Source organism: Micrasema longulum, unplaced genomic scaffold (genome assembly GCF_059751315.1).
Source record: "Micrasema longulum isolate JH-2025_06_02 unplaced genomic scaffold, ASM5975131v1 h1tg000097l, whole genome shotgun sequence".
Classification (NCBI taxonomy): Eukaryota; Metazoa; Arthropoda; class Insecta; order Trichoptera; family Brachycentridae; genus Micrasema; species Micrasema longulum.
In genome coordinates this window covers 475305-619483 of record NW_028277303.1, presented here as the reverse complement: position 1 = coordinate 619483, position 144179 = coordinate 475305, and the positions used below count along the sequence as shown (strand labels likewise).

Sequence of the window (144179 nt, the reverse complement as noted above, 5' to 3'; positions counted from 1 at the left end):
ACTACGGTAGGCTACGCATGTACAGAGCTTATCTCTCTGTGGGTTAAATTCATAAACTTAGATTTTAACATACCCAAAACGAAAAAACGCTAACTTTTTTTAAATCGAAATAAATTCACTCACTTTCCATATGTAAATATTACTTATGCAGATCAATTTGACTATTATTACGCCTTTTTTTAAATATGCTAAAATAATTCAGCCTTTTAGCTATGCAGGAAGAAATAGGAGGGACAGATGAATGCAATTTACATCACAAAAGCGAAACCACTAGAATCTAAATAATAAATGAGAATACATAATAATTTATTCAGTTAACCTGACCCAGTATTCGAACTCTTTACTACCATACGGAGACTTTACTGACAAAATGCATTAAGTCATTTAAACAAGTTCCTAGATAATCGCATCTAAAGCTTTTTTATTCTTTCAACGCATTATTTCTCCCACACTTTTTTTTAAGCTTTAAAAGATTAAGTGGCTACTTAAACCAATCAATGACGGGTTATAATCCCCTTAAATGCTTCATTCGATCATTCTCACTTTTACTTATGACGTGGTTGGTTTAAGAGGCAACTTTCCACACCGCAACATTTACAATTCTGCTGATTTATTTCTTATTCTATTTTAATATAAAGAGATTTGAAAACAATATAAAAATATTAGAGTACTATATTATTGACTTACGTATCGAATCTATACAGACTGAATCCATTAAGTCAACAGTCTTTATGTAGTTAAAATATTTTTAAATATTGGTGAAGGATATTGATTTCAAATTGTATGGTATCCTAGAATAAAGATTACACATTTTCATAATAATGTATGGACAGAATGGTTTAAGAAATACAGTGTGTAAATGCGCCACTTAAACCAGCCAATGAGAAGTCATAAGCTCTGTAAATGCCTAGATTTTCATATTCCTGTCTCAAAAATATTTTCTTTCTCTGTTTTAATGAATGTATCTTTTATTCACATCACAATTGTTTTTTGTAATTGTATATGTCTCATATATTGGAAGTACTCTAACCTCCATATCTTTCAAAACAATTGGACAGAATTGTCCAAAAACCCTTGCTTAATAGAAACTTTGGAATCTCTGAAGATACATCATCATCCGAAAGAAATTGAAGATGACTTGTCACAAAAAAGCCTGGGTTACGTGTTCCAGAATTCAAAGCACGAGGGGCGAGAATGGCACAGAACGTTAATTGTACAATTGACCATGTTCATATAAAAGAGTAGTGAAGAATAGACGGTTATATTTAAAAATTATTGGAAATATTAGGAAATGATAGAAAAAAGAAAGAAAGGCTAAGGATGGGTGGATTTTCATCGCACTGACGTCCATCCACCCTCAAACCAATCACCTAATTTCTCTATCAACCCCTCGCGCAATCATATTGCTTTTTCAAATAGATTTCAATTTAGTTGTTAAACACAAGAAATAGAATTAACTGAACACGATAAGTCCACGAGTATATCTTTCTCCATAAGGACTTGAGCTTTACATTACAATCATATCAACAGGTGACATTTGAAACGGTAAGGCTTCGAATGATTGAAATTTTATCACACAATTTTCACAAATTTAAGGGGTAGGGAAATTTAAGCGTAGTGAATATTACTCATTGATGACCCTTAATATTTTGAGAGGGGTTGTGGCGGACTGTGGATTGTTAAAAAATCTGAATAAGGAATTTAGACGTCTCTTTTTAAATCTATGTTTAAATACAGTTACTAAAATGCATATTATTTTTTATTTTTGATATTATTACATATTTTTACATCGTCGGACTTATTACCAAATGATAACTTTTTCTAGCCAACCAATATAAATAATATAATAAACGCGAGAAAAAAATACCAAAAAAATACAAATGATACAAAAATTGAACTGGCAATATGAGTTTATAAATCAATTAATATTGATACTAGTCTTAAATGGGAAAACAGAAAAAAGAAAGAGGTAAAGAGAACAGATCAAGAGAGAAAGAAGTTGATCAGGCCTATTTCAAAAAGAGAGATGTAGAAACGTATTTTATAGTGATCGAAGATTATTCCTCAGTCTAGACGCACATAATATATAGAAATACTGCAGCAAAATATATACATCCTTAATTAAGTTTTTCAGTCACGAAAACAAGAAGTCTGATTGGCCGTCGGTTTTCCAATAACCCGGTATTATAAATAATAAACGCTCCAGAAATTTACTAATATGGTATGTTTTGATAAAAATTAAATAATTTAAAACGTCTTAGGTTCTGATTAACAGCTGTTTAGAGTAGCCAATCAATTATTGGTTGTGATAGATTTCCGGTTTCCGAAAGGCAATATTTACCTTGTTTTTATACGTACGAGGTTCTCTTTTTAAATATCATCACATCTCACTGACGGCAACTTGTGACTATTTCAAAATCAGGAAAAAAATTCGCAGCGATAATAATACGATACAAAACGTTTTTTTATTATTTTTTTATTAGTTGTGTTTGATAGTCTATTAACAAATAAATCAAAATACCACTGAACTTCCCCATTCTGCCTCACACACGTAGAATTCTGGATTCGATTCCCGGTTGAGATTTTAAAAATCAAATGTGATTCTCAAGACTGGGTGTTCTGTGCTGTAATTCTCCACGATAATTGAGTCTGTTGACTTGTTTTGGTGACATATGTTTTTTTTAATACAATAAGCTTTCCATCCACTTTAGATACCTTAGGAATTAGGAGTTCTTTGTAAGTTTTTGCAAGGAAATTTCATTGAACATTACACACTTATGCTATTTTAATAAGTAGACATAGGGCAAATCGGGTTGTGGTCCCGTGGCTAGTGTCCCTGACTCACGGCTCAACGGTCCGTGGTTCAAATCCCACTCTACCCCAACTTGATTCCCAATTTCAAATAGTGAATTATTTACAACGCGTTAAAAATGGCCCTTAAAATTAAATATTTGGGTCAATCATTAGACGCAAATACTTATTTTTCCTTTTTTTAAATAAAAATTGAATAAAGATTTATAAGTACTAATAAAGAAAACTTATACAACCTCCCTTTCCTCGTCGTCGGGGCTTTTTTTTGTCATTGAATGCTATTGTATCCAAGTTCGTCTTGACCCGGACTCTCTTGTACCTACCGGTCAATGGTTCATCAACTCTGTCGATTTGGTTATCAGTTTTATGAAATCAGAAATTAAATCCGGAATTCTATTTTTTTATGCTGCTCTTTTCTCTGGGTAACATTTTGAATGATCTTTTTTCCCCTTTATTGAGTCTTTTACAAGACATGATATTATCAGCTGAAAACAAGTTTGAAATTTACAAACTATGATGTGATAGCACAGAAACAACGAAACCAGAAAAGACAAGGGATAACAATGTGTAGACAAACATAACAATAATCTTAGAGTAATATATTACTCTTAAAAAATAATGCAGAAATGTAAACAAGAATAACATAAATGTTAGTTGGAATAACATACACATAACAAAACTAGTAAATTTTTTACATTAAAAATGAGCCGAAAACGTGAAACTACGCGTAAATAGAAAACGGATAGACGTATCGTCGCCGTTCTGGGAAAAGTCGCGAACCCTAAAAAATATCGTTTTTAATTAAATATGCCATTCAAATCGTAATATTATGCTATTTAAGAATCAAAAGTCACCAGGGTTACTCTTTTTTTTCTTTTTTTATTTGAAATTTATTTATTAACCCTTATTAATTATTACATTCATTTTACAAAAATAATATATCATTTTTTATACATACTCTATTGTTGATAATTATAGTTTGTTTGAGTCTTTTGTTTAGTTTCAGTCCCTGTTTTATTAGTCTCGATTGTCTTTGTCTTGTTTTGGAATGTTGTATGTGGTATTGTTCTAATATTCTCTTATAATGTCAATGTTTGTTACATTTTTTTTCCAGTTTTAGTTCTTTGTCTACAATAATATCATCGGCTAACTAATGAATAAATTTTAAGATTCTAATTGAAAAAGTTCACTTAGATTTAATTGTTCAGTTTTTAAAAAAAGTTCTTTAGTTGGTGTTAGATGGGAGGTCATATACTAGCTTCAATATTTTAGTTAGAAAAAAAATGCGTAATTTGAAATTATTTGTTGATAGTGAAAAACTGTGGTGTGACTTTCAAACAAATCTCAACAAGCACTAAAGGTGGATATAATTTATTTATTTATTATATATAGGTATACGGCCTAAGCCACTTACAATATTTTATTTAAGAAACTGAATAAAAAAAACATAAAACCATGTAGCAAGAACAAACAGAGTAATATTATTATGGTCTACAATAAATTCATAAACACAATCAACATATAAGACTTCGATCTAAACCATGCAAATCCATCTTTGTCCTACGCTGTTTTAGTGGCGAAGAGATCTACAAAATGACGCTTTTTGGCAATCTAGGCAGATTTATTTATTTACAATATTTTTGTTCAAATTTGTTGCATTATTATTCTTATAATTTCTTAAATATGACAGTTTTCTTCCTAAAAACAACATTTTGTTTTGTGTTAAGGTATTTGTACAATAAAACATTAAAAAATTAACATATTTAAAACGTTAAATTACTTATCGTTTTTTTGTTCAACTTGGAAGAAATGTTTTGCTTTACAAGAGCATTCTCATCCTAAAAAAATCTTTTTTTTTTTGGGTATTTAATTCAAACCTTTAACACCGTCCAAAATTTACGTTTTCCACTTGATCTTTTGTATCATTTATAAAAATGTTCCTGAATATATTTTCCATCCGCACAATTAACGGTTTAATTATTGAAAATATAAATATATGGCATTAAAAGCGAAAAATTCAATTAAATGCTATAACGTCTTTTTCAAATTTAAGAAAAAATAGAGGCACAATGATCATTATGCCATTCTTATTTCTGAAAAAAATTCAAACAAAAAAAACGTAAAAATATTTCTTTAAATAAAACATATTTTTAACCGGAAAATTTTATAATTATTTGTAATGTTTCCTTCCTTTCCCCTTAGTTTTTTGGCTTGCATAGTCCAGATTATAAACAAAAAAGTCGCTTAACCAAATTTTAGTCACCTTGTTTCATTAAAAACATTCCAAATTTATTCAAATGTACGAGTATCTGAAAGAAAAAAAATACTGTTTTTTTTTCTTCCAAATTGCGTTTTTTCAAAATATTTTTGGGTTAGGTAATTTTCCTGAACGATGACGCTACACTCATTTTATACATTTTGCTAAAAAGAACTATCGGCCTCGTGGTGTAGTGGTCAAGACGTTTGCCAACCATGCAAGAGGTTTCGAGTTGGATTTCCGGCATGGTTGACATGAAACATTTATTTCAAAAAGGGGTTTTTACACAAAAATATTTCATAGTTCCTGGACTGGCACCTGAATCGTAAGACTGATCATCTTATCTAAAAAGAACAAAAATGATCGAGATACGCTGCGATTGGTGTACCAATGCAGTGCCGTATATACCGTTAGGTGCGGATAGAGAATGATGATTAAAAAAAACTCGTCTAGAAAATCACAACAAAGTATAATATTAATTTAATCTTAAGATAATAATAAATTTTGACAATTTTATGGAATAAAGGAACAATAACCAAGTTACATTATACAAAAAAAAAAGAAATCTAAGAAAATTTATTAAATAAGAAACAGAAAATAGTTTAATTATATTTTTTTAATGAAACAAATATAACAAACCATAACAAATAAGTGTTTGGATACAAAAAAATTATAAACAGATCATATTACATTGTTTATAATTCATTTAAGAACCTCTAAATCAAATGCCAGCTCATACAGATAGATTTTCTTTAATCAATGATGCTTAATTGCTTTTTTACATACTTGACAATGGATTTTATTCAATGACGTCTGCATAATTAAATGGACTACCATCGACTTCACGTTTAAATTAATAAAAAACCGTTTGATAAAAATGACGTCAGTACTTTTCTGATATCAGCCAATGGCAGAGTGTTGTGATACATTTTCGGTTACCTGAAAGGACCCACCAATCAAGGCAACTTATCCTACAGAACTTGCTTTTGTTTCCGTACTTTTGCTTTATTATGTATTTCTTTTTGTTAACATGTTGTAGCTTTATATTTTATTAAATAATAAATAAAAAAAAGGTAATTTAATCCAGCCAAAGACAGGTCGCAAGCCCTGTAATTGCCTAAACTTACACATTCTCTTTTCTAAAATGATCTCCAGCACTGTTTTTATATGTTGAATAATTAGTTTTTTAGAAATTCGTTACGGTTTTTAAGTAAACCGATAATAACACTGATAGCTGTCGGAGCTATGATAGCGAGTTACACAGTAATATGAACTAATGAAATATCAACACCAAAAATAATCTCGTGCAAAATTCCTTCAAAATAGTTTTACCTGATATTGGAGAGCATAAAATAATAATTGGTGTTGTAAACAATGTTAATAGTCCTCAAATTATACGAAGTACACTTTTAATTGAGTCCAATTAATTAAATGTTCACTTTGCATGCATCAAAATGCGCTTTAACCGCGGCAATCAAATAAATGCATGACAATGAATGCAGAATGTGGTATGATTTATAATTGCCCGTAAATGCTGAAAATGACATTTGGGAAATCGTCCCATGTCACCGCTTTTCAGAGAGTGGATAATTGATATATTACCGTTTATTTATTCCTGAAAACTCATTCAAAATTTCAATGCTGGTATCTTTTAAATAAAACAAAACGATATTTTTGCTATCAAATTTTTACTCAATAATATTAAACTTTAAGCATTTTGTCAGTGGAAAATTGGACAAAAAATGTTTTCTTATGCGCGAAAAAAAAAAGGAGCATTTAATTGTACAGCGAAGCTCTAATACGAATGAAAAATGAATCTAAAATGATTTTGATATAAATGAACTACTTTGAACGACGTCACTAGTCTTTCGGAATCAACCAATAACAGAGTGTTGTGACAAATTTCCGGTTACCTGAATGCCGACCCACCAATCAGGACAACTCACCGTAGAGAACTTGTGACGTCACAGGTGGAGTAATTTCAAAATCACAAACCTTAAATAAATCACAACACAATAAATAGAGATATTTTTTTGGGCTTAGTTTGGTAGCCTATTAACAAATAAAAAAATTTAAAAAATACTTCCTTAATGAACTACCTCATTATGTGAGCACGGGATTTTTATCATAATAATATGTGGTTCTTCGAAACATTAATTAGTCTATTTCGTAATGTACTGATATAATTATTTACGTTAAATCTCAAAATTTTTATTTGGCGTAATATATGTTTTTTTTACTAGAGTACTCGATACATGAAAAAAAGTGTGAAACATTGATTTAAGATTCCTTTCCACTACGATAACCTGTTCTCACAAGGTTTTTCAGGTGCCAATTCAAGAACTTTAAAGTATAGCTATAGGAATTAGATTGCTGAGGGTTGAAGCACCTACCCCAGTTAGGGATTGACAGAAGACACGAGTTGTTGTTTAATGCGTATTTATTACAAGGTGAATAAATAATAAATTGAACTATGTAGAGTGAGTGTTACAGCGATGAGATGTTAAACTGGCTGCAATGAGAAACTTCAGCCCTACGGGAAATTAGATACAAAAAATGTTTTCTTACGCGGGGTAAAAATTATAGCATTAAATTGTACGGCAAAGTTTCTTGAAAATGTACAGAAAAAATAATAAAAAATATTTTGATAAAAACGCACTACCATAAATGACGTCACTGGTTCATGTGAATCAACCTATGATCTGAGAGCTATGGAAGATTTCCGGTCGGCTTGTCGCTTCTGGACCAATGGGAAGAACTGAATGAGAATAAGCGGAAATGAACCTCTGACGTCACACGCGGAGTTATTTCAGAAATACAAAACTTTAAAAAATCGTAGCGCCGATAATACGATATGTAAAAATTAAAAAAAAAAAATTTTGACTTAGTTTAACAGTCTATTAACAAATAAAAAATTTGAAAAAAACCACTGAACTTCCTCATTGAACTACATGCTGGAACTGAGTGACTGCGTTTAGCTGACATGATGGACTGACTGTTTGGGCTGACTGGGTGTAACCACGCCCTGTAGTATCTTTATAGGCCACGTTCCTTTGTTTTTCATGTCTCCCTGGTAGGAACGATGTCAATCTACTGCAGGGCGTTGCTCTTGTGTCTTACATAATATAATGTATTGTATATATAACAAAAGTATAACAATAAACCTCCCCTGTTCGAGCCATTTATATGCCGATGAAAGTTGTATATTCATTATGAACTGATGACATTGTTGAAACACGTCAAGTAATGTCACATACACTCGAGAATAGATATTTTCATGGAGAAAAAAAATAGACTTCTTATTAATCCAACAAAAATCCAATTCGTACATGTTAATAGTAAAAAAATGCATTTAAAAGTAAAGATTCCCACACTGCCTTTTTTGAAAATAGATGGCTTTAGAAACAAACAAAACAAAATATAAACTCAAAAGCAGTTTGTACCCCCTTAAAAGATTGCAGAATTTCTTGCCAATTAATGTAAAGCAAACATTAGTCCAGAGCTTACTTCTTCCACTTCTTGATTATGCAGATGTATGTTATCCAGATGCTAACTTTGAATTACTTGATAAGTTGGAACGATTGCAGAACGTTTGTATACGTTATATCTTTAATCTTCGCAAATTTGACCACATAACCGAATATCGCACGCAACTACACTGGCTCAGTATCAGGCATAGAAGAAACATTGACATTATATCATTTCTTCACAATATTTTAAATAATCCCACTTTGCCTGTTTATCTATCAGAGCTTTTCCAACCTATATCACAACATGGTCCATCTCTTCGTTCTAGTAACGAGCGAACCCTTTTAATACCCTTTCACCACTCTAATTTTCTTTCCCCCTCTTTCACAGTTGTAGCTGCTCGATTGTGGAATAATCTACCCACCAATGTTAGAAACGCCCCTTCTTTATTTACATTTAAATCGAGGTTGAAATGTTACTATCTAAATATTTTAGTTATTCCTTCCTTTTTTTTCTTCTCATCTCCTCTCATCTCTTCATAGTATAGCGTTTATTATTTTTAAGTTAATTTTTGTTTTTCATTTCTTATAAAATTATAATATTTAGTATAATTCCTTAGAATATGTCGATGTACTGAACATGTATACGATGAATTTTTTCAAACTGAACGGTTTGGGTAGGTATGCCCGCCCTTATATATGTATGTATATACAGGGGCAGGCGCTCGAAGTGTTACTAACTTCACGCTGCTGTAGCAACCAAACGGTTATTGACATTACGCTCATGTTTTGACATGTGTCAGTCTTTTATATTGACAATAATTCTATTGAAGCACATCGTTTTACGTTGCAGTTAAAAAAAGTTATCGAAATGGAATTCAAACTTAACAGTGTTATTGCTCTTTATTTGGCTGGAATATCGCAACCAGCCATCATTAATGAGCTCTGACATTTGCATCTGATCAAAATATCTATGTACCGGACCATTTCACGTTACAATGATACTGGCAGCATAAAAAACGCTAAGGGGGTTGCCATCCAAACACAGCAACATCAACAGAAATGGTTCAAAGGTGAAGGCCAGAATTCAACGTAATCCATGAAAAAGCGCAGTTCAATTGGCAAAAAATTTCAATGTGTCTGCTTGTAGCATATTTAAAAATGCAATACAAAATACAAAAAAATGCTAGATTTAACGCCAGCACAAAAGGCAGTTCGCCTAGCAAGAGCAAAGGTGTGAAAACACTTGCACGTTGGTGGCGAGCTGGAAAATTTGGGTTTTTAATGAAAATTCTTTTACGGCTCAGCAATATGTAAATAAACAAAACGATCGTGTATGGTTACAGTGCACATTAAAAGACAATTTAAATCAGCGAATTACTCTGCGAAAGCAAGCGCCTGCATCAGTGATGGTTTGGGCCGCGGTAACTGCCACAGGACGCTCACCACTCGTTTTCATTGAACAGGGCGTAAAGGTAAATCAACAAATCTACCGTGAAAAGATTTTAAATGATGCGTTGTTACCTTGGGCACGTAAAAAAAATAGTAGAAACCATTGGACGTTTCAACAACACTCGGCACCATCTCATTAAGCCCGCGAAACCCAACGTTTTTTACAAGAAAAAGTTCCCAGCTTAATTTCATCACAACAGTGGCCTCCATATTCCCCGGACTTAAACCTTATAGCCTTTTCTATGTGGTCCATTCTAGAGGCCAAAGTATCAGCTAAAAAATATGACTCGATCGACGCCTTAAAGATTACTCTTAGCCGGGAATGGGATAAAATACCATCAGCCCACATTCGTGCAGCCTGTGAAGCCTTCTTGGACAGACTCGATGCTTTTATCAGGGCTAAAGGTGGCTACGTTGAACAAAAACATATTTTTTTAAAAGAATGTTTTTACGACAAACTTAAGTTTTTAAATAAAAAAATCAAAAACAAAATTGCAGAATGTTTAATTAGTAACACTTTGAGTGCCGACCCCTGTATATTTTATATGTATATAAAGTGTTGAATAAATATATTTTTTTTTTTTTTGATTTGTTGATTCATCGGTCGTCAATCTGTATTTCAAGTAAAATCATTGCATGTGTGTGTGCATTGATTAGTTGACTATGAACCCCACATGCGAAATATGACTTTTTAAATATTTTTTATCGATAAGCAAACGCGCCATCCACTGGACCACGCGGCGGACATTATTTATCACTGCTTTTTTGTTTTAAAAAAGTTTTTTTTCTTCTATGTATTTTCCCATATTAACATCATCCATGTTCTCCACACTCCATCAACAATTACTCGCTCATGAAATCATACAAGAGAGATTTCAATCAGCAGAAAAATGTGTATCCTGCACTTCAGGGGGGTGATAAAACCACAAACAGGGTGACGTTCAGAGGTTATACGACATTATTATTTAATACATTATACACTTTTTACCTATTCAAACAACACTCAAGTTTTTCTTAATATATTTTAAAAGCCACCTTATTTGCACTTCTACTCATCATCATTCCATATTAGCTCCCTAGTTTGAGCATTGGTTGCCAGCTCCTGAGCATAATTCGTGTTCGCGTCCAGTAGTTCTGATATAAAATGCTAACAAAAATTCAGCATTAAACGCCCATAGGATTGTTACAATACAAATTTGCTTATATAATACATAATAAAGTTTATACATAAAAATAGATAGCAGTTATACGAGTACAAAAGTTAAAAATTAAGTTGACAAAAACATGTTTAAGAAGTTATAATAGAAGTAATTCAAAAGTTCGTAAGTTGTTTCAAAGTGTAATTTAATATATCTGAACAAATAAAAATTTTTAAAAATACCAAAAGCACATACACATACACAAATATAGCAAAGTTATTTCATCACCATAATAATTTAGTAGCAAGGGGGTGACTAATTTAAACATTGATTTGACTGGTAACTTGTTATATTGTTCTTCACAAAATTTTTGATTTAATTAAAGGAGGCGAAGTATTAAATACATCAAAAAGATGGTTAAATTGATTGGCATTTAGGTGAAATCGAAAAATATAGGACACTAAACATTCAATCGCACTGTAATATTGTAGCTTTATTTGCTGCGCAATTTTGTGTTTCAAGATTATTTTTAGGGAATGCGCAATAAGCAAGAAATGTGCGTTGTGCGCAAAATACTAGATGCACACGCGCAGGTTCTCATTTATCAAAAATATAATGGGATTTTATAAGAATATACAAAACGATGTTTTCTAGATTATTATTCCGTTTGAGCTACTTTATGACGTTACGGACCGCATTACAGCGTCATAATCGATGTTATTTTTAGTTGAGTATTTATGTAACCTTATGCACCTAGGATTTGTACCGTGTCGCAGACGTCCATATGGCTATATTTATTTATTTATTTTATTAGGTTAACAAACAGTATGTACACAAATATTGCCAATTTCTTTGTATATTAGTGTAAGACACTCATGCACACACCAAAAAAATTGTTTACACTTAGAATAATTTTAATTATCTTCAATATAAAAAATGTAAAAGAAACGAAACGAAAAAATATGCAAATAATAATAAAGTTAAATATCTGCTTCTTATAAATTTCAATAATTTTGAACCTAAATTTACATATATTGTCACAAAAAATATCAGCCTCGGTAAATATATTGTTATATTGGTCGCATATTCTAGGTATTGTAGATTGTTTAAAATAGTTTGTTGACGCGTTTTCAGTGTAAAACAGAAGATTTTATATGCGGCTCATTAATCTAACATTTGTGTCGTTTTAAATTATAAAGTGTGTATACCATAGTATATAATTACATTTTTAATCCCTAGTACATAACAAAATCAACATTGTATTGACTATGTCCAAACCTTTATAGACAAATACAGAATCTTACCCTTAGGGAGTCACGGGTGAAAGAATTGAGGCAACATGGATGCTCAAACATAAGTAGCAAGGTGAACGATAATCAGTTTGTAAAATAGCCAGTAAAATTTTTATTTTGTATCAATTAAGCATATATTATCTATTTAAAAAATATATTATTTTGTTATGTAAACGGCATTATGTTTTTTTTTTTAGAATGATTTTTGTATTTGTATTATATTTGCAAACGATTTTAGTATAATGGACCTGTGTCCACACAATTTAAATAAACTATTTATTTTAAAATAATGACAAGTCATAAGTTCCGTAAATACTTGTATATTTATTTCTCAAAAACGTTCTCCATCTCCGTTGTAAATATTTATATTGCTAGCTATCTCAAAACAGGATATGATACAAAACAGTTAGGAGACAAACTATAGATATGATGTACTTGCTTAATATAATTCACAATAATGTTGATTCAGTGTTTTGTGTTGAGAATGTGTCATAGTACGTTCCCCGTAGGCGTCTGAGATCACCTGATACATTTTACCTTCCAATTTTTACAAACAATATGGCACATTTTTACCCTCTTGCAAGAATGTTAAGACTCTATAACAAAATAGAAAAATATATAAATTTAAAGAATGCTACCAATGCTTACTTAAAAATTGTATGAATTTTATGTATCCTTGTTGAACTTCCAAATAAATAAAAAATAAAATAAAATTATTTGAACTGGGTTGTGGTCCCGTGGCTGGTGTCGCTGACTCACGAATCAAAGATCCGAGGTTCGAACTGCACTCTACCACAACTTGAGTTATTTACAACTCGTTAAAAACGGCCTCCAAATTGAAACTTTTTGGGTTAAACCTAAGAACGGAAATATTTATTTAAAAAGAAAAAATCTCAGCAACCGTACCTACTTACAAATTATAATATGTGTATTTTCAGCCATATTACTTTTTTATTACAATAATAAAGCTGTACGAAATAATTAGAATAAACGCCAATTTTTTCGGGGCTGAATTTCCAATTCTAAATAAGAAAAGTTGTTAAATTTTTACTGGTGATGGACTTTTGACGTTCCCTTAAAGCGGGCGTGAATGGGGTGTGTGATTATATTCCACCGTGGAAAGGGGGCTTGTGTGTCAGTGGTGGTAGAAACCGGGTAACGGTTTGTGACGATCCTCGACTCATCATTGATGTCGGTCCCATTAGCGCGGGAAAAATGTGCTTGATCACGTAAATCCTGAAGTGGCTACTGACATTAGCCAGGAGATTCAACATTATATTCGCGATACACCCGCCACACCGCCACCGCGCCGAACTAACCAAATCAGATAAAGGTGTTATAAATTACAAGATTCTGTAATATTTTATCTTATAATGAGGAATTTCTGTGGTTTATCAAACTAAGACGAAAAAAATTGTTTTCATTTTTATGTATCATATTATCATCTCTATGATTTTTTTAAGTTTAGTAGTTTTGAAATTACTCCGCCCGTGACGTCACTAGTTGTCTTCGGTAAGTTGTGACTGGTGAATTCGCTTCCCGGAAACCGGAAATTTATCCAGCGCTTTAGATGATTGGTTTATTTGCAAGAACTTGACGAGTTCAAAGTTGTTCATTTTTCTAAAAACGACTTTTATTTATATTTTAGAGAAACTTCGCCGTACAATTTAATGCTCTAATTTTTTACAGCGTGTAAGAAATTTTTTATATCCAATTTCCTGTAGCACTGAACTTCCTCGTTGAACATTTTGTATTTTAATCAGTAAGTTTATTCAAGTATTTTTTTACTCATGGGCTCATACGGTACATTAAATTACAATAAATATTTATATATTACATAGATTCATTCATTTCCCCCTATCCACACCCAGTTGTATTTTTTTATATTTTTTTATTTAACTTTTGTACATAATTTTAACTGTGCATTGGCAGGCTTATTGCCAAATCGCAATTTCTTTTAACCAGCCAATAAAATAATATTTTTATAATTTAAGTTAAAACATATTTAATAGAAAATATTTTTTTTTAAATGCTAAAGATATATTAAAATAGAAATGAATGTGTTTGTATATAAACTACCTTAAATAAATACTGTTCCTCAATGGGAACAAGGAAAAAAGAGGAAAGAAGAAACGAAGAAGAAGAGACGTGATTTAAACAAATATACTATAGTAAAATCTTTAATGGTGGATGGGAGATGATTCCACAGTCGAGCGGCATGGACACTTATAAGTTAGAGGAGAAAGATTAATTGTGGATGGGTATTAGGAGTGTGCCTTGAGAATTAGAACGAAAAAGTAAACCATGAACTGATAAGCGTTAAAAAATTTCACGCAGGTATATAGGAGCGTTAGGACTATGAAGTACATTGAACAGAAGTGAGAGGGAGTGATTTTCTCTTTGCTGTCTAATTTTGAGCAATTTCAGTTGCCTACGATAATCGGAAATTTGGTCATATTTTCTAACACTATTTTGAAGTCGTTCAAGTTTATCGAGTTGCTTACAGCTTAAATCAGTCATGGAAACATAAGCGTAATCTAGAATGGGTAGTAGTAATGCTTGTACCAGAGTGCATTTAGTATTAATGGGTAAGAATTTTTGCAACCTACTAAGTGAGTGTAGACTGAAAAATATTTTGTACATAGGGCACTGCATAAGTACCTACTCCAATCGCAGCGTATCCGGATCACTTTTATAACGTGGAAGATAAGGTGACAAGTTTTATGTTTCAGGTGCCTGCTTAAGAATAAAAAAATATATTAGTATAGAACCATCTTTAAAATGAATATTTTAAGTCCACCCTGCCAGGAGTCGAACCAAACGCCTCAAGCATGGTAGGCAAACTCTCCAACCACTACACTAAAAAATCCTGGAATAGGAAATCGAGTGGAGAAAAACCCGAAGTTCGATTCCTGGAAGAGGCGATATGAAATATTTGTTTATAAAGTGGTTTTACACAGCAATATTTTATTGTACCTGGACCAGTACCTAAGGTGTGAGTGTAACCTTACTTTCTTGTAACAGACGATCGAGATACGTCGCATTTACTTTACAAATGCAATACCTTATCAGGTGTGGATAAGGGTTTGATTATAAAAATGATACATTTTTGTCGTCCTCGTGGTCAAATAGTCAACGCGTTTGCCTACCACGGTTTTGGGTTTGATTCACGACACGGTTGACATTTTTTTTTTTTTTTTTATGTGTTTTTTTAAACAATAATTTGAGGTAAATTAAAATAATTTCACCTTCGTAATAATTAATTTCAATGTTCATAATTTAATGGAAAACAGCGCTAGGTAAGTAAAGTTTTATAATTTATATTTGACTTTTTCTTCACGTGTTGTGTCGGGTCTTTCCGACATTGACGACCACTTGGGAGAAAACTTCCCTATCCTAAGCAGTGCGAACCAGCTCCTTCACAACTCTAATCCTGGTCCATGCTCGGATATTTCGAAGCCAGGAAAGCTGTTCTCTTCCGCCCAGTCTACATCCATTGATCTTCTACTTCATGACTAGCTGAAGCATGGCATATTTATCACCTCTCAACACATGGCCAAAATATAAAATCTTACGGAGTTTAGTGGTGGTGAATAGTTCTCCATTAGTATTAGCTCTACGTTATACGTATTAATATATCGGTCCAAGATATTCTTAACATTCTACGGTGGATCCACATTTCAAATACTTCAAAGCGGTTTATAATATTAGCTTCAAGAGTCTACGCCCCTAAACCGTACAGTAAGACAGACCATATAATTATAACATTTGACCATTCGTTGTCTCAGCTTAAGGTTTATACTATCGTCACAAATAAGATTTTTCATTTTGTTAAATCCTGTTCGGGCTGCTTCTATTCTGCATTTTATCTCAATGTCGTGGTCCAGATTTTCAGTGCTGATACGGCCTAAGTACCTGAACTGTTTCTCCCTCTCAATATTGACACCGTTAAGTTGGAGATTTTAATTTGGATGACTCTCTCTGCTAAAAACCGTAAATAAGTTTTGTTCCCAATAATATTTAAACTAAAACGTTCACCGATGGATTCAATCTTATCAAACAGTTCTTGATGGTCTTGTATTTTGTCTTCAACTAGAACGGTGTCATCTGCATATCAAATACTATTGATGGCTACACCGTTTACCTTCACACCGAGATTTGTATCAGTCAGCTCTTTTTTGAAGATCAAGTCAGAGTACAGGTTGAACAAAGTAGGTGAGAGAACACAACCCTGTCGGACCCCTCGCTAAATGGGAATCCCTTGTGAAGTATTTCCATTTAACAGTTTAATAATAGCGCTTTGGTCCCAATACGGGCTTTTTATTACTTTCACATACTTTTCGTCTATACCACTGCTGGGTAGCATTTTAATCAAATCTGAGTGTTTTACTCTGTCAACTGCTTTTTCGTAATCAATAAAATAAGCACAGTTGTCTTTTCTTAGGTCAAAACAGTTTTGCAGCAATATATTTATTATTGCCAGCGCTTTCCGGGTACCAAAGCCATTTCTGAACCCAATCCGAGTGTCATTTAAATCTTGCTCGCGCCTTAGTCTTATTCTGAGATGTATTATTTTATATTTGACATGAGAGCGCAAATTTTTTGCCCTTTCATAATCGATACAGTTAACAGCAACATTACTTTTCAATCTATGAATTAATTATAAACGAGAAATTCATGTAAATCATCCGCATCGTTATTAATTTTTCGATTTCTAAACTTTTTTGAGAAGCAAACCAATACATGCAAGATGCGTACTTCTTTTTTAAATATGCAATTATCTACTCTAATAACAATAAGTCATTTACTTTGCTATCAAAGCAATGACTTATATCCGATCAAAGGTTCATTTAATCGATTATATCTTACAGGATGCGTATTAGGGGTCTCACCTTCCAGTCTCATCTTGGTATTGTACGGAATAGCGTAATCCATGAGGTGAAACACATATTTTAAATTCTGTAATGTCCTGCCGGTAAAAAAAAAATTTCGACTACCAATTGATTTTAGATCACTTTTTGAATCCGGGACATATAATAAACAACATTCTCACACTCACAACACTAGATTAAAAACAAAGGGTCGTTCCCCGAATTACAAATTACTTCAGAGAACGAACATTAAATTGCGCTATTCCAGGGTTGTTCAATGATCTCCGGCAAACTATCATCAACATAGAAGGGCTTCAATTATAAAATACAATACTGAAAAAATACCTGCTTATTACATTATAGTGACTGTCAAAATGTAATAAATACATGTTTATTATATGTAAGTGTGTAAAATAAACATGTCCCAAAAAGTTGTATCCTACTGAAAAGACTTTTAGGGGGTAATTAATTATAATATGTTACTAAAAATACCAAATAAACGCTCTTCTGCAGCACTGAATTACTACTGAAATAGACACTGAAAACTGTAAAAACTAGGTCGATTTTTTTAACATATCATGATTTTAATATATAGACTTTAATAAAACAAAAATATATATAAATTCGACACACGTTGTTCATGGTTAGGTGAATTTAAAACAAAACGTTCAAATTTGTTAATACACGAGAGGAAGCATATTATGGTGATTTATGCCTTAGAATTTGCATAATTATATACAGCTAAATGCATAATCATATTCTGGACTTACCCTTGAGCGATGGTTCCAAGTCAAGTACTAACCCGACTTATGCAAGAAGAAATTTTTCTACAAATCCATTTCTAGAAAGTGCACGTATTTTTTTAAAACTCTCTCTTCAATCCGTACTCCACGTCTGAGGATGGTGATCACGCCTGACTCCAGGTATGGCTCGTCTGTGGACAGTCTCCCTCCATCTGGAACGGTCTTGTGCTCTTCTGTAAGCATTCGTTAGTGATAATTCTGATAATTCAGTTGGCTTAGCCGCTCCATCTTGTCGGTTGCGTCCACGCAATTCTGTCCCGTTGACACTTCCTAGGAAGACAGTTTTCTCCAAACTACGAGAGTTCCCCTAGGAAATATGTCCAAAAAACTCCAGGATTATTTTCTCTTGCAGGAAGTCTTTTTAAACTTTATACAGTTTTTTCAAATCATAAATAATCTTCGTTACAGAAATTTTCCAAATAAAATATTCTAATTTTCTTACTCACACAAACGAAGTTTGTAGGTTCTTGATTCTCTGATAGGCACTATAACATTATAAATTAATATATAGGTATATTTGTTCTTGTTTATTTAGTTTTTAAATTCACAAATTTAATTACTAGTATTTTTTATATATTCAATACTTCACAAGAATACATTATATTATTACACTAACGATGTATTTCTCAATGGGGAAACCCGTGCGGAGGAGGACATTTTACAATTTTAGTTTATTTTTACACTATGAATACTTTAAAATAGATTTTTTAATTAGATATTCAATAAATAGTTGATTTTAAATTTAAATTGTTTCAATTATCAACTAAGTCTAGGTAGCTTGAATCATAGTTTTTTTTAAAGTAAAATAGAAATACTTCTTATTTATTTTACTCAAATATTTTAATTTTCGGACTTTTTTCTTAAAAGTCGAAAATAACTTGTGTAGGAAAAATCAAAATCGAGTTGTGGTAGAGAAGGATTTAAACCTCGGACCTTCGGTCTATGAGTCCATAATACTACCACAACCAGTGTATGTCTCTATAAAATAAATTCCCAACTTAAATGTATCTATAAATCTATATAATATTCATATTACGTATCTCTTATGGACACAAAGCATTATGATCAAAATTGGAGACGCTTTCAGTTTCCTTCAGAATTTTTGGCAACCAATTAAACATTTTTAAACCTTTGTAGTAAAGGTTGTTTTGAGAGTCACTCTTTGTAGTCGACACGGTATCACCTTAGGAAGTCTGAAATCACCTCCAACTCTCGTTTCATACCATCGAAAATCCTTAGATATTGTATTATTAACATAGGCATAAACATAACCATGATATGTAGTGCGTAAGAGGTTATTCGGTGCAAAGAAAGGAATGATGATTTGATGATGAGATGATGATGGTGAGGTAAGATATTTATTTCCTTTTTTGAACAAACGTTTTACTTCTGCAACAAAGAGAGTTGAAATTATAAAATAGAAGAGTTATTTTATTCGTTTTTTTATTTTTTTATTTTGTTTATATTTATTTATTCATTCAAAATTACAAAATTAAATATTTATGAACTTATTAAGGCGTTTTAGGCTATGCTCGTGTCAAGCCACAATAAATAACAATAAAAATACATAGTAAAATTAATTAGATCAAATTATAATGACATAGAATCACAATCTAGAAAAAAAGGTAAATGTAATAAATAATCAAATTCCAAAGAATACAATGCAAAAAAGATATTCAGAAATAATTTTAAAAATATAAATTATACAAATTAAGAATCACACACAATCAAATATACAAAATAGTGGTATCATTAAAATCAACAAAATAATAGTAAAATATAGTAGTATTAAAAAAAAAAAAACACATAATAAGAGCATGATTTAAATCAACAGAAAAAGAATATATATATATAAAAGCATAATTGAAATGATAATTGAGTTATGTTTTCTAGAAATTCACTCAATTATAGTAAGAAATATAAGGAATAGGAGCAATAAATCATATGCCAAATTACAGTACGTACTAAATTAAATTATACAAAAATACATAAAAAGAAAAACATAAAAATTATCAATTTATATAAAAAGCAAATAAAAGTAAAAGAGTATGGAAAGAAAGCAGATTTGTAAATTTTTGCTAATTTCGTACTTTAAAAAAATTGACAACCTCGTCCTTAATTATAATGTAAGAGAATACGAATTTATATTTTTAGAATTGAATTTAACCGGGCCAAAAGAGGGTAACAATTTTATCCATTCGAGTGAAATAAAAAGCCCTCGCCGTTTAAATATTGAGTACCCCGCTATTAGTCGATTCATGTCGAGGAATTGAACATTGTGATTCTCAACTTTTGCATACATGAAATATAAAAACATATTTCAAAGTTTTGTCTTACCTTCTGAATATACTTGTATATTATTCTGAGAATATGAACGACGAAGTTCGCTTCCAAATTTTATTTTCAATTTGAGTGCTGCAAAACAGTGTTCATTTTATTATATTTTAATTTACATGTTAAATTTTATATTCAAACGTCAAACTAATGAAAACTTGAACACTTGAATATGCTGGATTAGAATCAACGATATTGTCACACAGTGGTTTGGAGTCACCACCGGAGTTCGACAAGGCTACTCCTTGCACCATTCCAAATTATAATTCTCATGGATTTCATATTAAGAAAGTAAATACTTCCAGGCCGAGGAATATCCATCTCCTCCTACTAAAAACTCTTTTAACTAGAGTATACTGATGATACGGTAATTTTTTACTACTCAGTCAGGGGCCTTGAAGCCTGGCCTAAGAAATTGATGATAGGATAAATAGGTACTCCACAAACAGTGCCCATTTTTCAGTTTGCAACGCCATAATCTTGAAGCAGAATGCAGAAGAGATGGAATATCCTGAACAGATATCCACACTGTAGTTAAAAGTAGTTATCACGCGCCATTCTTCTTGAACTTTGCAACAATGGTGATTGGACTCATAAAGGTAATAAACCAAAATCAGTGATCGAACATCTCATTTCCAAGACAAACAAAAACTTTTTTTTTCCGAGTACCTTAGCCTTGTACATGACACGTAAGGCTACTAAATACAGGGGTTTAAATATATTTTTTTTTTTAAATAAAAAAAACTCCACAAACAATGGTTTGAAAACAAATGTTAGAAAAACCAATAATATGTTTAACATTTTGTGCCTAGATGCCAAACATCCCTTGACTTTCAAGCTAAGTCATCGAAATGGTCGAGAGTTTAAAAGAGTAAAAAATATATAAATTCTTTTCCTTTTAAAATGTTATCTGCACACATTGTTTAATTGTTTTTTTATATCTAAATATGTTCTTTATACAATACTGCTGTGTTATATATATTATTTATGTAACATAATACTTTTCAATTTAATTTTGAAGTTTTTTTTGAAGTGGACATGACTCGACAGAGAGGTCTGGAGAAATTTCATGGACACCATATGCTCCACCTAGGAACCGGATATTGAGCTAAATGAGTTACGAATCATTATGGATACCCATTAAAGTCTTCGGTGTTACACGAGTATTGAAGAATGTATTTTATACATATATACGTATAATACATTAAATAAAACATTTTTACAATAAAATAACAACTATTCCATTTTGTATACTGTTGATATTTTTTAAGTTTGTATTTTTCATTTTAGTGTCCTTCATGTAACAAATAGTCTAACGAGAAATTATTTAGTAACCTTAGAATAAAGAAATAAAAAAAATAATCTGGAGTACCACCAGAACTCTAAAGTTTTAATTATTGATAAATATTTTTAATTTATTTTTAATAAACGCATTCTTCAAAAAGGGGAATATGAATGTTGTATTAACATAGCTTACCTTTCGTTAGATAGTTCAAGCGCTCTCTATACATACTGTGTAACAGATATTCTGCCCATGTTAGAACATCGATATTTCTTTAATTACACCTATCGACTATGGTTTTGTTACTAGAACTTTTGTCACTGATTCTTATGTAATTTTACCTGCTAAATCCGAATATACCATCAGAATTCTATCACCTCAAACAATTTTTTTGGAATTTAATTGTTTTTTATCCATTTTTAAAAATACTGATATAACAATGCATTTTATTTGCCCAATATCGTATTAGCATATAAATCTCAAGAGGATGAAATGAGAGGATGAAAGGCGAGTTTTTGGCGCCTCAAAACCAAAACCAACCAGCTAAAGGAAGGTAACCCTGACAGAAAATCCACCAGAGAAGGAATCGGGAAACCACTCTGGTCATCTTTTCCCAGGAATCACTACGGCGAGTACATCAATAAGCAAACGTTCTGGCTGCGAAAGGTAAAATTAGCGCAGGACAGATACATATGCTTTCGCTGTAGTGATCGCTAACGTCGGGAGGACCCGGCAAGACACCAGAAGAAGAATATAAATCTCAAATTACTACCCTTTTAGGGGAAAAAAATATTTGATTTACTGGCTCCACGATTAGTATTTTGTAAACATGAAAAAAATTTATATGGGAAAGAATTCATAAGTTACGTGAACTTTGACGAAGAAGCTTGTTTGCTTTGAAACCGGTCGGAGGGAAAAAATAGTTGTTAAAAACAAAGTTGTTTTATTTATTTTATTATAATGAATATTTATTTTTTATTTTATTTAAATCTTAAAGTAGGGCACACATATCATACATATTGTTATGTGTGTTCTAATAATAACATTGCAAATATATTTAATTTATAAATTGTTTATCACATATGTCTTGACCATTATTTTAAACTTTGATATGTTTTTTTCTTCATAAATATTTTTTTTCATTTCGTAATACTTTTTAATTGCTTTAAATAAAATTGAATTTTGTGACTTTGCCTTTTTCCTAAATGGAAGTCTAATTTTGTTCTTTTCTCTAGTATTGTGATCGTGTTCATGCTGGTTCCGATCAATTTTTTTCCAAAATTCTGTTTTTTTATTAGAGTTTATAATTTTATGAACAAATATCATTGTATTGTAAAATATTCTTTATTATATGTTAATAATTTCATTTCATTTACCATCGACTTTACCCTCGTATATCTATTTTTTTTCAAAATTATTCTAAAGGCTTTATTTTGTAATACAGTTAGTTAATATCCACAAAGTTAGTGCATCAAATATTAGGAAAAAAAATACAAACAATTATTTTCCGTTAGAAGTTAAATATAACTGGAACCTATGCATAATCGCGTATTTGGACGATTCGCCCCTGCTATATACAAATATTTGGAACAATATTTGAACACAAAGTTCAATCTCCACTATCATATTCTAGAAAATATTCTTAGAGAAATCTTTTTTTTTCACCAAGACCAAACATGATACTCAGTTTGATTTTTTTAAATTTTTAAAACGTTTTTAAATACACTTCAACAATAACCGTCCGACATTTCTGTGATCCTGGGAGTCAAAGCCTCTTTGATGTCAGAACTTCTGACGCAAAAAAAATGTTTCCTTCGTTTGTTTTGGCAACTGAATAATATATTTGTTTAAAATAAAGACCTTTGTAAAAAGACGTATTGTGTGCCCTAGCTTAAATATATGAAATAATTTAAAATATTACTTTTTGAACTTTGTAGTAAGCGGCAATATAAGGGAAATTTTTATATAAAAGAAAATATTTAAATAAAAAATATTTTTTTGAGTTCATTCACGTAAATATTTTAATTTATATCTAATTTAATGTGATTTTAAAGTGTTAGAAATATTTATGCTATTCATAAATGAATGTATTACAACAGAGATGAACATTTTAGAGAAGGGAATATAGAAGTCTTGGGCTTATGACCTGTTATTGGCTGAATTGAGTGGCCACTTTGAAGACTTTGTTCATCAATTAATATACTTTGGCACACAAGCTGGCAAACGACAAAGATGCCTGGAGGATCTTTGTGGACACCATCTGCTCCAACTAGAAAGCGGACACGGAATGATGATGATAATTAAAAGCAATTACAATATCTTGTAGAACAGAAAATTTTCTTTCGAATGACGTATAACTTTTACCATCTTGTTTTACTTTTGGCGGTCAGTTTTATTTTTTTTAAATACATACACATCTTATATTGACATCTAATACATAATCAACGAATTATTACTTAAATAATCAAATGTTATTCGCGTTCGAATTTGTGCAAAAAAATGTTCTACAACATTTTGAATTTGTCACATTTGATCGAAATTCAGCAATTTTCAATGACGAAACGTTCTCGCCATTTTCGGTAGCTCATTTGTTTTAGAAAAAATAATAAACGTTCCCGCGCAAATCCGCGATTACTCATATCAGTGCATTTGGGTGTAAACTTATGCAGCTTTTCAGCGTTTCTCTATGAGCTGTGAACTTCCATCCCAGTAGAGTTTCCCGCCATAATCGCACGCCGGTTTACAAATACTTGTTCGTCCGAATTTCCTCTGCTCATTCGCCAGAAATACGGACGCCATTGGCCGATGCTTGTTTTCGAGATATAATGGCGGGAATCGGTAGCTGCCTGAACGGAAAAAGACCCGAATAACCGTAATGAAGACATCAGTAGTGAATTTTATCGTTCTTTTATTAAATATCTTATCTTAACCTTTATATATATAATTCCTCTGTACATATGATGTCACTGAACTCCTTCTAAACGGCTAAACCGATTTACGTGTATCTATCTACAGATTTACGTGTATTATCTTATCTTTACCTTTATATATATAATTCCTCTGTACATATGATGTCACTGAACTCCTTCTAAACGGCTAAACCGATTTACGTGCGGTTTTCAGAGAAATGTAGATCTTTGCACTGTGCGTGTTCTTGGATATTAAAATCTTCAATCTAATGTGTAAAAAAGAAGTAAAGATAATAAATGTTTTATTCATCGGTCTACCAGGGTTGCATTCGAGGAGAATGCATTGACAAAAAAATGGAAAGATTTTGTTTTTTGATGTATTAAAAAAAGTTTATTTATTATTTATTTATTTATTAATAAAACATATAAGACATGAATATCATGATATTATATTCCCAGGAGTTGTACGAGAAAACTCATTTGGGACGGTACATAAAAAAAAATAGTACATTTCTTGTAACAATACATAGTATACATTTAAACAATAAAAATTTTAACAAATTTGAACAATCTATGAACTTAATATTAAAAAAGGAAAGAAAACATTTAAACAATCTGTGAACTTAATATTAAAGAAGAAAATAAAAACATTCAAACAATCTGTGAACTTAATATTAAAAAAGAAAAGAAAAACATTTAAACATTTTGTGAAATTAATATTAAAAAAGAAAATAAAAACATTTAAACATTCTGTGAACTTAATATTAAAAAAAGAAAAGAAAAACATTTAAACCTAAAACACAATATATAGACTATTCACAGAAACTGAGCTAAAAACTATCACTTTCAAAAAGATTCAAAAAATAGGTCTTCATTTCTGGTCTTTGAGATTTACCACTCGACATTTCATTTTTAAGGTCATCAGGCAGTTTATTAAATTGTATACGACCAATGTATTCCAGAGACCTTTTGCCGAACTTCGTGGAACTTCGTTTGTTTTTGAATGTTTACAAACAGCGTTTGTTTTTTGTGGATCTCAATCAGATTCTTTCCTTAAATACCTTATAATTTCTATCCATTTATTTCTTTTTACTGGATTTTTGGTAATACTAAAATAATATTAAATTCAATACTTTTTTAAAAATCGTATTCCAACATAAGTACACCCCCCTGTTGGTGAGAAGACCGGAGTTTGACGTTTGCAAAAAGAATGCCATATTTGAAAAAATATATATTTTATGTTTTGGATTTCAACCATAAACAAGTACCTACTTAAATTTAATATTTGAATATTAACATTTTTTTGTTTTGGTATTTAATCACAAACAAGTACCTAGGTACCTACTTATCAATGAAAAGTCTTTTTCTAAGGCAAGCCCACGTTCGGGCAGGACAACGTCTATTTATATATAATTTTTTTTAACTCAATCGGAATCACGTTGGGGTAAAGTGGGATTTGAAACTCGGAACTCTGACCCGTGAGTACGCGACACTAGCCACAGGACCACAAAGCAATTAAAACCGAACCGGATTGTAGTCCCGTGGTAGTATTATGAACTCACTGGCCAAAGGTCCGAGGTTCAAATCCCACTCTACCATTTGATTTCCAGTTTTCCAGCACAAGTTATTTACGACTTTTGGGAAATGTCCTGAAAATTTAAATATTTGAGTTAATAATAAGATGATTTAGTATTACAAATAGTATAATGAAAATTAAAATTAAAATTAAAAATAACTATTAAAATTAGCATCTTAAATATGTAAATAAAATAAGAAAGAAAATGTTAAAAAGAAAATATTAAAAAATGTGTTTAATGAGAGATAAAAAATACTAAGTTTATTAAATGAATGTTTTACGTAAATAATAAATCAGTAAAGAAACGTTCTGTCTACTAACCACTTTCGTAATAAAAACATAATTTTATTTGTATTTTGACATGTTTTCAAATCAAGTGGCAACATATAAAATATTTTTGGAAAAATGTAATCCAACGTATGCTGTCCATATTTGTTTTAAAATTTTTGTACATTTAGACCATCAACAGATGTGAATCTTGTTAGATAATTGAATTTCTTTTTATTTTTAAATATTGAGCTGAACATCTGTTGGTACACACATGGAACACATGTATTCTGCAATAATAATGTAATGAGAAAACGCATCCTTAATGTAATTATTTTGCTCTGAGAATATTTATTGTACATTCTTTGCATATTAAATTCATAACAAGCCTATGGAAGAATAATGAAATTCGCCTCAGCCGTTCTTTTATACTTGACGAGATTTTTACATTAGCTTTAAAGTCTCCTCTCATAAAGGTTTGAATTTTTTTCTAATAATACACGCCCCGGTCCTCTTTAACCTACAAGTGGTCTTCATAGTATCTCTTTGTGCGATTTTATAACACGGGTGTTTGTACCACACTTTAATATTTTTACCTTTTTTACTTTGCTTTCAGCGCATCGCGTATACTCGTGTAAGGGATAAAACAGGCTGATCCTGGCTACCTTATACATACAATAAAAAGAACATGCATGTAAAAGATAAAAGCAAATGGGTGACTTGTAAATTTTAGCATAAAAAATTCTGACAACGTAAGTTTTTTACGTCGATAAAATACTAACCGGACAGTCGATAAATTAAACAAGTACTGACAGGGAATGTAATATTATAACTACTGAATTCTCTGTGGAATGCCAATTATTATCTATCACTCTAACCTACAAATAGACAACTTTTTGCAATTTTTATTTTTGTCAGTATATTAGTTGATAGAATACGAGTATTATGTAAGTTGAAATGACAATATTTCTGGTTGGCTGAATGATATCGCTCGTAGCGATAAGTCCACCAAAGTATTTATTTTTGTGGAAGATGATTTAAATAAATATTTTAAATTATGAAGAAAATACTTTTAAATTATTTATGCACATTTTTTGTCGGCCATTTTTTTAAAAGGCGTATCTCGTTTTTTGTCGGAATAAAATTTAAAATATTTTAATAAAAAATAATTTATACTCCTGGAATAAATGGGCATCATACTGTCTTAAAATAATAATTAAAAACCAGCAAAATACAGTAAGATAATTGTTTTAAAGGCAAAATTTTTCCAATCAAATGATTAATAAGTCGAGAGACGCCTTGTTGAAAGATAGATGACTATATGTGTATTTATAGATTAACATATTTTGTAATCGCTTAGTTAATCTAAGAGAAACCAAAATCATTGCAATATTATGCATTAAAAAAAGTATTATGATTTTTCATCCCAGTAAACTTAAGATGTAATATAATCATATTACGATGAATTTTGAGGAAAAAAAATACGCACGAATTAACAAAAATTAAAATATTAACCATATATGTAATTATAAAAGCTGACAAAATTTATATTAATAAAACAGTGCAAAACAAGTTTTGAATAATTTGAAAAATAAATACACAAACAGGTTAAAAAACTCTAATTCAATTGGTTTATCAATATTAAACGCTTTATGTTTTGAGAAATAAAAAACACAAATACTGTTCCTTTTTTTTGAGAAATTCGAGAACCCTGATGAAAATAAAAACGTGTCCAGTATTAAAGGGTTCGTGCATTGATAGTTAATCAACTACGTTCACAAAAAAATATTGATTATGAAACAAATATGTATTGGGTTACGTTCGCTCAAATAAAATAAGCGTCATTTTGTTAAGTAACCAATGTATTTATTAAACTGGTTTTTAATTTACATTTTTTAAAAACCCCATAAATTATATCTTACCTGTTTCTTGTTATAAATATTTATAAGTTTCACAAATTTTTCTGTAAAATAATCCAATTTTTCCTCGTTTTTAAGAACTTAATTCAGTTATGAATATTCTGAGGTAAATTTGAAATACTTAATCTTTGCAATAATCCATTTATATTTTCATAATTTAATGGAAGAATAACGCGATGTAGGTAAAGTGATATTTGCGATATTTGACGTGATAGCGTAAAAGCTTTTAGTCTTTTTTATTGTCAATGCAGTTAACATTACTTTTAAATCTATAACTTAATTGTTAACGAGAAACTCACATTAAATATCTAAAGCGATATTGATTTTCTGACTGTCAAACTTTTTTAACTAGAAAACATTATTTTTTTTTTAATAAAATATTTGCGTTCTTATAATTTACGCAAATATTTAATTTTGAGCGCCATTTTCAACGAGTTGTAAATAACTCACTATTAGAAAATGGAAATCAAGTTGGGGTAGAGTGGGGATTCGAACCACGGACCTTTGATCCGTGAGTCCGAGACACTAGCCACAGGACTACAACCCGATTCATAATTTAATACTAACAGTAAATAGCAAAATGCATACTTCTTTTATCAAAATATAAATATTAACATTTATTGTAATGAGCACATCATTTTAATTTATTTTATAAGAAATAAATGGAGCCACCAAAAAATATCATATGATGTTGTACTTTTGACCGGTCCAAGATACACATTATTTGAAAGGACCAAGGAACACTCCCACTACATGTAAAAAAAACAAAATGTCAAATTTGAGGTAAAGTTAAAAAAAAAAACACTCGATGGTAGGCTATTCAATAATCTTAAAATATCAATTTTGCAATAGTCTAATACAGGAAAACATTATATATTTCTAGTCAAAAAACTTTTTTTTTTTCAGTTCATATAAATGTTTATCTGATAGTAACAACTGACAAAGGACGTTTGTAGGGCCATCTCCTTTAGTGAATTGTCTACAAACTACTATCAACACATATTTATATGGTACAAATGGGCCCTCCCCACTACATATATACAAAATAATCAGTTAAAAGTTATGTGATTTATAAAAATATAATTGAAACTGTACCGAAAAAATGTCTTGGTTCTTTGTCGTTTAGGTGTAACATGGGCAGAATACTTCAATGTTATGAAGAGCGCTTGGAGTATTTTAAAATTGAAAAGTTAGAAACTAGGAGACAAATTATAGATATGATGTTCTTGTTTAATATAATTTACAATAATGTTGATTTAGTGTTTTGTGTTGAAAATGTGTCATTGTACGTTTCCCGTAGGCATCTGAGATAACCTAATACATTTTACCTTCCAATTTTTACAAACAATATGGCACATTTTAACCCTCTTGCAAGTATGTTAAGACTCTCTAACAAAATGGAAAAAAAGTTAACATTGACATTTGTCATGATAGAGCAAAAGATTATAAAAAAAATATTACTATGTATCTTAAATCAAATGCCTAATCCTTATTTTCGTGTATGTGAATTAATTTTAGTCTATTTTGTTTTATCTTGTGTCTTATGTGTTTAATTTCTCTTTTCTTTTCTTAAAAAAAAAATGCAGTTTTTTATGTTTAACTCAATTTTATTTCATTAACTAAATCTTTATTTTTATCTTTCACTAAACTCATCTTTATTATTATTTAAATTGATTTTACACACTTATTTTATATAATTTATGAAAGATTGTGGAGTTCTATAATTGAGAATATATACCTAAATATTAGTTTTCAATAATAATACATATATATATATATATTTTTAATGTTATTCAAAATTACTTCTTAGTTATTTTTTTAACTGGTTCAAAGTATTTCTAATACCAAATTATCTTTTTTTATCCATAATTCTACAACTGGTAATATTTTATTCTTTTATATAGTTTATATTTCTTAGACTTTCTAAATTAATAATATTGTTTTAAATGCTCTGTATTACTTATAATTATGCTTACATGTATGTATATTTAATTGTATTTGTAACTAATATGTAAAAGGCACTAAGTGCCGTTTATTTCAATAAAATAAAATAAAAATATATAGAACGTTAGTAATGCTTACTTAAAAAATGTATGTATTTTTGTATTCTTGTTGAACTTCCGAATTAATATTTGTATTATAAACAGCTTTTAAATTAAAAGACGTTTAAACTTATTATTTAGCATAAATCGGCATACAAATAAACCATGTTGAAATCACTTGCGAAGATATAAGCTCCGCGGCTGAAAAGCTCCCTAAACAAGCAGCTCTGGATTCAGGATGAGCTTTTTGAACCGGAACAATTTACTTCAGCTTTCCATAGTGAATATGAGTTAAAACAATAACAACGTTTATACTACAACTATGCAATTTGGGATAGATACGGATTAATTATACCTTTTGTACTAAACTGAAATATAACCCGCAGAAAAAAGTCACTTATCTTATAAATTCGGAAGGGTTTTTTTTTAAACATTTAAACGTTGTTATAAAAATCCTTGGTCAGAAGTTCATTATATTTTTTTACAGAAACTAAATTTAATTTACTTTGTAAAATTAATGTTTTTTTGAGAAAAACTAAATATAAAAACATTGCCAGTAAATTTTACACAACTAATTATTTTCTTGAATTTTGATTGAAATCCTCTTTTCATTGCCCTTTCTCAAAACATTTGGAATTAAAAAAAATATAGATATTTGTCAATATATATTTTCAATAATATTTTTTTATGTCCCGACTTGTTAGCAAATTCCGTGTTAAGTTGGGATTTTTCTATATATAAATCAAAAACATTTATAAACATGTAAAACAATGTACAAAATAATCAAAACAATATATAAAATTATAAAAAAATGTATAAATAATAAAAATTTATACATGTCAAGAAATGGAATGCAGAAAAGTTATTTAATAATACATGGCAATATGTGATTTATAATTTATAGTTATTTTCTAATTCAATTCGGTAATTAATTGATAGTAAAACTAAATAAGTAAATAAATACGAAATACTGTTATGTAAAAAATACTTTACAATTTATAATTATAAGATCCTGCGAAAACGGTTCATTGGCATTGCCCACGTCCATAATACGTCACTAATTGGTTAAATTTTGAACTTTGTTTGTGACCGTTTAAATTTGAATTGAATCTTGACGTCACAATGAGGAAGTTCAGTAGATTTTTTTTAATTTGATAATATACTATGAGCGCTATGATTTTTAAAGTTTTGTATTTCTGAAATAACTCCGCGTGTGATGACAAAGGTTCTCTTCCGCATACTCTCTGTCAGTTGTGGCGATTAGTCCGTTCAAGGTAAGAAAACCGGATATCTTTTACAGCTCTCTTATCATTGGTTATTCGTATTTGTAGCATGTGATATTCTTCTCTATTATAAAGACATGTATTTTTTTATTATAATTACACAGAATAGGTAGAATTAATAAATGAGTGTTTTTAAAATAAGTTATCCACGCGTACCTATAGAAATAATGTAAACTAAAAGTCATTCACAAGAGATTATTCTCAAAAGTTAATAAAGGATCATGAAATATATCTTAATTGCATATTTAATGCCAAATATTTATGGCTAGTTGTAATAAGTTAAATTAAAATATATTATGTAAAAAAATAATTAATTTTACACCGTATTATTTTAAGTGTCTTCTTATACTTTTGTGTGTAAAATACACCTTACATAATTTGCTTAATAATTCCTTTTCGTTTTGTTTCATCCAAGCATCCTAGCGGGCTCGGAAATTCACTTAGAGATGTGCAGAAAAGTTGTCCTGCATCGAGTGCCGTCTTCAAGCTGATTATCTGGATCCGAAGGTTGAACGCTCTCCCACTAAGACTTGTATATTTTACCCTTCCGATTCAAACTTGATCGAATTATATTACGTCCTGAGAAGTGGGTACCTACTTATGCCCGTATTACACGGATCAGAAAACTAAACAAAAAATCGTCAAAATGTGTCGCTTGTAATCCTGTACATATTCACAATTCTCTGTTTTGAAATCATTTTGTGGACATGCACAATAAGCGAAACGTAACAAATACGCGTTGTGATTAAAAAAATAATTAATTATCCAACAACAAATTGGATGGAATAAACCTTATGAGAATATGTTGACATTTCTACAAAAATGTGTTTTTTAGCCTACGTTTAGACTATTTCCTGTATTTTTATAAGAAGAATATGAGACTATAGTGTAAAATATCAAACAGTTAAAATCCCAAATTATCCTAAATCTTTAAAAGTTGGTACGATTGATTCTTTTTATGGGTTTCTCACCCTTATATAGTGTTTGTATGCGCGTGCAGAATATAAATAGGAGCAAAAAAATCTAAATTTATTAATTTGGCTATTCATAATTTTATAAATAATAATTTACAAGAAACATATATGAGTTTGTCTCTTTTTTAAATGATTATGTGTACGAGTATACAAAAATCAGAGCGTTATGCTCTGGCAAAAAATACCCGGTCAGCACCATGCGAAGGGACTGATAAAAGGGTACTCGCAAAGGTTTACCTTCGACCTAATAAAGCTCAGCCGAAATCAAGTGAGTGTGAGGGTATCACTAGAGCTCGCCCAGGGCACTGCAAATTAAACAAACACCTTGCTAGAATGAACCTTTCCGAAATTTCTAGATGTTGGTTCTGCAGTGCAGATGAGGAAACACCTATACACATTATATGTGAATGTGAATGTGATGCTTTACATATTAAAGAAGCCTCATCTTCGGGGGACCACTGTTTAAACCTAAGGATATTAAAGAGCTCGCCTCTTACCTAATAGCCCGATACTTTACGGATCTGGGCTTGAAGGAGGGGGGGGGGGGGAGATTTAGCAAAATGTAAACTCTCGCCTTTAAAACAGTAGCCAGGCTCTTTATAGACCTGGGATTGAAGGGCGAGAACTATTTACGGGGACCCGTCACAAAAGATCTTCACAGATTGCAGTGACGTCAGAAGCTGAAATAAAACTAACCCCTCACCTCTAAGAATAAAAATAATAATAAGTATACAAAAATCTATATAGCTATAGTTGTACCTAATAAATATAAAGAATACAAAAGTAAAAAAAAATGAAAAAGAAATAATCACAAATAAATATTAGCTAATTTTTATCCAAAATGACAAATGTAAACCTAACTGTGATAAATTTGCAGAAAATTTCAAATAAGTTCCTTTTCGAATTACATTAATGTCAAGTTCAATTAAACTATGTTTATGGTATTTTTTCGTTCCTTAAAATTTGGAGTCTTAAGAACAAAGAATTAATATCTGTTTTCTTCTGAGACTGCCAGTATATGGAATATGATGTCTCATTGTTTTTAAGCTAGTAGGTACATTGAAATAAATACATTTTAATAAAGCAGAAACATAAAAAGAAATGAATTTATTCTCTACAAAACCACCGAATATGAAATTTTTATTCTGTTATTCATTTTAATTTTTTTATGTTTTCATTACAAAACTAAGGTTAACAAATTCAGGACGCCTTTTAAAATTTAACATACAAGTTTACAACCAATTTGTGTATTACATGGCAAAATATTTTCAGCATATTTAGTTAGTCAACAAAATTTGATCACTTTTCTGATCCGTATAATACAGCTCATGTAGTTCTCTTGACTTGGAAGAATTAGCGCGGCGAGGCTCACAGGAGGCGCGCTAGACAGTCGTATAAGACAAACATATACAGCAAATCGAACATCCGAGTGTACGAGTATGAAGAACGCTTATAATAATCGTTAAAATTCTACGGACAGCGGATTTTGAATAGCGTTTTCAGGTATTCCTAGTGGGTGAAAAAATCGCTAGTCTCCTCCACATCAAAACGATTATTTTACAAAAATCAACAAGTGAAACTATACCAAAAATGTGGATGCTCAGGATGTTACGTAAAGTGATCCATTAAACTAGTCAATGACAGCTATAAGCCCTAGAATATCACGACTTACGACTTGCATATTATATTTTTTATTTCTCCATCTCTGTTGAAATATATGTCAGTCCTAGTCAAATTAAATTATAGATTTTTGGCATTAATTGAACTTCTTTACATCAAATATTGAAGCCGGCAGAAATTTGGATGGGTAAATATGTAAACGAGATAATGAAGAATGTTGCAAATCATTCATGTTTCTTATTTTTGCTTGTATAATAATAAATCTTTTGAAACTAAAATATGTAATTATTATTTATGTATTGACGAAAACAAATACGTCCATTCTTCATTTTCTTTTCCATCTCTTTTACAATTTATACATTGTATCATACAGTATTTCAAATTGTAAGGGCGTCGACGTTCTGCATAAAAACATCTTTTCAAAGACAGTAACTTACCAAATTAATATTGATTGAATTATTATGTACAAGAAAATATATTTTAAGCATGAGAAAAATAAGTGTAAAATATTGTTTTTTATATATTGTTAAAATATTTACTAGAGGAATATAATTTTTTGGGTCCCCTGCAAATATTGAGTAATTTAAAAATAAATTTCAAACTTGCATACATGACAGAGCGCAGTTCTATGAAAGCTTTTAAAGTTTCAACGTTTTATTGTTTTTCGGGCTTTGATTGTACCTTGAGAAATATAACGTTTATGCTAAATTAATATTTTTTTAATGAGATTGTATAAAACTTAACTAGACTTTACAAACAGTTTCGAGAAAGGGCGGGCGCTTGCATTGAATGTATAATGAAGGGTGTTTTTAAGCGTGACAAGTATTTATTGAAATGAGTTTATTTTTATAATCTTCGAAATAATGAAAATACACATTTATGTTTTGAAAATATTATCTGTCAAATAAATTAATATCCTCCGTGACTAGCTATTACGTTACACATTCTGTCCCGATTTTTAGTATTTTTTTCCAACAAATACTTTTTTTTTAAGGGGAGTGTTATATTGGCTTCCAATAATTTAAAATTGTTGGGTTGTTTTCATAGACCATAGACTTACCGTAGCCTCATAGGAAATAATCCAATGGTGTCAAATCACAGGATCGTAGAGGCCATTTAAGAGTACCATTTTATGCCGTCGTCAAACTTGTCACGCTGTGAATTGATGGTTTTTAAAGAAAATTTCCGCAGTTTGCCAGCAATGTTTGAGTGCAAGGTGTTCCATTATTCATTTAAGCATCGTTACAGAACACGTTGTAAATGTTAAAAAAAATTGTCACCATTTGATAAAAGACAGTATTACCAATTGCAAGCCACGCTAAGAAAAACACCCGTTAGTATGAACGTACATTCCCATTTACGTGAGATGTAGATTTCTCTTAATGCAGCTAACACTGAGATACTACGAACGACAGTCAACAATGGAGGGATTTAACTTCATTTGAATCATCTCCCACAAACAGTTTCCGTTGACATTGTTTGATTTCATGAATGCAAATAAACGTATTACCTACTGTGTGTTACTTCCTCCCTTTCTTAGGAGCACTCGGGAAACACGTGCTTATGGGTGACATTTTGCATACTAAATAAATAGTAGTAATAGTAAAAAAATATTATTATATTTTGTTAAAAAATTTTTGGCGTTGCGGGCCTTTAAAGCGTTTACTTATTTATTTTTTAGTTTATACATACATTTTTACAAAAATGGCACAAAAAACACTCAAATTCTTCTGGTACTAGGAGTAGGCTCAGTATATGTAGGATCGGCAAGCCAGAAATATTAGTATGCCTATTGTTGCAATCGGTTCCTATATGGGCAAATGCCTGTTCTAAGAAACCGATTTGGTGTTCGAATATGTTTCCTATAAATAAAAATAACATAGAAGAAATAAAAAAACAGTTATAGCCCAAAAGAGAAGAAAAAAAAGTACAGTTTACGTTAAACGTAAATATAAAATTAAATACATAATTATATATAAAAATACACACATACATTCTACATACATACATACATAAACAAATACATAAATATAAGCACACATATATTATTCATATATATATATATACAATATACACACATACATACACAATGTATGGAAGCGAAGCATGGAGTTGGAAAAAAAGGGACGAAAGTAGACTGAATGCTGTTGAAATGCGATCCCTCAGGCGAATGTGCGGAAAAACAATGTATGATAGGTGCCCTAATGTCGAAATTAGAGCAGAATGCAAGGCTGAGTTAAGCATTATCGACAAAATTAAGAAAGGTCTTTTGCGATGGTTCGGTCATGTGGAGCGAATGAATGATGAAAGAACGGCTAAAAAGATTTATGATGCGAATGTGTTTGGTTGTAGAAGTCGAGGAAGGCCAAGAAAGACATGGCATGATCAAGTACAACAAATTCTTGAAAGTGGTCATGTGAAAAGTCGGAATAATCGACGTGCGTGCATGAGAAGATGTATGAATGTGAAGGAAGCAAAGGAAGTGTGCCAGGACAGAGTGGTGTGGCGTTCTATCCTCTCTGCCTACCCCTCTGGGGAAATGGCGTGATGGTTAGTTAGTTAGTTAGTTACATACACAATATATATGCACATATAAAATACAATAAATTTATAAATGATTCAATGGGATAGCATAATAATTAGATTACTATCCTCAATAAATTCTCAGATTCCTTACTTCAAATGTCTGTCAACCAAATAGTTATTCTTTTTTTTTAATACTGATGATTTATCAGATTTCCAAACACACGGTATCATGTTGTATAGTTAAGGTCTGTTATATATAAATGATTTTTGAAATACCGCTGTACGTGCTATTGGAATCACCAAATCGTTTCTTGCTGTACTCCTGGTTGAGTGCGCATGACTCACAATTACCTGAGTGCTCCTATTTTTGTGAATGTCGAGTATTACTTTCCTTATGTAGATTTGCCTTAAGCCAAGGACGTCTAAGGATTTAAAAAGGCCTTCACTCGCATGATTGTTCGGTTTTCGGAATATTATCTTTAATGTTGATTTATGTACCTTAACCAAGGGATCAAGAATAGTCTTGGCAGCTCCTCCCCAACAAATACAAACGTAGGCCAAAACAGTGTTACACAAACCATAGTATATACTTTTAGTATCTACAATGAACAATATGTTACGCAGTGTTATTAAGATATAGATTAGTTTCCTAACTCTACCTACTAAATAGTTAATATGTTTTCTCCAGTTAAGGTGTGCGTCAATAAAAATTCCCAAATATTTTATGTCTTGTACACATTCCAGATGGTAGCAATTACAGCTGGTGAGCGTGTTACAATTTGTATCATGAATTTTTATACTTAATTCTATTCTTGGTAGGCCTTTTATATTAGGACTGAACTTTATGTATTTGGTTTTCTTTGAATTTAGCGTCAGCAAATTATCTATTAGCCAGTTTTTAAGAATATTCATTCCTATTTCGGCTTTAACACGTGTTTTTCCCCAATCACCTTCAAATACAAGAACTGTATCGTATCACCTTCAAATACAAGAACTGTATCGTCTGCAAAGGTGATTATATGAGCGTTAATATTTAAATTACACAATTCGTTTATATATAATAAACAGCAGAGTTTATATAATACGACTATAATAAACAAGTTAACATTATATGGAGAATGCCCTTTCCTTAAAGCAATAATGATAACATGGATTTCCAATTTTTTTATACATTTACATTTTTTAACGAATCCGTTAAGTAAAAAAAATAACATGAACAAAAATGGGAAGTTACGTCTTGCAATAACTTTTGAAGTACAAATGAACTAAGTAAAATATACTTTTTTAGAGTAAAAATAATTATGAGTACGCAAAACCTTTTGTTAAAATATTTTTTAATTATGACTGTATTTTTTGATGCACAGAATTACACTTAAATTGGAAAAATTCAATCAATGTTTTTGGGTTTTAATTTCAGAATTATAATTAATAACAATTCTTATTACTTTTCTAGATCTTATACGCAACTTATATTTTATGAAGAAGAAACATTATTTAATATGTGAGCAAGATCAATTTTAAACGAAAATTTCGTTGGATATTTATTTTACTAGTGTACATGGCACAAATGCCTTTTATAAACATAAACTCAAATTGAATTAATTTTCATTAACAATGTTCCATTCAAAACTATTAAATAATACAAAAACAAAATAGTTATACATATTAGTAGTGTTTGCTGATTCATCTCCAAGTGTTGCACTACGGGCAACGTCTTTAGGCGGCTAAGGAATCAGCAACGCCGAGTATAGAGCAGCGGGAAAAAACTTGACACTAGGGAGAGTCAACGGCTTTAGGCGATGAACCCCTCTGGGAAGCCAAGAAAAGCCTTGAGGAATAAAAAACACCTTTCAACAGAGCAGAGGCTGATGCAAATGATGCTGACAAGGTTTTGGATTGGACAGCTAAAGGCGGTGTGGTAACCACCTCAGCCGGATTTAGTACTGCGATGTAAAAGGCTACGATAAACCACTACATTAATCCCTCTCAAGAAACGCATGGTAGTACAACAAAGAGGAACAGGTATGTCATGCGATCCGATTGACGATCGGTGCCGTGTCGTGTTCGGGACGCGTGGTGTGAAATTGGTTACCGACAACGGGTATGTGAGCAGCCAGGCTTCCCATGAAAACTGTACGACCGGAAGCAAAATAAAATTAAAGAAAAAAATGCGCATTGGAACCTGGAATGTTCGAGAACTTCTGCTAACTGGAAAACTTAGAATTATTTTAAATAAGATGTTAAGGAATAAACTAACTATAGCTGGATTGAGCAAAACACCACTTATAGGACAGTGGTCATTTTGACATTGAAAACAATACCACATAGAATTAAGAATAGTTCAGAAGGAGCGTGGAATCATATTTGAATACATTGGACTGTGTCCAATAATTCCCCCACTATGCCCTACTTTCGCCACGCGCATTCGTGACGTCGCCGCGTAATGTTGCGCGAGGGGAAAAAAATAATCATAACACAAATGTAAGGTAAAAAAAATCAATCTGTTAATTTCTGTAAAATTTTATAGTGCACGCGGAAATATTGATTGACACAAGAGAGTAGATAAGTAAAGGGTCATTTAATAAGAGTCATTGAATTAATGAACTTTAAATATAAAACAAATTTTATTTTACATAAAACGGATATTTTTATATCATGTTAAATAATATTTGATGTTTTGAAAATAATTTCTGTCAAATTTCCACCACAGAGGTTTAATCCGAGGTCAAATTTTCACTAGTTCTCTCATAAGATGTGCAAAGTAGGGTAAAAAAATTTACTACCCTAGAAAAATTTACGAAATTTCCATTTTGTTTCTTCGACAATTTGACAGATGGAAAAATAATTACGCGCGAGTAGAAACTAAATAAATAAATATATTGAGTTTTTCTACTGACATTTCTTGGGGGAACTGCATTTTAATTATAATAATAAAAATACGTATTTAGTTTTATTCCACTTTAAAATATAAAAGTGGAATAAAACTACGTATTTTTATTATTATAATTGAAATAAATAAAACCAAAAAAGAAAAGAATAAATAAGCATCCACCCACCCTTATTTTACGACTAGATTGGCGCGATACGTGTGAAACAGGCCCGTACATGACAGACTCAATCAATCGTTTTAAGACTATTTATGTTATAGATATAAAATGAAAATAGTATTGGAGAACTGGGACAAGGGCATCTCTATTAATGGAAAACGAATGTCGAATTTAAGATACGCCGATGACACTACTCTCCTTACCAATAATTAAGATGACATAAGCGAACTTTTCTGTTTACTAGAAAATACTAGCAATAATTTTGACCTAGAAATCAACAGAGAAAATACCAAAATGATGATAATTGACCGGATAAATGAGAATTGGCCAGAAATAACTCAAATTGGAATTTCCGAGGTCGTTAATGAGTATATTTATCTATGCTCAATGATAGTAAACAGAGGAGTGTGCGTTGCTGAAATCGAGAGACGAAATACCATTGCTCGCTCCGCGATGAAGAAATTGAAAAAAAAATGGCAACAACGCAATATCACCAAGCCTACCAAAATAAAAATGGTAAAAATCCTTATTGTTCCTATATTCTTGTATGCTGCAGAAACGTGGACCCTTACTGAAATAGAACGAAGAAAGATATACGCTTTAATGTGGTGCTGGCAAAATGCTGCGGATACCATGGACAGCCCATATGACTATGTCTCTATAATCCGAGAATTCAGTTTTGTACAGCGTCTTTCTTGCACTGTTCAAATCCGTGTTCTCAGGTACTTCAGCCACGTTACGAGATGAACTCGATCTCGCAGAAGAACTCCTACTAGATGGACAGACTTGGTAACGGAAGTGACTGGCGTCCCTCTTTAGGAGGCCTCCAGAAGCGCTGAAGATAGAAGCGGATGGGGGCTGATCGAAACGACGTGCTTCCCTCCTGCCAATGTGACTACGACTGCTCTGCCAAGAGCAAACGACTAAGAAGAATACATATTACACAGTTTTTAAAATTATCTTCACATATTTTTTTTAATTTGTTTAATTTTTCAATACGCCCAAGGGGCATTTACAAAAAATATACAGGTTAATACAAACACAGTAAGTAATTATTTTAAAAATAAACAACGCCTTTTTGAATACATGTAGAAACAATTTAATTTAATTTAAACAAGAGGCCTTTATCCAGCAGTGGAGAGAATAAGGCTGCAGAAGAAGAAGTAGAAACAATAAAATTCAAACTACTATGCAAAATAAATAGTGAAACTTTACATAGTAAAAAAAAAAAAAATACGGATATAAGAATAGTGATTGAATTAAAAAGCAAATTGTAAATAACTTGTACAGAATTTAAAGAAAAAAATATATATACATACATATAGTATACGTATAAAAAAATAGTATTAACAAATCCATGTTAAAAACAAATAATAAAAATTAGTTGACAGTAAGTATATATAAGATAATAATATAATATATGGTACATAAAAATATTTGATTCATTAATTTCAAAAAGAGAAAGGATAATAATAATACACATCAAAAAGAGAGGAAAAATTGTAGGAAAAATAATGTTTTTTTTATTTTTTTTATTGTGGATAACTTATATAGCGCCATTTTCGTAATAAAATACCTCAAGGGCGCTTTACATGGTGATTCTATTGTTAAGTCATTTAATTGAAGCTTTTAAATTTGTAATTTAATTAAAATAATTTATTTTGTTGTCACGTGCTACGGATTTATTCAAATGATTTAGAGAACAAGTGGGTTTTAAGTGTTTTCCGAAACATCACTTCACTTTCACAGCCTCGCACCTCTGCTGGGAGAGCATTCCATGCCATAGGGCCTGCGACCGCAAATGCGCGCTCACCAATTTTTTTGCGCGCTCACCAAGTTTGCGTGTTTTATTACGACATTAATAATTCCTTTTAAACAGTGTACTAAAATATAAAACTATATTTGATACATTATGCTTAACATGCTTAGATAAATAAAAATAAATATATAAAAAAAATTAAATGATAAATGTCACAAATTCTTAATTTTTTGTATTATTGCAGTGTCTTAATATTGAACGCCCTATATAATATTGAGGTAATGTCTTCAACTTTTTTTAAAAAAATAATTGGACAATCATCATTGTGTTTTAGAAAACTGCCTTTATAAGAGGAATTTTAAAAATATACAATAGTTATTGACATCGCTTTCACGTGCGGGAAAGAGATTATAAAAATCAATTATTGCTGAAAAAAGTTCGGCTGTAAATGTATAAATTGTACATTCGGATTACAAAGTCCCTGAAATACCTCAAAAACCTAATCTGCGTGCTTTGAGTCTGCTTTTAATCTGCTTTAAGTTTGTAGGAAAAATTCAGTCATTAGAATACGCTAGTAAAACGCAAAGGGTTTAATTAGTTCTTTTTTACCATTTTTTGTGTAAACTTGATTAAACTTGCGACTAAAGTTTTTTATTTACCTAGTGTAATTTAAATTTACTAGATCTAAATTTTGATTTATAAATATATTAACGGTGAAATATGTGTCCGAGCGGATTAAGAATACAGTTCTGTGTGTTGAACAGAACCCGAATCCTGGCCTAGAGCTTTCAATGGCTACTCTTAGATAAAAATCCTGAATAAGAAAATTGAATGGAGATGAGTCCGCCCCGTTGAAAAGTGGTTAGGGCGTTTAGCTACCATTCTTAAATTCCTGGGTTCGATTCCTGGCAGGGTTCTATTAGACACACAGAACTGTATTGTTCATCCGCCCAGATGTAAAATAAAATAAATAAGAAATATGAAATTTTTTAACTTATCAATGGATCTTACGTATTTTTGATTTATTCATTCGTGATTTCAAATTCAAAGTAGCATTTAATATCAAAGTGTTCACGTAATTCACTGCACTGATAATATGAATGTGATCATTGATTAATTTATATATAAGTGCCCATGTGCAGTAAATGGATATATCGTGACATCATAAATAAATTAATTAATTAAATATGAAATGACACAAATAATAAATATTATACATACCGTAAAAACATTTAAGTTTGTAAGTGAAAATTCTTGATGGAAGTTCATTGTAATTTATTATATAAATAAAACACGAGTGATACTTTAATCCACAAATTTGGAATATCCAGTGACCGGTTTCATCGCTTTCGCGACATCTTCGAGACTGGTATCTTTATTAAAAAGTTAAATGTATTTATACAGAACAGAGGTAAGGATACATAATTCAAAGTTATATGTAAGTAAATTAAATAAAATAAAGTTATTTTTATCTTAAGGATCATTATCAACAAATTTTCTAGGGGTTAACTAATGAATGGATATAATGCTATTTTAATGAGTTTAAGTATTCTGTATAAATACATTTAACTTTTTAATAAAGATACCAGTCTCGAAGATGTCGTGAAAGCGATGAAACCGGTCACTGGATATTCCAAATTTGTGGATTAAAGTATCACTCGTGTTTTATTTATATAATAAACATACCGTAAAATTTAAAAACACTGTAGTGACCGACCCAAATTTCAGTTTCGGCCAATTTCGGTCAAAAATTGGCCTAAACTATATCTCAGCCGAAGTGTGCGGTCAGGATGAGTCGGATTACGTTCGGCTGTCCTCGTGTGCATATATAGGTGATAAGGCCGATGTGGAATCCAAGCTTATTGGCTAACAACAAACGTTAAAGCGTTTGTCCATTTTGTGAGCGAATGGGTGGAAAAGTGGTAGGTACTGGGTAAAGGCCGACCATGAGAACTAAATCTCCTTTAGATAAATAAATACAAACTTGGGTACTAGCATCTGAACTGAACTCTTATCTGTCTGTGTTGTTCTTGTCCCTTAGAAGGGAAGTTTTACATTACACATCTAAATAATAAACTAACTCAAGAGATCCGCGCGCTGACTATAATTTAGGACCCGTTTCGTCTGCTCCAAGGTCTAAGAGGTTGTTAGGACGAATAGGCTTTGCACAGGGTTGTTCCTACTGTTAGTATTAGGACAATTAGGGTTTTAGTGGGGGATAAGTGTTATAACAAAAGGTAATTTCATCTAAATTCGATAGGGATCATGTTTGGATCTGAGTTAGGACATTGCCAGTAGTGATAATTTGATGTACTTATATTCTTTCGAATGCGTATTATTTTTCTTCTGTTGCTTGAGTGCATGTTGTATCAGGCAAATTTTTCTAATGTTTCCAATAAGCAGTCGTTGTTAGTTTTCTTTGAGTTCTTCTTCTTTTTCGAATCGGGATCTGGAGCACGAGGCCGCGGTTTCAATTTGGAACTAACACTGTATTCCATTACTGTCATGGTGGGATATAAAAAAGCTGATAGTTCTGACCATGTCTATTTGATTGATCATAAATTGACAATACTGCAGTGGAAGTACAATGAAAGCTTTTAAAGTTTCTAAGTTTTTTTTTCGCGGTTTGATTGTAAAGAAATATTAAATTTTCGCTTAATTATTTTTAAAAAAAATTATAGTTAATATGCGAACCTGAAAAAAGACACAAGTCTTTATGAACAGTTTCAGGAAAGGGCTAGGTGCTTTTATTGAACTCGGGTGCATTTTATGGCTCGAGACTCTAAGTTTGCATAAGTTCTAAGATCTTCAATTTTTTTGTTATTCATTTATAGTTAATAAGTTGAATTTCTTATAGCGTACATTGAAGAACTGTTTCATATAAGTTACATGTTTACGTATAACATAACGAACTAAAAGCGCTTAAAAAAACAAATTCACTCATTGAATATATGCCTTTTATTTCGTCGTGTATTTTACTCAACACTTATTTTAATGAACTCGTAATGTTTAACAATAAAAACGCCTAATTTTAGAAGTTTTGAAGTGACTTAACTTATTTAAATATATTTCGGTTTCGGCCGAAACTAGAACAGAAGTTCGAATTCGTTTTCAGTTTCGGCTAAAAATCTTGTTTCGGTCGGTCACTAAAACAATTTACAAAAATATTAAATCGAAGTGTAAAAAACAACGAATAATAAAAAAAATTTAACATGTAGGTAAATTCTCCATTTCTTATCTATTTTTAAAAATATATGTAATAATAATACAAGTATCAAAGATGTCTCGAAAAAGATAAAACAGGTCACTGGTTATTCCAATTTTTTTATTTAAGTATCACCCGTCTTAATTTCCATAATGAATTACAATGATCTTCCACAAACAACTTTCATTAACGTACCAACCGATTTCATAAAACATGTTGTTGACCAATTACCACCTGGCTCAATAGGTAATTAATCTACTAAAGAATTGTGTGCTTATGAAAATGATTATAACCCTTTTCAAAGTTAATCACAGCGCGTCACCAATTAAGGTTTTCTGTTTTTCTCTCCATGCGGATAAGGAATTTTCTTACTTTGTCAAGTAGGAACGCTCACTACGCAAAAGTACCAAAGCGAGTTCAAATTCAACTAATTTTTCACAAAGACCCAAATAAAGGTAGTTAGGGCTTTTGTTTCAATGAAAGCGTGATTTTGTTGATCAACAATAAGTCTCTTCGGGGCAGGAGTTTGACAAAGTTTTACATCCATTGAACTTTGAATATGAGTAGATTTATTTATTTATACAAAAGTCCATATTACAAAAAAAAATAACGTATCCTTAACTTCATGAGGCCAAGAGCCCTGTGTTGAGTTGGGACACAACATTATGAAAATTGGAAGCATACTTATTATTATTATTATGGGTAACTTATAAAGCGCAATTATCGTAATATACGAGGCATATCCAGAGAGTAAAAGTACTCAATTTTTGGTTTTTTTTATTTTTATATTTTAAATAAATTACATTACATTATTTGTCTCGTATATATTACTTATTTTTCCACGTAGTCGCCTTCCCGTTATATTTTCCAATCCCTTCCTTAAACACTCCTCTCTCCGTCTTATTTTTTCTTCTTTTCATTTTAATGGCTAGATCTTTATTATATACTCATATTGCTGGTTCTATTTTATTTTGTTTTTTTTAATACACACAGTGCGTTCGAATATTCAATAACCCTTTTCGTTTTAGTGCCTGTCGGAGAACCAAGTAAACATGCAAATTTCGTTTATATTATTAGAAATTATGTGAAAACTTATTTTTACGAACCCACAAAGCAAAGTTCTTTAAATATTTAATAGACTGCACGTATTAAAACTAAAAAATAAATAACAAATTTGGTTTTGTTGATTTGTTGAAAGGAATTGTCATCTGGTAATAAGCAACACACGTGTGCAAACATAATGAAGTTCAGTGGTTTTTTTAATTTTTTTGTCAATAGACTAAACTAAGCCAAAAATTAGAAAAATGTGTTTTCAAGTATCGTATTATCAGGGCTATGATTTATTTTTGTGCTATGAGATGTTTTGTAATTTTGAAATTACTTCGCCCGTGATGACACAAGTTCTCTTCGGTAAGTCCTGTTGACTAGTTAGTTGGCTTCCCAGAAACCGGAAATCTATCAAAATATATTATTGGCTGACTCGAATGAACTTGTGACGTCGTACGAAATACATGGTTAGTTTTTTATACATTGTCTAGAAACTTACATAAGTAAGAAAACAATATTTGTACCCAATTCCCCATAGCACTGAACTTCCTCATTGTAAAGAAAGACTAAAAAATATTTATTTTTTTATTCGAAATTGATTTATTAACCGTAACGGATTATTACATATATTTAACAAAAATAATTTATAACTTTTTATTCATACTCTGTTGTTCATAATAATAATTTTTACATCTTTTGAAAAGTTTGTCTGATTCTTTTGTTCTGTTGTCTGGTAGTTTATTGTATTATTTCAGTCCCTGATTTATTAGTATCGATTGTCCTTGTCTCGTTTTGGAATGTTGTATGTGATATTGTTCTGATATTCTTGTATTAAGTCCATGTTTATTACAATTTTTTTCAAGTTTTAGTTCTTTGCCTACAAGATACCAGTGGCTAACTTTTTAATAAATTTTAAAGATTCAAGTTGAAAAAGTTCATCAACATTTAATTGTTTAGTTTTTTTGTTGGTGTTAGATAATTGAAATTGATAAATTAAAATCTTTTTTGTTAATTTTTCACAGATTTTCAAACTTATGCTTCTTCAAAGCCCTTCCATCGCCGGCTCCCAAAATGTGGTGCGTGGGTCGCAAGATTTGTGCTACGATCGTGATAGCTGTGGCTGCGTTGCTGTCCGGAGCCTCCCCATCGCAGATGAACGACCACAAAAACATCTCGGACCTGCTGGACGGTCTACTGAGAGGATACGACAACAGCGTCAGACCAGATTTTGGAGGTAAGATGAATTACGTTTTCTCCGGATCCTACGGGGTCAAGAGTATATGAAATAGAACCAAAGTCTTTACAAATTGTCGTCGACTTGATGACTTTTCTCAGGTAAAAATCCTGGAAAAGGAAATCGAGTGGAAATTATTCCACCTTTAAGGAAATGCGGTCTTACTTTCCTTCTTACAAACGTACTTATATATTTTCTCCCTGAATTATGGCACTAGAACAATGTTTTTTTTTACACACTATAGATATTTACCATTGCCATGTCTTTGTTGTTTTACTTTTTTTATAAATAGTTTCTTATGGGAACTAGGACCATGCACAACCCAAAAATACGCCCAGTTTTATCTGCCGTCTTCGGACATACGGTTTAAAAATATGATACTTAAATAATTTCGAAAAACAGAAAAGGTACGGACACAGAAAACTTTTTTTTTACAATTAAAATAATAAAAAACCAAATTGGTTAAGTTTTGGGGAATGGAAAATCGGTCAGTTAAACATTGATTTTAGAAAGGGAATGATGATAATGTGACCATTAGAACCAGGTGATGACTGAACAAGTGGCATTCAATGTTCCAATCCGCCAGTTACGAAATAATAATATGCTGTTCCTCGATCAACACAGCACAAACTATGGCTTGCATGCACCAATGTCCCGATTGTGTCGTATTTTAAACTTTAGACAAGATCTGGGTTTTTTTGGTGTAAGCTTTTAGAAATTTAAAAATTCACTACGATAGACCGGATCTTGTCTTGAGGTAGTAATTTATTTTTTTTTGTCCTAGATTTAATTTTATTTAATTGTATTTTATTTTATTAGTGCCTGTATTTATTATAAGAAATTATATTTACCATTGTTAGAATGGACTGCAAAAGTCTGTCAAATAGATAAATAAATAAGCCCTGTAAATGCCTAGTCTTTCATATTCCCTACTCAAAAATGTTTCACCTCTCAGTTGCAACAAATTTAGGTAAAAACGTCAACATTATATTTTTTTTTAACTTCTATTTTGATCTAACAAAAACAAGATCGTTGCATTTTGACTGTTTTTTAGCAGCCGTTTATAAAACAAAAAGCCACATTTTGTAAGTTTTTAATATTCAATTTTGTTGAACTCATTCAGAAAAAAAATGCAATGAGCCCATTTTACCCTTTCTCTTTCAAATGTTATTATAATTTCATAATAGTTACCTCTAATAATATCATGTACCTTTATTTGATTCAAAATATCATCACAGTTCAACACATAAGCACATGGCGTCTTATTAATATACAATCATGGAGGCTATCATTTCCTGCATTTGCATACAAATCACATTAATAATTATTTGACCATTGTATAGTGCCTTGTGCCTCTTGTCTATGTAATTTGACATCCTATTTTGGTTATAAATTAAATTACAAATTTAAAAGCTTCAATTAAATATATTTATCTATAGAATCACTATGTAAAGCGCCCTTGAGGTATTATATTACGAAAATGGCGCTTTATAAGTTATCCATAATGATAATAATATAGTTAATAAGAAATACATTAAGAATATTTTAAGTTTGTCAAAATGTTTGTATACAAGACTGGATTTCACTCCCTAGGGAGTTATTAAGAGAAATCGCGGTCCGACTTTTCTTCATACAAACGTGTTTCCGTATTTTCTCCCTCGATTATAGCACTATAGCAGTGATTTTTTTACCAATGGCGTGCCCCTGCATTTTTTAATTTTTTTTTAATAGTTTATTGAGGGAACTAGAACCATTCAAATACCCTTTAAAATCCCAGTCTTCCTTGAAAAAACAATAAAATTGGTTTAACAAATTACAAATGGAATGGAGAACATTTTAGACTAGGGAAACATAAAAGTCTAGGTATTTACAGGGCTTATGACCTGTCATTTGCTGGTTTAACTGGCCACTTTATAGACTATGTAACATTGACTATTTTTATATCTTGAAACATCCATATTTCTTCCATTTTTCCATTTGTTGATTTTAGTGAAGTTTAAGAGCTAAAACCTTAAATATTGTTGTGAAGAGATTCATCTAATTTAATAAATTTACATGCCAGGTAATGCCTGGAATCAATTTCCCGGCAGGTCATAAGCTCTGTAAATACCTAGACTTCATATTCCTTTCCTTAAAATGTTATCCATCTCTGTTGCAAATGTGTTTTGGGGTGCGGAAAACAGGACAACGTCGCATAATCAGTCAGACGTGCATTTTTCTTCTCCGCACAATATCGGGGAGACGTTTGCGAGAGAGCGACTGAAAAACAATGGTCCAGTACCGATTTTGAAAAGAAAATATGAAATATAATATGATCATCATCACTTTATGCAACAAAAAATAATCAATATACGGTGCGGTTGGCATATCTGTGCATCCATATTTTTTTTTATTTTTTTTTATTTTTATTTATTTGGATAACCAACAGCTATAATTATATCATATTTATATAACAAAACAAATAACAAATAAGCCAATTACAGGTTTTCACAAGTAGCATCACAGTAAGTTAAAAAAGATTCTCGAACACAAAATGAATAGTAATTAAATGTAAATTTAAAAGAAAAGAAAAAAATACTACGAGTTATTTCGAAAGCAAACGCCGCACGTTATTAAGATTATTTTCAAATAAATCTATGTTAAATGATTTATTAATTACATTAAAATTATTAAAAGTTCGCCATAAATATGAATTTTGCCTATAATTAGATGAAACAAGAGGTATGTGAAGAAGAGGGTTATTTCTTAAAACTTTGGAAGGAACGTTGATAGAAAGTTTGCAAAATAGTTCAGGACAGTCAATTGAACCGGAGGCAATTTTAAGTAAATAAATTATATCCGCTATTTCACGACGTTTTTGCAGAGGCAGTAGGTGATGTTTTTTACATATATGAATATACTGGTCAGATTTAAACTCAAGTTTCAACCGGAAACACATGAACTTTACGATTTTTTTTTGAATATTTTCAATGCGTGATATCTGCACATTGTACATAGGATTCCATATTTGTGATGCATTTTCTAAGTTGCTTCGCACTAATGTACAGTAAAGGATTTTAAGTGTCTTTGCCATAGTGAACGACGTAGAGCTACGCATGGACCATCAGTTACGGATAGATAAAAATTACTGAATTAAATATTATTTTGTTCGCAAATATTTACAGGTATAAGGTGTAAGATGCATTTATTCTGAAAACCTTGGATTCCTACAATAAAAATAAAACCAGAATATACTTATATTGCGTGTATGTATATTCTTTCCGATTATAAATCTATATTTTCCCAGGAAACCCATCCCAGTTGTATTTCAAAAATTCCATCCCGATTCTCATTAGTATCACCTTAACCGGATATACCAATACCGTTCAGTTCTCAATACCCTGTCGCCATAACAATTTTTGTAGTGGATGCGCGTAACCGATTGATAGTAATAATCGAATCATTCATAACAACCATGATTCATTTGTATTAATATTTATATGTAACCAATTACTGACTTTCCCATGCCTACCGGTTTTGACACGTCCCCGCCTCGCCAGAACGGTACTTACATCAGTACATGCAAATCCCACCATTCACCTTCGCCATAGTCTCTTCTTCCAAGTCAGTTCTTCAATGCTGAGGATCGTGACCACCACAAACACTTGTGATTAGTCTGTTCTACTCCAGTCTGTCTTCAGCCCGACGAACCGACACATCAAATTTTAGCCCCGTAGTCTCATTAATTTGGTCAGTCCATCTATATAGGATTCTACCCGGGCTTCTCCTACCTTTTAACTCAGCCAGACATTATTGTCTTTTCTAGATTGTCTGGCTTACGTCTAGCAATATGTCCAAAGAAAGACAGTATCCTCCTCAGAAACACCACTGACAGATAAGTTGTAATTCATCATGGTTGTTGCATAAAAATATAAACCACCATGCTGACCTATTTGGAGGGAAACGGGATTGATAATATTAATTATTTATTTTTAAAAAAGACGTTATCTTTACTTTTTATGAAATATCTATGTGTCAACAATACATATTTTGAAAAATCATTTATCAGATTGCATCACGATGAAGTGATTAGCGCACACCATGTTCGTCATAGTTTGATTTCCAGAAATAAAATATTATTTGGTTTTTTCGTCTTGATTGTTGCATTACCATACTATAAATATATTTTTTTAAACCAATGACTTTTTTATTTCGATATTGTCAAGCCTAATACCTTCGCCCTACTGTGCATAGGGAACTGCATTGGTACACTGAATGCAGTGTGACTTGATTATCTGTTACGAGAAGGTTTGGGTGCAGTTGTTGACATTGTTGTAGGTGGCGAGCTTCAAAGGTGGAGAAGAGGAGGAATGATCCGTGTGTTGGTGCTTTTATATGCTCACCTACGTCCCTAATTCTCTGAGTTATCACATGTACAAAAAGATACAGTACATCTCACATCCGATAAAATAGATATGTAACTCAAATCGGGTTGTGGTCCCGTGGCTAGTGTCTCGGACTTACGGCTCAAAGATCCGCGGTTTGAATCCCACTCTACCCCAACTTGATAACCATTTTCTAATAGTGAGTTATTTACAACTCGTTGAAAATTGCCCTTAAAATTAAATATTTGGGTAAAACATAAGAACGCAAATACTTATTTCAATAAAAAAATGAGAACTCCCAAGGGAGAAAAGCAAATAAACGCGTTATGTAAACTCTTGAGTTTTGCTTGTTTTTCTTTTTTCCCTTTAAAGCAAATTTGGATTTGTTTTTAAAAAAGCTATAACATTTTTAAAAGAAAAGCTTGATTGTCATAATAACACTTTCTGTCAACGGGGGCGTTCAAATAGTGTAATTTATAGTCAAATATCGAACGGATAAAGAGTAAAGCTAGAATTTTAGTGTTTTTTTTTTAAAGTACATTTGACATTTTTTTATTTATAATATAAGAAATCAAACACTGATTTGAGTCTTCTCAACACTTTTTTTCTTTTTAATATTTTACATTCTTTTGAAAATGCCCTAACAAGGCGAAACAATTGTCATGAAGTTTTTATATTTGTAAAAATAAAATAAAGTGTTCAGTAGACTCAAATCAGTGTTTGATTTCTTATATTATATGTTTAAATATGGAGTTCTACAAAACAAACACCAAATCAGTCAATACATTTTTGTATTATTTATTCTGTATACTTAACTACAGCCGACTCCGTGGTGTGAAGGCTAAGACGCTTGACTCACGCACAGGAGGGTTCGGGTTTGATTTTCGGTAAGAACACAAAAATGTAATGTGATTTTTCTCAAGTCTGAATGTTCTGTGCTGTTATTCACCGCTGTAATTTGGCTTCCTGACCTACTGTGGTTCAAAATAAATGTTTTTTTTAGTTTTTACTCTATTTTATCGGACGTACTACATATATAATACTTTGAAAAATAATAAACTGTAAAAATAATTAGTGATCTAATCGAATCGATTACTATAACGAGGCATTCCAGCCCAACCCGGAATGAATTTTTTTAAATGTTTTCGTGTACACGTGGATATTTAAAAATTTTGGAGTAGGATGAAATATCTCAAAAACGCACGCAAAAATAAATAAAAAATGATAAAAATATTATTCATTTTAAAATCGTAAATAATGACGTCACTCCTTATATCTACGTGTAGTATTTTCGGTTTCCGCTTTAAAGCCCCCGCAGCTTGTAAGGAACGTTTTGACCATAGTAAAAAATAGTATAATTTGTATAATTTGACATTTCAACCAGAGATTATGTCAACTTTCTAGGTTTTTCTAAATCGAAACGTTCGTAAAAACAACAATAACATAGAAATGAGCAAATTACGATCAACTCAATGAAGTAATCAAAGCAATATTCCATAGATTCTTGTCACGTCAGTGAAAGTAAGAACGCCAACCGTTTCATGACGTCACTACTGAAAAGTGACACAATTATTACAGTCATTTGGCGCGGTATTTGATAAATTTAAATTTTAAAAATCATATCTTTGTAAATAACGCACAAAAAAAAAACGTTTTTGCTTAGTTAAATAGTACGCTAATAGAAAATAAATAAATTAGAAAACAGTGAAACTCCTCAATGAAAACTGAAAACAATCGAACTATTCGATTGTAACAGGTTGTGCGCATCTCTAGTATCTTGCGCTTATTCATTCACGTCCCCGGGGAACGTATCGTATCCTGAATCCTGACAAAGCAAATACGACAAATGCACCGCAAATATTGCCAAGTGACTATTCCTAGAGAAATACATCCAATGAATACTATTTTGAGTTCGTCCAAATGTTTGTAGATAAGGACTTGATTTCACTCCCTAGGGATTTAATACGATCAATATATTATTGTATAACTGAGATGAAACACATTTATTTATAAAGCACGTATGTAATATGTAGGTGAAATAATTCAGTCAGATGAATCCCTTCCATATCAAAAATGATTTCAACTCTATAACATAACATATATAGGATAAATGTGATGTCACAAATTATAGACCGATTTGTATACAATCTGCAATACCAAAGCTCTTCGAAAAAATAATTTTGCAAAAAATGTCTTCAATTGTCAATCAAATAATAATTCCAAATCAACACGGTTTTTTGCCTTCAAAATCAGCACTGACTAATCATACAATATATGAAAATGTTATTATGAACTCTTTTAATTTACGTAAACAAGTGGATTCAGTGTATACAGATTTCTCTAAAGATTTTGATAAGGTGAACCATAGAATCATGATCGATAAGTTATCCAGGTTGGGTTTCTGTGGATCGATTTTAAAATGTTTTCAGAGTTACCTAACTGGTAGATCATTGGCAGTAAAAATTTGTGACACCACATCCAGTACCATTGAGGTGACTAGTGGAGTTCCGCAAGGATCCCATTTGGGTCCGATACTTTTTAACATTTTTATCAACGATATTGTTGACGTATGCCATGGTGTCGAAGTTTTGTTGTTTGCTGGCGACATAATTTTTTTTAGAGTAATTAACACAGTTGATGATTGTATTACCATCCAACATAACTTGAATAAACTATTTTCGTGGTGCTCAACAAATAAACTCTAACTCAATGTAAATAAATGCCAAATCATGAGATTTCACAGGACTCAGTTTCTAATGACTCTATTGGCAATTCTGAACTTGTATCCGTTTCCGAAATAAGTGATTTAGGTGATATTTTCGATACTAAATTATCATTTATTAGTCATATTAATGGCATTAGTAATAGATCTCTAAGAATTTTGGGTTTCATTATCAGAACCACTAAAGATTTTAAAGATATTCGTGCACTTAAAATAATGTACACGTCACTTGTAAGGAGCATTTTGGAGTACAACTTTACAATCTGGGCTCCTCATTATTCTAGGCACCGATATTGTATTGAAAAGGTCCAAAATAAGTTTTTACGATTTATTAATTTTAAATTAGGTGTTGGTATTGAATTTTTAAATTATAATTTGTTACTGTTCATTTTGAAAATATTAAGACTAAGCAATAGGAGAGTTATAACTGATTTATTAAATTTATAAAAAATAATCCATTCTATGTTTGACACCCCTGTAATTTTATCACTGATTAATGTTAATGTACCGAAAAGGACAACTCGGCAAACCTACCATTTCTGTGGCAACAATACTTCGACATCATATGGTAAAAATGCAGTCATCAATAGACTTCACGCTCTAGGTAATGAGTAGCAGGACGTTGATAATTCTATAATTAGTATTTTTTTATTTTTTTACATAGTTTATCTTTTTTAGACTTTCTTAATTTGTTAATTAATAATATTGTTTTAAATGCTCTGTATTATCTATAATTATGCTTACATGTATGTATATTTAATTGTATTTGTAACTAATATGTAAAAGGCACTTCTTCTTCTTCTTCTGCAGCCTTATTCTCTCCACTGCTGGATGAAGGCTTCTTCCAAACGTCTCCATTCCTAAAAGGCACTACGTGCCGTTTATTTCAATAAAATAAAATAACAAATAAAAAATGATAGGCAAATAATTTTTTTTAAATGTATATTCTAGTTTATGTTTATGCTTAAATTTTTATTATTATTGGTATGTTTTCTAATTTACAATGACAATGACATTTATTTTTCATTTTTTAACATTATTATTATTTATTTTTATTGTTTAAGCATCATTGAATAATAAAAAAAAAACACATGTAACAAAGAAGATCTCTCATTTGAACCACTGTCGTGTCGATAATTTTAGTAATTCCTCGTGTACTAGTGTTTCATCAAGATTCTAACAGATGTATCCGAGTATACGAAATGTAAAATCATTCAGAATTGACTTCGACGCGTAAAGCGCGCACAAAATCACGCGTCTTGACGCGCTATATTTGTATGGTCAGCCCTCCGAGCACAGAAACGGAGAGCGCACTTATGGTAAAAATCTTAATAAAGGTAAAAATCATAGAATTAAGAATAGTTCAGAAGGAGTGTAGAATAATATTTGAATACATCGGACTGTGTCCGAAAATCCCCCCACTTTTCCCCACTTTCGCCGCGCGCATTCGTGTAGTCGCCGCGTAATGTTGCACGATGGGAAAAATATAATCATAACACATATGTAAGGTAAAAAAAAAACAATCTGTAAATTTCTCTAAAATTTTATTGGTCACGTGGAAACATTGATTCACACAACAGAGTAGAAAAGTAAAAACGGATATTTTTATATCATGTTAAATAATATTTGATGTTTTAAAGATAATGTCGGTCAAATGTCCACCACAGAGTTGTTTAATCCGAGGTCCAATTTCCATTAGTTCTCTCATTAGATGAGCAAAGTAGGGTAAAAAGAATTACTACCCTGGCAACACTAACGAAATGCCCATTTTCTTTTCTTCGACAATCTGACAGATGGAAAAATAATTCAATTTTTAAGTAATGCATTTGCTACTTACATATACATATGCTTATTACACATGAAATGTAATCCCATCCTGTTTTTTTAAGAACCCAGCAGTATTTTTACACTTTAAAACGATACAACACGGCATAGTTGAATTCTAATCGGAAGTTGCGTACTGAGCGACGTCTACAATGAAACTTATGGGTCAAAACCGGGTTGTGGTCCCGTGGTAGTATTATGGACTCAAGGGCCAAAGGTCCGAGGGTCAAATCTCACTCTACCATAATTCGATTTCTATTTTTCCAGCACAAGTTAATTACGACTTTTAGGAAATAGTTTGAAAATATAAATATTTAAATAAATAATAAGAACTCAAGTTTTTCAAAAAAATAAGTAATAAAATAAAATAAACATAAAACGACTCTTTTAGAGTAGTTAAGTCGCCTTCTGTTTGATACGCGTATGCGGTTTTTGGACTTTTCTTAATTCTATGGTAAAAATAAACAATCTTTATTTCTTTATCTTGCTCTTAAATCACTTTTAGTAATTTCCTTTTTTTCACTTATTTTTTAACATTTTCGTTTTTAAGGTTTTTCCAAATATTTCAATTTTTCAAGTTGTGGTAGAGTGGGGTTCGAACCACGGACCTCTGATCCGTGAGTCCGAGACACTAGCCACGGGACCACAACCCGGTTCCATAAAAATCTATTATTATTCTTGTCATTATAAATAAATAATAAATATTGTTAATTGATCACCCGAGAATGGAGACATCACTCGTCCATTAGAATTTAGTTTAAATTTTATACTTACTTTAAAATTATGAAAATTCTACGGTGTTTCTGAAATTCAAAAATAAAAAAATAGAGCAGAAAGCATTTGTTTTTTCCTCATTGGCTAAGCATAACAATAAATGTTTTATTTTTAGTATTAGTCAATATTGAATCCTTTTTTCCATACTCCTTTGTTTGCTTTCTCACTGTCTGATTGGAAAAGTCTTGGCAACAAAACATTACTTAAATTACCCCTCGTCGTCGAGCGATGGTACACGTAAAACTAAAAACACTCAAGCCTGGTATTATTCTAGACGCTTCATTCCTCCTGCTTCGTCATGATTTCCGATCCCTTGTTTACCAATCCTGGAAGCGATGGTCCCGAGGGATTGACGAGATAGTTCAGAACTATTCCGAGTGGATATTCTCACCGTTCGAAGCCTATATGTGTTACTTACTTGGGATACAAGCTATCACAAGATGTGACAGCGAACTTCAACAATGTTTTTCATTACTTTACCTATACAAAGACCAAATAGACTTGGAAGATGAATACTTGTCTACAGTTAAGTTTAGTTTAGGGGCGTTTATTTACAAATACTTATAATTTGACATTATAAAACCCTCTAAACGCATTATTGACTGTGCTAAAAAAAATCTGTTTGAAATGAAAAAAAAAGTTGACTCAACAAAAGTCTATTCCGCTCTGCTTTTTTCATATTTTGGATATAACACCTACTCATAAAACTTTCTTAGTTCCATTAAACTGTTTCAATAGATTATATTTCAAAAAACATACCTAGTGAAAGGAATATATATCATTTTATGATTTTCACCAAAAAACTCTTTTATAGCACTACAGGTGGCTTTTTAAACATGCTTTGAAACTTTGAAACTACACCTCTGAGGATTTAGAGGATTTTATCAGTTGATAAAGTTCAAAAACTGACATATAACTGCATTTTTAACTTGTTTTTTTTTCAAATGTTATTATTTACAGGGTTTTGCCAATATACCGACGATATAATAGTTCCACTAACCATTTCCAGTAGATTTTTATAGTAAATGCGAACATAGTAATTAATCAATTGTATTATTATTACAAAGACAATACAAAATAATTCTCGATACATTATAACGGATGTCCCAAAATCAAAGCAAGATTTGAATTAAATAGAAAACACAGTTTTCGTGTTCAGATTGCTTTTTTTATTGAATCATAAAGTACATAGGATTATTTATGGAATAACACATCGGACAAATGGCCTCCGCGGCTTTGCTGGCACATACGCACTCTTTTGTCGAAATTTTTCATGACTATTTTGCATAAATGTGGCTGAATTTTGTTGATGCAGCGTTTAATTTCCTCCTGTAATGAACGGGTAGTTGTGGGCTTGTGGACATAGACCTTTAATTTCAAATAAGCATGGACACACAAATCTTTTGCCAGTATACGCTGTAGTGAGCTTCTTGAAATTTTCAATTCTTGTCCACGACGCCGAATTGATGTTTCGGGATTTTCACCAACACTCTCAGGCACTGCTTCGGTATTGACAATTTAACGGCTTGTTTTTGGACGACCAGTGTGTTTAGCGTCTTCAATTGATCCAGTGTTTCTAAATTTTTCAATTAATCTCTTCACAGTTGACGAAGTATAAACACTATTCCGACGATATTTTGAATGAAATTTTCAAACTGCGGCTGTCAAGCTTTAATTATTTTTTAGATTTTGTTCAATAATGAAAACATGTTGTTGCATCGTGTAACGCTCCATTTTTACTAATATTGAACTGTCAGCTACCAAATAGTTTTTTTTTTCCAGTGTTGCCAACAATTTACTGCGCAAATGGCGGCAAATTCAAATCTTGGTTTCATTTTGGGACACCTTTATAAGCAGAAAATATTTTTTCATTTATCTGTTTATTTATTCATTTTTTGAATGATGTGTAATACCAAATATTAAAAACAATGTGTCTTTTCTGGGAATTATCATTCTGTCAAATAAATTTAGGTTGTTTTATGGAAAACGTGTTTTTATTAGGTCCACCCGCAGTGATTGAAGTGGACATCATGGTCAGAAGTATGGGGCCTATATCCGAAGTTGACATGGTAAGTCAAATCATTATTCCATAGAAAATAATAACACCTCCTTCGAATATATATTATTTGAAAAATCTCGTTTAAGTTAAGAAAAAAAATGCGTATACAATAAATAATGCGTGAGAAATATGTCAACTTGAAAATTAACCTATAAAACAAATATTTGTTGTTATGGTCCCGTATCACAATAGAAACGTAATTTGTAAATTTATACGATTCTTTTTCGAAATATGTTTCATTACAGGTTACCGAGGAAGATAAGTGAAATTTATACGTTTTCTAAAATTTCATTATCAAAAATCATTTGTGGTTATTCATTATGATAAAATTAAAATAAAACAACTTCATTTGTAACCATTTATTTAAAACCACTTATTTATAACATAACACAAAAAAATACTTTTGTTCTCCATATGTTTTGATTGAACACTGTCAAAACAAAATTGGATAACATTCACGAGTTAATTCTACCTTGATAAAAAAAATGTGTAGCTTTGAAACCGGTCGGTAGAAAAAATTAAAAATACGCTGTCGAAAACAAAGTTGTTCTATATTTACTTTATTAAGATACATTTTCGTACGAAAAATAGGATTTTACTTTATGGACAATTGAAGATAACTATTTGAACTTCCCATTGTAATCGGGGGCCTGTTAAATTGCCGTGCCCGTGCATATGTAGGTATATATTTATTTCAATAAAATAGCATAATATAGTAATTTTATTTGTATATTATTTGTATATAAATTTGTACATATATTTTCAATATACCCACCTAAGAGCTCTATGCCTGTGCGATTATTCCTCTTTAATTTGGATTTGATTTGAAAGTGAACGAAATAAATAAAAAACAATTTGTTTTGAGATTAAATCGCGTAACATTATACCTTTTCAACAATACAATTCAAAACTAGAGATAAAAAAGATTAGATTACCAATGAGGACAAAAACAGTGTCTCAAAACTAATTGTACAAAGTTTAAAACTGAGTACCTGAAGAATGGATTTTTTTTTTTTATATACGGCTTAAACTAATTACAGTTATATGAAGAAACATATGTTCAAGAAACTGAACGGAAAGATCATAATACTGTGTGGCAAATACAAACAAGGGCAATAAAATAATTGTATACGATATATCCAAAAATACGATCAACGTATAAAACTTCGAGACCCATGCCAATCCATCTTCATCCCACACTGTGGTAATGGCGAAGAGATATACGAAAAGCCGGAAGATCTATCCCAAAGAATAGGGAAATATCACGTTTTTTTTTTTTTACAATTATGAATTAATAAGGGTAAATGAAATACTTCAAAGTCAAAAAAAAATTTTTTTTGCACTTATTAGTAGCATAAAAAATATTTTTAAATTCATCATTTTGAATTCCCGCGAAAACACTTCATTTCATAGGCCACGCCCGTCATACGTCACAAGCCGCATTTAAGTTTGACGTTCTGCCATTTTTGTATGCAGAAACTGTTGTGTATTATTTCATCCGAGTTTATTTACATATATTAGTGATTTTACAACTATTTTTTCTGCATTATATCTGGAATAAAGGGTTTTTAATACTGTATAGTACCCAAATGCAGGATTACTTTGAAGACAACGCCAGAAAAAATGTTTTTAAATGTGCCCAAAGATGCATCAATACGAAGAAAATAGTGCTTCGCTATGAAGAGATATAAAGAAAAATAGGATGTTTACTTTCAAATCCGTTATCTATTGTTGTGAAGATCACTTTAATGTAAGTATTATTTAAAGTATTCGTTTGTTTTTATGCGTATTTAGTTTGTCATTGATCACGGAAATTCTGACATTTCGTATAACCTAAAATTTATTTTGTCGCTACGCTATCGATATATTATACTTTTCCACGTTCATAGCGAGTATTTTTATTTATCCAATGAGTCTCGGATCATATCGGTATTGTAACGATATTTATTCAAGTGTATAAATAATATATTGCTATTCATTTAAGGGTTTCTATTTATTACAGTTGGAAAAGTATTTGGAGAATAACATGAGTGTGCCAAAAGTCCTAGATGATGAAGAAAACGTGAAGTGTGCAAATTTCCCAGGAAATTCGAAACTGTGTCCAAGAAAACCCAAATTTCCTTGACAATGTGATAACCAGTGACAACCCGGAGACCAAACACCAGAGCACCGAGTGGCACACCAACAACTCCCCGCGTCCAAAGAAAGCCAGAATGAGCAAGTCAAGGGTCAAATCCATGCTAATCTCCTTTTTTGACCGTCGCGGTATGGCTCACAAGGAGTTCGTATCCCCTGAATAGACTGTGAATGCCATTTTTTACGTGGACGTGCTTGACAGGTTGCACAAACACGTCTTCCCCATGAGGCCAGACATCGCCGATTCTTGAAAGATTCACCACGATACCTCGCCATGCCACACCACGCTGTTGGTGAGGGAGTTTCTGACCAAGCACAGGGTTGCCTCACCCTCCCTACAGTCCAGATCTAGCACTGCTGGACTTCTTCCTCGTATGTTTTTTTGTAAATGCCCCTTGGGCGTAAAAAAAAAACAGTACTTAATACATATTATGACCGTATCATATTCTTGAAATAAAAAAATGATATCCAAACTGAATCTTTTACTCCACGTTGACCATTACAGCAAACTTTACTTAGCATTTGTTGCTATAGAGTTCAACTTAATGGACCACGCTCAGATATTTTAAGAGGTAACAACCGTCATCGCAGCCGATTGTGATTGATTGCAAGTAAAAGAGAAATGAAATAAGTAGTTAAAAAATCAATTCAATTTCAATGCTGACAAAACCAGCTTTTATTTGTTATGTAAAAAAGGTACAATATTACAAAAAATCAGAATATATAAAAAAGAAGAAACAGGGTACGTTGACAATATTTTTTTAATTAAATTTATTTGGGAAACAGAACAGTTCTACGTAAGTATTTATAGTTCATAACATCATATTATTTATTGCATGGATGACTTTTGACATGTCTATCTTCAAGTATTTGTTGAATTTAGTCATGCCATGTCTTTCTCGGTATTCCTTTATTTCTGCATCCATCAACATTCACATTGTAAATATTTTTATCCGTTCTTTCGCTGTCCATTCGCTCTACATATCCAAACCAACGCACATCTCCTTTCTTAATTTTGTCGATAATGCCTACCACAGCATTACATAATGTACGGATATCGACATTCGTGCATCTATCGTACATAGTTTCAGTACACATTCGCCTGAGAGATCACATTTCAGCCTACTCTACGCTCCCATACATCAGAGTCGGGGCCAGGACTCCATTGTGAACTGATAATTTTGCCTCTTGTGGCAAACATTTATTTGCCGAGGTTAATTTAAGTTCACAGTTCACTCTGTTCCCAGCACTCACCCTACTGTTCCTGGTTCCTTACTTCGACGATGAAGCCATGACAAAAGAACAACAGCGTGCTTGCAACCTCCTGAAAATAAATGAGTATTTTTACTGACTTTTATATAACTGGTCATACCATCTTAATATGATGATGGAGTTCAATTCTATGGAAATTTTTCATATGGGAGTTGCATTATTTTTTACTTTGCTTATAATATACAAGGTATATATTTCAAAAAGAGGATTTTTCTGATATTATCTTACTTTATTTTAGCTAAACTGTTGAAATTCTATGGATTAAAAATCTTTTAACTCCTTTTTAAAAGCTGGTATGCAATTTAAAAACTGTAAAAGGAGTCAAGTACTGTTGTTTTCAATATAGAACTATTTGCACCCATTTTACACCTTTCTTTTCTTCATATTATAAAATATTAATCTGGGATATTAAGTTAATATGATGGACAAAATACTTGTTTATACCGAAAAGTTTTAGTTGCCCATTAAAAATATATTAGATATTTCTTAATACTTATTATGACAGGTCAAAAATAATTACGATAAAACAGTTATATTCTCGCTTTCTCAAAACAAAGTACAAGTCAGATGATGAACATTTTGTTACATTGCTACTAACCTTGAGCCGCTGGACAATCTTCACATATACAAGACTCCACTATTTCCTCCCTTTCATTTCATATCAAAGTAACAGAATTTGGCGTACTTTGTACTCCGGTGTGACATGTGCTTTTACTAATCCAATTCGTTGAACGTGCACGTATCCAATTGCATTATTGCCATAATTTTCCCAGGACGACCTGTGTAAAAAAATATATAATCGTCAGTATCTATCAATCTAGTGATTAAAATAAAATATTATAAACATTCATGTCTTGAATATAACATTTATCTGATGCCAAGTACATTATTGCTAATAATAAGTATGGATTTAAAAAGCAAATCATACATTTTAGGAAGAACACGGATTATAAATGTACACATACAATAGCATAAACTTCGTTCTTAACCATCGGGAACAAAAATTAGGTTATGACTTGTCAAGTAATATTTTAATTAATATTTTACATAATAATTGATACACATCGATATTATTTTATATTAAATATTTACATGCCTTCGTTTTTTTAAGTTTAGGGTGTTTAATATATCAACAATTTATAATGCCAACTGGTTTTCTAACACAAAACGAGGTTAGAATGACACTTGTATTCGGGGAATGTTTAAGATACTATTCAAATGATTCATGTCAAACATCAACACATATAAATGATAAATACATTAAATCTATAAATATTTATAACAATTACTTACTTTGCAGCCTTGATTCCTTGAATTTTCGCACTATTATACTGCATATTTGTAGCAAAAAAAGACGCTAAAATAATCGCATCATCATTCGGCAAATTATCCAATTGGGCTTTTGAAATTCTGTCTTCCATTATTTTGAATGATTTCTTTATCACTGTAGAGTAATTATAATTTACATTTATAACTTAATACATAATTCACAACGTCAAAATCCTTTATAAAACGCACGCGACATTGACAACCCGTACAAACAGTATGCAAAAATAACAGGCATTGAAGACGAAAGCGGCTTGTGACGTCACGACCAATCATATGGCGTTTTTGTAAAGGCGTATTTTTCAACATTTTTATTTTAAAAATTATGAATGAAAACATATTTCTACAAGATCCATATTGATTATAAAAATATAATTATTTTTTCTAAATCCATTTCACATATTTTTATCGGTATTCGTAGTATGTGATATTTCCCTATTGTAGTTGTTGTGACGAATTAACTAATCTACGCATTGTGGACATTGAGGCATAAAAACATAAAATATCCTAGAAATATTTCAAATCAATTTGAATAAATATGTTCTTAATAATAAAAGTTATAAAATATAATGTTACTAAAATATTTTTTTCGTTTATTTATTTTTTTAGTTACATTGAGAACATTACAGAATATCCAATTCATTCTCAACACATTACAAAATACACACTTTAGATTTATTGAATAGAAAAGAAAAGAAAAAAAAGTCATGTAAAATAGACATTCATATTTCAATTTGGAAATTGCCTTCCTAAGAGAAATCCCACTGTCATGAAATATATCGGTTTCCGAGGCGATACGATTGAATAACACGATTGCTCTACCATCCGGCATAACCATTGGCAGGTTGGGTCTGCATCGTGGTAGGCAGAACAACCTGCGTGACAAATAGACAGAATTCATTCAGAATATCGAAATTTTGTATGCGACCACCAATGAGTTGAAAAAAGTGAACACCCGAATGAATATCCCTTCTCCCCAACAATGATAGGTAGCCCAGCATTCCTAGTAAGAAGTCAGTCGGAAAAAAAAACGGGTAACATCCATACTTCCCAAGGTACAGATAACGCAGAATTTTTTTCTCCACCCTCTCTATCATTAAGGAATATGTGGTTTCATTTGGCGAACAAATAATGGAACTAAATTCCAAGCGACTTCTTACCGAGGAATTATGCAATGTTTTCAAAACCTAAGAAGAAGAAGAATTTGTGTACCTGGGAAGCATGTTTTCAAGAGATGGAAGAGTAGAAAAAGATGTTGAAAGAAGAGTGAAATGCGGGCAACAAAATGAACGGAGCACTAAGCACAGTAATTTCTAATAAAAATATGTCAATCGAACCTAAACTGGAAGTGCACAACGGAGTTTTAGTCCCAACACTTATGTATGGAAGTGAAACATGGAAATGGCAGAGGAAGGATAAAAGCCGAGTGAACGCGGTTGAAATGCGATCTCTTAGACGAATGTGTGGGAAATAAATGTATGACAGGGTTACGAATGATGAAATCAGGCGAGAGTGTAAATCTGAGACAAGTATAATTGATAAGATTAAGAAAGGGTCTCTGAGATGGTTTGGTCACGTAGAACGAATGGACGACGAGAGAATGGTAAAACAAGTATATATGGCAAAAATGAACGGCAACGTTAGACGAGGACGACCAAGGACGACGTGGCATGATCAGATAAACCAAAATCTTAAGTCTGGTCATGTTAAAAGCAGACAGAACCGAAGGGCATGTATGACAAGATGTATGAATGTGGAAGAGGCTAGGAGTGTATGCCAGGATAGACGTGTGTGGCGGTCCATTCTCTCTGCCTACCCCTACGGGGAAATGGCGTGATGGTAGTAGTAGTAGTAGTAGTTCAAAACCTAAATATTTTTAAAAAATCTTGGCATTTCTAAGAACAAATCCAAGCATTTTAAGGGAGTTACTGCATAATGATATTATATGTAGATTAAATGATAACTTAGCGTCAAACCGAACCCCGAGATCCCTGGACGTCAACGCTCGTTTAAGCTTTATTCCATCCATGATATAACGGAAACGAATTGTTTTGGACGCTCTTGTGTACGACATGACAAAACATTTAGATACATTGAAGAACAATTTGTTTCGATTAACTTAATGAAGCATAAACAAATATTATAAAACTGTTATTATTTTTAATATTTACCATCGTTTTTGTATCGTTTCTTCAATCATTTCGGTACAATGGATTCGAACTCATATACATCGTACTTGCATGTTTAAAAACTTTTCGACGGACTGAGTTGTGGATCGAGAATCCTTTCAGAAAATTATCGGTGCATGATTATTCAATGTGTTGAAATACATAAATAATTTTTGTATTGACATGTATTTTTCGTACTGTTTTATCTATTTGAAACCGAGGATTTGTGCGTAATGATTAGTGTTAAATAATTGCATGTGAAATCAAGCTGTATTTCAAAGTGAAATTACTGTTTTCATATACGTACGAACATTTCAATATAGGGCACGATTCTTTGATGTTACAACCAATCTGAATTTTGCTAATTTCACTAAACAAACTATTCGTATCTCCAAGAGCGTATAATGAGTTACGTATGGAAGCTATAATTATCAATATTTCGAAATGAAGAGATTAGCTGAAAGTAGGCTACTCCCCATAAATATTATATATTATATCATTCTATATTCATTCATCATTATATATATCCTTAATAATTTATGAAATGAAATTTTAACTAGTTGAAATAGGAGGATAAAAATCTTAGAATTTGATTAAATTGACGTTTAAATTAAATTTAAAAAAGCATTTCTACTGATTCTAAAGTTAATTTAACTTCTTATAGTTAGTTAAAAAAAATATTTAGAAATATAATTTTAAAATTAACTAAACCCTACAAACAAGAAATACAATATTATAATAATGCGCAATATCAGTACTCATAATTGATTATTTATTTGTACTATATCAATACTATTTTTCATTTTTGAATAATATTTCTCTCAGAAAAAAGATATATATCTTATTAGATTTACACATGTATTTTCAAAATATTTTTTTATGCCTCTTTAATATATTGCTGCTTAGATTATGTAAAATTTCACCAAATTTCACCAAATTAATATGACGGTATTCATGTTTATAGGTTAATTTCGATTCTTCAAATACCTTAATATGTTATTTATTTATTTTGTAAACAGAAAAATACGCGTAAAAAAAGACATTACATATTTTTCTTCGGTTACATATAAACACTTAGCAAATGCACAGTTTTACAAACAATTTTTTGAAGACAACCGTTGAAGTACTGAAGGTTTCTATTATAATTAAATACTCAAATATTACTCTAACAATACGATAGGAGGCTCTCCTTATGCACCTGAAGCATACAAAACTTTCCGTAAATATCCAAACCCTTAAAACAATCAACTCCCTAAAAAGATCGGTAGAGAAGAATGGTTTATATAGTATTATTTTAATCATTATTTTTTGTAAAACATTTAGAGGTCCAAGAAAGGCGTTAAAAGCCCCTCCTCGTCCAACTTTTGCGCATGAAATAATTTGTATTCATATGTTTATTGACCAAATACAACATGCAATCATAAAATAACTGCAGGTATTTCATTCAGATATTAGATTCTCAATCGTATAAATAAACCGAAGTTTTTAAAATTCATAAATTCATTTTACGATATAAGGCGGATTTTCCGTTAGACATCAAACATATGAAATTCTAATCTGCGCTCTCCATTCCTCGTCCAGCAAATCCCTATAAAGTTATTGCGTATACTGCAGTAGTTGATCATTTATCTTTTTATTTATTTACGGACTTATTAAGTCCATTTACCAATGGTTAATTTATCTTCTGAATTTGTTGCAACAGAGAGAAAAAACTTTTTTGAGAAGGTAATATGGAACTCGAGGCATTTACAGGGCTTGCGATCTGTGATTAGAAATTGTTCTATAAAGCGCTGTCTCTCTCAGTTTAACATTAATTATTCTACACCGGACTGGTGCGACGGAGACAACGTTCTAAAAAGTTGGCAGTCTCTTTCGTTTCCTATGTAATTTAATAACTGGCAATGCGTTTAAATACAGAACGTGGTACAGCTGTCAAATATTTTTAGGTTATACTTATTTGCCGGATATCGCGACTAAAATTCAATTTTGTATTATCAAATTGCGTTTTTAATTAGTATGAAATCAAAAAATCCGTAAACGCGCTGTGATTGCCCGTTTACTTTGTGTTAGTTTGTTCATGACTTTTGTTTTCTGTGAAAATATAATGAACTATGGTCACGTTTAAACATAAAAAGTATTTGACTTTCAAAGTGCTGAAATTAAAGTAATAAAACATACAAAGTATGTTTGTTGTATAAAATAGTTTTGTTTTTGGTCTATATTTTCATTATTTGTTCCATAAACTATTGATTTTTGCTCAAAAATCATTCTCTCAGATTTCTTCCTATGTGTTTTATACTTAATTTATATGGCAACACGGAGAGTTCCGGATCCAATTTTAAATGATATAACAATAATTTACGTAAGTTTTTACGTTTATCGTAATTTTGAGCTCGATGATAAATCATTGAATTAGGGTACTAAATTTGAGAAGAAAAAAGTTAAAGTAAGTTATAAAAAGTTAAAATGTTTAAAAGGGCTAAAAAAAATGGATAGTGGAGCTAGGTAGAAGTAAAATGGATTGTCTCATTCGCCTAAACCAATATTGAATCAACTGCTCCACAAATGTATAGCTTATGTTAGGTTTTTGTTATTTTCATTGTGCGTTTTGGAATATAAATAATATAGATGTAAATATATATCTAGTTTTTAAAACAGTCTGAATATTTTGTTAATTATCTCTGTTTATTAAGTTAGTCTTCTTTGTTTATTCTCAAACGTAAAAACATTTGAAAAAAGTATATTGTTATGTGTCCTCGGCACGGGTAACCCCAGTGAGGTCACATTATTTTAATTATTGTTTATAGTTTGTAAGAGTAAAATAGGAATAACTAAATAAAATATTATAATGATGACGTATTGCGCTTCTGTGTTGGTAGGCCTGGCACCTGGAGTTGCATAAATCATAATAAATCTTCTTCTTTCTCCTGGCTGTATGTCCCATTTATTTGGGGTCAGACTTCCTAGCCTTTAATCTCCACGTCGGCGTCGGTCTGTCGTGGATCGTCCCTTCTGCTAAGTTTAGTTTTTTGAAGTCTTTCTCAATTGTCTTTCTCACTAATTTAGTCAAGTTTTTTTCATCAGGTCGCATTACATGACAAAACCAGCATAAAAGGTTTTCCCTTTTTCATAATAATAATAGTGTACTAAAATAAATTAATGAAATCAAAACGAATTCTAATTTTTAGACTTACTCTATGGACTGCTACTTCCGTCAGTCGTGGGTGGATCGGAGGCTGGCGTTTCACGCCGAAGCCAAGGAGACGTTGGCCTTAAGTATCTCCATGCTGAAGAAGATCTGGAAACCAGACACGTATTTCTACAATGGCAAGCAGAGCTATCTGCATACCATCACAACACCTAACAAGTTTGTCAGGCTCTACCAGGATGGTCGAGTGCTATATTCCTCCAGGTAAATTGAAACATCAAACGTATTTTTTGTTGTTTTTGTGACGAAAAAACTAGCATTATTTTAATGTTTTTATTTGTAAAACTGTTTTATATTGCTTTTCACTTATTTGGTTTCTTTTTCTAAGTACTTTTACAATTTTCCCATTTATAATATTTTTTTATTTATTAAAAGAGTTAAATAGGGCATATCTAATTTTATTATACTATAACCCAAAAAAAATATTTTTTTCTTTCATAAAACAATTTAAAAATAGCTGACGTAGGTACATATAAATAAAATAAAATCGTTGTGAAATTAAAATAGCATATGGTTATAGTGAATAAAAAAAAAAAACGCTAAGTTAAGGAAAAATTATAATTTCGGAACATATTTTAATATAAGATATCGCGTGCATAAATAATAAAAGTAATTCCACTACAACATCTTTCTGAAACGACAATTTTTTTTATACATGAGGTATATACTTGTTATTATGAATGTTATTTTATATTGCTTTTTAAAAAATGACGTTTTACATAAAATGCTTAGAAATTTTTACTGTAATTATTCATTAAAATTGTTATGTACGTAAACTATTGTCAAAATATTTTCCTAACTGGGGGACTCCAAGTTCACTCGGAAATTAATTTCCAGTGTCAGCTGACCTACTATCGTATTAAAGACATTGCAGAAACGAAATCACACATTCCCTGTGTGTAAACAATTAATTATCAAAACATTCAATTGACTATTACCAAACTGCTGATATGTTCGGATACCAAATCGCTGACAGCCATGGAAGTAGTACACGAAATCAAGTTCTCACTAGGAAGTACAGTGAACACCTTTAGTTATACAGTCAGATAACACAATCAATCTGCTACAACGTGCAGTTCAATTACTAAGTTCATAAAATGCGGTTGCAGTTTGTAGTTCGGTCAGCCATAGTAGATTCTGATATATAGTCCAGTTCCCTCTAAAACCTCTACGCAGTTACTCTCATTGTTACTTTGTTTATTCATCATTTTTTTTTGCACCACACTGTTGTTAGGTCTCCTGGCCTGTGCCAGGAGACCCAATTACAGTGGTGAATTACATCACAGAACACCCAGGCTTGAGAAATATACATTTTTTACATTTTTGTGTTCTCACCGGGAATCGAACCCGGAACCTTCCGTGCGTGAGTCAAGCGTCTTGACCAATACACCACGGAGGCCGCCTATGTCATGTTATAAATATATATATGTAATCAATACACTTCAATCCTCAATATCGTTCTCTTCTGTCAACCTCCAACTGGATGGCAGCTTTCATGCTTCATCAACAAGCATCAAATCCTACAGATTATTAACTTCATCTTAAAAATAATAATTTTTCATTCATTTTTAGCATTATCGCTTACGATTCATCTTATTTTTGTTCTTGACAGGCGCCATGACGCATTTGGTCAAACAGCCTACGGTGAAACTGATGACAGTGTCGCGAGTTTGATTCCCGCCAGTTCCAAGAAAAAATCAAAAGTTTCAAGAAAAAATACAATTGGTCTGGTGCTGTAGTGTATTATTCATAAATTCCTTCCATATCGTCTCTTTCCCATCTGCTGACATGACACTGTTATAAAGGCTCAGCGAGTTTTTACTTATTTATGTATTGTATTTGACATCCATATATACGGCGGAACTATGGAACTATTATACGCAAGCAGCGTGGAATAAATTAAGGGTCACGTATAATAATTCATACAGACAATTATTTGGATTGCCTAGGTACTGCAGTGCCTCTGAAATGTTTACAGCTGGACGAATAAACACCTTCGGTGCCCTACTTCGCCAAAGAGCCTGGAGCCTATGGGAACGCCTGAAAAGCTCTAATAACGAAATTCTCCAAGCCACTGCAGGGTGGATCCATTCACCGTTGTTCGAGCGATGGCGGGATATGCTAAGACCACCATAAGTGCTGCAAATATAAAATTTTATTTTATGTTTATATTTATGTTTATTGTTATATTTATGTTCATATTTATACTTTTGTTTATGGTTATGTTTATAATTATGTTCATGTTTATATAGTAGAATTGGCTCTGCACTATGTAGCCATTTTACTGGAATAAAATAAAATGATAATAATAAATAATAATTGTAATAAACACTATAATAAAAGGTTGCCTTACCGTAGCTCGTCTTAAATAGATGAAAATTTTATTCTTGAAATGTAATACTCTAACATCTAGTCATTAATCTAAGTATGTTGGGATTTATTTGTAGGGTTACTAATAAATTTGAAAGTATCGTACCAATCAAGTCACTTTATTGCTCCCTGGTTAGAAGTCGTTTAGAATATATTTCTCCAGTCTGGTCGCCCCATTATCGTGTACATTCTGATTCACTCGAGCGCGTCCAGAAGAAATTTCTAAAATATATTAATTTTAAACTTCATATTCCAGCTGCTTTATTTAATTATAATCAATTGTTGTCTTCAGCAAATCTTTTAAGACTTTCTGATAGAAGAATCCTAACTGACCTAATATTCCTTTTAAGGTGATCAATCAATTAATTGACTGTCCAGATTTGCTAGAGTTGGTGTGTTTCCGTGTACCTGGTCGACATACCCGCCACAGATCTCCTTTTTGTTCTGCAAGTTCTAGAACCAACTATCACATGAACTCGCCTATCCCTAGGCTCCATAGATATGGCAATCAGTATGAGAACAAGGCTGATATATTTGGTTCTGGACTTGATAGTTATAAAACGAATCTGATTTCTTTTTTTCTCTCGCAATATTATTCTTAAACTTTTCTTTATATTTAAAAATGTTTTTCCTTTTTTTGTTTTTTTCATATTTATGTATTTATTTCGTTAATATTTTTGGTTGCTTATGTGTATTTACCTACTTGTTACTATTGTTATAGTTATGCAATTTTATAATTTTTGGTTATGTTTTTATTTATGTTTTTTATTTTTTTTCAAAAGGCAATTTATGCCGTTTATGTAAAATAAATAAATAAATTACCGTTAGTATTATACTCCCGAATAAATAAGGTAAAGAAACTGCCGGAAAATATTAATTAATTCGCAAAACAAAACGGCCACGAGCTTTAAATTCTAGTAAATGGTCGGGGAATGAGAGTATAGTCACTTGAGCTGGGAATTGAGGCGAAATGCTTTTGACAATTTGAGCCGCTGTCAAGTTAATAATATAGTCTAGTTCCAGCATGAAGAATGCGCATTTTAGACGACGGTGAAAATCCGCACGGCGTGGATCAATATGTATAGTTTTATAATTATTTTTTTACTCACTTAATGGCTGGCAAACGCACAAACGATAACTATGAGGCCGACTTATCTTCACTTGATTTCATTTTAGAAGGATTTTTACCTAAAAATAGCCGCTATATATTTTAAAAAAATACAAAATGACAAAATAAATATCAATCCACCGTAATTTTACCGTGCTGTCTGGATTTGGATGCTCCGTGTGAAATGAGCCGAAGGAGGGGGTTTCGAACGACGAATGGAAAGGGTTGCTCAAGTACCTACCTACAAAAATCAAACGGTGTCGATTTTCTGAATTCAATTTTCAAATCCTTTGAAAATAGTATAGGTATATCTACTTACAACAAAAATACGAGTATATATTATTATGTATTGACCCAATACACAAATATAATAAATTAAATTCAGTTTAAGATAAAAAGAAAGAAAACGCCATAAAAATAAATCTAAAAAGGGGATAAATTTAAAACAAAAATTTTATAGAAGTAAAATAATTCAAAAGATTATAATGATAATTATTTCAATACGTGTTCAATACAAAATTTTTTCTTATTTTTTCTTTGTTAATAATAATTAATAATACTTTTTTTTTAAAATTCATTCAAATTTTATTTTTGATCTTCATAAATTTTCTCAAAAATTAGATACCCCGAGCATCAATATAAAATATAAATGTTATTTTTATTTTATCGCTAAAACAATAACACCCAACCTTTTTTTTATTAACACCACGCGTATTTTTCTAACTATTCTGATTTCCATCATCTTATAGCTTATGGGAATATATTCTTATACTCGTAGAATAAATAATAGGCTCACGAAAATCGAAAATCGAAATTTTAACTGGCTTAATATAGTTTCAATCTCGAAGTTCATTGCTACGTTAAAATCGGATATAAAAAATGATTTTTATTGCTTCTTTCTTTCTTTTTCGTATGCGCTCCTACGTGGAGCATGTGGACATCACCAGACGCCTCCAGGAGACCCCATCACCGGCCGGCACTCTCACCCCTTCCCAAGTCAATATCGCGTCCCTTAGTTCCGCCGAATAAAGCCGAAAAATCGTCATCGACGGCCTTCCGGTACGGGCGGGAGCCCGCAGGCGTAAAAAAGAGGCAATTTGGGCTTAGGTTAATTGTTTTCTTAAATGCGGTAAAATTTAAAGCATTTAATTGTACTGCAAAGTTTCTTAAAATGGTATGAGAAAATGAATTTAATGATTTTCGTAAAAATTAACTACTTTAAATGACGTCACGAGTTCTTCTAAATCAACCAAAGATAGTGTTGTGGTAGATTTCCGGTTTCCGGAAAGCCAACCCACTAATCAGGGCAACTCATCAAAGAGAACTAAAATTAATTACGCGCCGAGTAATCAAAAACTTACAGAACTTCAAAAAATCGTAGAATTAATAATACGATACTAAAAAAATTGAAAAAACCCCTGAACTTCCTTATTTACCCTACAATATATTTAATAGTCGACCAATTTAAAATTCATCATATCCTCTCACATTATTTTATTCAAAATACAGATTGATTTTTGTACTTTTTCAAATGATATTTGTTTGGTTCTCTGCCACTTCCCCTCCCACTCAAGTTATAATTACGAGAAATATGTCTCAGTAAGAATTAAGAAGACTTCAGCCTCATTTGCATTTTACCGACACGGGCGATTTGAAGAGCTTCTCCATTCCCCAATAACTTCAGGATTCTTCCGACCTCTTCATGAGCCCATCTGAATTTTAGATTTAAGCTTTTGATGGCGATAGACGTTTCCACCATCGTTACTATCTGAAGAACAATTACGAACTACAAATTGTATGGTAATTGGATTTGGTCCAGATCTAGTTCTTCGAATACTTTCATGACTTGAATCATGGTTGAACACGGAAAAAAACGATTTCTGATTATTTTTTTGTGTTTCATAAGAATTCCAGTATTGTTTTATACAACTGTTATCGGATCGAATGAATATTTTGAACATTAAAAATTGTGATACAAAGTATCGAAATTTTATCGTTTTTCTCCTATTTTGTTATTAACACATAAACATATCATGATGTATATCCAAAAGGGGGGTTTTATTATTTTTTTTTTTATTTAAATCTTATCATACATATTGTTATGTGTGTTCTAATAATAACATTGCAAATATATTTAATTTATAAATTGTTTATCACATATGTCTTGACCATTCTTTTAAATTTTGATATGTTTTTTTCTTCATAAATATTTTTTTCCATTTCGTAATACTTTTTAATTGCTTTAAATAAAATTGAATTTTGCGACTTTGCCTTTTTCCTAAATGGAAGTCTAATTTTGTTCTTTTCTCTAGTATTGTGATCGTAATCATGCTGGTTCCGATCAATTTTTTTCCAAAATTCTGTTTTTTTATTAGAGTTTATAATTTAATGAACAAATATCATTGTATTGTAAAATATTCTTTGTTTATATGTTAATAATTTCATTTCATTTACCATCGACTTTACCCTCGTGTATCTGTTTTTTTTCAAAATGATTCTAAAGGCTTTATTTTGTAATACAGTTAGTTTATCTATGTTTTCTTTGTTCGATAAAAATAAAATGCTCCTACAGTAGTTAACGTGTGGTTCAATAATTGCTTTGTAAATAGTTTTGCAAGAGTCCTTATCAATAAATCTTCTGATCCTTCCCAACATTGATATTTTTTTTGCAATCTTATTTATTACCATAACTAATTAACCATAACTTTTTTCACTTACATCAGAAGTCATCGTTGCATTAAAGAAAAAATATTAGATACTATTTATTAGTGACTGACCGAAACAATATTTTCAGCTGAAACCGAAACTTATTTCAATAAGTTAAAAATCCCTTCAAAACGCCCATATAAGGGCGGGCATATTGCCTTAAGGCAATTTCTTCCTACCTACCCAAACCGTTCAGTTTGAGAAAATTACAAGTACATGGACATATTCTAAGGAATTATACTGAATCTTATAACTTTATACCAAATTAAAAACAAAAATTAACAAAAAAATAATTAACGCTATACTACGAGGAGCGGAAAGGAGATGGGAAAGAAAGAAAGAGGAGAAAATAACAACTCAAATATTTATATAGTGACATTGCAATATTGATTTAAATATAAATAAAGAAGGGGGCGTCTTTAACATTAGTGAATAGATTATTCTGCAATCAAGCAACTACCGCTGTGAAAGAGGGGGCAAGAAAATTTGTGCAGTGAAAGGGTATTAAAGGGGTTCTCTCGTTACTAGAACGAAGAGATAGTCCATGTTGTGATAGAAGCTGGAAGAGCTCTTTCAGATAAACAGGCGAAGTGGGATTTTTCATAATATTGTAAAGAAGTTATAGAATGTGAATGTTTATTCTATGCCTGATACTGGGCCAGTGTAGTTGCGTGCGATATCCGGTTATGCGGTCGAATTTGGGAAGATTAAAGATATAACGTATACAAACATTAGACTTTCTTATTTTTAAAACTTACAAGTTCAATCAAATAAGTGTTAAGTAAAATACTAACTGAAAAAGGCATAAATTTGTTTATTTTTAGCACTTTTTAGTTCGTTGTTATGTCATAACAATATTTTGAGTTTGTCCAAATGTTTGTAGTGACAAAAGACTGGATTTCAACCCCCTAGGAATCATTAAGATTTACAAATAACGACAGGAATGGATAACATTTTAGATTTAAACCAGCCAACGACAGGTCATAAGCCCTGTAAACGCCTAGACTTCCATATTTCCTTCTCTAAAATGTTCTCCATCCCTGTTGTAATTTGTAAATCATTCATGTAATTTTGATGTAACAGTTCTTCGATGTACGCAATAGGAACTTTAACTAATTAACCATAAAGAAATTACAAAAATATAAATATGGAAGATCTTAGAACTACTAACTATAGTCGGCGAATCACAAAATTAGTCTCGTTTTTATTTTTTTATGTTAGACAATGGCAATACAATAACTTATTATTTAAATGGACAACAATCCAATATCTCTGATTGTACTAATTTTCCACCCGAGTACAACCGAACGTAATCCGACACATCACGACCGGTTGAGCAGATTTTTCGGCCAATTTTTGTCCGAAACCGTAACTTCGGTCAGTCACTACTGTTTATTCTGACATGTTTTGTCTACTCTCATTCATAATAATTATATAATGCGTAAATATTCGTAGAAAGCAGTAAAATATATTGCTTTACCGTGCATGGATAATATTTTATTATTTATCATTTTATGTACATTGTAATATTAATTATATTACAATACGTAGGTACCGGTTTTTAAAATACAGGAAAGTTGCCAGCAAGCTGCAATTTTATTATATAAATTACAGTTCTTATTTGAAGATTATTCTTGCTAAGAAAATTACGCTCCTAAATTTTGCATCCTTTTTTCAAAACATGATATTCGCCCCATATGGCGATTTGGTTTTTTTATTATTTAAATGCAGTATCAAGAGACATCGGTTATTTGAAAAAAAACTCACCAAAATACGCTAAAAACCGGATTAAATTTTTATTTTTTTCAAAACACTGTATTTAATTTAATAATTTGTATTGGCTGCTAATAAAATATAAATGAAAATTATTAAACATACGTGTGTTAGAATACTTTCAGGATTGGTTGAAAGGTGTAATTTTTTTCAAACAATGATGGTGCACGCAATTTGACGCGAATCACAAAAAACCCTCTCCCAGAAAATTTCGTTATAAGCGGATGTCGAGTTTTGAAAAAACGGTTCTCAATTGGGCTCAATGTCCAACTTTTTACAACTTATAATATTTGGTGTTCAAAACAAAGCTCCAATCTGGCAACATAAATTATTATGTATCTGAATAATAAAAAAATAAAAAAAACTATTTTTTTATGAACCATCTTGATTTTTCTCAGCACGACTACTTGATTCCCGATTAGATCTTATAAATGCTTTTGCGGACATTATATATTAAAATTCGATAGGATTATAGCGGGTCGCTTATCCAATCCTCAAAACTATTATTCGTCTTCTATTTGATTATTCTACTTTGGATAAAGGCTGCGCGCATACGGCAACCACTCATGGTCGGACAAACAAAATGTTTTTTGTCAATTTTTAGTCTCAGCGAATAAAAAATCGGTAGTTGGGAGTTTGTTTTTTTGTAGTTTTTGTAGTTAGCTGGATATTTGAACCTTGTCTTACATGTATCTTAATTGCCCGCGGTTTGTGATCTTCCCTTTTCCATTGTCGTTTTTTACTTTAAAAAAACGGCAATCAATGCATTGTATCTAAAGAAATCTGATACAGCTCTAAAACTCGTATTACATGAGTCAGAAAAAAGTACAAGATCTTTTGCAGTTTCTTGTACTTTAATAATTGTACCAAATCTTGGGCCATTTTATATATCATTCTAGATTTTATTGTATGTAAAAAATCGCAAAATTTATTAAATTTTTAATCTGACGGAAAATGATCCTTGGGAGTGTAGATTTAAAATACAAAATAAGCAATTATCATGGATTTTTTTATAAGCTAATAAATTAATATAAAACAGAATTATTATTTAACTATTTTTTAAATTTTATTTATACCATGTTTTCTGGATTGTTATTCTACTGCATCACATGTCATTATAATTTAATTTTAATTTAGTCCGTGTAATGTTAATTATTATGGCTTGACATGGGCACAGCCTAAAAAGCCTTTGTAATTTCATTAATATTGTAATTTTGAATGAATAAATAAATAAGACAATCGGTGCTATTCTTACTAAAATCTGTTAAGAAATAAGGGAAATATAAAGGAGCATAGTCTAGTCATTTGAATAAAGATAAAAACAAACGATTCGTGACGTCATCATATATGACGTTATTGGATGCGGCGATAGTTTTTTATATAAATGTCTATGATTTTTAGTAGAGTAAGTGGAATGGGTGACAGATCAATTCCGAACTTCAAACCTTTATGAAAGGGAAATTGAAATTGTTGTTTTTTAAATGAGAAAATATTATGTTGTGTGAGCGAGAAAAAAATAAAAACTCAATGATCAAAGTCAACTCTCGGAGCATTTATCAACACTGTATGAATATACATATTTTACATACATATATATTATTAGAAGTCATAACAGAATACGCCAAAATATAGTTTTGGACCATTTGTGGACTTTTACACATGTTTTACAAGTAAGGGCAACAATATTCTGTATGTATGATATGTATATATCGTCGGGATCGTAGAACAGCGACGCATGTGATTTTATCAACTTTACGTGAGAGTGGTTTGAACTTTTTTTGACGCTTTGTGTCACAACTTGATAAGCGCAAAAGTATACTATTTAATACTTGAGTAAGTTACACATAAACATTTTAAATATATAAAAAGTAGTAAAAAAAAACATTAATCAATAAAAAATATAAAAAATTATATTTTCAAACCTAGAATAAAAAGACTTCAAATAACTTTTTCAATATAAAAAAATAACAATATGCCATTTTTTGCACATCCGTCGATATTCTACGATAACGATATGTCTAGTTGTCTGTCGTTGTTTCCAAATAAAATAAATAAATCACATTTATTCCATGTCAAGTAATGAAATTTAAAAAAAATTGGTAATGTTTTATTTTCGTCCTTAATTTATTTTATTTATTATGGTTTTTTAAACACTAAACAATACAAAGAAGATTGGTATAGTAATCACAATTTGTCATGTTAAGATATTGTTCATCAATTATGTTTGAACACAACATGCACAAATAAGTTTTAAAAAAAGTTAATGCATATATTTTATTAATTGACTCGCTTAATTAAATTCTATTAATATTATGAAAGGTATTATAATAATTCATTCTTAGAGGCAATTACAAATTATTTTATTAGTTAAATATTAAATAAATATTTTTAATTAATAGCAGCATATTATTTTTATCAAACCAAGAAAATTTAAACAAACTAACCATATTACAAAACAAAGCTTTAAGAATCATTTTGAAAAAAAAAACAGATGTACAAGTGTAAATTTGATGTTAAATGAATTAAAAATACCAACATATAGGCAAAGAATATTTTACAATACGATGATGTTTGTGTATAATATTATTAATTTTAAAATAAACACAGATTTTTTTTTTTTATCAAAACCAACATGAACATAATCACAATACAAGAGAAAATATAAAAATCAGACTCCCATTTAGAAAGAATGCAAAGTCGAAAAATTCAATTATTTTGTTAAAAAATATAATGAAATGGGAAAAAACATTTAAAAAGAACACAAAAAATCTAAATTCAAGCAGGTTAAGAAATATGTTTTTAATAACTTGCAAATTAAATATATGTACGTACATAGTTATAATTAGAGCACACACAACAATATGTTTATGTGTGCCCTATTTCAAGATTTTAAATATAAAAATAATTTATTTTTTTAAATAATAAATAATAAAAATATTTAACCACTTACCGACTTTTTAGTCTACCGGTTTCGAGACGTACCTCTTCGTGGACATGGTGGTGTTTGCATCCCCTTAAACTCTACATGTAATTTATCTATTTTTTCGTAAATACTTTGTTTACTGCGGTGATGGTAAAGATTAATGTGTATTTTAGTATTTGCCTGACAAAGAGACGGGTACATCTCGAAACCGGCAGACATAAAAAGTCGGTTAGTAATTAAATACAAATGTTTACTAACTTAAACTAAAATGTTTGACCACAAATTTAATGTTTTAAACATAAATAATAAATATTTTTAACTCATACTACAAATAAATTAAGCTGATAAATCGAATATTCAGATCAAAAGCTTCGAAACAAGTAGCGCGTGAATTCCGCGAGGCTACAATTCCATTTCACATACGTTGGTACATTTTTTCCAATGTTTAATTCCACATCACCGAACTGTTTCAATACGAAATATATTTACAAATAGTTTCTTCGTAGGAAATAAGTTCTTCTGGTACTTGTGTTCACTCAAATAAAGGCTAACACGCTCGCCGATTTCACAATTCTATCTTGGGATGTTCAAGCCAACTGTAAGTAGTATCTATGAATACGATGTCCACAGTTTTCAGCTCGTAGAAGGTAGCGTTGATTTTATTCCATTAATATTTTATCGTCATCAACACATCGTTCCCATTATGTACATAATGGTGTACAGGGCACTGCGTTGATACACAAAGCAACAGCGAGATATCTCTAAAGAACCAGACTCGAAGAATCGGACTTTGAGGTGTGCAAAGAGTCCAACTAAATTAAATTATTTGGAGTAGATTATGAATAACTATATTTTCACAAAGGTTTACTATCTAACTTCAATATTGTATTACTTTAAAACTATAATTTATTAACATACCTGCATGTGTATTTCAAAGTCGGAAATTTTGGGTTTATCTGACTGTTGCTTTGGGCTAACGGTATTTTAACAATGTTTCAAGTATGTCCAAATGCTTGCAGACTGGCTGGATTTCCTCCTTAGGGAGTTATTCATGTTTAAATTTGTTGCAACAGAGAGGGAAAACATTTTTGAGAAGGGAATATGAAAAAGTGATCACCAACGTCGGGGGACCCGGCAAGGCACTACAAAAAGAAGAAGAAATTTTTTATTATTGTATTTTATTACAAGGACTGGATTGAACTCCCTGTGAAGCTGTAATATTATCATATTATAACAGAGATGAAGAACATTTTAAAGAATGTTATATAGAAGTCCAGGCATCTACAGGGCTTAAGACCTGTCATTGACTGATTTAAGTGGCCACTTCACATACTGTGTAACCTTTACCATTCTGCCTATGTTTAAATACCCACATTTCCTCAACTCTTCCATCTGTTGACTTTTGTGAAGTCAAAGAGCTGAAACCTTAATCATGTGGGTGAGATTCATCCGGCTGAACTAATTCTTGGAATTAAATTTAATATATATTAGACTTAAGTGATAAATAAAATATTTCTACTGTCTGCTACTACAATCTTTAATCTGTAATCAGAGTCCTGTGCACTGAATAATCGAAGTCCTACTATAAGGAGTGTGATCCCAGTGGAGAGGATCCTCAGTTCACGTGGAACCGGTGTGAAAAAAATGTTTAGAATTAGATGTTGGTTTGCCCCGTCGAACAGAGCAAACTGACACTACTCTCAATCATTTTATAAAAAATATATTTTAACGATTTTAAGTTTATTTAATTAATCAAATTTATTAAATTAAACCTGATATATACAAATAAATTTCCGGTTTCCAGGAAGCCAACTCGCCGACTTAAACTTTTGACGTCACTGGTGGAGTAATTTCAATTAATTATCTATAATATTGTATCTCTGTCGGCCTCTTGGTGTAATGGTCAGCGCGTATGCCTACCATGCCAGAGGTCTCGGGTTCAATTCCCAACATGATTGGTTGATATGAAATATTTATATAAAGGGGCGGTTTTACACTAGAAATTTTCATAGGCCCTGGACTGGTACTTAAAGCCTAAGGCTGATCGTCTTAGCTTCATGTAACAAAAATAAATGGTTATGATACGCTGCAATTTGTGTACTAATTCAGTACCCTATGCACCATTAGGTCCGGAAAGGAAATGATCTACATAAAAATATATGTTTTTAAATGTTGGTTTTAATAGTATATTTCTAACTTCCTCATTGTGCGGGATATTAATTACATTTCACAGTAAGATCTGTTTCTGTATTTCTTCCGGATACGGAAATTGTAATGATTGTTTTTTTTTTTTCAGATTAACCATAAAGGCTGGATGTCCAATGAACCTGGAAGATTTCCCTATGGACACTCAACGATGTCCTCTAAAATTTGGGTCCTGTGAGTACAAACATACGTATTTCAAATTAAAAATTATATGTACCTTTATTATATTTGTTCATTTGATAAACAGAATTATATATATATATATATATATATATATATATATATATATATATATATATATATAAATATATATTTATGTACCATGTACAGTATATAATATTGACACAATATATCCGTGCACACGTGGTACATAACGTCTTCCTGTTTTTTTTATATTTTTTATTAGGAGAAATATCTACCTTATCAAAATTATCAACCCCCGTCTTCCTGATTTTTTAATTATATCTCATTTCAAATACGAATCATATAAATTAAAACACATAAACAATTATTTTTTACAGCGTTCTGAAGATAGATCGGTGAAATCGGTCAACCAATTTTTTTTTAGTTTTCAACATTGCTAGTGTCCAAAATTAAGAAAAACAGAACAACATCAATCCACTCAGGAAAAGTTAACTTAAATTAAATAAAAAGTAGTCAGAAATACAAAAGGTTCGAGAAAAAAGTAAAAAAGGTTTTTTTTTATTTTTATTTATCACTCATTGAAAAAACTGTATATTTTGCAATTTTATTAATATTTACTAAGCAAAAATAGAAAGGACATCATTGTAAGACGTCACATTCCATCATATTAAATATATTTTCTCTTCAAGACCGTCGAAATAAATCCAACTTTCTAGTCCTATTTTAAATTCTCAACTCACTCTTTGATGCGCCTGAACTACTGAGCTCAATAAAATTAAATATCCTAATTAGAAACCTCAGACAAAACTTACTCTTTCATACCGATAACCATAGAACTAACTATGGTTTTCATTATCCTATGCCCAGAATTCTTAGGTCTGCCAACAAACATACCAGTCTTGATTTCTTTGATAACAAGTTGTCTTGTTTCAAACGATCACTGAATCAAATTCAATTATAAACATCTCTCTCCCGCTTCCACTCCCACAAAGTCTACTATATAGGTATACCATTGTGTCTTTCTACTTTTCTTTTTTTAATATTCTTTTATGTATTAAAAATGCCCATTGGGCGTATATATAAATAAATAAACTCTACTCAATAATTCTGTGTCTTGCTTCTAAAAGGGCCGGCCAAGGTCGGATTTCATTTTTTCTTCTAATATTTTGTTGAGGGTTGAAAAAATATACGTTCATATTAAACTAATCTATATATGGTAATATATACGAACACGGTAGTGTTTTTTATTAATAATAATTTCAGACACCTCAAAAGTTTATTATGACGTCACAAAATACCTATTATAGTACTCTCCCATATCATGCGCGGAAGCAAATATACGCTTTTACAGCTTATTATGATGGGAAAGATCGAGGGAAAGCGTGGGGTTGGAAGGCGACAGATGTCCTGGCTGAGAATCATCCGCGACTGGACGGGAGTGCGTGGGGGTTGAGGCGCTGTTCCAGTTGGCGCAGGACCGGAATGCCTACTCTAGAGTGATCGCCAACGTCGGGGAGACCTGATATGGCACAGAAAGAAGAAGTACTCTCCCGTAATGTTATGATCTACGTCATTGGCTCTTTTAGACCAAAGCCACAGAATTTATTGTTTTTCTTTTATGTAATACGAAACGTTAATATAAATATATATATAGAATTAAAATAAAATATTATATTGTTGGAAGTTTTTTCTTAACAAAAACCTATGAACTAAAAAAAAAATTGTAAAGACTATTAATTTGTAAATGTTTTTTTTTTCTTTTAACATATTGAACATGTACTGAAACTATTGATTTTCTTACAGTTGGATATACTTCCATAGATGTATTATACCGGTGGAATATCAACCGCCAGGTGGCTATAGCAGAGGACATGAAGCTCTCCCAGTTCGACCTGATAGCCACTCCAGCTGCCAACCACACTGATACACTGGTCATGTCTCACACCAAAGACGAATCTAATCCATCATACATTAGTAAGTTACTTAAATATTGTACTTTCCTTCCAAAATACATCGATAAAATAGATATTCTTACTTTATATATTTTATCGTTGTACCATACTCGTAAAAGCCCTCCAGGCGTTTATGCAAATTAAAGAAAATAAAAACTCAACCCATTTCTAAAACCGATCAAAAGCGTTCGTTATATTTACACGAAAAAACTCATTCTTTCAAACCATTTGGTGATCAAAATATTAAACGGACGCCAGTCGGTAAGGTCAGAAGGACAACTTTTTTACGTGCGTGTATGACTGATATTCCGAACGCATTTACAGCGTGTTATAACGCGTATTTAGTACGTAAAAACATAATTTAGATGACATTTCGTATTGCAAAATCTGAGGAAAATTTTTTTAGTAACAAAAGTACAGATTGAATTTGGCAAGGTATCCAAAATAAAATACTTTTATTGGATTTAATTTTACTTTTATTTTTTTGTAAATATTTAAGTTAGTTTGATAATGTCCTAACAAAACGAAACACGTCACATTATACACTCTTGAATAATTAAAAATATTAAATTAGAATGAAATCCAACAAAAGTATTTTATTTTGGATACCTTACCAAATTTTAATATGGAATTCTAACAATTAACATACACAATAAATAAGTACAGTGGTTTTAAACTAACTGCATTGGGTACTACAAGTTGAAAATATCGTTGTTGCTGGACACTGTATGACTGATTTCCAATAAAAATATTTATTTATTTATTTTTTGGCCTATGCCAATGAGGAATTCCAGCCAACCCGGAATTGAATTTTAAAAATGTTTTGGTGTACACGTGAATATTTAAAAATTTTGGAGTAGGATGAAATATCTCAAAAATAAATAAAAAATGTTAAAAATAGTATTCATTTTAAAATCGTAAATAATGACGTCACTCCTTATATCTACGTGTAGTATTTCCGGTTTCCGCTTAAAGCCCCCGCAACGTTTTGACCATAGAAAAAAAAGAGTATAATTTTTATAATTTGACATTTCAACCAGAGATTATGTCAACTTTCTAGATTTTTATAAATCGAAACGTTCCTAAAAACAACCATAACATAGAAATGAGCAAATTACGATCAACTATATGAAGTAATCATAGCAATATTCCATAGATTCTTGTCAGGTCAGTGAAAGTAAGAACGCCAACCGTTTCATGACGTCACTACTGAAAAGTGACACACTGATTACAGTCATTTGGCGCGGTATTTGATAAATGTAACTTTAAAAAATCATATCTTTGTAAATAACGCACAAAAAAAAAAACATTTTTGCTTAGTTAAATAGTACGATAATAGAAAAAAAAATATTAGAAAACAGTGGAATTCCTCATTACAACACTTACCTGAGGAAACATAATGTGTAAGAAACTGAACAAACAAATCATAAATAGTAAATACATGCAGCAAAGACAAACGAGGACAATAAAAAACAGGTAAATAGTATTAAAAAAACACAATCTACATATAAAACTTCGAGCTAAGCCATGCCAATCCTTCTTCATACTACACTGTGTTGGTGGCGAAGAAATCTACAAAAAGCGGGAAGACCTATCCCAAACAACTCCAAGTTGTGCAATGAATTAACTAGTCTACACATTCTGGACAATGGGGCATACAAACAAAGGTTGTTCTTAGAAGATTCGATAAATAGCAAATTTGACATCTGGTGACTGAGTTGGGAACGTAAAAATTGAAAAAATATGGACGTTTAACTAAACTCTCGAGTGATCAATGAAAGGAAGTTATGAGACCGTGAAATACTTAAATTTCCATTTTCCCCTTTCGAAAAGACTATTAAAGTATGTATGCATAGAATTAAGAATAGTCCAGAAACCGCATACGCACATCAAACAGAAGGCGACTAAACTACTCATAAATGAGTAGGTTTACGTTTTAGCCCATTAGTTTCTTTGTAGACGTTGCTCAGTACGCAACTCCTGATTTGAATTCAACTATGCCGTGTTGTGTCCTTTTAAAGTGTAGAAATACTGCTAGGGTCTTAAAGAAACAGGATGCAATCACATTTCATGTGTAATTAGCAAACATATGTTTAAGTGGCAAATTCATTACTTAAAATTTGAATTATTTTTCCATCTGTCAGATTGTCGAAGAAACAAAATGGAAATTTCGTAAGTTTTGCCAGGGTAATATTTTTTTAAAAGAAAATTTGACCTCGAATTTAACAACTCTGTGGTGGACATTTGACCGACATTATCTTCAAAACATCAAATATTATTTAACATGATATAAAAATATCCGTTTTATATAAAATTAAATTTTGTTTTATTTTTTTAAATTTAAAGTTCATTAATTCAATTACTCTTATTAAATGACCCTTTACTTATCTATCTGTCGTGTCAATCAATATTTCCGCGTGCACAATAAAATTTTAGAGAAATCAACAGATTGCTTTTTTTTTACCTTACATTTGTGTTATGATTTTTTTTCCCATCAAGCAACATTACGCTGCGACCTCACAAATGCGTACGGTGAAAGTAGGGCATAGTGGGGGAATTATTGGACACAGTCCGATGTATTCAAATATGATTCTACGCTCCTTCTAGACTATCCTTAATTCTATGTTTGTATGTTTTTATAGGTGAATACTCGATGTTACTGGTAAGCTTCCACCTGCAGCGTCACATGGGTAACTTCTTGATCCAAGTATACGGGCCCTGTATCCTGCTAGTCGTCCTATCGTGGGTGTCCTTCTGGCTCAACAGGGAGGCCACGGCAGACCGCGTGTCCTTGGGGATCACCACCGTTCTGACTATGACATTCCTCGGCCTGGAGGCGAGAACTGACCTTCCAAAAGTCTCCTATCCCACAGCTCTGGACTTTTTTGTCTTCCTGTCTTTTGGGTTCATATTTGCTACTATTATCCAGGTGAGAACAATCTAACGTACCTTATCACAATAATTTAGGAACTTAAATGGATAATGTCAAGTTTATTTTTTTTTATATTTTTTATTATATTTATTTAATACATTAATTGAAAAAAATTAGTACAAATACTTAATAACAGGAAATCCATATAAAACTAATTAATGTAAAATGAAAACGGAGTGTTCTCTATTTATGATAGTCTCCATCTAACGTGGCTCAGCCTGTTCTAAGATGGAGATTTTTTTTATCTTTAGAGTATAAGTAGTCCTATACTAATAAAACAATAACATAAAAAAGATAAACTAAAACTACTTAATCATAAATGCCTAGCTAATCAAATGTAAGAAATTAAAAATCGTTATTATACAAATATAAAGTATATATATATGTGCCAAGACTACATGTTACTTAAACATAAATAATAGATTATAATATATAATTAAAAAAAACAAATATAAAGCAATGAAATACATAAAAATATAAATAATATGTGTACCACTTATATAAAGTACTACGTTTTTTGATTAACATATATTTTTCAAAAAAATCTCTAGCTACACTATTTATATGTGCAGTTATTTTTATTTTAAAATTTGTTTTACGTTTTGAGTATTTTATATTTGGCAATAAATTATTAAATATTTTTGGAGCAATTACATTATATTGCTTTTTACCAAAGGCGCCTGTAGACTGAGATGCACTGACAGTGGTAAAGCTTTAAAAGCATAAATTGTGAATTCTAAAAACGCGATAAGAATAAAATCATATTTTTTTATACGTTCATTTTAGCTTAAATGTTGCTTTGCAATGTGACGATCTGATAAAACATCACAAAGACTGTCTTTCAATTTCCAATTAAGAATTGAGATTTGTAAAAAAATTATGCCTACCAAGATACTTCAATATTTTTTCAATGTTTAAAGTATGGTGATTACTTTGCAAAGGTCGCGAGTTTAATTATTCATTATAATTATCTACACCATAGATTTCATAATGTATTCTAGATTAGGTATTCCACGCATAGGCCATGCCTATGTGAGATCTTTTGTTTTTATAAATAAAGTTACATATTATGTAATAAAAATTGTACGTAAATAAATAACTAAATTTACTAATTTCAACATTTAAATCAAATATTATTTATTACACTTATTTTTAGAACTACAAACAAGCATATACAATAGGGAAGTTCGGTGTCTTTTTTTATTTTTTTTACTTGTTAACAGAATATTAAGCTAAACCAAAAATATTTAATTTTTATTTTTATATATATCGTATTATCAGCACTATGAATTTTAAAGGTTTGTATTCCTGAAATAACTCCGCGTGTGACGTCAGAGGTTGTTCTATGATAGTTCTTCCGATTGGTTCGTTTACGGTGACCAAACCGGATATCCTTTAAAGCTCTCATATCATTGGATGGTTCATATGAAACAGTGAAGTCATTAAAAGTAGTGGATTTTTATTATACTATTTACTATTATTTTTTTCATACATTTTTAAAAAATTCTGCCGTACAATTTAATGCTCTAATTTTTACCGCGTGAAAGAAAACATTTTTCGTATCCAATTTCCCGTAGGGCTGAAGTTCCTAATTGATATCAGGTGATCTAAGGTTATCTAAATAGTAATAAAGCATTCACTAATGTTCAATTTATTTCGGGGCTCTTCACAATTCATTAATGATTTAACAGTAACCCTATAATTAATTAAGGTTCTAGAGTACAAAATTTTAGAATACGACTGAAAGTAAGTAGGTACTTCGTAACAAAAGATATTGAAAGTGTTTTTAAAAATTAAAATTACAGGTTTTAAATATAAATAAATGATGTAATGGTTTGTGTCCCGGATACAGAATATAATATTACGTGTGAAATTTAACCAGTGCTTAAGTAATTTTCAAAATACATTGACGTTCTTAAAAGTGGTAGTTATTAAAATTATAAAATAGTGTCACAAACTGCTTTTTTCTTCAATCAGACATTAACTCTTTTAACCGATAGTGTAAAGTCAATAAATTAAAACTAAATATTAAAAAATGCAAAATAATGTCATTTCATAGAACAAAACAACCAATTTCCTTCGAGTACCTATTAGAAAACTCCAAAATTGATGTAGTCAAGTCCATCAGAGATTTAGGAGTTGTTTTGGACTTTAAACTGACATACAACGAGCATATAGATAATACAGTAAATAAATCACTGAAATTACTTGGCTTCATTAACAGAATATCCTCTGGTTTTACTAATGTCCGTACAATCAAAACTCTTTATTGCTCATCTGTTCGCCCTCTTCTTGAATATGCCTCAGTGGTCTGGTCTCCATTCTATGTCAATCGCATAAATCACATTGAATCGGTCCAACATCGCTTGCTTCGAAAAATAGCGTGGATGATTGGACTAGAGAGAGATAATTATTCTTATGCTGAAATAGAGTCAATGTTAAATATTTCTAGTCTACAAAAACGTAAACTAATATTGACTCCATATATATGTTCGGCATACTAAATGGTATAATCGATGTTCCATCATTACTGGGACAAGTAAAATTCAATATTCCGACTCGTAGATTGAGAAACAATGAAGTACTGTTCATCGATCAGCATAGAACAAACTGTGGCCTAAATTCTCCAATGACCCGCCTTTGTCGTATTGTTAACTCAAGACAAGATCTGGACTTTTTTGGTTTAAGTTTACAACGATTTAAACGAGCACTAAATAAATAGTCCAGATCTTGTCTCGATGTCCCTTATGTTTGTCAATGCTTCTTTCTTTTTTTTAAATGTTTTAAACTATTCTTTTATTGTAATATTTAAACCTTATAAATTGTATACATGGACAATGTCCGTTAATAAATAAATAAATATCAAATGCAAAGTGGCATACATATAACTCACAAAAGATTTATTTTTATGATTTATTGTTTCAGCATTTACTTTGTGGAAAAACATTTTGAATTTATTTAAAATAAAACACTTTGTAAATAGAGTTATTTTTATGCTCATATAATTTGTTGTATAATTGAGTGAAAAACTGAAAAAATAAAACCGATTTCGACATCAGTGATTGCTATTGTTACATGGTTGATTCTTGCTTCACATGCCAAAATCGTATTACTACCAATTTAAAACTATAAAATGTCTTCTAGTGAGTATAGACAGTTCCTAATATATTGACAATGTTTTGAGTCTGTCCAAGTTTTTGTAGACAAGGACTGGATTCAACCCCCTGGAAAGCTGTTAATATTAACATATTATAATAGGCATGAAGAACATTTTTCAGAAGCGAATTTAGAAGTCTAGACATCCACAGGGCTTATGACCTGTCAATAAAGGTTTCAGCTCTTTAACTTCACCAACGTCAACATATAGATAAGCCGAAGGAATATAGATGTTCAAATATAGACAGAATGGTGAATGTTACACAGTGTATAAAGTGGCCACTTACCAGCCAATGACAGGTCATAAGTCCTGTGAATTCCTAGACATCTATATTCCCTTCTGTAAAATGTTGTTCATGTCGTTTGTAATATCCTAATATGTTTGTTTATCATTTATTTTTTTACCTTCTTCACTCTTTTGCGAACAGAATATAATAACACTATGCTTTACTTATTACTTAGGCGGCCTTCGCGGTGTGGTGGTCAAGACGATTGACTCACGCACGGAAGGTTCCGGGTTCGATTCCCGGTGAGAACACAAAAATTAAAACATGTGATTTTTCTCAAGCCTGGGTGTTCTGTAATGTAATTCACCACTGTAATTGGGCCTCCTGGCCTGTTGTGGTGCAAAAATAAAATAATAATAATAAATAAAATAATAAACGCCGATTTCGGCACTGAACTGATAATCCCAATTCGATGGATTTTGTGACATTTTTTCTATAAATAAAAATAAAATTGCGCTCATATGATTAATTATGAATTGGAAATCGAATAAAATCATGACAAATACCGTTATTGGTAAGCCATAATATATTATAAATAATTTAATAAATATGATTAATAAACATTACTGTTGGATATCGGCCTCGTGGCGTAATGGTCAGCGCGTTTGCTTACCATGTAAGAGATCTCGGGTTCGATTCCCGATATGGTTGATAGGAAATATTGACTTAAAAGGGTGTTTTGTGGCTGGTACCTGAAGCGTAAGACTGATCATCTTACCTTCATGTAACAAAAAATATCAAGATATGCTGCTATTGGTGTACCAATTCAGTGCCTTATGCTCCACTAGGTGCGGAAAGAGAATGATGATGATGTGTTGGATGCGCAAACAATTTTCATAAAAATATAAAACTCAATAAATTCATATTTTTTTATTAAGTACTAATATGAATAAAATTGTTTTTTTTTCTTTCAATTTTCATTCAATTTTTTAACTGATTTAAATTATTCATTTCAGTTTGCAGTTGTCCACTACTTTACTAAATACGGATCCGGAGAGTGTTACTTCAGTGCTGAGCTGAGTTCGGACTCGAGCAGTGATGAAGACGAACCCAAGACTAGCAGACCGACTTGCAGATTTCACTGCGAGAGACCACAGACTGAATCTAGAGGACCTTCGAGGAAGAACAGCGCAGTAGGGGGTCCTTCGGATGGGACCAATGGAAATGATAAGAAAAATGGCAGAGACGTTTTTCTATTAGAGGTGGGATTATCATTTTTAATATTTTAAAATGTACTTATTTTATTGAAACCGACACATGCGTACATTCATCATTTACCTTTTTGCATCCAGTGATGCAATAGGCACACTTCAACTTCAGCCCTACGCTAAATTGGATACAATAAATGTTTTCTTGCGCTCTGTAAAAATTGGAGCATTAAATTGTACTTGCAAAGTTTCTTGAAAATGTAAAAAAAAAAAAATTTCTTATAAAACCGAACTGCTGTGAACCACGTCACGAGTTCATATGAATTAACCAATGATAAGACGAGTTATGGATGATTTCCGGTTTGTTTGCCGTCAATGGACCAATGGGCAGAACTGCTCGAGAATAAGCGGAATAGAACCTCTGACGTCACACGCGGAGTTATTTCTGAAATACGAAACTCTGAAAAAATCATAGCGCTGATAACAAGATATATAAAAATTGAAAAAAAACATTTTGGCTTAGTTTAATAAAAAAATAACAAATATATATTTTTTAAACCACTGAACTTCCTCATTTTTTATTTGGTTTTTAGTTTAACAACAAACGTGTATTGAACGGCTTCTGTTAGCACTCGCAATTTTCAACCAAAGTACCTGCGGCACGTTGTATTGATGTAATACGAGTATGTAGCTAACTTTGTGGTCTATAATCATAGAATGGTTTTGCTCCATATGAGCGACTCTATTAGTTTATTAATTTTATCTACGTTTCTAATCCTTTTTTTAAATTAAAATAATCGATTTAAAAAAAAAATCGTTACGATTTTTTTTAAGTACATCATAAAAAATGTTCCTCTGAAGTTTCGCGATTTAGCCCTTAGAAACCGTGTGCAACGCAACGATCATTGAAAAACCCTCCTCTTGAAAACGCTCCTTCGAGTCTCCAAATATATTAATGTCTCTCTTAGAGTATAGTTATGTATGTTTGTATTATATTTACCTCATTGGAGCTTAATTATCATCAAATCATCATCCCTTGGTGCACATGTGCATCGTATCTACCAGAAAGTGACTGAAAAGATGTGGCTAACGTGTTTTCAGTTACCAGGCAGACCCTTCGGACGTCGGTAGTCGCTTTCATCTTGTGAACAATAATATAATTTGTGAAAATAGTGCTTTATTTATTTCGTTGTTTACTGTTTACTTTTTATTATGAGCACTTGACTAACTTACTACTCTGCTCAATATATATATATATTTTTAAATCATTGTCATAAACACTCAAATTATTTGGAACCTAAAATTCATCAATAGTGTTTAGCACTCCAGTCATCTATGCGCTCTGTAGCTTCAGGATATTTAATCCAGAGTACGTATTCTGATGGGAAGTAAAAATTTATCTTCAATTTTATCTACAAAGTAAAATTAAGTTTTTTGTTTAAAAATAGAATATGTTTACAATTTTTTTTTCTAAACATGTTCAATTACCGGTAACCGACGAAGATACTTTGAATTTTCATACAAATAAACACACTTTTGTACATAAATATCGATATTAGTTTATACCGTCTCAGTATATACCGATGAAGATAGCCGTTCATAATCGCGGCCCAGCTCTTATTTGTAAACGGTTTTGAAAAAATAATTAGAAAAATCTAAATTCAATTTTAAATCTTGTAAATAGGGTTTAAGTTTCGTACCATCCATGCGCTCTGTAGCTGCAAGACATGATGTAATCTAGCTCCTATCAGTTATTAAAGTAAATTGTAATTGGAAACGAGGAACTAGAATCCCAACCGTCCATGCGCTATGTAACTGCAAGACATGATGGGATATTTGCTATACAGCGTCCTTGAGGTGATTTTCACAAAAATGGCGCTAAAAAAATATTCACAATAATAATAATAATAACAAAAGGTGGAGCGAATTTTACTTTTTCAATTTCCTCTGTTCTAATAGTGATAAAAAAATAGGTTTATTGCTCAGAATACAGAGCCACGGCAATGTCATCAAAATATTGGAAAAAGTTTTTTTAAAGATCAATTTGGCCGATTTAAAAAAAATATTAAATTCATTTACATTGGCTAGTTTAACAGATTACTTAAAATATGTGAAAACCATTTGAATATGCTTTTCTTACATAACAGAAGGGCGACAGTTCTAATAAAATATGAATAAAACTTGTAGTTCGTCAAAATGTCCCCTGTTTGGGAATAAAAGTGAAATGAAAATAATTGTTTCACCTGCGTACGAAGGCATCATGAAATTTTACGAGCGGATAAGATTCCGAATAATTTCACTCAAGGAAAATTATCATTTTCAGATATTGAAGATATAGTTACGTCAAAGATTTAAGAAATTTGGCAAATTGCGTCGTTTTCAATCGAAAGTCGTGCAAGCGTTACGCAAATGATGAAAACTTATTACTTAAATAAAAACTTAATGAAATTCATTAAAAATCTCAGAAGTAAAAGTAAACACTTTATAAATGAAAAGTGGAGATAGAGAAATTATAGAAAAACAATCGTAGAGGAACATATTATTAACGTTAATAAAAAAGCCAGCATCTGTTTACTTGGGATACGTTGTACCCTATAATGGTTCAGCAAAAGGAATAGAAAAGCTATCAGTGGTTATTTTTCATAAGGAAAAATATTTCAAGAACATGTCGTAGGAATTTATATTGGCGGGACTAAAGTAAATCCTACCGTGAAAAATGGTAGTGTCATTTGGTTACTCGAAAAACGAATAGGAAAAATTGTTTACTGCAAATGTCTTATAACCTTTGCGACACTTGTTTCTTTACGATGACGGTAACTCTTAACTGGGAAAAGCGCTGAAATAGCACGAAAAAATACCCATCCATTTTGAAGAATTGCTACCTCAGAGTAATAATTCGCTAGAGAAGCCTATTAGCCCTATTGCATAGAACGAAAGCGTTTCAATTTTTTTTGTTTGGTTTTTAGGGTAACGGACGGTTTCGTTTTGCAATTGCAATTCTTGACCTGAGCACCTACGGTCCGTTATATTGCTGTAAACTGTAGCTTACTTCGAGGTTGAAAATCATATAATGGTTTTGTCCGTAGAAGCGACTCAATTAGCCAATGGCGTATTATTACTCTAAGGTTGACACAAATCGATAACGATTTAAGTATGGATATTTTTATTTACATAAAAAAGGGTCAGCTGTAATAATAGAACTTATTCCTAATTATTTAGCTCATAAATCACCAGAAAAATTGCCACATGCAAGGAGACTAAGTTGTGCAATCCGTATTTTGCGTCTATATGTGGCAACTGAAAATCCGCATCACAATTTGATTATTTTGCCACATTTGTAGTAAAAGTTTACCTATCGACTTCGTTTTCAATAAAAAATCATCTTTCATGCAAAGACAGAGCTCGACATCTATTGTCGATCCCAAGTTTTAAGCTCCAGGAATCTCCAAGAAAACTTTTTACAAAATAATACATCCAGTTATTTAGTCATTTTGCCGATCGTGAAAATTTCATACATGTCTTGATGGCGAATTAAAAAAAAACACGTGCTGGAACCAGCTGCTCGACGAATTTCAAAGGCGTGAATGTAACCACTATTAACAGTATCAAAATTCTCGCATAAATCTAGAAGTATTATTATACTATATCGATTTAATTCTAGTTTGATGCAAATGACTTTTTTTGGTTTCATTGTAATTTATTATAGAAATAAAAGACGAGTGATACTTATCTCGAAGATATTGTGAAAGCTATGAAACCGGTCACTGGTTATTCCTAATTTGCGAATTTAAGTATCACTCGTCCTTTATTTCTACAATTAAAATTTATCAGATTGATTGCGTTTGAAAATAACTGAACCACCGATAATGAAACATCTATTAAATCAGAAAATTAAATTGTTTGTAGAATCCGGTAGAGAAAGAGATTTGTATTTTTTGCATCTTCCATGTCATACTCAACCCATAGAACGCGCTTTTTTCTCTTTATATACTAGGAACCTATAATTTTATATTTATATAAGTTCTGTGTTTGTTTATTTTTTATAGTAAATAGGTATGTCAATATTAACAATTTTTAGTGGGTCAAAAATAGAGAAGATTTTTCTTAATTTTTTAAGACGATGAAAACTTATTTTAAAATATGTCCTTGTTTTTCCTTTATTATGATGGTCTTTTACCAAAATATAATAACACCGGCCCAAGATAAGTTACATGCATTTACAAAATAAAATAAATATACTTACAACAGAAAGGAGTAAGGACTAAAAGCAGAAAGGACTAAGAATAACAAAATGTATGAGATAAAAATAATAAGAATATCCAAGAGTAACATAAAATTAATCTTGTTTGTACACATAACTAAACTAAAATCAATTTATGTTAAAAAAAAAATTTAACATAAATTGAATTATTTCAGTGTTTATACACTTTCAAAAAAAACCCACTAAAAACCTGATAATAAATTTAACTGAAAAGAAATACTTATTATACGTATTACAGTCTTAGAAATCATAACAAAATATAACATAAACATAATCTTATAATTATTTTAAATTCTCACAATTTTAACAAATAAATCCAAAGGGAACAATAGCAAAGCTTTAATATATCTTATATAAACCAATAGAATGTAAGAACAAATTATTGAGAAAAAAAATTGAAATAATTTAAACATATTAGAATGAAACAAATATTACAAATCATTACAAAGAACTGTTCGAACCAAAATGTATATAAACGTAATTGATAAATTCCTCCCTCTTTCCTTCCCCATTTACCCTCTCTCTCGTAGTATAGTGTAGATATTACGTCAATTTTTATTTCTTTAAAAATATAGATGTTTGGCAATGTTTTGTTCTACACTGAAAATATTATAATATACTTACAAATGTATATGATATACGATAAACCACTGATTTTCTCAAATTAAACGGTTTGGGTTGGTGGGAAAAAATTGCCTTAAGGCAATATGCCCGCCCTTATGCATATGTACGTAAACTGTACATGTTTATGAAATGTTTGAATAAATTCATGAGTTTGTACAATATAACATTTAAAATTATTTGGAAAAGTTATAAAAAACATAAGTAAAATATCAAGTGTCCTTTATATCATATCTTTCCCCCACTATTAGAATTTACAAATTGCATAGACGCTCCAGCCTAATTATTATATTTACCTATCTGTTTTTCCGATTGGTTGTCTTCTTCATAAGATAGATTTTTTTTTTTTTCCTAATCATTGGTTTTCTTTTTCATTTCAACATCATATCTTTCAGGTTATTCCGTTACGAGCTTGTACTCTGCCATCCCCGACCAGAAGATCATCCCTTAGTTGGACGGGATTACCATGCCTCGGTCGGCAAACTCCCCCCGAGTATGGAACGAACGCAGCTGCCAACACAGGTTTATCTAGTGAACTTATTTACATAATGAAAGAATTACAACAGAGATGAAGAACATTTTATAGAAGAGAATATGAAAGTCTAGGGATTGCCATGTTTCGGTAATAGGTATCGTAACAGAAGTAGATTATTTGTCATTTTCGCCTGATTTGTTAGCAAATATTTTCACCGGAACGCGGAGTGACCTCTTCAAGGAACGAATGTGTGATAATATAATATTGATACTAACATCCATAAGTCATGCTTGTTTTTTTTCCAAATGAGGAGAACAAGAGAAAACAACACCAAAAAATGCAACAAATTAGTTAATAGTGTATTTTCCTTATTCTGCTTAATAGTTTTCTCTTGTAATAATATAATATTGATACTAACATCCATAAGTCATGTCTGTTTTTTTCCAAATGAGGAGAACAAGAGGAAACAACACCCAAAAAATGCAACAAATTAGTTAATAGTGTATTTTCCTTATTCTGCTCAATAGTTTTCTCTTTAATACCCTCGATTGAACGCTTGAAAGAAGGTGTAGTCAAAAATGCTCACTTTCTTCTATTAGACATTCCATGTTGAAGGTTAGTTTTCAAATAAAATAATATCTTCTTCTTCTTGCGGTACCTTATTAGGTCCCCCTGACGTCGGCGATCACTACAGCGAAAGCATTTCGGTCCTGCTTGTTATGTGTACTCGCCATAGTGATTCCTGGGAAAAGATGACCAGAGTGGTTTCCCGTTGCCTTCTCTGGTGGATTTTTCTGTCGGGGTTACCTTCCCTAGCTAGTTGGTTCTGGTTTGGAGACACTCGCCTTTCATCCTCTCGTTATCTGATGTGATCAAATCGTTATGAGTGTGATCCCATTGCCCGGGGTTCACGACGTGGACGTTAACGAGTTGGACTAGTCAGTGGTGTTGCTGGTGGAATGCAACTGGGCATTCGCAGCATTTAATATAATCACACTCTTCAGCGAGATGTGACTCACTGCGACCCCACTGACGATTCGAACCTGTAACGTTAAAGCGAATACAATATTTTGTAGAGCAGAAATTTTCCCTTCAAATAAATAACAACTAATACTTAATTACCTATACCATTTTGTTTTTCTTCAGGTGCTTATTTTTAAATTTGGAAAAAACGAGAAAACCGAAACTTGAAACCGGTATTTTAACAAAATTGTATTTATTCAGGATAATATGACTCATTATTATTACATAAATATATATTGATTCCCCATATACCAAATGTAACATTTATAGATTTTTCTTATGGTGACTCATTTACAACACGTTGTAACTCCTAAAGTTAAAATACTTGGGTAAATTATAAGACCCTAAATATTTATATAAAATTAAACATATAATATTCGTTTGATTTTTTTTCTTTAATTTACTATATGTATCCGTGTTAATTATTGTGGCATAGCACGGGCACAGCCTTAAAAGCCCAAAAAAGTTCGTGAATGTAAACTGTGAATTAATTTGAAATGAATTGTTTTTTAATACGACCTCAATTTTTTTTTTTTTTTTCAGGGCATCGTTTATCGTTTCAAGGGTTTACCAATACCAAAAAGAAAAAGAAGAGAACTCCCCGATACAATTCTGTTTCCAAAATTGACAGAGCATCCAGGGTTGTATTTCCACTGCTGTTTTTAACAATCAATTTGTTCTATTGGTATTCTTATTTATCTAGAAGTGAAAGAATAAAGTCAACATACAAGTCCTAATTTTTCTCAAAAGTGTTTGTACTTTGCAGTAACAAAATGTTAACTGTATACAAATCATTATTTTTATCATTGTACACTGTAAATTGTAGGAAATATAATAGGATATAAATAATTCTAATAGATTAGATAATTAATGGTCAATCTACTACCTATATTGTAAAACAGGTAATAATTGTATAATAAATATAAATTAATATTCAAATATGTTTTTGTTAAACTGAGAATATTAAATATGTATCTATATAAAATGCAAGTGGTGAATATTATATTTATTTGTAAATAGTTAGCAATCTTTATTTTTTAATAAAAATGTTTTCCTGATTTTTGCATTTATTTTACCTGCTTCTTCTCTTCGATTATTGGCTCTTTTATATCCTTTTTCTTACCTACTTTTATGCTTTATAAAAAAAATATCTGTTCTTTCTATTTTTTTCTAACTCTACTACTATATAGGTAGTAAGATTTTTCTATGAACGGTATATTGTCAGTTCTACTTTAGAGTGTGCTAACTCCCAAATTTAATTAACGATATTGTGTCGAATTTAGTTCCGCAAATCGACTTTTCAAGTAAAAATAATAGACGGCTTGTTTATCTATGTAATAAGTATTAAAAAACACAGAAATTCATCTCAAGTTTATTTAAATTTATCATTTGTTCATATCAATTTTGAAATAAAATAAAACATCCAAAAATGATTTGTTTACTAAAATTATTTCGATAGATTGAAAAAATTGATTAGGTGTTTTAAAAAAAATGGGGGCATAGTGATGATTGATAGTGATCAACCATAAAGTATGAAATTAATTTGTTCGAAATATTTAAAAACTCAATAAATATTGCATCCTTCATGGTCACCTAAAAGTCGGGGTACCGTTTTTAAAAAATCGTGCTAGCCATGTAAGTATCTACTAACTGTATTGAAATGCCAACAACATGTGAACGAAATGCGTGCAATAAAACAGAAGGTAATTTTTTTTTTGCTTCATGGCATCCGAATAGTGATGATAGGTATTTTATTGTCGCAAATAATTGTGATACCATCAAATAAATATCATAATTACCATTACATTACTGGTAATATTTGCCAGATTATTTTCACGCGTTTGACTTTCTAGGTACTTACAATTATTATAGGATTTATAAAATTTTATTAAATTTCTCCCAAGCCATGTTCTGAATACGAATATTATGCTAACACCATTTATTACTAGAGTAGTAAAATGTTAACACCATTTATTACTAGAGTACAAAAAAATAAATATTTGTCAATATTAGTGATCATTATTTGATAAAATTTATTAAATATCTTTGATTCTATATGTTTGTCATGAAGAATAAGATCCAATCCCGCCAAGCCTTCATATTTTAATTTAATAACGTGTATAAATGTTAACACCGGTTATTACAAGAGTATAAAAGAATAAACATTTGTCAATATTAGTAATCATTATTTTATTAAATTTTATTTTATATCTATTTATATTTTAAATCGGTTTGTTATTTCCTAGGTGATAATGACTTTAAAAAATATTTTGAAATATTTTGGTAAATCATGATGACGCTAGTATCTCTCTTTTTATACAAATAAGTTAGTATTATGATCCGCTAAATATAAAATTTATGTATGTTTGACGTATTATTATTTTTATTATTGGTAATATATTATATTATACAAAATATAGAACGTGATCCCGTTTAACGGTTATAGGTAAACTTGCACGAAATGAACGCACTCCAGTATTGTGACACTTTTCTTTTTCTATGAGTTTACATTTTCTTATTTTCCAGAGTAGTGTTCAGTAATATTGTGGTATTGTTTATAAACGTCATTCGCCTCGATTTGATCGTAATATTTTGAAAATGACTTCGCAATCAATTTCAAAAGTATGGAAAACATACTTCGTTGTATTTTAGGTCAAACGAGTTAGAATATTGATAATGTATAACCTTAAACAACTTGGTATCAGTGAAAGTCTTAGTAAATTATTATATTATAAAGTTTTGTAATCTAAAAACGATAACTTCACATCGCTTCGTTCAGGTGATCCTCCCAGGTCCTCGATGCTCTGATGAACACTAAGAATTTAAATAGAGAAAAAACGCAGCCTTTAACTTTCCGTCATTTCCCTTGTTTTTTCAAGACAAGGGAGACAGCATAAAATACATTTTATAAATTGTAATATATAAGTACCTACTTATACTTTTACTTGACTTTTCGTCCCGCTCAGGTCAATGTCAAACGTAAAACATACATTTTCATTACCACATTATTACTAATATTATCTCCTTATAATTAGAAAACTTATATTACTAAAATTTATATTACTTCTTAACTGTCAGGTGTGTGTCAGTAAGTTTCTGTCAAATCGCCTGCTTATCATCATGTTTTTTAAGTAGAGCTCTTTTCTTTTCAACAGAAATCGTCCTATGTTACGGCCAAGATAAATTTATAACGTTATGGCAATCAGTAGAATTGGAAATTTTGTAGGACAGTTTTCACTGAAATCGGTTGGTTAGCTTTAATGCAATATTCTTTCTCGATAAATACTTACATGGATTATATCAATGTATCTAATTAATGCCTAATAAAATGTTTGTTTTTTAGACAATGTTTCACAGAACCGCATCAAATTTAGCCGCTCTCTCCAAGGAGGAAGTTAGGAAATATTTTGATTCAATAGATACAATTTTAACTGATTGTGACGGTGAGTTGTTTTAAATCAAACAGTGTAGGTACATCAATATTAAGATACATGAAATATTTTATACAAAAACCTAATCAGTTATTTTTTTCTGCTGTTTTAAAAAATACATATATGGTGAGTATGAGGGTTTGTTTGATTTATATGTGTGTCTGATGGATGTGTAGGTATATGTAGATTTGTGCTTGTCGATGTGAGTGCGTTAATGTGTAGTATCAGTGCCAGTTTTTAAAACTGTATTTATTTTTGTACAGTAAATATTAATGTTATAAAAACAATTTTCAGGTGTTTTATGGATAGAAAATGACGAAATTCCCGGAGCCTCTAAAGTTTTCAACAAATTTAGGGAACTTGGAAAACGAGTTTTTTTCATCACAAATAATTCTACAAAAATTAGGGATGACTTTGTTGAGAAAGCTAATAAAATGGGATTTATCGCTACCAAGGTAATACACACATCATTGTATTTTCTAATTACTTTCTAATGATCTTCTCACAAATTGAAAAACTTATCTTTATCCACATATTTTGTCATAATTTATGTGCGACTATTAAAAAATGTCTTATACAAAGTATTAATGGTGTCATTTGGCTACACTTTCATTAATGGTTTGATTTTTTAATTTAATTTTAATGGAACATTACATTCCTATGTGAACAATTGCTCATTTTCCCTCTTTTAGGATGACATTATATCAACAGCATATTTGGCAGCAAATTATTTGAAGGAACTAAATTTCAAGAACAAGGTTTACGTTATTGGATCAACTGGAATAACAAGAGAACTAGATAATATTGGAATAAGACATATTGGAACTGGCGTAAATATACTTTTTTTTATATATAAAATAGACATTGGCAGAGCTGCTTAAATCCTAAATACAGGAGTATTCGGAAACTGGAATGAATAATGAATATCAGTCATTTGTAACAACGTTAGTATTTTTTTTTATCTAGTGTTTAAATTCAGAACCTTAAAGTTTTTTCGACATAACAATATTATAATCTCAAATTAAGTACTCAAAATGTACACTAAAAATATAGTATAATTATAGGACTGCGCTAACCATTGTTTTCAGTTTGTGAATTTCAAAGTCCTAGTTATTAGATCATCCAATATATTTTTTTTCTAGCCAGATGTGATGACAACCTTGGGTTCTCTTGTGAACAAGGAGACTTATCTAGATCCTGAAGTTGGTGCCGTAATTGTAGGGTTCGATGAACATTTTAGCTACCCCAAAATGTTGAAAGCCGCTTCCTACCTGAATTCACCAGAGTGTATTTTTATTGGAACAAACACCGACGAAAGGTTCCCCATGAAAACTGGTTTGGTCGTTCCAGGGACTGGAAGTATTGTGCGGTGTATTGAAACTTGCGCAGAAAGAAAAGCTTTTATTATTGGTAAACCTGATAAATATCTATCGGAAGCTATTTCCAAAAAATTTTGTGTGGACCCAGAAAGAACTATGATGATTGGAGACAGGTATCTCTTTTTATTTAAATATTTAGATGTTTTTTTCCTTTGTTTATTAACCCTTTAAGGAATTATTAATTAAATTTCATCAGATAGTATATATTTTTTAAGACTTCCTCATCAAAAACAACATATTTATGTATTTTGTATCTACTTTAAGAAAAATGTATTTTGAAAATTTTCAGCATATGTGTATTTTACATAACATTTTTAATTATAAATGCACTGAATTCTATTTCAAAGCATTCTTTTAAAATTTAAATAATTGGAGGTATAGCTATTGGCGATCTCTTCCGATATCGTCATGTTTTGGTAAAAGGCTTCAATAAAGGGGGGGGAAACTGGCAAATCACTTACCATTACCCATAATCGCTACTATGTTCAAGGTTAGACCAAAATTGAATTATAACTGATTTTATTATTACTAAGTTATTTCTTTTTCGTAGGTGTAATACTGACATTCTATTGGGAACTCGTTGCGGATACAAAACGATGTTAGTTCTCACAGGAGTTACCACGTTGGATGAAGTTAAATATTGGCAAAGTGAAGGAACCGACGAAGAGAAAAAACTTGTTCCTGATGTCTACATGCCCGCTATAGGAGACTTAATTCCTTTTTTGACTGAAGGATAAATTTGTAAAAAGATACATATAAAATTTAGAACAAATTGTTCATATTTTTGTGTTCCTTTATTTTTTTATAAATTTGCTGTGAATTGCTACTGTTAAGAAATCGCTGCTTAAATTCAAAAGGGCCACAAATCAAAATTTGACTTTTTTCAGTAAAGCTAAAGTTTTTAACGCCAGTTTTTGTTTTTTTTATAATCTTGATTTTTATAGTCATGTTTTTAATATCATTAGATGCGTTTTTTAAGCTGTATCTATCTAATTATGGGGTTTTGTGCTAATTACGGCGGCCTCCGTGGTGTAGTGGTCAAGACGCTTGACTCACGCACGGAAGGTTCCGGGTTCGATTCCCGGTGAGAACACAAAAATTAAAATGTGATTTTTCTCAAGCCTGGGTGCTCTGTGATGTAATTCACCACTGTAATTAGGCCTCCTGGCCTGTTGTGGTGCAAAAAAAAAATGTAAAAAAATAAATAAAAAAACTATCGCCCATAAAGCCATGAAGTTAGCCACCAAAATGCAGAATCGCAAAAGGGCTGTTGTGGGATTTGGGTCATTTATAATGCAAAATCCATTTCTTATAGAAAAATATGACCGATTTAAATCTCATTTTTGCAATAAAATGAAATTTTTGAGTTTTTGATTTGTGACCCTTTTGAATATAAGCAGCGAAATGTTCACAAAACAATAAAAGTACAACTATATTATTTAAATATACATTATTTCTACCACAATAAACATTTTATATTCATCACACAGTTGATTCATTAGTGTTGTCATTATTTGATCTCTATAATTTTTACTTACTAAGTGTTTTACGAACAGTCAAAATATTCTTAATAAGAAGTTTAATAAAAATTCAAATTATGGGCAATATAATTCAGACACAAAAAACAATATTGCTATAAAAAACTTCATAATATAATCAACAGGTGTCATGAAAATCCTTCATCAGAATACATTATATAATTGAATTAATAATGTATTCCTCACTGGGAAAACCCGTGCCGAGGAAGACATTTTACAATTTTAGTTCAGTTTGATTTATTTATTTTATACACAAAGTATAGTTTTAGAATGGATTTAATATAGACTTTTTGCATAAATATCTAATAAATGAAAGAAACTCAAATGCAACTAAACCCCTGGCAACGATAATATTCAAGCTGAGGTTTTGAAAGAATTGGGGGACAAATGCATAAAAGCGCTCCTAAAACTGTGGTAACCTTATATGGAAGATGGATGTCTGGCCTCAAGAATGGGCAGTCTCTTTTTTTTCCTCTTCATAAAAAGGGATCTTCCAAAAAATGTGAAAATTATCAAACCACAGCACATATCTCCCGCACCAGCAAAATATTGCTATATATACTGAAAGCTCAGCTATACAATTACATTTTGTGAAAGGAAGAGGAACAAGGAAGCAAATATTAAATATCTGAAAAATTATTGAAGAGTTGAGAATTCCAGATATTAACTGTCTTATGCTTTACTGGCTAAAAAAGCCTTCGACTGCGTAAACTAGGAATGCCTATAGTAGGTACTCGGGGATATGAGAGTGCCATCCCATTTGATAAAACTAATATGTGGATTATACACCCTCAGTAAGGCAAATATTAGAATAAAAGCTATACGCACTAAAGGTTTTCCCATTGAAAAGGGAGTACAATAAAAGCATCCACCCCTTTCCCGAAACTGTTCATAAAGACTTTTGTCTTTCTTCAGTTTCGCATATCAATTTCAATTTTTTTAAAACTAATTAAGCAAAAATTTAATATTTCTTCCCCCTCACTGCAGTATTGTCAATTTATGATCAATCAAATACACATGGTCAGCACAATCACCTTTTTCTAATTTCCCAATATGACAGTGAAGGAATAGTGTTAGTTCCAAATTGAGACCGCGGCCGCACGCTCCAGATCCCGCCTTCGAAAAGGGAGTACTCTCTCCTGACCTATTCGATATCTACGGGGAATACATAGTGTGCAGGGCTCTTGATGGATGGGACAGATAAGTTTGCATTGGTGGTGTAAAGCTATCCAACATCCCTAACTCACCCGAAACATGTTAGTAATTTTGTAATAACTGATATTTACATATAAGTTATTAGTTTAAAAATACTTGGTACACTTCCTCTTATTTGTTTGACCAATTAGGATGTTTGACCAAGAATTATCAATAAATAATTTAAATCAAATGTTAGTAATTGATTTTATTATTAGAAAGGCGAGCAGCTATTAGCTGATATGCCCTTATCTTATTTTTCTGGTATGTTATCTTATTAGAATAATTCATTTCTTGCCATTCCTTGTATACATAGATCTGCCATTGATGAAATGTTTTGTATGATTATGATTAAGGTTGAATGTTGGCTTTTCATATTTTCTTGAATATTTCTTAGTGGCATAACAATCAAAGTATAAAAAGTTTACTTATATCAAATTTGCAGAGTAGGAAAAGGGAATAATTGGGTAAATAAAAATAAAAAATACTTAAGAAAGGCATTTCTTGTAATAGATCATAAATTTGTTTATACATATATTATTAAAGGATACATTTATGCCAGAATAAGATGTGAAAATAAATATTACATTAATTTAATAACAAGGTACATTATTGGCTTTCACAAGTTTTTAACTATTACCTAAAATTATTGGAAGAAATATTTTAATTAGAATTGAACAAGAAATATAAACCTATGAGTATGAACATTTATTTCGGTGAAATACTTAAAATTATGTCTACAAGTTAAATTCGTTAATGCTATAACTGCCACCATTATGTTAAACTTGCAAAGAAAAAACCATCCATAAAAATTGTTCATAGTGAATTGTTATAACTCCATCTAAATCTGTATCAAACTGACGAAATGCCTGCGTCAATACCTGGAAATATATTGACAACTTAGAAAAATCCAATCGGAAGGGGGGATAGATCTAAAAACTCCAATACTATAAACATTTAAATAACAAACATACATTATGATCCAAATCAAAATATGGGAGTACGAATCTCAACTAATTAATTATTGATTTCACAATGTCAATCTTTGCAACCAGTTATAAATTGGTGAAATTTCGCTTTACATATATTATAATTTTAAAAATACTATACCTAGGAATTAATTAAAATTAAAGATACAATTAAGAAAATAAATGTACTCTATAAAAAAAAATATGTTTATTCAAAAGATATGGTTACATAATGTAAAATATACCTTACTACTTAATATTTTGCTTTAGAATTCTAAATTGATAGTGTATGAACAGTGTTTAAAAAAAATAGGAATGGCATACTTTAAAATGACAAGAAAAAAACCAACAAAATTGGATAGGAGAATGCAATTCCTAAATAGTTTTTTTCATGACTTTTACTTTATCACCAATTGACCCCTTAAAATTAGAGAAATGTAACTGGATTTTTCCTATATTACAGGAGAGGCCAAAAAGTAGTAAAAATTTCATCTATTTTCATAATTTAATTTTACTACTTTTTTAACCAGTTTTTGCCCTTTCTTATAAAGAAGGGAAAATCATGTTACATTTCTCTGACTAAAGGGTGCAATATTATAGTCGAATTGCGCTGTTAAAAACATGTATGTAAGTTTAAGTGCCAAAATACTTTTTATAAATGCATCATATTTAGATGGCCAGCGACATGTTAAAAAGTTATAAATTGGATAATCTACATGCACATTTTAAAATCCAAAGATTGGCAAAAAGAGATAGATTACAAACGAGATAAATACAATATGAGAATTAATTTTGCTGATAAAAATCATGGTGCGCAAAACTTAAAATCATTGCATGAATGAGTTTAAAGAACACATTAAAAAAAATGCATGACTTACACTCGGCATATATTTCTCATTTTATATGTCGTATCAAACTGTCTATGAGAGGACATCTGCCACAGCGACATACATACATATTAGGCATGGGTAACTCAAATTAATTTTTTGAGCTGCAGGTCAGCTCGCAGCTCAAGTACTTGAGCTGGAGTTTTGAACTGACTCACAGATCACCTCACATTATTTCATGCGACTGCCGCAAGCTTAAGGGCAAAACTACATTCTACACCGGCAGCAGCGGCTGGCTATGGCAGTTAGCCGAACGATACAGGTTGACTTATGGAGGTTTACAGTTTACAAAAGTCTATCTTTGCCGAATGATTGTTTACGTTTTATGCATGTTTTATGTTATTTTATCTTAGTTTTTCAAAAAAGGTCGATGACGCTTCAACTATTCGTTCATTGATTCTTTTACGAAATAAGTTATACCTAATTACATACTATATCAAGGAATTTTAAATCATAATTTCACAGGACAACACGAGTCGAATTCATAATATATTTTCAAACAAAAATGTATGGTTCACCGAATTACCGCTGAGTCAGCTGACCAGACATTTAATTTTCTGTATAACGTCGCATACACGTACGAAACTCACAATATATCGCTGTGAGCCGCCTATTAGAAATTTGAGCTGCAGTTCAACAGCTCAAAGCATTTGAACCGTTTTAAAATTGAGTTACCCATGCCTCATACATATGTATATTCATAGAAAGTATTCAAGAATTTTAAATATGAAACAATGTTACTGTATAGAGTTGTCTAAAATTTACTTTGTTATTGTTCTTGAAATGTCTTCATTATGTGTTAAGTATGTGATTATTTTTAAACGTGCACAGATTTAAATATAAATAATTGAGGAATGATTACTTACTAGTGTAAAGAAACTTTTTATTTACGCCTTATTTTATAAATCTTTAAAATCATTCAAAACAGATTCAAAGCAACTAGTCAAATAAGCTGATATGATTAACATTATACATATGTACAACATAATGTAGATTATTATTCAATAACAGATTGAATTATTTTGTTTATGTGAGATATTGATAAAAGTGTGCACCTCAAGCCTCCTATTATTATTTATATTGTCAAGGTGGGGTTCTTCATAGTAAACATGTTTTTTTTTAATTTGTGTTAAACACTGAAATGTATAGATACTATATTTAAAAAAAAAACAAATCTTCAATTGAGATTACGAAAATACAAATGGATAGGTTAAAAAATTTATATCTTTAGACTAAACACCATGCCAAGAAACTGTTCATAATGAATTGTTATTACACCATCCTGATCAGTATCATATTGTCTGAAAGATGTTGTTAATGTCTGAAAATAAAAACAACACTGTTAATAAAAAACACAACTTACAAACGAGGGTGTTAGTAACTAAATTCCCAGACCAAAACACAATTAATCAAATATGTACATATGTACTTCACAGCCATAATAACTTACAAGGTTCTATATGTCAACATTAATAATTTCCTGACCCATAATTGGGCAATGTTTTTTTAAAAAATGTAACTTATTTGAACAAATACCTAACTGTGGCAATTAACTTACAGCTTTTTTTATTTAAGGATATATTTTTAAAAATACAATAAGGTAGGTAATTTATTTTTTTAAATAATTTCTTAGTCACAAGTCGCCTGAATCTTTAGCTTCAATAACTCTCCGTAAGTCATTCTAAATTCACTTAATATTGGTGATCTTTTTGTTAATTTACACTGTCCAATTATTCAGATATAAATTTATAAATACACAAAGGTTAGTATTAAAGTCAAATAAATATTAGATCTATACATACATATTTTTGTAAAAAAATAGGTAAATTACAAAAACTCATAGGAATACAAAGTAAATCATCAAATACACTATCACAAATAAAGGTATGTTTGTATATTGTGTGTAATTCTATTTCGATAAGCTGTAATGCCATAAAGATAGCAGTTTATTGAAAAAAAAATTGTGAAACAAAGCAGATAAATTCCAATTTAAACTAAAATAGAAAGCGTAATAAATGTACATAATATAAACATTAATATAAAAAAATTCAAGTTAACTCACATAAAGAATAATGCAGCACTGAATGAAGTCATCAAAAAGAATTGTTCCTCTTCCGTATCTATCAAACTTTCTAACTAATATAGAGACTATATTATCCGAGAGTCTATATCCAAAAGCGATCAAAGCATTCTTTAGTTCTTCTTTGTCGATGTTACCAGAGTTATCTCTATCAAATGACCTGAAGCATCCTTGCCAATCCGTAACATATTTCCAGAGTGCACCAAAATCTTCAAAATTAACAGATCCACGGCCCTGTTTATCGAACATTCCTGAAAGTAAGTACACGTTCATAAATAACTTCAGTTGTATTTTATACTTTACGCATTATAGCTTTGTTGACATTCTGATGTAACTATACTAGATCCAGCGTAAGAACGACCTGCTACAGTATGAAATTAGGTTCATCCTGCGCATACCTCTTCCCCCCCTACGTTTTCTTCACCTGCAGTGCCCATGGCTACGGCCTCTATACTTGTACAAGTACACCAGTAACTCGTCGACTGTCTAGCGAAGCGCATGCTTTACAAAATCTTAACCCATTTAGACCCTGAGATAAAATGGATGTTCAAATTTGTTATCAATAATTGTAAAGAACAAAAGAGGACAGATAAGCATTCGAATCGTAACAATAATGCATTTTATAAATTAATGATGTAGATACTGTAGGTACTATATAAATTAACGGAATGTTGGTTTTAATTAATTTTATTAATTTTTATAGGTGGTACACAAACCTCAACGCACTATGATTATTAATATATTTTTTTTTTAAATGTCTGACAACCCTGATATCTCGCAAACTTGTGCCATTCACACAATTTCTGAGCAGGCTGGTATTGGAGTGCATTCCGTAAAATATACTTTGTATCGATATTCGAGAACTGGCGAAGTTAAATCGCCAAATCATAGGGTCATTTGAGGAAGATTAGTTTTTTTTTTAATGGCAATGATGATATTTTCAATTATGGATCAATTCCATAAACGATTTTATAAATCTGATGCCACATAAAATGCAACATTTATATTCTAATACTATAACCATACTTACTATCACCATCATTAAATGCATAAATTGCTATCATGTTTTTATTGTGAGTAGGTCATTAAAATTAAAATAGAAAAAAAAATAATGAATTAATTTAATTCAATTGATTAATCGGGATTAAATGTGTTAAGTTAATAAGTGGGGGAGGAGGCGGGACATGCGCGGACGCAGGTTGTTCTTACGTTGGATTTAGAATAGGTATGTAAGTATATTATTTGGGATCGAAAAAGTTCCATGAAAAATAATAACCACAGATAAACAGTAATGGGGATTTTTAGGTTGACTGTATGGGCAAACTTCTCTTAAGGTAAAGAAATAAATCATAACAATTTTAAAAATTTAGAACGTTTTTAATTTACCTACCTGTCATTATTATTCACAAGTTAGTTAGCCAACCATCCACAGATTTCATACAACTATTATGTGGAAGTGACACATGATGACATCACAAATAAAATATAACATTAACTAGAAAGTCTTTGGTTAGTTAAAAACCAATTAATTGTTTGTTTTTTAGTACAATCATATTTGCGCATTGGTGGATTTATTGCCAAATCATGGCTTTAGTTTGTTTTTGTCCAACACACCATTTTTAACAAAATTTTGTTGAAATCGAAAGTGTTCAGTTCTGAGAAAGACTTTATTTATAAAATTCAAATTATTTTTTTTTCTATTGTTTGAGGGGGTTTTTTAAGGAATTTTGTCTTAATTTGTAGTCATTATTTATGCCTATTTCGTAAAAAAAACTTTAAAGCTCTATTTCTGCAGATTTGTGTTTTGGTCTGTTAGATAAAAACGAACTGAAACAACAAAGTGGCAATTTCTTCCAACCAACCAATAAAAGGTGTTATTTATTTGTTAGTTTTAATGCATATTATTGATTGACAATTACATAATAGTAAATAATCAATTTCATGTGCATAAAATTAGTAAATACTATCATTATAAAATCTCTATTAAGAAATGGATAATGGAGGTGGGATGCGCACGGATTGACGAGTGGATCAGGCCAAATAGGTAGAAAAGTTTTTTTTTATTTATGGTGTTTTTGTTTGTAAGTTTTATGTGTTTTTATTATGTTTGATATGTATTTGAGATTACAATTTAATTATGTTTAATAAGGCATGTTTTAAAATGATATAAAATGTCTCTGTCGGCACGGGACACCCCGGTGATGGAACATTATCTTTAATGTAAAAAAGCAATACATACATTATTGTAAAATAACAAATAAATAAATAGTAACATCATTCAACCGAGATGAAGAACATTTTAGAGAAGGTAATATAGAAGTCCAGGCATCCACAGGGCTTATGACCTGTCATTGACTGGTTCAAGTGGCCACTTTACACACTGTGTAACATTCACCATTCTGCCCATATTTGAACATCTATATTCCTTCAATCCTTCCATCTGTTGATGTTTGTGAAGTCATGAATATGTTAATTGAAAGGCAAGAATATGTTAATATAAACAGCTCCCCAGGGAGTTGAATCCAGTCCTTGTCTACAAAAATTTGGACAAACTCAAAATATTGTTGATAAATAAATAGTATTTGAGGTATATAAATAATCCTAATATATATATATATAGTTGGATAATTTATATAGCACCATTTTTGTGAAAATAACCTCAAGGGCGCTGTACAATTAATAAATATCCCAGTACGTCTTGCAGCTACAGAGCGCATGGACGGTTGGGATTCTAGTTCCTCGTTTTCAATTAAGATCAATAAAAAATTATAACAGATAGGAGCTAGATTACAGGACGTCTTGTAGCTACAGAGCGCATAGACAGTTAGAAATTTAGCCCCCATTTACACATTTAAAAAATTGACAAATAAATTTAGTGTATTAATGATACTAAAAAGATAAAAATAATATGAATAATAAAAAGGAGTAAGATAACAACACGTCTTGCAGCTACTAAGCGCATAGACGATTGGAATTCTAGAACCCATTTACAAAATTTAGGTATTTTAAAGTTGATATATGGAAGCTAGATAACCAATCATCGTGCAGCTACAAAGCGCATGGACGAGTGGAATTCTAGCAAAGTTAGAATGATATCAATAAATTTACAAAAAATAGAGCATAGTAGTAAGTTTGTCAAGTGTTCATGCCAAGAAGTAAGCAATAAAAAACTAAATAAATAAAGCACTGTATCAACTCCATGGTTAACAAAGGGAGATAGATGTCCGAAGAGAATCTTTTGTAAACAGTAGGTAGATACCGTCACCATGTGGCCGACTGGCTGGTGAAGAATTTCTGGAAACGCACGTGTGTAGACTGGGGGGCTATGCCTATTGTTCCAACGACTTGGTGTCCATTTTGGTCCGTATTATTTCATTTTATGAGGCGCAACTCAGTTAGTTAGGATTATTTTGACCTTGGCATTTAGACTACAAGCCCTGTTTTGAGTCGGGGCACATATACTCAAAAGTAGCATTATACTTTTATTTGAAAAACTAATGTAATAAATTATTATAACCAAAGTAATGTTGCAATTACAATGTCCTGTTAACCATTTAGTGTGGATAAGGGAAGCCAGTATTTAATATTAATAAATATCACACATACCTATCATTAGTCTTACAGTTTCAGGATTAAATGGATTCCATGTGCCGTTCGATAGGGCGGTCTGTAATTCATCAGCCGATATATACCCACTGCGATCTTTATCAACTCTGAAAGTATAAATTCAAATTATGTATAAAAATCATAATTAAATTCTTCAGACAGCAGAGCAGCTTGATGAATAGGTATTTTTTTTTGTTATATATTTATTTTAACAATAAAATAGCATACATAATTGTATTATTGTTCCCGCAAAGCCAAGGCTTGTCTGCGGGTTACATTAAATTTTTATTTTTTTTATAAAAGGTAGGTACAGAGTTTAATAAAAAATGAAAAAAATATTTATCTGCACACTTAAGATTCACTTGTTCTTTTTAATAAGTTTTTGCTATTTTTTAAATATGTATTTAAGTTTTTTTCCTCTCGATTTTCACATAGTTTTTCTCTGACTATCTCACTCAGATGCCTCCCTGATACTGATTATGCTAAATTAACTAAAATGGACAAAATCGAGGTCTCGTATTCCCGATTTCCGCACCCCAAAACTGTCCCTATTCAAAAAAAAAAAAAATAAAATATGAGAACCAAATACTCTATGTTTGTACTTTTGCATTTTTTAAAATCATATCTGTAAGCCGTACAAGCGATGACGCTGAACGATCTGGATACCCAAAAGACATCAGTACATCAGAAAAAGTGGAAAAAATCCATGATTTTATGTTGAACAACCCCAAAGTGAAATTGAGGGAGCTAGCGATATCGTATGGCAGTGTGTTCAATATCATACATGATATTTTGAGTGTAAAAAACCTATGCGCGAAAACTAATTCGATGTTACAACTTTCCAGTAGAATCGAACCATGTTTATGTGAAATCCAATGGAGATTTTGCGTCAATTCAAAACCATGGATAAATTTCTACACACCGGATTCCATGCAACGGAAAAAAAATGGGTTTCTCCGGGCGAAAGTGCTCCGAAGCGTCGAAAAACGCAACAATGGACGGGAAAGGTCATGGCCTCTGTATTTTGGGATGCGCATGGAGTAATATTCATCGACTATCTTGAAAAAGGTAAATTCATAACTGGCGTATATTTTTCATAATTATTGGATCGTTTGAAAATTGGAATCGCAGAAAAACGGCCGCATTCGAAGAAGAAAAAAATTTTATCATCGCGACAATGCCTCTGCTCATTCATCGTTAGTGGTAAAAGCAAAATTGTACAAAATCAGGTTTCAAAAGGTTCCTCAGCCACAGTATTCGTCAGACCTGGCCCCCAGTGACTTCTACCTATTTTGAAACCTGAAGAGATGGCTCACCGGTAAGCGATTTTACTCGAAAGAGGAACTCATAGCTGAAACTGAGGCCTATTTAGGAGAGCTTCTGAAGGACTAATTTATGGACGGGATAAAAACGTTCTAAAATCATTGGACTAGCTGTATCAACTTAAAAGGAATGTATGTTGAAAAATAAAACCGAATTTGGCCAAAAAAATGTTTTCTTGTTTCACATATTCCAAACTTGTCGCAACTAGTATATTATAAATACTGCAAGATTCACTTTTAAAAAAAAGTGATATGGACTTTTTCGTGTCACTCATACTTATAAAGAGGCCATGTAACTACGCGCCTTGATTATGCATCATTGAGAAAACCTAAACCACGATTTTAGTATTGAAATTTATTATAGAAATATGATTGTGTAAAACCAGGTTGTGGTCCCGTAGTAGTATTATGGACTCAAAGGTCCGAAGTTCAAATCCCACTCTACCACAACTCGATTTCCATTTTTCCAGCACAAGTTATTTACGACTTTTAGGAAATGATCTGAAATTTTAATATTTGAGTAAATAATAAGAACTCAAGTATTTCTCTCTTTCTTTTATTTAAAAAAAAAAAGATGAGCAATACTTAAATTCACAAATTTTTGAAAATCAGTGACCAGTTTCAACGCATTCCCAATATACTCAAGACTAGTATTTTTATGTTAAAATTAATACTATTTGTGTAAAATCAGTGAAGATAAGGAATTCAAAATTATATGATAGTACTTAATTTCATTTAAATAGTTTTGTCTGAACGGCCGTTTTACAAAGTATTACGAAATGGGTAGATACACAAGTTTATATAATGTTATTTTAATGAGTTTAAGTACATATACTGTTGTGGTTCTTATTTTATAAAGTACTTGATGAATCATTTTTCTGTTATAACTTTGAAAATGAAAGATAACATATAGGGATCCCTGTAATTTACTATAATATATATGAAGTAATGATCTATTGTAATAAGTCACTCAAAAAAATAATCGTGTAATCGAGTCAACAGTTCGTTGCTCTGATTGAAGTACTGTAGCAAAGTATAATGCGATTGATAAATTCGTGATAAATATAGTATTGCATTATGATAATAATATTTACAAAATATACCTTTGAAAGACGTCCCATAGAAACTCGCGACTTGGCATTGGAGAAGTAAATTGAGACATATTGAATGAAGCTCTACTACAAGACAAATCACAAAAAGCGTTTTATGCTATTTCAATAAGGTTAACTCCTCAATGCGAAATGCTGGAAAATTAGGAAATCTGAATACTTCTACTTCTGACACTTGTTGCCACTCCCAAATTATGAGGAAAGTCACAAAACTAAACGCTTAACAAACGTGTTCCTCTGACATTTGTTGACATTAAAAGCATAGATAAAAGCAAAATAAACTCTAAGCTTATCTCAGCATTGACTTCATAGGGTGCGTTCTAACACCAACACACGATTACCCCGGCAATCGACGAAAAAAAAATCATATACTTTTATTTCGAAAAAACACGGTAGAAAAATTGGAGTAACAAAAAAAAAACATTATTTGTCTATTCTTTTTGAAATTCCTTACATCGCTCTTTTACTTACCAGGCACAATATATAATAAATGATATTGATAGTAAATCTTTGTCCCGATTTTGTAATAGATTTTATTGTCAGGTTATATTTTTAATTAAAATTAATGTAGGTACAATCGATAGTAAACAATTTCATTTTTTCAAATCTCGAATTTAATCCGCTAAGTTTTTTAGCATATTTTTTTTAAGCTCGCTTATTTATTTGGCATAATTTATTATATAATCGGCTTGCGTGCCTGAGATACATGAATGTAGAATAAAAGAGACCCATACATATATCTAAATTTAATTATTTTTCTTTTATACGGGGAACGGCGCGATGGTTTGTTTTTTGAATATCAATATTGTAAACTTATTTGAAAGCTGTTTTTTATTCAATTAATTTTCTCAATGGTTAAGCATTTTCCCAATCAGTTAGTCCTTTAGACATTCCAAAAAAGTTATTTTATAACATATTTCTCGTTGATAATACAATCAGCCTTCATTTTAAATAAGGGCACCCATTTCGAGTTTTTACGGTTCAGTGACCGTTTTATTCAGTTTTAAAATTTCGATTATCACCAAAGCTTACTTTTCAAACACATAATATTTCAAAATCGTAACTATATTTTGGAGTTGGGTGTTTTGATTTTTGATCAAGTTTATTACGTGCTCACGATTACGGTTATTTTGTTCATTAAAATTTAAAATCTAATTTTATTATTTTTTTTATTATTATTATTTTTTTATTTTTTTAACCTTTATTATCATAAATAAACAATACATTCGGTAGAAAAATGGAACACTTAAGGTTATACTTGCCAAAAAAGAGTCTAGCTCTTGTGTTTGGCAAGTTTACAAAATAACATAAAAATAAAACATAAAATGCAAAACCAATCTCTGGTAAAATCTGTCATCTACTATAGCTGTCATCTGTCAGTTATCTAAAATTTAAATATTCGGATTTCACTGATTTCAAATCAATTGAATTAGTTAAAACCAACATATTTTTCTCGTTCTTTGTAATATTGTATTAATTAATTAATGTTTTATAAATGGAGGAAATTAATAGCATAAATTGGTAACATACTTTTTAATATTTACTTACAATCACAGAGCTTTTCCACCTTTTTATAGCCTATGACACCGTTGTTTACCATTTTATTCAGAACATTTTATCTTGTTCGTACATGTGTTCGTTTTTTTATTTGTTAAATTTATATTCCTACGTCTCGGCGGCATATTTTTTTGTGCTTAGGGCGCCGTACGATATGAATTTTTAAAAGAATGTTTATTTCCAGGCTTTGCGATGTTCCAGATGGAAATACATTCATAAATGATTCCAATTCGTTTCACCAATCTGCTACGTTTCGTATTATAAACAATGTTTTTACGAATCCCTTCATTGAAGATTTCCAGGAAAACGACTCCACCGCAGATCCAACTAAAGATAATGAGAATTTCCTTAAAAAAACCCTTAAGTTCATAGACAAGAAAAACAGCACTTCATATGTGAGTCGAGTTGTTTTATTTTTCGTATTATATCAGCCTGTATCAATCCAATTCCTTTTAAATATTCTCACAATATTTAAGATTCCCTGTCCCTCCCTCTCTAGTGTTAGTATGGACCAACTATTTCTCAGTACCTTCATGTATTATGTAGAAGTATTAAAGAATCCACAATTATCACACAATTTTTAACAGTCTCTTTCTATGCCTCCCTAAACATATGATACATTACAATCCCTATAAATATGAATATTTGTAATGATCTAATAACCTCATATAAAAAATATATTACAATTTGTTTCTAACATAGTTTTCTCAATCAATTTCTAAAAATCTGTTAAAAATAATTCACTAAAAAAGATTTTTATAAAATATTTACTGCTCCTACTACCATCATGCCATTTCTCCGTAGGGGTAGGCAGATATTTATGTATTTTTAATTCTACATTTACAGAAAAACAAATTGAACTATGTACCAGGAATCCATCAAATACCATTGTTTCCGAAGAAATCGTCTCTTACTCCCGAAGAACATGAAACTTGCATTAAAGTTGTGCGATTTTTTAACAAGAGTTGTATATCAATGCCACAGGTGGAAATTACCGAGCAAGAAATAAAGCTCTATAATGTAAGGTTCATGTAAATATTTCATTCATTTTTAAAATATTTAAATTTACATGTTTTTACAATTTTTATTTTCATAGTTTGTGACTAGAACAACAATCATTTAAGGATTTTGATATAAATATCAATAAATTTTCTCAGTTAAGTAAAAATGCTGATTCGATCAATAATAGTAACCCTGGGGCATACCAACACCATAAAGCAATTTTTTTGAATTTGTTTATAATGAGGAAGTTCAGTGCTATGGGAAATTGGATATAAAAAATGTTTTCTTACACACTGTAAAAATTAGAGCCTTTAATTGTACAGTGGAGTTTCTCAATAATGTATGAAAAAAACCATTTTAATGGTTTTAATAAAAATGAACTACGTAACAAGTTCTTTAGAATCAACCAATCAATTACAGCATTGTTGTGTTGTGATAGATTTACGGTTTCAGGTAGCTATTATTTTCAATGTTTAGTGTATTTTTACGGTACCCCTTTACTTTTAAATGTCAGCACAACTCACCGACGAGAACTTGTGACATCACGGGCGGAGTAATTACAAAACTTTTAAAAAACATAACGATGATAATACAATGTCTACATAAAGATATAAATATTTTTTTCTGGCTTAGTTTGATACTCTATTAACAAAGAAAAAAAACCACTGAGTTTAAAACGAAGAAAAATGTGTCAAGATTCCTTTAATACAATTAATTAATCAATCCAACTTAAAATATAATTTATATAAAATTTGAAAGTAGTGTCCGTTTGTCTTGTTCGATGGGCCAAACCGACATTAAATTTACCAAAGGGCTACTAAGCCCAATATTTTCAATTGAAGTTTTAAAAATATTAAGAACACTCACCCACTGCAGCTCAGTTATGAATAATACCCAAAAAAATATATTAAAACACCTGACGTCTGCCGATCGAAGCTTTTATATGCCAGCAAGTATATTTTGTACAATTTGATTTAACAAAATTGCTGACTATTGTTGGCAAGATTTAGAAGAGGGGGTTCAATACATTAGCTACGTGCCAGTATGCCCCCTGTCAGTTTTCCCCGGGTTTGCCCTATTTATTATTTTGTTTTATTTTACCAAGGAGCGCTTTTGCTTAAGTGCGCTTTGGTCAAATAGAATAAAATAGTAAAGCTTAACCCAGAAATTTTATTGATATTTATATCAAACTCATTAATTATTTCATTTAGTATAAGGAGTTATCAAGAAATATGTACAAGAAACATGAATATTATCAAAAGTATTTTTAATTGAATCGGCATTCACTTCGTAACACTTCATTATAAATTATTATGAAAATAAAACTTTGTTATCAGTGTTACACAATTTTATTCTTTTACAAGAACACAACTATAGTTTCGGGAGAGCACTCCTCCCATCGACGGGTGATATAAAACTAATATAATAAACACAGAATATTGTTCACAATGTCATCGAATCTAAACAAAAAATAAACAGATTAATCAGTGAAACTTAGAGCAGGGGGTTTTTATTCTTATCTAAGGTGTTGGCATATGAATGGATGGTTATCTTAAATACAGATATGAAAACATGGACAAAACATTAAGTCGAATTTATTTCTTAAAATTTAGCACATAAGTGGATTATTGCAACTTCCACTTATGTGCTAAATTTTAAGAAATAAATTCGACTTAATGTTTTGTCCATGTTTTCATATCTGTACTTAAGATAACCATCCATTCATATGCCAACACCTTAGATAAGAATAAAAACCCCCTGCTCTAAGTTTCACTGATTAATCTGTTTATTTTTTGTTTAGATTCGATGACATTGTGAACAATATTCTGTGTTTATTATATTAGTTTTATATCACCCGTCGATGGGAGGAGTGCTCTCCCGAAACTATAGTTGTGTTCTTGTAAAAGAATAAAATTGTGTAACACTGATAACAAAGTTTTATTTTCATAATAATTATCAAAAGTAGTTTGTTTTTGTCTTATATCCTCAGGTTTCTGGCACAAATCGGTAACTCCAAATTCTCAAAAAATGATATTGATTCATAACTGGCATAAAATAATCTTTGTTCAGAAAGTTAAAAAAATATGTCGTATTTTATAAATACAAAAAATAATGTTTTGTAATATTCTGCTTGTTTCTGTTGTTTTATTTCAATTGTTGATTTGGGATGAGCTTTTCACTTTAAAAGCGCAATATGTCACAATTAGTGAATTGTTAGTTACCAACTTGTGCCAGAAACCCGATGATATTATCTTCTACTCCATAAATATGCTTTTTTTCACTCAGTATTTGTCAATTTGCAATACTTATTATATTATCTTATTTCACATGATGTGAAGGTGCTCCACCCAAAAATAAAAGAGGAACAAAAGCTTTTTGCTGAATATCTTAGTAGTCTTTGGAAAACTAAGCTTTGTGGAAGACTAGTTGGTATGGCATCTGGTCAAGAAAAGTTTATAGAAGAATTGTGGAGTAAGAAAATTCTAGACATTAATAAGTATCCTCCCTATTATCAGATGATTACAATGCTTCCTCTTGTTTATACAAATGATGTCAACCCAATTGAGATTTTTGAAATAAAAAGGCTCAAAAATGAGGTAAGTAAATGTTACATTATAAATATGTTACTAACTGCATACACGAGACTCTGATAGCCATATAAGTTTGAATGACGTTTAATTAGTTTTTAATAATCAGTTCTGAATACTTCAAAATTGTATTTTAGTATGAATGACTACACATATTAATAATATGGTCCTTTACTATGAAATTTATTTTTTTTTACCAACTGGCCCATTTGAACATGGGTAACTTTAGTTTACATAGGAATTCCAAATTCAAATGTTTTTTTTTTTCTGTTGGCAATAGAATTAAAAATAGTCCAGAAGGAGCGTAGAATCATATTTGTGTTTTGTTTCTTCGACAATCTGACAGATGGAAAAATAATTCCATTTTTAAGTAATGCATTTACTACTTAAACATTCATTTGCTAATAATTCGTTTGCTAAATGTGATACCATCCTGTTTCTTTAAGATCCTAGCAGTACTTCTCCACTTTAAAATGACACAACACGGCATAGTTGAATTCAAATCAGGAGTTGCGTACTGAGCGACGTCTACAAAGAAACTAATGGGTCAAAACGTAAACCTACTCATTTATATATAGTTGGATAATTTATATAGCGCCATTTTTGTGAAAATCACCTCAAATCATACTCAATTTGTGAGTAGTTTAGTCGCCTTCTGTTTGATGTGCGTATGTGGTTTCTGGACTATTCTTAATTCTATGCTGTTGGCCATTTATCTTGTGTTATTGCTCAGATATTTTCATAAATTGAATTATGGATACGTTGAAAATTCACTTTTTTTATGAGTTCTATTGCGATATTAATGCGGGGCAAATGGCAAGCAACATCAATGATGTGTATGTGCTAAACACTGCACGATTTTGGTTTGATTGCTTCCGTTTGAGATGTTTTGACCTCAAAAATGAACCCTGTAAAAAACTAAGGTTGAAGATGAGGAATTGAATGCGATAGTGATAGCGGACCCATCTTAAACTACAACTGAGCCAGCAGCAGCTTTCAACATAACTGACAAAACAGTATCAAGTCATTTACATGATGTTGGAAAAGTAGAGAAAATTGAGTAGTAAGTACCCTATGAGCTGAATAAACACCAGTGGCAAGCTTAATTGATGCCTACATTGCTTTGCTGAACCGACATAATAACTAGATAATTCTCAGATCGATAAGTCGGATCGTTACTTGGGATTAAAAATGAATATTGTACTACATATGTAAACTTTCATCGAAGTGGTTGGATAAAGGAGCTCCAGCCAAACAATACTCAAAACTAAACATCACCCAAACGAAGCCTATAGTAATGGTATGGTAGTCCCGTGTCTGTGTTATACACTACAGTTTCATGAGATCTGGCTCAACTGTAACTACAGACGCTTATTGTCAATGATGAAAAAGCTCGTAAAATAGCAACCAAAGCTGGCAAATTCATCGCCACTGCTACTTCACGACAATGCCCAGCTGCATGCTTCATTGCAGACGGTCTCTAAGCTGCAAGAGCTGAAGCTGGAGACTCTCCGTTATCCACCTTACTCGCCGAGTCTTACTGATAGTAATTTTTTTAGAAATTTGAATAACTTTTTACAAGGGAAAATATTTTTCTCCAAAGCCAACAGAACTTTTATATCAAAAGCAAAGGCATCAATCAACTATCCTTAAAATGGCAAAACTGTTTGAAAATTATGAGATTATATTTGAATTAATTCAACTAATAATTTTCGTATAAAATTTTTATTTTTTATACAGAATAGCAATTTTATACATAAAAAACCATTAAAAGAATGATGAGATTTTAGTTCTTTGAATCTAATCATTTATTTAGATTCTTAATACAGAATGAATGAACCGTTTGTTTGAAAGTGAAATGAGACAAAGAAAATATTTAATTAAAAAGTCAATGCTTAGAAAATGTTGCATTAATTAACACACTTTTTTGTTGAATTTATGAATGCAATGATTTTTTATTTTTTCAGACTAAAATGGACAGAATTATAAATATTCCAAATTTAAAATCACCATTTTCATTGCCATTAATGTATGACAGAATATTGGAAAAGAATCCTTTACGCATCTCAAAAATAGGTATTATTATATTTTTTAATATGCTGCAGTTCTAAATACAAAAAAGGAATCTGTATTAGAATCCTGGGAGAAGAGAAGAATAGGATAAATTATAAAAATATTTCTTTGTAAAATTTACTGCTGTATACGTATTTTATCGTGTACTGTTTATTATTATTTTATTTTACAGATATAACGGATGAAGAATGTGAAAAATTTGCCATAGATAATAATGCAAGTATTGTTATATCTGCAAGTAGCCTGAAACATTTGGCTAATAATATTCCACCATTTTCTCGGTCATGGAACCTCCCAGTAACAGTCAAGGAATACTCTCTTACAGGTTTAACCAACACAATCCCTTTAAATCAAGTTGGAAATTAAAATATGTACTGAATCAAATCTTGTCTCAAGGAATTTACATTAAATTTTGCCAACTTTCATTCTTAATTACTATATTTTAATCAATTTCAAAGTCGTTTTGAATCATTGATAAGTATAACTTGTCTTCCTATTTTTTTCATTGACAATCTAATAATTTTACAAAAATGATATAAGTATTTCATTAATGTTTTTATCCCTCACTTTGGCACAACTTTATTTCTAAAATAATCTTTGCAGTATAAGGTAGTAATTATATGATGATTATAATATAGTGGTTTCTGTTTTAGATCCAAAAGGTAAAAAGTTTATACACACAATTGCTTATATAGATCACGCTTTACCACCTCGGTGTTTATCTAGTCGTGATAAGATCAATTGGTGTGGCAAAATAGTTTTACATAAGTGTCTCCTCAAAAATAAGGATCAGAATATCAATGAAACGTAAGATTTTTTTTACTAACCTATTTAAATATAAGTTTTTTAACTATAAATTATAACAAGCTATACATGCAGATTTGATGTTTAAGTATTTACTACTTCTCAGTGCTATTTTTTAAAGTCTTGCAAGAAATATTTAATAACAAAATATATTTATTTAACTGAAGAGCACTTGCAAACAATGCAAACTGGAATGGTGGGGTAAAAATAGATGAAAAACTTTTTATCTAATCTGAGATATGCCAATGATACAACACTGATTGCTACATCAGAAATTGAAATGGCTGAACTGCTATCAAAAGTTTCGTAAAAAAGCAAGAAAATGGATCTGGAGATTAACAAAGCAAAAACCAAAATACTTATTGGTAATCACTGACTAACCAGGACAAATACTTTAACTAACGTTGAGATTCTCCATGAATTTAATTACCTCGGTTTTGGATAACGGACCTTTTTTAACAGACCCGAGTTGCGAGCCTAAAATAAAATAAAAAAGAGCTGGGATGACAAAAAGTACAATGTCAAATTTGGAAAATATATGGAAGGACAGAGGTATATTGAAAGCATCGAAAATTAGATTGGTCAAAACTTCAATTTTTTTATACGGGGCGGAAACATGGATAATTAGGGCAAAAGAATGCAACATGATATATACTATTGAAATGTGGTGCTGGAGCCATATGCCAAAAATACCTTGGACAGCCAGACACACCAACGCCTACATTCTTCAGGAACTGAAGCTGATGGACAGACTCTCGACCATATGCCTCAGAAGAGTTCTCCGATATTTTGGTCACCTCGCAAGAAGAGCGGAAGATTGCCCGGAGAAGCTTGTTGTGGTTGGCAGCATAGAGGGAAGAAGAGGACGAGGGAGGTCTCCTATGCGCTGGTCAGACCAGATAAAAACTGCAACAGGCATTTCGTTTGTGACAGCTCTTAGAAATGCAGGATGCCGAGATAAGTGAAGGACTGCTGTCTCGAGAGTATGACCATGTAAAAGAATATAATTGAATGGAATACTTATGTATAAATAAAATTATTATTTATTTATTTATTCATCAATGGTTCAAAGAACTTTTTACAAAAATTGTAATACAAAAATAATAAATTATAAGTAAAATACGTTTTAAAAGTTTTGATCACTTTTAATTTAGAATTGTTCACCAGTCAAAATCTTATATTATAAAAAAGTGAGAGCGATGGTTGTCAATGTATTTAATTTAAAAAAACAGATGTTACAAATATAATTTTATGAAGATTTATAGTCAAGTGTTTAAATCTACTGTATGTAAATTTCATAATATGCATTCAAATTTAAAGAAAGATGAAGGTTTAAACTATTGAACTATGGTTGACTAAGTTTGATAAATTATTTGTAGAACTGAGGTTTCCGAGTACTGTAGTGACTGCATGGCATTCGCCAAAAACTTCAAGAATCCTGACGTTTCTAGTTCAATAGACATGGATTACATATCCAGTGGCGATGAAGAAGAAAATTCTTTAGTTATAGTTGAGGATTGTGAACCACTGTCAAAGATCGACATAAGAGGTAAAAAATTCATTACAATATCCATAAATAACCATTCTTTTTTAATTTATTACTCGCTTAAGTTTTTTTAAATGCGAACTTCTTAATGAAAACAAAAAATTATGTATTTCACATTTTTCAACAGCCATAAAATGTATGCACTATAAATCAATAATATATGCTAATGTGAAGATTTAATTGTAAAGACAGTCTGACTTTTTTCCCTGGATTATGGCAGTATAGTGTTTTTTTTTCACTATAGATTAGCGTGTCTCTTTGATTTTGCTTTTTTAAAAATTGTTTTTTATGGGAGCTGGGACCATCCACAAACCCAAAAAAGTGCCCAGTTTTATCTGCCGTCTTCGAAAATACGGTATACAAATATGATATGAATTTTGAAAAACAGAAAAAGTACAACACAGAGAACTCATTTTAACACTTTCTCAAATTAAAAAAAAAACAAAATCGGTTCAGTTTTGAGGTGCGGAAAATGGGATAATAAAACATCGATTTTAGTTAGGTATAATCAGTCTGACGTGCAGTTGTCTTTTTCGCACAATATCGGGGAGACATCTGCGAGAGTGACAGAAAGACTATGTTTAAAAATCTATTCATCAAATTTCTCTGACACCGCTTATCCTCTTAAGGGGGAGGCCTGTGTTCGCCGTTGCACAAGAGAGGGCTGATGATGATGATATGCTAATGATTACGCTTATTTCTAATATTTAAATCTATTTTGCCAAACCTATTTATGTATGTTCATGATATATTTTTTATTTTATTTATTTATTCACACTCTTTATCAAAATACAATTCCATATTCACTTTGCCCAGCTAACAAGGGTACATACCCCGTTCCAAGCTAGGCAATTACATTTTAATATATTAACAATACTTAACAAATTAATATAGAGCACAGACAAACAAAATATAAACTTATTCGGATACACATTTTGATTCATATACATACAGACATACACATATATACACACATGTATATATAAATATACACATATATACACATGTACATACACACACACGTACATACACCCATGCGCATACACGTACATACATTCATAAAAACATAGACAATTTATTTATGCGAAACTTCATGGTTGTCATCTATAAATATATATTTTTTAAATTATTCCTTATTTTTTTATATTTTATTTTTGACATCCAGTAAGGTTCTCCAATCCGTGGCATGCATCAACTTTTCTGACTCCCTACGACCAATGTCATGAAAGAGCGAGGTCAACACCTTCCGTAACTTGACAACACTCCCGTCTTTCCACGATTCTGGCAAAAGGTTATGGACCTTTTTGCCTACGTTATAGTGTTGTCTCGATGCCAGAACAGTGTTGACCCCTTCACTTAGTATCAGATCCCTATTAGAGTATCTTGTATTATGGTTGTGGTTGACGCTTGGGTAAATGTCTCTCTTTATGTGTGTAACCACTACCGTTCTCAATATATACTGTTGAATAATATTCAGTACTCTGAATTCTTTGAAGAGCAAGTCACTTGGATAGCGAAATGTTTTTTTTAAGATGACTCGGATTAAAGATTTCTGTGCAATTGCTACAGGTTCAAGGGCGGTTTTTGTGCAAGCTCCCCAACCAATTAGACCGTAAGTCAACACAGAATTTGCCAGTGCATGGTATAGGTGTTTCAAGTCCGGGACTTTAAGTATATTTCTAAGTGGGATGAAAAAATGTATTAAGCGCTTAATTTTTGCAGTTATAGTTTCAATTTGTTCATTCCATCTCAAATACTGGTCTACAATTATTCCAAGATATTTTATACTTTGAACACTACTATGTATGTGTTTATTTATTTATAGTATTAGTTGTAAAATTGTCAAATGAATTATTTTAGGTGTTACTACTAGGGGCATGGCGCGCAAGTGTAGCGAATCATCGTTAAACAACGTATCACCAAAATCTGATGGCATATTGAGTCCTAAAACTAAAAATAAAAAAAATCCGATGACAAACAAATGCACATGTGGTAAAAATTTATATAAATTAGAAATCAATGAAGAAAATAATGAAATGATCACGGAAATATTAAAATCAACAACTAACAAACCAAACCCTTTGCCAAATGGTAAGATAAAAATATAAATGTATTATATACAGTTAACAGTATGACACTATGTATTCAGTAATTAACTCTTACTGGAATAGTGCTGTAATATTTGGAAACTTTAACCTTAAAATTATTTTGCTCTATTTAACAGATTATTAGTACAAATGTAACTTAAAGTATTGATGACTCCCGAATTAACATTTCGTACAATTTTTGTATCTACTAAACTGTCAGGAATTTAATATTTTACCGATAAAAAATATGATGTAAACACCAGAAATAGTTTCACATTTCTCTAATATTTTTTTAAATAAATAAGTAAAAATTCTGGCTAGGAAGATAGTTTTTCCTTGTTTTTTTATGGGATTATTTTTATCTAGAGGGAAGTGAATTTTCCTATTCACTTTGGAAAATTGGTCAATCCCAGCAAGAAAGTCAGCTTAGTAAAACAGCAGTCAAAGATATCCATTTTATTGTATGCAGTAAAGCTGATGGATACCAAGTAAGTATTTAAAATATTTATAATTTTCTATTAATATAATTTTGTTGGCCTCATGGTGTAGTGCAGTGGTAGGCAAACCGCGGGTCAGCCCAAGTTCCACTTTTTGTTCAAATTATTTAGTCTATAGAAGAACTTCTAGGACTATTGCCTTTTGAGTTATTGAGGATATTGCAAATACTGTAATCCAATGCATGGAGAAGCGTCATATTAAACTTTATGAAATTATTTCAATTTCAACATTTGGAGCTTAAATTATGACTGAAGTGAGAACGGTTTTTTTTTTATTTTCGAAACAAAAATTAATCACGGGATGATTTTTTACCATTGCATCATTTATCAAGAGGCGAAAAATTTCAAATGTTATGGATTTGGTGATCAAGATTGTCAACACAATTGTTGTTAAATCTCCTTTGCATTGCTAATTTTATGAATGATTACTCAATAATAGAGAGTAAATACGGAGATCTTCACTGCATAATAAGGTTCGTTGGCTTTGAAGAGGAAACAGTTTAACAAAAAGAAATTTGTCTCTCAAAAGAAATCTTAATCGTCGTAATGCTGATATTTTGCTCTTTTGACTAATGAGTTTGCCGACCACTGGTGTAGTGCATAAAAAGTATGTTCAATAAGTAGGAAAGTTATTTTTCTCTTTGATATTTCACAAGTTAAATGTAAAAAAATTACAATAAAAATCATAACATTACAATTGCTGTTTTAATTGCAGTACCTTGGGGATAGGGAAATAGGAGATGATTGGTTTAAAATACAATCAACATATCAAATTACTTTAATTTAGTAGATGTACGTATGAATATTACTGCGAGAAACTGATTTAATTGTTTGGTTCTTGCTTGAAAAAAAACATAGTCTAAATAAGGTAGTTCATGTTTCACTATCAGAAATAGCAGGTGCGAATAACAAAGAAAAGAACAATGTATTTGAATTGTCTAGTTCATTAGTAACACATCTCTAAACAACAAGTTTAAAGATAATTAGAAAAGAAGTACATAATATTTGAATGGTTAAATAAAATCAGACAGTAATATTTTACATAAAACTACACACTAACTTAATCCTTTTTGGACTTGTCTTACTAATGAACTGGACAATCAATCTGCACACAATATTTCAGGTGACTGAGGAAGATCTGCAGAAGATATTATTGGAACCAAAAATAGAGTACCAAACAGAGTATGGGAGTGAGTGTATCACTCCTTCAGAGGCAGCATCGCAATGGACTTCTTTACAATTTATTCCAAACTCTAAATTAATCAGAGGTAATTTGCTGAAATCAAGTAATCAGAGGTGATAGAAACCAAATAACAATGGAAACTCAGTCCATTTCGTTTTTGTGTCTTATAAGGAAAAATACTTCTTCAGAAAATTAAAAATAAGAGTAAAAATTATTTCATATAAAATTTACACAAACACAGTATATATCATGTTAGTAATTTACATGTTACAGAATTGTTTAAAATAAATTTAAAATACTGGGTGTTATACTGACAACTTGTCTTGTCGTGTACTTTAGTTACCGGATGAAAATATCCATCCAACCTTCAATTGGACTGACGACAAATGCAAACACTCTCTTTCTTAAAAGACTTACTTATAACATAATTTTTCTTACAAACCCTTTAAAATTTTATTTCAATTAATGTATAATATTTCTTTCAGTGAAGGTTATAAAACATACTTGTGAAGTAATGATGATTGAAGAATTTTCTTTCCAATCATTTGCTGCAGAAATAACCAAGCAACCAGTCTGGAAACCTAAAATGGCTTTGGGTTGTTTTTTTAATATTTTCTCGTGTTTAGCTAAAATACGTCCAGGGATGTATTTACTTAGTCATTCAGACAAACATGGAGCCTTCGCTGTACTCTACCAAAACATTCTTGAAAGGTAAAAAACATTACATAACTAGTAATTGGACGCATTCTTTTTTTATTTTTTTTATTATAAATATTTATGATTTAAATATTTTTTCTCAATTGGTCTGGGTGTTGTGATGTATTTATCATAACTTTCATCCATATCTTCTTCCCCTTTTGCTCACAAGCCTCTAAAATAAAGACTTAGCGGGTTATTCGTTTAAAAAATATGTATTAAAAAAATTATTCAAAGTTATCCAAATAACTTAATTTTAGGGCCATTTTAAACTAGTTATAAATAACTTTGCCATAGAAAAATGTTTATAAATCAGTAGATTCGAATTAAAATAAATGTATTAATATTATTAATTAAGTAGCAGAGTGAGTCTCAAACCTCTAATCGGAGTATGTGATACTTCCATGGGATTTCAACCCAACAGATATTTAAAAACTACCGTATTTATTTAATTTAGTACATACATTAACATGAACTGTTTTTCTATGATAATTGTGTTTCTGAAAAAACTTTTTTATTTTCTTTTACAGTTGTGTCAACGGGCTGGATTTGCAAAAATATTTCAACATCAACCCATCAGAAGTTCAATTAAATCAGACCGCATCGTGGGTTCCTATAGATGCATCTGTAGTAACACCTAATTTAATGAACAATAATTTGCTACCTTGTATGTTCACACCAGGTGCAACATCACTAATCAAAGATAAGCGGGGTATAAAAAGTAATTGAATTTATATAAATAAATAAAAAATTAAGTAACCTTCCTCGTCATAATATCAGAAAAGAATTCAAAATTGGCAAAACTTGTCAACAGTATTTATTTTATTTGCTTTGCATGCATCCTTCTACCTAAAACTGGCACTTTAACTCCTGTTTTCATCATTATATCCTGCTTGAAATTAAAGATGTGTTTCTACTAAACTAAACAAATGATTTTTTATGTTCACAAGCAAAATATCCTTCTACATTTTATTGATCTTGCTCTGAAACATTGTGTATGTATATTATGTATGAATTGTTTGTTTGCTACATTGGTTTGGACATGTAGAGCGAATGGACAGCAAAAGAACGGCTATAAGGATCTACGATGCGAATGTTGATGGATGCAGAAAACGGGGAAGACCGAGAAAGACATGGCACGATCAAGTCCATCAAATACTTGAAGATGGACATGTCAAGAGTAGGAATAATCGGCGTGCGTGCATGAGATGTATGAATGTAGAGAAAGCGAGGTCTGTATAGAGCGATGTGGCATTCTATCCTCCCTGCCTACCTTTACGGTGAAACGTCGTGATGGTTTGTTTGTTTTGTAATATGAAATGTGTAGTGGGAATTGTAAGCTAATCAATATATTAAAAAATACAGTAATTATGACCATTTCAACCAAAAGACGAAATCTGATAAGACAAAACATATTATAATATGTATTTGCACTTGTTTCAAATTGAATTTATGTAAAAAGTGTAGTCTACTTAGTATTAAATACTAACACACTAACTTTTACATAGTACTAACACATGTGTAAATTGATCCAAAACTTAACACTGGCTGGAACACTCCCATTAAGGAGGCGAAAAAGCCAATAAACAAAGAAGAAAATTAAATTTGTGAATGTTTAATATAAAATTTGCAACTGATTTTCTGATTTTCTTCAATATAGGTACTATAAACTGTGGATATATTTCCTTTATTCTCTTGCTAATTCTTCTTTTCAGTATACTTAAAAATGGAATAAATCAGATTTACATAGTCAAAATATTAAATAAATATAATGCAAAAATATTTAGTATATTATATTTATTTAAAAGCTATAATGAGTGGTTCATATTAATGTTATCGTAAAATCAATTTTGACCAACTGTAAAATCAAAAATTTCAGCAGAAAATACATCTTTTTTTTTACCAATTTTGACAATTTCAATTGATCAATTTTTGTTGTATGATGACAAATTATTATACATATCATTTAAAAATAAAGCTTTCACATTTGTTACATACATGTTTTCTTTTTCAGCTATAGTAAAAAATAAAAAGAACAAGAAAAAAAAGAAAAAGAAGAACACAGTGAAAGAAGTGGACTTGTAATATTCCAAGTCATTTAACTACACAATGCTATGTATATTTTGTGATACACTTGTTTATGCAGCCACATCAAAGAATCTGTCAAGCAGTGCGGCAATTTGTGTTGAATTATATTTTAAATATTTCTCAGGATTTTTCGAGAATGATACATTGGCGTAAGTTTCGTAAAATAAATTGTATTTTGGTAATAAGAGTTCTTTATTATCTCTCTTTAATGATTCTCTCAGCTCCAGATCAGGAATTGAATACTTTCTTTGAACCTTTGCACATTCTTCCATTTCTTTATTGAATGCCTGAAATAAAAATTAAATAACTATGGGAAATATGAAAATTATCGACACACTGAGTCCTAAGGATACAGTTTTGTTGAACTTAATAATAAAATATTGAATGTACGACTCACAGAAAACTTTTCTTTTATTGCAGCACGATCTTTGTCTTTTAATTTGCCAGAAGATATTTCTTCATCTCCGACGGTTATATAAGATAACAACTTGTTCCAACTAAAAATAAATATTTTTATTAGTTGGAAATCGTACACTTAACACTAATGGATAATATGATATCTATTACATTTATTTTATTTTATTTGGCAGTACAAACATTATATAACATATGAATGTCCTAATATTTAACTTCAATCTAATTATCATTAAACTATATATTAATCATCAATATTTCTAAGCTATACACTCTTGAAACTTTCATTTCTAAGATGATAAGGAAAAAGATTATATTGGGAAGAACCAGAAGATTTGTTGATAAGGATTCATGCAAAATCATTTACAACACAATCACCAAACCACACACCAACTACCGTAGCAGCACATTATCCTATCAAACCAAGAAAATTTAAACAAATTCATCATATTAAAAAACAAAGTTTCAAAAATAATCCCCAGAAAAAAAAAAGTTTCATCCTTGGGGGGCCATTTTCAAAGAGTTGCAAACAACTCACTATTATAAGTGAGTCTGTGGAACCAGCCACGGGTCGGCAACCCGGTTGTAGATATACTTTGACACTTAAACTAGCATACCAAAAAAAATTGGTATCTATTTTTTGTTTTTTCTAGTAATACATTATTTTATCATTTATACCTTATGATGGATTATACCAGTGTTGTCCAACCGAATTTGCACCAAGAGCTACTTTGAAACCATTGCCAACTTCGCGGGCACCGCCTAGTTTAACTTCAATATTAACTGCTCAAGGCTCATTTTACTATTTTTACATTATGTATTCTACTATCTGATATTTATGAATATACTTAATATTATGAATGAAATAAATTTATACAGTTAGGTAAAATAAAAGAAACTTCATAATAAAGCACATTCGTTTTATATACAGAAAACATATGGAAAAAATAAATTTAATGTGATATTTGGCTATTTACATTTTCAGATAACTTTCTCAAATCCGGTTGCTCTGATGTGCATGCTAAAATCATGTTGTTTTTTTACATGCTCGTCAGTCAACATGTTGCTGTATTTGGTTTTTATTATTTTTAATTGGGAGAAAGCCTGTTCACATGAATAGGTTGACCCAAAAAACACAATTAGTGCACAGTTGAGTATGTTTTTATATTCAATTGGGTTCATGATCTTAAAAACTGCATCGTTTTCGTTAGTAGTACTTTTTAGTGCAATATCATTACGGAGTGTAATTATTTGCAGCTCGACTTTCGCTTTATTGATAAAACACATGTATGTATTTTCAAGTGTCAAAAATTACAACATAAACTTTGTAATTCGATATTAAGTATTCTCTGTCCATCTTTTTGTTTGCGGGCGCCTAAAATATAGGTCGCGAGCTACCAGGCACCCGCGAACTACCAGTTGGACACCACTGAATTATACTAAATATCCAAAACTTATACATTTGAAATTCTTAATATTAACTTTTGTTCTCAAAAAACATAGTGTTCATTATTATTTGTCGTCAATTTTATAATATTTTTTGTCATAATCTAAAAAAATGGGCATACCTCTGTAAGTAGCTAGTTTTATGTTCTTGAATCATTTCCCGATAATTTTGTTCACAGTTTGGTTCTGATAGAGTTAATACTTCCAATAACTGTGACCTTTGCAATCCCTAAAATGTTATATAAACCATTATTGTACTTCAAATTAAATATTCTAAAATACAATTGAAAAATGTATACCATTAGTAGATAGTGGTTGTTATTAAGCCGGAACAGAGCACGGATCGCAGAATCACTGTATTGTTCACTTTTACTGCGTAGAGTTAAGTTTAACTGCACTAAAACTTTTCCTGTAAAAATAAAATAAAGTAAGTAGTATAAAGAGATCATGTATAATATAGGATTGTATGCCAGGATAGACGTGTGTGGCGGTCCATTCTCTCTGCCTACCCCTACGGGGAAATGGCGTGATGGTAGTAGTAGTAATGTATAATATAAAAGATAAAACATTAATATTTATTATACTTACGAACATAAATAGCTAAAAGGGCTCTCGATTTGGCCTCTTTATTTGAAGCAATTTGTGTGTAACAAGGTAACAATGCTAATGAATTTCCATATACCATTTCTTGTGATAAAACACCACCTAAAAATTAAATATATTCTAAGCACACTAGCTTTTTAAAGCTACACTCCTCCATGTTCAAATATGCACTGCTACATCATTGATCTCGTTAACTTATTATGTGAAGGCGAGCTAATGAAATACATTATTCATGTCAGTTTTATAAACTAAGCCAGGGTTAGTAAACTATACTATTTTATTTTTAAATCAAGTGTGTCAAAAATACAAACCAATGGTATCAGCATAATCCAAAAGTTGATCAAGAAAAACAAGAACATTAGTAGTTAATTCGTGAACGGTTCCATCTACTGGTAAATCTCTATTGTCAGACTTCACCCCATCAATAAAATCTTCAAGAGCCTTGACACCCTGAAATCAAAATGTTGAAATTTACTCTAATGTGTCCTCACTGGGATGTCTTATTATAATGAATAAAAAAAATATTTCCCATTTTTGAGAATGCATTTATTTTGTGTTCTATATAATTTAACATATTCAGCATTAAACCATTAGAAAGTACATATATTAAAAGGCATATTTTTTTTAAAAAACATACTTTTCAAAAAATAGCAGAATTACTTACAGTAGTATGAAGTGTCGTCAAGATTGATGTAAATTTGGATTTAACATTGATATCACAATGTTCTACAGTGCGTTCAAATTCTGGTTTCAAAGCTAGTAATTGCTTTAATATAGGGAACACTATCAAGACTGATCCAAAGTCATGACGACTCATACATTTTTTTGCTCTTGTTGCAATATTCTGAAATTTGAAACCAAAATTTATTTTGAAATGTTGTTGATGAGCCGTCACTAAACAAATAAAATTAATATCTAATAATTTGAAAAACCATATCAGCTCCAAATACTTAGAATGCCAATCTTTTGGAGTTGAAATGGTAACATGATATAATATATCGGTAGTTAGATGGCAGAAAGGACCATCTGTAACTTTCAAAAATGCTCAGGAGTGCTGAAATAAAACTCAATTTCAAGACTTTAATCCAGAAACTAAAATATTTTAGTGTTGCTTTTCAATAATAAATTATCATTCTAAATGATGATGTTTTTATTTTTATCTATGTGTATTTACTGAAATATTTATTAAAACTTTTGAAAAATAAAAAACAGAAAAAATTACAAACGGTCCCTTCTGCTATCTGACTACTGGATATACATATAATAATGTATCAGGTTGAATATTTACATTTTATCATATAATAAAAAAAACATCCAAATCTTTTTTTTTAGACATAATTGTTGGATTCATTTGGACCCGTTTTTGCACTGTTCTTAATTACATACTCGATAAATATTCAACAAATGGTGGTAGAAACTCGCATGTGGGAAATTCCTTAACAAAAAATTTAGGTGTTCAATTTTATAGTGAGAATTCTGAATACAGTGTAGTGATTATTAAACCAGGCGAAAGCTGGTCATAAGTTGTCTAAATGTCTAGGCCTTCATATTTTCTCCTCAAGAAATCTGTTAATGTATATATCTTATAATGTGTTATATACCTCTCCATCTTGCACGACAAGGTCCAATGCATCTCTCACAATGCTTTCAAAAACAGTGTGCTGCTGAGCCAGTGGTACCAAACCGACTAGAAGCATTTGTTCTGCTTTCATAAGACGATGTAAACCCATCACCAACTCTAAATACTGCTCCATGTCCTGTTCCGCACCACCAGTCCAATCGTCACCTTCTAAAAGTTTACAATATAGTCAATTAACTATATTGCTTTATGATTTAAAAAAAACTAATAAACTGAAACAAAAATTCATTACCCATATGTGATGTACTTCTCCTCGGGCCCAAAGTAAGTCCCGTAGAATGTTCCAGAGTCTGCGAGGCTTTTAAAAACATTTTGTTTGCTCGCTTTTCAAGGCTTGAAAATAATAAGATACACAAAAACATGTATTAATTTGATACATATTTTTTTTGTTGTTTCATTCCAATGTTTCGTATTAATGTGGTATGTATTAATTCTGTTAAACAGCAAATATATTAAAAATTAAAAACTTACGCTTTATGTATACGGCTTGAAGTTTTCCTGGCGGTACTTTCTGTACGATGTACTAATTTTGTTCTCTGAAAGCAAAGTACACAATATAATTATAAATCCTTAAATAATTTTGAGTGCTGCAGAGCATACAAAACCTCTGAATTATTTTTCATAACATGGTGACCTAAATTCTAGTATGCATAATATGTCGTTTTGTTTACGAAATGAAGTATGATTATCTTATTTTCCACTATTTGCTATATTCCAAAGATTATATCTTCAAAAATATATACAATAACAAGTGTTACGCATTGAGAATTTTGTTATTACTCAATAATAGTATTGACATGTATGTATGTATATCTTTGCATATTTTTTTTTTTAAATAGTTCCTTATACAATAAAATGTTGTTTTAATATTTTAAACTACATATGTATAAGGAAGATATTAAATAAGCATAGTAAGTTTTGTTTAATACCCCAAAGGTTTAATTTTATATAATTTTCATTATACTAACAGGCATTGGTGAATGTGTTAAATAAGAGCGCTGCATGCTTCCCAAACTATTAGTCCTCTGGTGCTCTTTGAGAGCAGTAAGGGACTTATACACTACTCCGCTCCTTACAGAACCAATAAGTGAAGTGTAAGAATTCCTTCCTGCATTATTAAGCCATTGGCACATGGATCGCAAGTCTTCCAATGCCGCTATGGGAACTCCCAAACTTGGAGGGGCACTCTCAACACTGGAATCTTAAAAATACAACATGCAATTTTTTATACCACTATACATTTTTTGTTTGAAAATTCTTAAATTGTATTTTTTGTTTAAAACAGAGAATAATACTTTCCAAACATCATCCTGTAAAACAATTTGATGATTATGTACATAATTATTAAGAACTATTTTTTGTATGTTACCTGTTTTTAAAGTTAGCATGCGTGTAAAATAGGCAGTTAATATTCCTAAAGAAAAAAATAAAAATACCAAAAAGCGGATATTTTTGTAATTTTATAAAAGAGTCTCACCTTCTTCCAAGGCAATGAGATCTAATAATATAATGGGCAGGAGAGGTTTACTGTGTTTCATTAAAAGATCTTTTAGTTCACTTTCCAATTTAGCAGCACCAGTGAAGTACAAAGTATTCTGTCAACAAGAACATTTTATTTAATCGCATCTATAATAATTTTTATTATTAAATAAAAATGGATATATGTAAAGGATTACTTACAACATTTTCTAATTCGACACTCTGCGGGTTATTTTTATTGAAATATATTTGTGCTTCAGAAAGTTTATTCATAGTCTGTAATAAAATTTGATTATTATGAATATGACGAGTATATCTTGTATAAGAAATCTATTGCAGATTAAAAGTAAAGTGAGTTTAAATTCAATTAACCTACAAGAAATTCCAAAGTTTTTTTTACTATTCAAAAATAAATATATCAACTGCTCCACAAGTGTATAGCTTAAGTTAGGTTTTTGTTATTTTCATTGTGCGTTTTGTAATGTAAAAAATATAGATGTACATATATACCTAGTTTTTAAAACTGTGAATATTTTATTAATTATCTCTGTTTATTAAGTTAGTCTTCTTTGTTTATTCTCAAATGTAAAAACATTTCAAAAAAGTATATTGTTAAGTGTCCTCGGCAAGGGTAACCCCAGTGAGGTCACATTATTTTTATTATTAATTATAGTTTGAAAGAGAAAAATGTGAATAAATGAAATGAAATATACATAATATGTACTAACATATGAAACCAATAGAAAAAGCCATGTCTGTATTGGAACTTTTTTTTTTAAATGGAAATGTTTAGCTTTCCACTGCAAGAAACTCTCGTGACTATAAAATTGGCATATTTTTGAGCGGTAATAGCATTTATGTAAACAAAGCTAAATATATTGTTTTATATCATTTAAGTATCAGATAACCGAGATTCAATATTAACAACAATTGTCAGTTTTAATAGACAATTTAAGGTTTTATTTGTAAAATAATCTGATTAATTTTTTTTATAATAAATAATATTACTTACTAAGCTTTTTACAAGTATTTAATAGAAAAAAAAACTTTTTTCTAAATCACAGGGCAGCTGTAAATACAACATTTTATGCCGCAACATAAAAATGTACGTATCGATCAACATTTATAAAATCAAATTTTAAACTTTTTCATTTAAAATATCATAAATTTGGGAGTTATCAAAACAGTTGCACAATGCACTGAATACAGCCGCAGAGTTTTGATACAAACTAAGGTTAACTTAAACTTTAAAAACTCACCTGCAGAAAAGTGTTGAGGTTATCTCCAGATGGACCAGCATTCACAATATCAGAAACTTCATGGGCCACGAAATAATAACTGATTACATGATCCAGTGACTGTAAAGTTCTCTCAAGATCTGAATATTATCAACAGTTAACAGGAAATATATTTTGACACCGGAATAATGTAGGTACTCATTAAAAAAATAATTAAATTATTTTCTTTTCTTGTGTAATAGAATAAAGTATTTGTTGTTATAATTTGTACATTCGAAACTATGGCCCAGTCAAGTGGCTATAGGTATCCATGAAAATTTAACAAAAACAATATCAACGTACTTAATAGTTAATTGTTATTGAATTTTGCACTTTTACTGAATATTTTGTTTTAAATAACACCAAATTAATGAAGAATATTCTTTCTAATTGTATCCGCAGTTAATAGTGCAGTTCTGCGTGGTATAATTAGTGTAGTAATCTACACCAATTGCGATATATTTTAATAATTAGTTTATTATTTTATATTTAGTTGTAGCCTAACACACTAACCACTACTCCACAAGAAATGTGAGATTTTTTTATTTATTTGCTAACCTACAAACAATAAATGTGAGTGTGTTATGGAATAGTTTTTGTTATTATTCTGCTTCATCAGTGCAGCCTGAATCCACATAAAACGTAGAAATAACATTAACTCTATATTTATATTTAATTTAATAAATGGATCAATTGATGTACCATCGATACTGAAACGAGTGGCATTCAATGCTCCGATCGCCGGTTGCAAAATAATAATGTGTTATTCCTTGATCAGCATAATGCAAACTATGGCTTGCAGGCACCAATGTCCCGATTGTGTCGCATGGTAAAAGGTGTAAGTCTTTCTAGATTTAAACAATCAGTAAGATAGACCAGATCTTGTCTTGAGGTAGTAATTATTATAAAAGGCTCAAGAGAATATAAATGTGCATAAAAATTTATTACAATAAATACGTAACTGGTTTACCCTTAGAGTAATAATACGCTACTGGCTAATAAAGTCGCCCATATGGACAAACAATAGAGCTAAGGGGCTTCTAGCGAATTATTACTGAGAGAGATTACCGCTATAGGTTGATCAATTCAAAGTAAAGTTAGGTGCAACTTTTTCATTACAATTTAAAATTTTGTCTTCTTCGATGGTATATGAATATGGACTCCTGATACTATATATGTTGCATTTTCTAAAGAATTGTTTATTGTTTTAGTTTTAAGTTCAAAGGATACTTTGTTGTTTTCGTTGTAAATGCGCAGTGTCATTATAAACTGGCAGAATGGTTTGTTCAAGTTTCGCTAATCGATGTTCAAAAGAATCCAGAATCCCAACAATCGACCCAGTTAATTGAGAGCTCTTGTTGACTCTTTCTTTCAAAAGGTTTAAATTTGACATTTCCTGGAATAAATTTAGTTTTATATTTCATAGTCATCTCAATAGTAATCATTTGCAAGTTACAATTATGAATATTTCATTACACTGCTGGATTGACAGTAAAAATAATCAGTAAATAAAACATGGTTAATTAGAAATGAATGAAAGAAAGCAAATTTCCCAGTCCATTGTAAAGGCGAAATATTCGATAAAAAATAAAGTAATTCGTTTCACCTTTTCCAATTTCGATTCTATTTCGAATTTCTTCTCCATTTTAGAAATGCTAACTAGTTAACTTGAATAATAATAAAGCAATCAATCCATGAGAAAACAAAAATATTTAATCTGACACTGACGTTTGACTTGTCAAATATTATTATTATTACTACCTGTACTTGCCTACATTGTTGGAGAAAGGCTGCGTTCAAAATCGATCATCGCTCAATGTAGCGTTTGAAATCAACGCAATGTGATATTTGGACAAAACATTGTGTGGTTGAAAGCCCCCCTCCGTAGGGTATTTCAAACGTGTTTGTTAATTTCTTCAATGTGTACATAATTTCAGAAAACACTGGAGTCCAATTTTTCCCGTTTTGAAGTTTTAAATGCTCTTATTATCGTGATAATCTATTTCATACTTGAATAAAACACTGAAGTTGATACAATCTATACATACCTGCCTAAAATATTCAGGCATTAAAACCTTTTGTCCTCGTAAAATAAACAGGTATTTCCGTTTTAAATTATAAAATTAACCTTTGTTGGGAAAAAACGCGACGATATTTTAAAATATTTCAATGCGAATTTAAAAATAACTTTCCAATACATTCTATTGTTTTTTTAATCTAGGGTTTCTCAGCAAGCACTTTGACAATAATAACCTTTTAGTTCATGCTAGCCCATTCTTAAAAGAACGCCATTTTAATTACCGCCTTTACAAATAAATACATTAAAATAAATCCATATTTATCTGAGCCGTTACTAGGTATTTATAAATATTTCGTCTATTTTTAATGTCAATTAGGATTCGATACCTCAGGTTAAATTCAAATGACCAAGCGGTAAATTACCTGGAATTCCAAAACCCTTTCTATTGAAAACAATAACTTTAACAATAAATATCGACCCATGTTTTCCGCTAGGGAAAACATAACTTTTTTTGAATAATAAATCGCAAACCGATGGCCATTAAAATAATATTTATATTTTAAAAACTTACCAATTCATTTAAAAATAACAAAATAAAACGCGCAATTAATTCTTTAGCAATACATACAAACCTTGCTTTTTCAAATTTCATACATCTTCATTCGTACGCGCGCCGATTATTTTAACTTGCCACATATAAACTTAAAACTCAAATAAACTTTTGCGCCATCATTTCTTAATCTACGGCCGTGGTACATAAGACACTGCACCAGTGCGCCAATTGCAACGTATCAGTGATTTTTTTATAATATGTATGAAGGCAAGATGGTCAGTTTACGCTTCAGGTTCCAGTCAAGGAACTATAAAAACATTGCAGCGTAGAATTAAATTTATAAATCAATATTTTACATCCGCCTTGCCAGGAATCGAACCTAGGACCTCAAGTATGGTAGGTAAACGCGCCAACCACTACACTAAGAGGCGGATTATTTATAAATTATTAATTCATTATTCCTTTCTAATCTTCATAAATATAAATTAGTTTAATGATTTAATTTTCTGTGTTTTGTGTATGTTTATTTTTAATCAATTAGTTTTAAACGTATTTAATAATAAATACATCTAATCTTAGTTCATTATAATTTAATTTTATAAGAAATTATATGCAGAACATAATATTTTAGTTTAAATATGACGAGGTATTTATGCATAAGTGTGGAAAAGAGACAATGATTTTTAGGCAATAAGTGAAAGGGAAAAGAAGAGATCTCCTTATTTAATATATATATAAAACGAGTCGGAAAACAGCCGGGAAGGACAGTCGGTCAAGAGTTGGTCGAGAGTCGGGAAAGTGAGTTGGGTCTACGCGATCGTACCCTCGATCGTGGAGACGATGCAGCGTGGAAGTCGAAGTTAGGGAGTTTAAGTGCAGTGAGTGTACAGGGTAGCCAGTGCTACGTAGCAAACCTCGTGGAATCCGACTACTCCACGAGGGTCATCGGAGGCTGCCTTCCAGCCGCAAAGGTCCCTCCGCATCCAGGACATCCATGGTCCTCCAAAGGAACGCCAGTTTCCTGCACCGCCAGCGCGTGTGCCCAAACCACGACCGGCCAGTCTTCCAGCTAGCTATCGTCGTCATCATCGTCACGGGACCGAATCCCCAGAGCCGCCCAAGGATCCATCCATGGCAGATCTCCACCCAGGACATCGCCCAGCATGTGTTTGTCCGAACGCATCCGAAAGCATCCGGACCACCATCCGTCATCTCTCCACATAAGTGAAATTACCATTGTGTTAGAATTAAGATATTAGTGAAGGGTGACAATTACGAACTGCATTAGTTAAGGACCTAGATCTGTAAGTATTTTTCTTTCTCTCATGTTTGTAACTAGTTCTAAGATTATTCCCATGTTCTAGTTTAATAAACAAAGGTACATAAAACATTCAAGCTTTTTTTAAACTAAGGTAGGGGAACTCAGGGCGGAACTGGATAGCTAAGCTTTGATTGTAATTTGTGAAAGTTTGAAATAAATAATATCATTATTTTTCAATGTGTACGTTTATTTACTCATTTATTTACGAAAAACAAGTGTTTAACTTACCTAAATACATAATTACCATAAAAAAAAGACATTTCCCATTCTGCCCCACCCCCCGGGCACAATGGGAGATGAACTGGGGACACAAAGGAGTACTCGTCCCTATTGTACAATACGATATAATTATATTTTTTGCATGTTTTATCGTAGATACGTGAAAAAATAAACTAAATAACGACACTGTGCATTTCTCATCTGTGATCTGTGCTAATAATTTAGTAATTATTTGTACATTGGAGAATAAATTCGCACACGACATGTCCGCCCAATTTTGCAAACGCTACAAGAACACCGGCCTTCATTAACTGAACTTTCGTCAGATCCGGTTACGATTATTTTTAATTTTTTTGACTTAGTTTTTATTCCTTCGGTTTTTTACCATTGTAATATTAATTTCATTCTTATTTTTCCTTTTTTCGCATTCTTGATATTTTTCCTCTTTTTAATACACTCTCATTATAAATTATTCTTATAAGTTGAGGCGGTAAGGATTGCTACTGGCATTTATTTTGTGTTTCTCCATAATCTCATTAAGCAGATTTAAAAATTCAATACTACTACTTTGTTGAAACCCATAGCGCGTGCTCCAGATTTGCTTCTGGTTTTGTCAGAAATAAGTAAATCAGGGTGACGCTTCAAAAAGCCTTTAATCCAGTCTTCTCCCGCCATTCCCAAAGGTCTGTTGAAATTATGGCTGTAATTATTATTTTCTGCTAGCTAGTAAACCAGTTGAGGAAATTTGTTCTTAGTCATTCCGAAGAGTAGTTTTTGCATATCTTTTAGGTAGTTTACAAGCTCCAACTTTTGCTTAGCTGTAAAAACGGTGGCGGAACTTTCTTGGCTTTTTATTAACAAGAGCTTCTGGATTTCCTGTCTTTTCCAAACATACCTCTCAAGTGTTGGTGATGGCACTTCGTACCGATTAGACGCTTCCAGGTATCCTATTTTTTAACTTATGACTGCATCAACGACTCGATACATAGACTAGGAGTGCCAGCTGATTTTTTTTATGTTCTTTCGCACCATCTGCAGTTGAAAAAGTGACGTTAGAGCTATAAAAGCTTAACCAACAAAGAGAAAAACTAATTTTCGCATTTATAATATTAGTTAGAAAAAGAATGTCTTTCAAATATTCTCAAGGGCGGAATGTGATACCACCTCATTGTGCCCCGACAGTAGCGTTTTTTAAAACACGGGAGTTATAGCCGATATAAGTGTTGGCCTTGAGTTATCACTAGACTTTTAGTCAGTCAAAAGTTAGTTGAAATTAACATATTATGTAATTTTTTTGAATAAATAATGGTATATAGATTTACCTTGGTGTAACAGGGCAAATATTAGAACTTTCGAGCTTTTTCTTTAACATTCGATGAATTTCAAATTAAGCACACTCCGACTTTGACATCAACCGTTTCATATAGCGCAGCGCAGTGAACTGACTGTTTTGCGCGAAGTTCACGCATCTCTGTCGTACGTAGCGAATGTCCTGGCCCTTTCCCGTTCCGCCCTGGTAT

At 31.0% G+C, this 144179-nt stretch overlaps 5 protein-coding genes and 2 long non-coding RNA genes across 17 annotated transcripts; 4 read left to right on the top strand and 3 right to left on the bottom strand.

Moving 5' to 3' along the window:
• Positions 1-46910: 46910 nt before the first annotated feature.
• On the top strand, positions 46911-98950 carry Grd (gamma-aminobutyric acid type A receptor subunit Grd). The gene is made up of 9 exons (XM_088236253.1): positions 46911-47116; positions 58802-58869; positions 68950-69173; positions 82146-82228; positions 84002-84172; positions 86793-87079; positions 91482-91727; positions 96951-97077; positions 98597-98950. The coding sequence occupies exons 1-9, from the start codon at positions 46954-46956 to the stop codon at positions 98788-98790; spliced, it is 1563 nt and encodes a 520-aa protein (XP_088092379.1). The 5' UTR covers positions 46911-46953; the 3' UTR covers positions 98791-98950.
• LOC148284679 (uncharacterized) lies at positions 60299-61468 on the top strand. The gene is made up of 2 exons (XR_015824050.1): positions 60299-60609; positions 60862-61468. It is a non-coding gene; the product is annotated as an uncharacterized LOC148284679 (long non-coding RNA).
• LOC148284678 (uncharacterized) lies at positions 61643-63832 on the bottom strand. Its single transcript, XR_015824051.1, has 3 exons — positions 63561-63832; positions 62866-63046; positions 61643-62319 (listed from the first exon to the last, which is right to left on the bottom strand). It is a non-coding gene; the product is annotated as an uncharacterized LOC148284678 (long non-coding RNA).
• A 1572-nt stretch (positions 98951-100522) lies between the features above and the next one.
• LOC148284676 (phosphoglycolate phosphatase) lies at positions 100523-104357 on the top strand. 8 transcript variants are annotated; one of them, XM_088236195.1, is made up of 7 exons: positions 100568-100845; positions 101209-101299; positions 101397-101496; positions 101779-101939; positions 102177-102314; positions 102627-102976; positions 103414-104357. In XM_088236195.1, exons 2-7 carry the CDS (start codon positions 101249-101251, stop codon positions 103598-103600), a joined length of 987 nt encoding a protein of 328 aa, XP_088092321.1. In that variant the 5' UTR covers positions 100568-100845; positions 101209-101248; the 3' UTR covers positions 103601-104357. The 8 variants fall into 8 exon arrangements, with proteins under 8 accessions (XP_088092330.1, XP_088092321.1, XP_088092306.1 ...); XM_088236180.1 differs by having other exon boundaries at positions 100708-101019; XM_088236164.1 differs by lacking the exon at positions 100568-100845 and adding an exon at positions 100882-101032.
• Positions 104358-106080: 1723 nt separating this feature from the next.
• On the bottom strand, positions 106081-115840 carry Alg-2 (Apoptosis-linked gene-2). Of its 3 annotated transcripts, XR_015824126.1 has the most exons (5): positions 115562-115830; positions 113137-113243; positions 109513-109781; positions 108317-108771; positions 106081-106476 (listed from the first exon to the last, which is right to left on the bottom strand). XR_015824126.1 is itself a non-coding variant. In XM_088236242.1 (4 exons), the coding sequence occupies exons 1-4, from the start codon at positions 115618-115620 to the stop codon at positions 106375-106377; spliced, it is 537 nt and encodes a 178-aa protein (XP_088092368.1). In that variant the 5' UTR covers positions 115621-115840; the 3' UTR covers positions 106081-106374. The 3 variants fall into 3 exon arrangements, 2 of the variants coding, with proteins under 2 accessions (XP_088092368.1, XP_088092355.1); XM_088236242.1 differs by lacking the exon at positions 108317-108771 and having other exon boundaries at positions 115562-115840; XM_088236229.1 differs by having other exon boundaries at positions 106081-108771.
• A 1064-nt stretch (positions 115841-116904) lies between these two features.
• Positions 116905-131975, top strand: LOC148284674 (uncharacterized). Of its 2 annotated transcripts, none has more exons than XM_088236139.1 (14): positions 116905-117088; positions 117309-117519; positions 117971-118144; positions 120466-120723; positions 122682-122790; positions 122960-123112; positions 123441-123594; positions 124971-125140; positions 126998-127129; positions 127591-127712; positions 128845-128989; positions 129390-129615; positions 130131-130321; positions 131615-131975. In XM_088236139.1, exons 1-14 carry the CDS (start codon positions 117063-117065, stop codon positions 131683-131685), a joined length of 2142 nt encoding a protein of 713 aa, XP_088092265.1. In that variant the 5' UTR covers positions 116905-117062; the 3' UTR covers positions 131686-131975. The 2 variants fall into 2 exon arrangements, with proteins under 2 accessions (XP_088092265.1, XP_088092258.1); XM_088236132.1 differs by having other exon boundaries at positions 126998-127228; positions 131615-131873.
• On the bottom strand, positions 131383-140311 carry Exo70 (exocyst complex component 7). Its single transcript, XM_088236151.1, has 16 exons — positions 140153-140311; positions 139777-139942; positions 138529-138647; positions 137471-137545; positions 137268-137385; positions 136759-136991; positions 136262-136326; positions 136023-136123; positions 135753-135940; positions 134816-134995; positions 134463-134601; positions 134137-134253; positions 133848-133957; positions 133671-133777; positions 132086-132185; positions 131383-131975 (listed from the first exon to the last, which is right to left on the bottom strand). Exons 1-16 carry the CDS (start codon positions 140189-140191, stop codon positions 131739-131741), a joined length of 2094 nt encoding a protein of 697 aa, XP_088092277.1. The 5' UTR covers positions 140192-140311; the 3' UTR covers positions 131383-131738.
• Positions 140312-144179: the final 3868 nt, after the last annotated feature.

What these genes read in the sequence shown, in the direction of transcription:
- Grd (XM_088236253.1), top strand. Translation starts at nt 46,954, where the DNA reads ATGTGGTGCGTGGGTCGCAAGATTTGTGCTACGATCGTGATAGCTGTG. An exon ending in TCCTCTAAAATTTGGGTCCT is followed by an intron (nt 82,229 to 84,001) that starts GTGAGTACAAAC and finishes ATTTTCTTACAG; the next exon opens with TTGGATATACTTCCATAGAT. An exon ending in GAGACGTTTTTCTATTAGAG is followed by an intron (nt 91,728 to 96,950) that starts GTGGGATTATCA and finishes CATATCTTTCAG; the next exon opens with GTTATTCCGTTACGAGCTTG.
- LOC148284676 (XM_088236195.1), top strand. Translation starts at nt 101,249, where the DNA reads ATGGCAATCAGTAGAATTGGAAATTTTGTAGGACAGTTTTCACTGAAA. An exon ending in GACAGTTTTCACTGAAATCG is followed by an intron (nt 101,300 to 101,396) that starts GTTGGTTAGCTT and finishes TTTGTTTTTTAG; the next exon opens with ACAATGTTTCACAGAACCGC. An exon ending in TAAGACATATTGGAACTGGC is followed by an intron (nt 102,315 to 102,626) that starts GTAAATATACTT and finishes TTTTTTTTCTAG; the next exon opens with CCAGATGTGATGACAACCTT.
- Alg-2 (XM_088236242.1), bottom strand. Translation starts at nt 115,620, where the DNA reads ATGTCTCAATTTACTTCTCCAATGCCAAGTCGCGAGTTTCTATGGGAC. An exon ending in CTATGGGACGTCTTTCAAAG is followed by an intron (nt 113,244 to 115,561) that starts GTATATTTTGTA and finishes TTATACTTTCAG; the next exon opens with AGTTGATAAAGATCGCAGTG. An exon ending in AGTGCTGCATTATTCTTTAT is followed by an intron (nt 106,477 to 109,512) that starts GTGAGTTAACTT and finishes ATATATTTCCAG; the next exon opens with GTATTGACGCAGGCATTTCG.
- LOC148284674 (XM_088236132.1), top strand. Translation starts at nt 117,063, where the DNA reads ATGGAGGAAATTAATAGCATAAATTG. An exon ending in TAAAAAGGCTCAAAAATGAG is followed by an intron (nt 120,724 to 122,681) that starts GTAAGTAAATGT and finishes TTATTTTTTCAG; the next exon opens with ACTAAAATGGACAGAATTAT. An exon ending in AGATAAGCGGGGTATAAAAA is followed by an intron (nt 130,322 to 131,614) that starts GTAATTGAATTT and finishes TTTCTTTTTCAG; the next exon opens with CTATAGTAAAAAATAAAAAG.
- Exo70 (XM_088236151.1), bottom strand. Translation starts at nt 140,191, where the DNA reads ATGGAGAAGAAATTCGAAATAGAATCGAAATTGGAAAAG. An exon ending in TCTCATTGCCTTGGAAGAAG is followed by an intron (nt 136,992 to 137,267) that starts GTGAGACTCTTT and finishes TGTATTTTTAAG; the next exon opens with ATTCCAGTGTTGAGAGTGCC. An exon ending in TTGTCGTGCAAGATGGAGAG is followed by an intron (nt 134,996 to 135,752) that starts GTATATAACACA and finishes TTCAAATTTCAG; the next exon opens with AATATTGCAACAAGAGCAAA.